The sequence below is a fragment of the Hyaena hyaena genome, unplaced genomic scaffold (assembly GCF_003009895.1).
Source record: "Hyaena hyaena isolate Hyena2069 unplaced genomic scaffold, ASM300989v1 scaffold_64, whole genome shotgun sequence".
Taxonomy (NCBI): domain Eukaryota; kingdom Metazoa; phylum Chordata; class Mammalia; order Carnivora; family Hyaenidae; genus Hyaena; species Hyaena hyaena.
This window is the reverse complement of record NW_024080698.1, coordinates 230,091-374,269: the sequence shown is the minus strand read 5'-3', so window position 1 is coordinate 374,269 and position 144,179 is coordinate 230,091.

The following is a 144,179-nucleotide window of genomic DNA, read 5'->3' as shown; positions in this document are numbered from 1 at the left end:
ACTCCAAGGCTGCCTGGTGTCAAATTCTCTCCTGTTGGGGCACCTGGGTGGCTCAGATGGTAGGGCTGCCAACTCGGGCCCAGGTCATGATCCTGCGCTTCATGGGTTGGAGCCCGGCATCGGGCTCTATGCTGACGGCCCAGAGCCTGGAGCCTGCTCTGGATTCTGTGTCTCCCTCTGTCTCTGCCCCTCCCCGGCTCACACTCTGTGTCTCTCTCTCTCAAAATAAATAAGCATTTCAAAAATTTGTAAAAATTCCCTCCAGTTGGCATCTGGGGTCTCGACCCCGGCTTCCCACAGCAGCTGTGGTGCCATCGCCGGCCCGAGCTTTCCCGCCACCGTGTCCGCTCCTGCTTCCAGACTGCCAAGAATGGCTGGAGCGCTCGCCGCGGCCGGGCAGGCTGGGCCGCTGCAGACTCGGGTTTCCGTCTTCAGCTTGGTTCTCAGGGCTGCTCAATGGCCTATTATTCAATCCTGCTTGACTCGCTATCCCGTTTCCTGCCTGCCTCACATTTACAAGCCGCACCATTCTCGCCATGCCCTTCCCCCCACCCCCGACAGTCAGCACATGATCTCATTGGTTCCCTCCCCAAGAGGCTGCCAAAGCCATCACCCCCCTTTGCCTTTACCCCAGAACTCTCTGGCCCATCACGCCTTCTTCCTGCTGCTCTCCAAGGTCGACTCCTCTACCCCGCCCGCCTCCGCCATGATCACGCTCCATCTGAGTTCACTCTCAGGACCCTTTTCCGTCTCTGCCTTCTTATGGATTCCCCATGGAGTGTTGTCCCGATGGGCCATCACCGAGGTACACTTTTCACGCATTGCTGTGACCCTTCTTTTTTTTTTTTTTTTAAGTGTGTTTATTTATTTTGAGAGAGACAGAGACAGCATGAGTAGGGAAGGGCCAGAGAGAGAGAGGAGAGAGAGAATTCCAAGCAGGCTCTGCACTGCCAGGAAAGAACCTGATGAGGGGCTTGAACCCATGAAACTGTGAGATCATGACCTAAGCCAAAACCAAGAGTCAGACACGCTTAACTGACTGAGCCACCCGGGAGCCGCACCGCGACGCTTCTTTAAATCCACTCTTGCTGCCTCTGCTTCTCCCTTCCTACACAGCTTCCCCTGTACTTCGACTATTCTCCTCAAGATAACCATTGTCTATTTATTGCAAACCCAACCGCCTCCCCATCTCCCCTTTGGGGCCTCTTTGAAGAGTGTTCCAGCTCTCCCTCTCAAAACCGCCCTCCCTTTTCTCTTCAGCTCCTCTCCCGCTCCCCCTGCTCTTCCCTTAAGTTCATTGCATTGGCGACTCTTGGTGCGAATGGTCCTCAGAGTACTGCCTTTTTCCTATTTTGGTCCCTTTCCCCCCCTCCCGTCCCGTGGATATTGTCTCCTGAAAGTCACCGCCAGGAACTTCAGTTCCACACATCCAACCGGCACTGGTGTTTCCTCTCTCCCTCCCCCCAGGCCACTTCCTCCTCAGGGCTCCCTGTCTTTCTCAAGGCCAGGGGCATCTTCCCAGACACACGGAAGACAGCAAACCACTTGCTGGTACTTCTCTTCTGCCCACACACGTGATCGGTTTCTGCAGGGCCCCTGGCACCCAGCCCGTCTCTCTGGGGACACCGCCTGTGCTGGCCAGTCCTCCTCTCTGACCTGGGTGTTGAAATACCTTTGGTCCTCCGACCTTCGCTGTCTTCCCTCCTCCGCCTGCCCCTTTACGGCTCTTCATGGCTCACAGAGTCTATTACAGATACACAGATGGGTCACATCACCCATCCCTTGCTTCCCCCCATCCTCAAGGCTCCAACTCTTTTAAGGCGTGGCTGTGTTCGCAGAATACAGCATAGCCTCCGTAGCCTCCTGAGATGGCTCTCAATATGGCCCCATCTTATAGCTCTATTTTGCAGCACCCTTCCCACCCCCACCAACACACACACACACCCTTATCTTACTCACCTTTCATTCCGGACCACTCACCATTCTCCAGATACAGCTCTCCCTTTCACACCTGCGTGTTATGCTGGTTCCTTTCACACTTCCGCTGGCTCCTCACCTCGGAACATCATTCCCCCCTCTTGAAATCCTGCTCACCTTTCAGGGTTCGTCTCCTCCATGAAGCTTTCTCTCATTCCTCCGGGCCCAGCTCACTGTTTCCACCTCGGAAGTCATGTAGCATTTGCTTGTGTCTCTGGTACAGCCCTTCATCCTTGACAAGGCGGACCACGTCTTCCTTATGCCTGCAGGCAGACAGACCCGGCAACGGGGCCGGCGTACAGTGAGAACTTATTTGCCGGACGCATGAGTGAATGAACAGCGAAACTGTTCCACTGTCATGCAGGAGTCATAGGCATAAGCACGTTGGGGGCAGGCTGAGTGGCAGATGACAGGGCTCTCACAATATTTATATCTTAGCTTCATCAGGATCCCAGTTCGGACTCAGCTGAGGCTCCTGTGAAGAGCCCTCCAGCTTCACTTGCTCACCACCTTTCCATCCCTCTTTCTGGGACATGGACCTCTCCTTTGCCCCTTTACCCTGGATCCGTCTCTGCCTCTTCCATAAGTCTACCAGAACTTTCTATGTCTTCATAGGGCCACTGGGAAGGTGTTGGCTGGCTGTGACACCAGACCACTTCTTTGTTGTCTCCCCTTTCCAAGAACTGCCCTCTTGCAAGCCAGATACAGGTTAACTTTCTTTTTTAAGTTTACTTATTTATTTTGAGAGAGAGAGAGAGAAAGCACAAGTTGGGGAGGGCCAAGAGAAGGGAGAGAGAGAGAACCCCAAGCAGGGTCCGCACTGACAGCTCCGAGCTGACGGCTCGACTCCACAACCCAACGTGGGGCTCGGACTCACGAACTGCAAGCTCCTGACTTGAGCTGAAGTCGGACGCTGAACTGACTCAGCCACCCCGGAGCCCCCAGATGCGGGTTAACTTGAAGGCTTTCTCCTCCCCTCTCCCCTCCCGCCCCCCAGGATGGGCTTCGGCATGCCCATCATTTACACCAGTGTCCTTGCCGAGGACTCCCGCAGTCAAGCCTCTTAATAATCGAATGAACGAATGAACGGTTTGTCCCCTACTACAGGCAGTTAGACTGGTGAACGCGTGCGGGAGCCCCGGGAGGCCGCGATCTTTCATCCTGCTCCTGAGATGCCGCACGCAGCCGCCTCCTCCATCTTCCACCGCAGTAAATTCAGGGAGGCGGACCACACAGCAGCTCGGCTCCTCAGCCTGCCCCAGCACACAGCAAGAGAAGGCCGCGCCGGGGCAGGACGGCTTGTAATTCTGGCCGGGCCTGACGGGTGAGTCAGCATTCATGTGGGCAGCCCCTGGCTCCTCTCCCCAGCCGGGAGGGGAACTGCTGACTCGCACACCTTGGGGGGGCCACCGAGCCAGAGACCCCGTTGCTCGCTCGCTCTCTCTCTCTCTCTCCACAACCCACACGGCTTCTGGGCTTCGTCCGTTCTTCTTGGGTCTCCGAAGAGGGGCTCCAGCAAGCTCTAGAGCAGCCGCGCCCCGGAAAGCCATCCGGCTGGCGGTCGGATGGAACACAGGCCTAGCAAGGAAGGGCCCGGGCCAAGGGCGGTGTGTCCCCTTCCTGTACCTGTGCGGGCCAGAGCGCAAGCTGCAGTCTCCCCGCCCCCCACCCGCCTCAGCATCCGGCATCCGGCGGAAGCGGAGGCGGCCAAGGCCACCACCCACCGTCCAGGTTTCCATTCATGAACCTTCTTACACGGGCAGGCCTGGAAAGCCGCGCCCTTTGCCAGGGCTTGAAGTGGTTCGCACAGGCCGAGGCCAGAGAGGTAATAGCTGTTCTCTATTTTCTATGAGAAGATTTATTCGAAAGTAAATGTAGCTAAGGGGGAAATGTTAAAAAAAAAAATAGGAAAGCAGAGGGACAGATTTGCTTGTTGACTGGCTGCCAGGGATTGAAAGGTTGAGGCAGCCAGTCCCTTTGGAGGGGACAGCTGAAACATTTCACGGTGTAAAGTCAGCGAATTTCCACCCGCTCGCCTGCCAGAGACCACAAAATGGTTTCAAACAACGGCTCACTTCATGATATTTGTGTGTGTGTGTGTGTGTGTGTGTGTGTGTGTGTGTGTGTCTGAGAAAAAGGCAAGGGTGGGGGATGGGCAGAGGGGGGGCCAAAGAGGGTCCTCTCTCTCTCTGTCTCAATCTCTCTCTCTCGGCCAGCCGAGTGGGCAAGGGGCGCGGTGAGCAGATTAATGAAAATGTTTTGCTGGCATGAGGGGTTTGATTGCCCCGCTGCAAAATTGCTTGCAGATTCGAAAACAGCATGTTTCATTTCAAACTCATTCTCTTGCCATACATTAGCACTTGTCAATGTAACCATTAAGCACAGGCCGTGCAGAAATTTAATTACAAAACCATTTATTTTATTGAAAGAAAAATAAACCCAAGCTACCTCAAATGCATTAGGTAGGTTCAAAACATGTTCAGCTGATAACACCCAAGGGTAGGGAGGCTGCTGCAGGAATAAATGCGTCTTTCATGTGCGGTGGGGCCTCGATATTAGAAACAGCTGCCTATAGGGCCCTCTTTATTTAAGTGCAATTATGAATTAAAACACAACGGATTTAATGAAGGGACTTTTTATATCTGAAGTTATTCGGCTGGGGTGTTCCCTCTCGTCTTCCCATTTTGCCCCCACTTTTTAGCGGTTCAGTTAAAAATGCTAAACAGGCCGAGCGGAACTTTCTGCTGAATGGGTCTCCCTCCCCGCCCCCTCCCAGCTTGTCTTTTGTTCGCCTACTGGTGAGAGAACCGAGGTCTGCGGTATTAAAGGAAGTCACAAAAATGTGCTAAACACATCAGAAAGTCCCCAATCTGTGTCTTATTTATGCCTTCTTCCCCTGTCCCCCGTGTGCATCCTCTAGATGTGGGCAATCAGGCAGCGCAAGGCTCTCTGGTGAAATAGATTTGGGTCGAGCGAGCGGTGGGCTGATGTCATGCGGGAGATGGCCTCTCCTGCACAGCAGAGCTGCCAATACCGCGTCTGGTTTACTCTTCTGCTGGAGAGGGAAGAGAAAGAGTTATAACCTTAGTGGTTTGCACCGATGTGTCCATTTAAAGTGCTTTCCCTCTCACCCCTGTCTGAGATAGTAACCCACAATTTCTTACAGACATCTCATCTAGCCTGCTCGGAGGAGGAATCTGGAAAGGAAAGATCTTTTTCTTTCGTTCTTTTCCTTTTTTTTTTTTTTAATTTCCCCAGCGAGAAGACGAGTCTCTAAAATTTCAGGGAGGCTTATTTGTCTGGTGGGAAGTGGGAAGCAGGAGGCAGATAGGCGGGTGGGGGGGGTGTTTCTGCTGATAACTCCATTTTAGCTCTTGTAACTAAGCTTAGGCACAGACACACAGCCATGTGGCATTGTCGTATTGATGAGTATGCCTGTGTGAGACCTAAGGAGGATGTCCTGGCCTGTTTCACCAAGGCCACCAGACCCCTGTTGTCCCCGAGGGACCATGGCTGATGCTCGGGGGCGGGGGTGGGGGGGACAGGGACCCCACACATCGTTGTTCAACTGCTCCGAGACCTGCCAGGAAGGGACCCTGAGCAGCCACACCGTCCTGGTGGCTTGGAAATTGTACCCCCTCCCTGGCCTGGAGGAGCACAGTCTGCCTCTGACCCAGATGCTCCGCTCTGTCCATGACACGTGCTCTCTGTGCCAAAGACCCAGGGAGCCTGAGGCAGGAAAAGCACATTCAGACAGGGAGAAACTCACCGCTCCACGCAGTAAACCCTTTACTACAGAGTTAAGATAATTTGTTGTTTGGGGGTGGGGAATGGGGGCAGAAGGAAACAAGATGGGGATGTTGGAGGTGGAGGGTGGGTGTTTGGGTCCTATTAAATATCCTAAGAGAACTGGTGTCTAAACTGAGCCCTGTAAGCCAAGGAAGCCCCCGAGCAGAGGGGGCCTCCATCCTGTTATCACAAGTGCACCCAGCAGAGAAAATAGCAAAACACTACAAACATTCTGTGAGGGGGTCAAGAAGGTGACGCTCCACTCTGACCCGGCCAGGGAGAGACGCTCCTATTCCATGACTGTGTGTAAGAAAGGACAAGGGGACTGGGGGCTGGTGGGATGAGGGTTCCAGACTGGCTAACAGCACTGTTACTGAATGAAATTCCACTTGGGGGGTGTGCTGTAGACTTCCCAAACATCACATCTCAGTCAATAGAAGCACATGTTGACATCATGTGCTTCTGCTTATGTCTCTCCCTGCCCAGTGCTCCCAACTCTTAGGTGTGCATTTTCTAAGTATGTGATGCTTCCCGGCCTGGGTTTCAGGCAGGAGAATCTCAAAAATGTGTCCTAGGTCTAGAAACCACAGTGGTTTTTAAAATAAAGGAACTATGTAGCGCCTGGGTGGCTGAGTCGGTTAAGCATTCGACTTCGGCTCAGGTCATGATCTTGAGGTCTGTGAGTTTGAGCCCCACATTGGGCTCTGTGCTGACAGCTCAGAACCTGAAGCCTGCTTTGGATTCAGTCTCCCTTTCTCTCTCTGCCCCTCCCCCACTCACACTCTGTCTCTCTTTCTCTCTCAAAAATAAATATTAAAAAATTTTGAAAAAATACAGCAACCTGATGGAATATGCAAGAATTCTCTTATTCCTGCTGTCTTCTGGAATAAGATATAAGACTCCTAGGGAACAGAATAGGTTTCCTCACCCAGGAGCTGGGTTGGGGAAGCAGATAGAACAAGCAAGGGCTTCAAAGTCATCCTGTGGCCTAGAAGCAGGAATTGGGGGAGGTGAAATGAGTTTACATCCACATTGGCCTTGTGAGGAATGTGGGAGTCCCAGCCCTGGAGTGTGCCTACCAGAGTGTGCCCAGAGAACAAGATTACCTTACCCAAAGTATCATTTTCACAGCCAAAGCTACTCCTTCACCCCAAGGGGCTGCACAACCCACAGAAAGATCATGAGGGGCCCTCTTTGAGGTAGGTTAGCGGCAACCAGGGCTGCCCCCTTCAAACAGGGCTTTCTCTCTCCTCTTCTGATCCTTCACCCTTCACTCATCTCCTGCTCTGTGATACAGAGTTAATAACATGACCTTTAACATTGAGCTATCGCTATTTATCCACACATATTTTTTGAGTATCTAGCACATGCTGGGCACTGTACTGGGTGCTGAGGATGAACTCCAAGACAGCCAAGGCCCTTGCCGTCATGGAGGAGGTAGATATGAATTAAGTGAACAAACAGGTTAAAAGACTACAAATTGTTATTCGTGCCTTGTGATAGGTTTTAACAGGGGAGGTACCTGACATAGGGAAGGTCTTTCTCAGGATTGGAGAGTCGTACTGGACCTAACGGCTGAGAAGAAGCCAGCCACATGGGGAGCTAGGCGGAAAGTGACAGCAGTGACTGTGGCCACAGGCACACACAGCCTTTGTGCCCATAAGAGCTTGGCCTGACGAAGACCAGCCAGAAGGCCACTGTGACCAAATGTGAAGGGTAGAGAGGCCGGGCATGAGTCCATGGGAAGTGGTGTGGACTCAAGAGCGTTCTAAGTGCAGTGGGAAGCCGGTGAGTGGTTTTAGGCAATGGATTACCCTGTTCTGATTTGTGTTTTTAAAGATGATTGGCTGCAAGTGTGGGAAATGGATTGGAGGTGAGCCAAAGGAGTAACGGGGAGACCCGTTGGGAGAGAACCATAGGCTAGGTGAAAGAGAAGAGAGGCTGGAGCGGAAGGATGGCCATGGCTATTCCTCCTCTTCTTTTGTGTGATGGAGGTCGATTTGGCTTCTCAACCAGTCTGAGAGCTTCTTGAGGACAGAGCTTGCTTTAGTCTTCCTAGGATGAAGGAGGAGTCCTACTCTTTCCCAGAGCCTGGCATAGACTACTCTCCTGCCCTTGCTTGGAGGCACTGCTCTCTATTTCCTCCTTTCCCCTCCTCCCAATGGCAGCCCTTTCCCAGAGCCCTTCTGCCAGAGAGCTCTTCTGGTTTTGACAAAGCCTGACTCTTCCCGCTCACTCAAATACCTAATTGAGTGCCAACCCTCTGAAGGTCTTTCCTGACTCCTTGGGACAGTGGCAGCCATCTGCACCCCCATGCTCTCAGGGCACTGTATTCACATCTGGATTTTAGCACCTCAGAACACTGTGCCGTAAACTCTCTGTTTGGTGTCTGTCTCCTGGCTCGATCCCTCGCTCTGACTCAAGTTACGAACTTATCACAAAAATCTCCATTTTTCTATAGAATGTTGTCAAAACGGAGGATGGGTTTTGACCTCCGTTGCATATGAAATCATGGCATTACATAGTTAATATTAATAAATCTTAGTTTGTGGACTTCTATTGTACTTTAAAGCCCGAGCCTTCTATTGTAGTTTAAAACCTAGTGTTTAAAAAGCTTAAGTATTAAACAGGCCTGGTTAGGGAGCCACTCTCCTGATGGATGGCAGGATGCGTGACCTGGAAGACTGGAAGATCCACCAAAATAAATGATCCTATCTGAGGACAAAAAAGAGAAGAAGATGGAAAAAACTGAATACGATTTAGGGATGGGTAGGGAATATCCAAAGTTCAGTATGAAGTCAATGGAAGTCTAAGACGGAGAGGGGAGGGATAATGAGGCAGAAAATACATCTGAGAAAGTACTGGCTAAGAAATTTCCAAATTTGTTGAAAGACCCAAAGCATAGGGGATCCCAAACAGGATAATTATGAATAAATAAAGTCGCACCCAGGCATATTGTAATTAAAGTGCTGCAAAAGAAAAGTAAAGGGAAAATCTTGCAAGCAGTCAAAGAAGAATGACACGTTGCATACAAGGGAATAGTGATTCGAATGGCTATGGACTTAATGGTGATAGTGGTGGTTGGGGGGCAAATGGACTTACACTGTCTCAAGGTTTCTACATTTTATGTAAAGATGTTCAGTGTTAACTCTAAGTATACTGTAAAAAACCTAAGGATTTTTTAAATTCCCTAGATCAACCATCAAAGAAATAATGCAAAGTGATATATTGAAAAATCTAGGGGCCCCTTGGTTGCTCAGTCAGTTAAGCATCCAACTGCAGCTCAGGTCATGATCTCGCAGTTTGTGAGTTCGAGCCCTGCGCTGGGCTCCATGCTGACAGTGGGGAGCCTGCTTGGGATTCTCACTCTCTCCTCTCTCTCTGCTCCTGCCTCCCTCTCAAATAAATAAACTTTAACAAAAATCTAATAACTAAGTTAAAATGTAGTCAAACAATCCAACAGAAGGCAGGGAAACAGAAGCATTAAGAATAGAGTGGAGTGGAGGAGGGCACTTGTGGGGATGAGCACTGGGTGTTATACGGAAACCAGCTTGACAATAAACTATTTAAAACAAAAAGCAGAGAGTGGAGTGGACAACAGAAAAGAAATAGTAAAATGGTAGGCCTGGATACAATCGTATCAATAATCACATTAAGTGTTAATGAACTAAATACCAAAAGGCAGAGTTTACTAGAATAGACTTTTTGAAAAAAGCAAGGCCAAGCTATATTCTGACCAGAGGGGATGAACTTTCTCACCCATATTCACTGAAGCAGTATTCATAACACCCGAGATATGGAAACAGCCTAAATGTCCTTCAACAGATAAATGAATAAAGAAAATGTGGTATAGATAGACAATAGGATATTATTCTGTCAGGAAAAAGAAGGAAATTCTGCCATTGGCTAAAATGTGGGTGAATCTGGACGGCATAATGGGAAGTGAAGTAGGCCAGACGGGGGAAGACAAATACTCTATAATATCGCTTATATATGGACTCTAAGAAGAAGAAAAAAAGCCACTTTTACAGAAACAGAGGCTAGAATTGTTGGAGGGAGCTGGGAGTGGGGGGCAGAGAGGTGAGAAAAGACAGGATGAGGTACATCAGGGGACATAAATTATCAGTTAAAAAAATAAGTTCTGAGCCTCTAATGTACAGCAAGGTGACTATAGTTAATAGTATAAGGTTGTAGACTTAGAAGTCGCTGAGGGGAGACCTGAAACATTCTCCCTGCACACACACACACACACACACACACACACACACACACACACACACAGAGCCGACCTTGTTAACTATGTGAAGTAATGGACTGTTACTTTTCTTGATCTTGGTAATCATTCTACAGTGTATATGTATATCATCACATTGCATGCTCTAAATATATACATATATTTGTCAATCATCTCTCAATAAAGTTAACGATAAAGTTTTAAAAAGAGATAAGCTTTAAGTGCAATGGGTCACTTAATAAGGAAGACATAATGATTGTTAATGTGTACGTGACTAAGAATAGAGCCACAAGATACACGAAGCAAAAATGGACAGAATAAGGGTGTCTGGGTGGTCCAGGTGGTTAAGTGTGTAGCTCTGGATTTCGGCTCCGGTCATGATCTCACAGTTCGTGGTATCGAGCCCCGTGTCAGGATCTACACTGACAGTGTGGAGCCTGCTTGGGATTCTCTCTCCCTCACTCTCTCTGCTCCTCCGCTTACAGGCTTTCTCTCTCTCAAAATAAATAAATATTTTTTTAATTGCCAGAATAAAAAAAGAAACAGAAACATTTACAATTAGGGTAGGATATTTTAACCCTTCCTGCAATTGATAGAATCACCAGAAAAAAAATGAGTAAAGTCACAGAGGCTCTAAACAACTTTATCAATCCGTTAATTTAACTGGTTTGTGTAGAACAGTATGCCAGCAACTGAAAAATACAGTCTTTTCTACTGCACACATTTACCAAGAGAGATCATAACCTGGGCTATAAAACACATTTGAATAAAATAAAAAAACGGATCCAAATTATAGTGGCATGTATCTTCTCATCATGGGGTAGTTAAATTAAATTAGAAATCAATAAAAATAAGATCTCTAGGAAATCCCCCCAATATTAAATTAAACCCACATTTCTAAACATCCCATGAGTGAAAGAAGAAATCAAAGAGAAACTAGAAGATATGTAAAACTTAATGATCATGAAAATACAAAAGAATTTGTGGGTTGTGGCTAGCGCAGAGCTCAGTGGGAATTTTATGGCTTTAAATGCTTGTATTAGAGAAGAAGAAAGGTCTAAAATCAGTGACTTAAGATTCCACCTCAAATCCAAAGTAAACCACAGTAGAACATGTAATATAATAAATATAGTAGAAATGAATGTAATAAGAAACAGGCAAGCAATAAAGAAAATTAGCAAACCCCAAAGTTGTTTCCTTGTGAAGAACAACAACAACAACAAACCTGATAAACTTTGTTAGACTGCTCGAGAAAAAACAGAACACAAATTACCAATATCGGGAATGGAAGAGCAGTTAAAACCCCAGATTTTACAGACATTAAAATAGTAAAAAGAAAATACGAGAATGCTGTGAAGAACCATACCAAGAATTTCTCCAAAATAGATAAAATGGAAAGATCCTTTAAAAATACAAATCGGGGGTGCCTGGGTGGCTTAGTCGGTTGAGCGTCCGACTTTTGCTTAGGTCATGATCTCGCGGTTCGTGGGTTCGAGCCCCGCGTCGGGCTCTGTGCTGACTGCCAACACAGAGCCTGGAGCCTGTTTCGGTCTGTGACTCCCTCTCTCTCTGACCCTCCCCTGCTCACGCTGTCTCTCTCGCGCGCTCGCTCGCTCTCAGAAATAAATAAAAATATTTAAAAAAAATCAAAGAAACCCCAAATTGCCAATATTTGCACGAGACGAAACAGAAAACCTGAATTCTAGGAGAGTAATTACATTGATAAATTCTATCAACCATTCAAAGAAGAGATAACACCAAACTTAAACCAACTCTTTCAAAAAATAGAAGAGGATGGGATACGCTTCCCAATTTGTTTTATGGCACTGGTAAGCTCTAATACCAAAACCTGACCAACACATAGGAAAAGGAGTCTGGCCAGCCTCCCCCGTGAACATAGATGTAAAAATTCTCAACAGTATATTAGCAGATTAGACACAATAATATATCAAAAGAATAATACCTCATACCCAGTAATACCTTGTGACCTTGTGATCCATGGAACACAACGGTGATTTGACAGTAAAAAAAAAAAAAAAAAAAATCAGTGTAACTCACCAAATTAAAATAATAGAGGAGAAAAGCATACAATCATTCTGATAGGTGCAGAGAAAGCAGCTGACAAACATGTCTTTATGATAAAAACTCTCAGCCATCTAGGAATAGAAGAGAGCTTCCTCAGTCTGACAAAAGGTATTATTAATAATGAAATATTGAACCTTCCCAGTAAGTTTGGGAGTGAGGCGATGATGTCTACTTTCATCACTTCTGCTCCACATTGTGCTGATCACTACTCCCAGCCACTGCGATATGGTAAGAAAAAGAAATAAAGGTTTTAAAGTTCAGAAAGCAGAGTGGAAATTATCTCTATTTGCAGATGACATGATTTCATCTGTAGAACAGTCTAAAGAATCTACAAAACCATTATTGGACCTAAATAAATGAATTTAGCAAGGCCACATGTTACAAGTTAATATGCAAAAGTTGTTTTTATTTTTATGGACTTACCACAATTAGAAAAGGAAACTTTAAGAAGTTCATTAATGAGAGTGACAGAACATATGGAGGAATAGATTTAACGGAAGATACCTAAGACCCGTATGCTGAAAACTACAGAATATTGCTCAGAGAAATGAAAGACATAAATATATGGAGAAATAAACTATTCACAGATTAGAAGAATCTGTGTTGTAAAGATGTCAGTTCTCTTTAAATGTATCTATAGATTTTATGCAAAATTCCAGCAGGCTTTTTTTTTTTTCTGGTAGCAATTAATGAACTATTATAAAATTTATATGGAAATAGAACCGACTTAGGTTGCCAAGATTTTTTTTATGAAGAATAAAGTTGGTAGCCTTTTACTGCCTGGTTTCAAGTCTTGCCGTAAAGCTACTGAAATCAAGAGTGTAATATTGACAAAGGACAGACATATAAATCGATACAACACAATAGAGCCACAAATATACCGTTGGTGATTTTTTTACAAAAGTATAAGGCCAATTCAAAGGACAAAGGATGGTCTTTTCGATAAATGGTACTGGAACAATTATGTATCCATATGTCAAAAAGAAAAAAAAGAAAAGAAAAGAAAGAGAAAGAAAGAAAAGGAAAAAAAGAAAGAACCGCTCTTTACCCTGCATACCTTGTAGCATGCTCAAAGCTAAAAATGGACCATAGACCTGAATGTAAAGCCTTAGATATTACAATGTCTAGAAGGAAACACAGGAGAACATTTTTATGACCTTGGCAAGCATATCTTAGATACAGCATTCAAAAGCACAATCCCTAAATGCAAAAAAAAAAAGATTAATTGGATTTCATCCAAATGAAGCAGGAAATAAAGTATCTCTTTATTAATAGCTAGAAAATTGAGGCTTGCACCAGGTCAGACAGCTAGCAAATGACAGAGCCTGGAAATGAACTCATGGCAATCTAACTCCAGGATCTACAGTTTTATGCACAGTATTCTAAAAACAACTCTCTTCGTAAGACACAATGCAGGAAGCAGAGACTTTAACAATACAGCTGCGCCTCTGGGCTTATAGGCCAGGACAGCACCCCACAACCTCCCGATCCCACAGTCCAGACCTTGGGGAAGCCTGAGTGCTTGAGCTGTAACAACCCTGAATGAGCTTTCAATAAACTTGGCAATGCTTCATTGCAAAAGAAAAATGTTATGAATGATGTTAGACCTGGCCTGTCTTCCCTGAGGATTTGCTAGCTCGATCTTAATGACATGTTACTGTTGAAAGTAAGGGCCATCCCCGTGATTGGTGTCACCCCAGGGGCTGTGCTGTTCGCTGCAGAGAATTTGGTTAGGCATAAGCCCGCCTCTCCGGGGAGCTTGTACAGGGACCAGTGGGCGGGGTGTCCCATTGAAATCCCTCAGTGTGGGTCCTTACTTGCTGGACCCGCCTCTGCCTCTTTCTTTCCCCGCAGTGCCTAACGCAGATTCTGCATTGCTAACAGTCTTCCAAGTGATACTGGTGCTGTCCGTGGACCCCTCTGTGACTGGGAAGGCCAGAGGCCATGGACTCCAGAAGTGGGTTCTCTCCTCCCTTTCAACCAACGGAGTTCAGCATGAAGGATGCCTCAAGATCATTTTCTCCCTGGGAGGAAAAGCTCAACTCGCTCATCGCAATTCTCTTTGTGTATTCACTTAAAAAAGATGGACTGAGAATATGCTGTTTTGGTACTGTCGTCACCAGGCCAGACGGGGAACTGTAAGTGGCAGGGCGGGCTCATAGTATGGCACCCTTTGGACCCACTTGGGCACACATATTTATAGCCGCAGCCCAGCCACCCTCTGTCTTCCTGATGAGTCTGGCTCTGGTTCAAACCGGCAAACCCCTTAGGAAAAAAGTAGCAACGATATATTGAATGCCCCTGAGAGTCTCTCCCAGCCCACCTTCCTTCTTCCTAAGAGGCAGATCAAAGAATGCACAGCTTGCCCTTCACTCTCTCTTTCTCTCTCTGTGAAGAATCCAGTTAATGTAAGTTCTCCATCTTATTATTTATAATAAATAGGCATCCTCAGGAGGTCCTGGCCGATCCATCTTCTAATTGGTGCAATTAAATTTCATTCCACCTGTACTTTATACTCAACCCATTGCTGAGAAAACATAGTCTGTGCCTTCAGCGGGCTTTCCATCCTCTTTATCTTTTTAAATTTTTAAAATATTTTTTCATTTTTGAGAGACAGACATAGCACAAGCAGAGGAGTATCAGAGAGAGAGGGAGACATAGAATATGAAGCAGGCTCCAGGCTCTCAGCTGTCACCACAGAGCCCGATGCTGGGCTCCAACCCACGAACTGTGAGACCACGACCTGAGCCCAAGTCGGACACATAACTGACTGAGCCACCCAGGTGCTCTTCCTCTTTTTTTTTTTTTTTTAATTTTATTTATTTATTTTTGAGAGAGAGAGTGGGAAGATGGGCAGAGAGAGAGGGGGGAGAGAGGAGCAGGCTGTTGTGTGCGGTCAGCGTGAACCAGACACGGGGCTCAATCTCACACACTGTGAGATCATGATCTGAGCCAAAATCAAGAGTCAGATGCTTAACTGGCTGAGCCAGCCAGGCGTCCCCAGGCTTTCCATCCTCTTAAAGAGAGAAGGCTCACAGCTAGGTATTAGGAGCACATAGCGGCTGAATCCGGGGGCATGGTGTACCTCCTCTGACTGCTGGGCGAGGAGGCACCAGTCGGTGGCCTGGCGGCGCTTGTGGAAGGCTTTGTGGAAAGGGCTGGGCTGGGCTAGAGGGACGGGAACATAATGTGAATCCAGAGAGCGGAGGCCAAGGCCAAGGAGGAAATCTCGCAGTCTGGACAAATGTCCAGCCGACCGCTGCTGCAGAGGCTCAGCTTCCAGCTCCTCTGGGTTTTCAGAGCCGCTCTGGCCGCATGCTCCTTTTACCAGCACCCAACCAAAAGTTCTGCAGACATTTCCATCCCGAACTCAGCCGGGTTGGGATCTTTCATCCTACCGTGGAGAAGAGCCAGAGGCTTTGACCTGAATGCATGGAATGAAGGTGGAAAACACAATGTTTGAATGTTTAATTCAGAGAAAGGAAGCAACCAGCGATAATCTGGAAATTCTTAATCGGGAGGCAATTCAGGACAGCAGCTGGCGCGACTTGGCAGAGCGTAAAACTGTGGGGTACCTTCTTCTGGCAGATGGCGATGACGATCCTGCTCTTACTGGGACGCAGAGCTGGTGACCCGGCATTGCTGTCTTCGGCCTTTAAAAATCTGGGTCGGCCTCCCTGATCTGCTGCTACAGCCAAGCCCTGGGCCCCTTCCTCAGACACACCAAGTGACACCTATTCCGGTGTCTTCTTGCCATTCTTCCGGAGCGTCTGACTTTGGCGTGGGTCATGATCTCATGACTGGTGGGTTCCAGCCCTGCGTCGGTTCTGTGCTGCCAGCTCGGAGCCTGGAGCCTGCTTCCGATTCTGTGTCTCCCTCTCCCTCTGCCCCTCCCCTGCTCATGCTCTGTCTCGCTCTGTCTCTGTCTCAAAAGTAAACATTAAACAAATTTTTAAGAATTAAATAAAAGCACTGACATAATCAGAAACATAGGAATTTTCTTGCATTTCTTTACTTTGATTTTGTTGTTTACAGTACTGTTTATTTTTTTTAAATTACCTGGACAGGACACCCTGTAATCGTTCTAGGGCTTAAGTCCCCTAGATCTGAACCCAGCCTGTGCTTCTCTGACAACTTCACCCAGTGACTGCCTGCCCTATACACTGAGGCTCCAAATCTTTCAAATCTTACATATGGTTATGAGACTGTTTCCTGTCTCGCTTCCAAGTTAATCAGAATCTCCTTCTGGGCAAGTACTAAGTGTTCTGAGTGTCACAGGATGGGCGTGAATGGAAAGCTGTGAGGACAGCCCTTGACACATGTCAGATATTAATACCGTTGTTATTATTATTTAACTTATTTGCATCACCCCTGAGATTTTTATTTTCTTCCAAGATTAGACATTGCCAACTAGTAGGGCTCAATAGATACTCGTTAAAGTTCTCTGTGGTGATATAGTATCTACTAAATTAAACAGTGTTTTCGAGAGCCCCCGTGGCATAGCAGTTACGAGCACAGCCTGTGGAGACATGTGGGTCCAAATCGTGGCACCACTCCTTGAGCCCTATTACTTAACCTCAGGGTCTCTGTTTCCTTATGTGTAGTTCCTACTTTGTATGAGAACTTTGTATTCTCATGTTTGTTATGAGAATCAGTGGGTTAATATTTCAACAATGCCATCACCCCGTGCCTGAAACATAGTAAGTCCTATGTAAGTTTCTTACATACAAACATGACCAAAAAGAGTCGGGTAGAAATTTATCTTAGAAAAAAAGTTTTCTAAGCAGTACCAATTAAACCAATATTAATTCGAGAGAATGGGTTCCCCTTTTTGGTAATATCATTTGCAGATGAGCAGTGGGTCTGCTGATTACATTGAGCCCCAGTGCCTTCAAAGCAGGTACAATAGGATCTGTCCTTGGCGGACTCGACGAATGATTGCGCTTCAAGTATATATCTTTGTAATAGTTTGATTCAAACTGTCTTCTCCCTGAGGGCACTGGATGCTGTGATGTGCTATCCTGACCCTTCCTCAGACTGTTGGGAGTGCCGCCAGCCCAGAAACCTGTCCTCAGCTGGAGAGGGCCGTCGGGGACAGCCAATGACTGGTCTCTGTGCAGAAGTGAAGCCCCCCTCCCCTCGCCCCAATATTTAATAATTCTGAAGATCATCCCTAGAGCCCTCCCCTGGGGCCCGCTGAGGCTCTGATGAGACTGCTTTGTAGTCCAAATTTTTTCTCTACCTTTCTTCCTTTCCTTCTACTTCCACACGTGTGGATCCCGAGAGCACACCCCATAAACGTCCTGCCATGAATCTCCACCTCCAAGTTCATTTCCGAGGACCCCACCCTGCAACGTCTAGCGAGGGGCACATTCATTTATTTTCATTAATTCTGACACAACCTCTGACTTACAATTACCTGGACTCCACCTGTAGCTAACGTGAGTGTACGGTGTGGTTTGCCTGATACAACCTATTCGTGCCTTTACTTATTAAAAGGCTTAATACTGTTTCAGTCTATGACTCCCTCTCTTTCTGACCCTCCCCTGCTCACGCTGTCTCTCTCTGTCTCCTAGAAATAAATAAACATTAAAAAAAAAAAGGCTTAATAATTGATAGCAATCCCTCTGACTTTAAAAATATTTCTGGTGGAACAATAAATTCTGCGGCCGTCTCGTCTGTAAACAACTCTAATGTCCCTCAGACTCACTGCCGGTGTGGAAAAATGAGGTCATATTAACAGACTCTGGATTCCCCTAGCTTGGAGTGCCTCTTAAGTTTAACTTTGGAAGCTCAGCCCCTCCCTCGCCCTCCCCTGCTTCATCCTCAGAAAATCTGAGTGACTCTGGAGCCCACACGCTCTCAACAGATCAAACTACTGCTCAGCCACTGCTCTCGATCCTCTTTTGAAGCTGCTGGTCATACCTCAGGGCTGCCAGTCCCCTCCACTGTCCCTCGGGAGCAGTGGCTCCAACTGGCACTGCTGCCTTGGGGCATCAGACAGCTTCTGGGTGTCCCACCATTGCCATGAGGCCCAGATGGCCTGGGGAGGCCTCCTGGATGCCCATCCCCGACCAGGGTTTGAGTCTCTGCTTTGGCTGTAGCTTGATATATCTGCCCTCCCATGAAGTGAGTAAATGAACACATTCCCCTTGTCTAGCTGAACCCCGGAGTAGAATGGCATGCACCCTGAATGGGTGTGGTTCATCTCAGACTGTCCACAAACTTGCCCACTCAGGATCACACACAGGCCTGCCAGGCAGCTGGATCAGCCTGGGGTTGAATGACCAGTCTCCAACTATAACTGGAAACCTTCGACCTAGCTAATCCCAGTGGTCCAGGTTCTTTTCCAGAAGTTTCCTCCCACTCCATGTAATTGAGTTGACGCAAACAGATGCGGAGGAATTGCAACCCAGCTCTGCCCAAACCAGGTACGTGTGCTCTGCATGATGGCATAGGATCGTAAAAATGACTGTGTGCGTTCCAATCTTACAACGTGATCTTGGTCACCAACGGAAAAACAGCAATTGTTCTGTGACCTTTAAGTATTTTTGTCAAAACATGAAAAACTCTCTTAGTGTCGGTTATAAGTGCACTGGGAAATGAAAAATTAGCAAAATCCACATTTACATAGTACACTGTAACTGAAAACACTAGAAACAGTGAGGACTAGAGTGCTTGCTTTCTTTCTAAAACACTTATCAAAAGTAGTCTTGAACAGTTCTTTTTTCTTCTCATTGTAGCACTTGTTTATTTTTTAATGTTCTTATTATTTATTTTTGAGAGAGAGAGACAGAGTGTGAGTGGGGGAGGTGCAGAGAGAGAGGGAGATGCAGAATCCAAAACAGGCTCCAGGCTCTGAGCTGTCAGTATGGAGCCCCACGCGGGGCTTGAACTCTGAGCTGCGAGATCGTGACCTGAGCCAAAGACAGATGCTTAACCCCACTGAGCCACCCAGGCGCCCCTCACTGTGTAACTTGTGATGTGCGGCCTGTGTGTCTTCTATGCCCCTGTGGGCTGTCATCCTTCCTAGAAAAGTTTGGATCAGTGTGCAGTAGTATATCCTTCACTCTCGCAATGCCATGGAATATCTCTGAACGTTTCTTTAGGTGAACATTTCGGCTGGCATCACGTCCTCTGGGACACCTGCATTTTCTTGCAGTCTGGCTGCAGATTTCATGGCGGCATCTTCATCTGTGCTAGCAGCTTCAGGAGCAGCTTAACACCAACCACCTCGTGCTGAATTCGGAACACCAAAACCAGCCTTTACTGGCAGCCAATGGCTCTTCTTCAGTCTCCTTGTGATTGCTGTTGTTGTTACAGTTGTTGCAACTGACTGCAATGCTTTGGTCTGAATGTCAGCCAGATTAATTCGGATTTTAAAATATTATGGTCTTCAACCCAAACTAGAAGAAAACACTCCATTTCAACCATAAATGGCTTTACGCTTCCACTACAATTAAAACTGAAAGATAATGAAGTGACTTTACCTTTTTTTTTTTTTTTTTTTTAATACTCATTGCACTTGGCCAGCAAGGTCAGCTCCATCGCTTATAGTAGTCCTATGTCACCTCTGAGCTTGGCTTTGCTATTGCCATTTTTAAATCTATTCACATCCAGTTTCACTGCTAGCATTGTCGCTCTTTGATTCTTTGCTGTATTTCTACTTTTGTTAGCTAATCCTTTATAGAGTCTTCATTCTTATAAGATGTCACGTGGGTTTATCACCGGGAGGCAAGGAGGCAACACCTCTGTGTACTTTGCTGCCTGTGCATGAACGGAGTTCCAGAAGTATGGTGACCAATCACAGATGGGCCTGGAAAGGAGCCATGCAACTGGTCACTTCACGATTTGCTTCTGTGGTTTATGTATTATTGATCTGCGGTCTGCAAAGCAGGCAGTGAAATTTGTACTTTATGTAACTGCAGTCCTATACGAAGGAGGCAGAAATCCCAGCCGTTTTGCTGGGGACTGGCAATACATAATTAGATCGTGGTCATTGAAACTTGTGTGAATCAGAACCATGCAGTACAGGGACTGTTTTATGAATGTTTTGACCAAATATTTCTCTCTTTTTAAAAAGTGTTAATTATTTATTTTTTGAAAGAGTGCACGAGCAGGGGAGAGGCAGAGATAGTGGGCCACAGAGGCTCAAAGAAGGCTCCACGGCTCACAGCAGACAGCCCGATGTGGGACTCGAACTCACAAACCCCCAAGGCCCTGACCTGAGCCAAAGTTGGATGTTTAACCAATGAACTACCCAGGCGCTCTCCCCATTTTTAAAAATGTGTTTATCAACTATTTCTGAGCGCATTGATAGTACTGCATTTCACCCACCTTCCGGTTGGATAGTTACGCGTGATTATGAGGAGCCTGAAATTAAGTCCTCCTTTAAAAACAACCTCAGGCTGCACGTAGTCCCAGTTCTAGGAGAAGCTTCAGCTGAAGCCACCCTCGGACCACCCTCGGATCTGCCAATCAAAAGAAATGCGTAACATTCCTGTAGTCTTGGAGATGAGTCAGGGCTGGGAACTGCAGGTAGCGACTTTGTACAAACTTGCCAATCAATCACCTCTTGCCTAAGCCCCACATAGACCCTTTGAGCCCACCTCATAATTGGTCATTTTAAAAGACCCTCAAAGGTCATGATTGGGTCCCGCCAAAAGTAATGGACGCCTCGCAGATACTGAATGGTCAAAACTGTTACTATGCTGTTACTATGGGTGTTGTACAAGTATGATTGGTGCTTATGTAATGATGCAAAACGTACAACGTGTGCACGGTAACAACCCCCGCTCTTACCCCATAAAAACCCTACTCGCCACTGTTTGGGGCTCCACTTTACTGCTGCTGCGCCGGGTGACGGGTAAGCCCCTGATCGAGCTTGTAATAAAGACCCTTTTGTACTTGCATTGGTGCCGGCTCCTTGGAGGTCTCTGGGGACTTGCGATTCGGGCATAACATTTACTTCTAGCCAATGAACTGTGAGCAGATGTTACAGGTGATACTTCCATGCCAAAGCATGTGAGTGCCAGTCAGTATCTGAGAGTATCTGAGAAGGAGCTACCCTGTTAGCCAGGGTCCCTGAGCAACTAAGATGAGTGGAGGCCTCTGCTAAGATGTCATAGACATGCAGCATAAGCAATAATTAAACCTTCTTTTGACACCACGGAGATCTCAAGGTTGTTTGTTTCTGCCACATAACAGCGTGTTCTGATTGATCTGATATAGGAAAATGAGTATAGGGAACTGGGAAGAATCCAGAACCCATAACTTGACAGCAGATAATCAAAAGGGCTCCAAACTGGTGAGGGCAGGGGTAGAGAAAGAATCGGGCATGTAGCAAAAATGAATACACAATGTTTATATGGCTAAAAAAAGGGTACAGATACAGGAAATAGGTGTATAGTTTAATAAAGTATTAAAAGGTGAACATGCCTGTATCCCCTACCCAAATAGAGACAGAATGAGGTCAGAAAGTCCTGCCTGAGCTCCAACCCATCACAGACCCTGCCCTGCTTTCTGTCAGTTACTGCCCTGCTGCCTTTTTAAAAAATGCTTATTTATTTCTTTTGAGACAGAGAGAAAGAGAGAGAACAAGAGAGAGCAGGGCAGGGGCAGAGAGAGAGGGAGAGAAAGAATCCCAAGCAGGCTCTGTACTCTCAGCACAGAGCCCGACGCGGGGCTCGATCTCATGAACCGTGAGATCATGACCTGAGCTGAAATCAAGAGCCAGTGGCTTAACTGACTGAGCCACCCAGGCGCCCCTGCCCGGCTGCCTTTTATGAGGACTCCCTCCCTCTCTTCACAGCACTCCCACCTGCTCATGCATCCCTTAACATGGAGGCTTCGTTTCACTTTTTAAATATTTTTAAATCTCTAAATACACAGATTTTCTCACCCACCCCTTTGCACTTGTGAATTTATTGGCTGCGGACTCTGTCGCCCACCGATACCTCTGATACTCATGGGGCGGCGAATACCTTCACCAACAAGGAGGGATTTCACCCCAGCCGATTTTATGCCACGTCACCCAGAGGATGTATCCAAATTCAGCTTCATTCTGTCTGTGGGGGGTCCTAGGAGCCATGCAGGGAAGGAGTTTGCAAAAGTTCTTCTCAAAATATTTACAGGGGAGCTGGCAAGGTATTGTGACTGGTGGCTTTTAAATGGACCTCCTGGCATGAAAATCAGTCTGGTCATGTACCCTGTGCACGATCTCCCAGCAAGGTTCACTGGCCTCCCCGGGGAGATCTGACGGCTGTGAATGCCCAGACCTCGGACTTATTTCAAGCGTACCTGTGAGTTTTTACACAGTGTTGCGTGGATGTTGTTCATTTAATTTCTCAATGCATTCATAATACCTCTGTGTCTCTACTTCAGCACCACAGTCTTTAAGCATGAAAATAATACCTTCCTATCATTTCCAAATCAAGTAAAATGCGAAGGTGAAAAAAAGGGGGAGTCACTGTAGTTTCCCACAGTGTGGATTTTGTGTCTTGCACGGCCTCTTTCCTTTGACCTTGCAGTTCCTTTAAAATCTCTGGCTGGATCTATGGGCCCATCAAATTTGGGAGGGTTTGATTAATTTCAGCAACACAACTTCAATGGCAGTGGTGCATTTGTTCACCGAGAGGTACGTAATCAGCTACAATGTGACTTTTGTCTTATAAACAGTCTTTGTTGCCCAATACAATATTTATCTGGGCTTTCAGAATGGTGAAATTCCAAGTCAGAACTTCCCTCCTTCTAAGATCTGGTTACCTGCGTACAATTCACATACAAAATCTGCATGAATCCCTTTCTTCCCGCCAGCACGTCCAGGTAAGTTGCTGCGATCTGAAATTGGCATAAAAATGGCCTCCATCAGCCTGGCCTTCTCTCACTATGCCTTCGACCACTAAGAGTTCATCCCAGGCCCTGTGATTCCTCAGTTTTTCTCCCCAGCTCTCCACCCCAGCAGAGCCCACCTCCAAGGAGCAGATTCTCATTTTCTCCCCTCTTAGAAGATAAGTTGTGGGCATCACCTGCCCTAGAGGCATATGAATTTTCCAACCACCTGTCTCAAATACTGAGTCACAAACCCTGTGGGGTGGGTTGAAAACAGGTAGCCCTGGGCCACCTGGGTGGCCCAATTGGTTAAGCGCCTAACTCTTGACATCGCCTGCGGTCATGATCTCATGGTTTGTGAGTTCAAGCCCTGCGTTGGGCTCTAAGCTGACATTGTAGAACCTGCTTGGGATTGTCTCTCTTTCCCTCTCTCTCTCTGCCCCTCCCCTCACTCATTCTCTCTCCCTCTCTCTCTCTCTCCAAATAAATGAATAAACTTAAAAAAAAAAAAAAAACCAGAAAGGAAACAGGTAGCCCCAAACCCAAACCCAGATAATGATTATGTTTGTTTGGGCCAGCAAGAGTGTTTTTGTTTGTTGGGCTTTTTTGTTTGTTTGTTTGTTTGTTTCAAGCCAAATGAGACTACATTTGGGTCGGGGGCATTTTCTGTCTGGTTGGATCGGAGGCCACCACCCCCGCTTGTATTATACCTGTTCTGGTCTCTGAGTCTTGGGGATACTTATATTGCCACTTCTGTCTTACGGCAACCTCGTTGACAGGTATTAATAGGCCATTTTACAGGCAAATAAATAAAAATTGACCAAGTGATGAGCAGGGCCTGAGCAAGGTCTGAATGGAAACGAGACAGACAGCAAGTGCCTGGGAAGTAGGCGGCCTTGGAAAAACCGGTGATGGGGCCCCGTCTACCCCCGCACAAACTAAAACCCACATTCTTTTTTCTTCCCTTTTACAGAGACAGCTCAAGGAAGCGTGATAAAATGAGGCCTAAGATAATATTTGGGGGGAAAGTTTATTTTTTTATGGTCTGTTTGCATTAGACCGTCGGGCGAAGAGAGGCGGTTAAAGACTTGTCCCGAATGGCTGGGCTGGAGAAGCACAAATCCAATGTCAATAGCTGGAAATACAAGTGTTTGGTTTCATTAAATTTCTTTTTTTTAAAAAACATGTCTTCTTTCCTTTTCCTGAGGCGATCCAAGGGAAGGAGATACGGAGCCCGGAAAGAGACAGCGGGGAGGAGGGAGCAGGCCGGGGCCAGGGGAGGCTTGTCCAGAGGGCCTTGCTCCCCTCCGAGTGCGAGTGCGGTCAGCCATCCCGGGACACTGTCGGTCCTGACCAGGAGAAGTCGCCTGGAGTCGTCCGTTGGTCCCAGGGACTGTTGCTAATTGAGGGGGGCGGGGGGAGGAGCAGAGTGCCTGCATTTGTCTAACAGCACACTTAAAAAAAAAAACGGAGCCAAAGGGAACAAATCGTCAAATAGGGGCCGGCTCTGGGAAAAACAACTTGAATTCCGTGTTGTCCTATGGCCCGTTTCGGCAACAGCTGCCTCCTTTTCTTCCCCAAGGCAGAGGCCACATGCAGCCGAGGAGGCCACAATCAGTAGGAGGCAGATTAAGAATGAAGGATCCATTCTGCCTGCCTGTTAAAATCCCAGCTCTGATCCTTATTAACTGGTTCGCTTTAGGCAAATTCCTTGTGCCTCAATTTCCTCATCTGTAAAATGGAGAAATAATAATGACTCCTGCCTGTTGGAAGGGTTAAGTGGGAAAAATGCTTAGCGTGTAGTAAGTGTTCAGCAAATGTGTATTGTGGTTTTTCTATTATTTTTAGAGCTCCTATTCTCTCTACCTTCCTCCTTCCATTACATGCCATTCCCTGGCAATCCTTCTGGATTTGTCCAGATAGATCAATGTACCCAGAAGAATGAAAACACAGGTTCTCTCACAGGGTGTTTTGCACACTGTCCACCAAGGTCGTCTCTCTCAGTGGGTTTCCACACAGCTCCATGGACACCACATCCTTGCCCTCCTCAACACACCCTAGTTCACATGGCACCGTCGACCTGGATTGCCCTCTTCCCCTTCATCCACCCGCATCTAGTTCAAGGCCAACTTTCTGTTCCAAGACAACCAACCTAGTACACATGAGAAAAAAGGAAATGTATTGACTACACAGTTGAAAAGTCCAGAGGGTAGGTCTGTCTGCAGGCGTGGCTTGAACCAGGGGCTTGCAAGAAGTCACCAGCACCTGATGTCATCTCTTGGTCTTGCTTCCTGTATGTTGGTGCCACCCTCACACAGATGCTACACTTCTGGTGGCAAGGGATTTGCATTGCAAGGTGAACTCCAGGTTCAAGCCCAGTGAGAGAGAGAATGTTCCTCTCTCCTCACAGCCCCAGCGCCTGTTGCATGCATTCCTTGGCTGTCATTGGGTCCACCCCTGACCAATGTTAGGGTTGGGTGACGGAGGGAGGAGTGTGATGCTCCCACCTGCAACCCAGCCGACACTTCCTGGGTTGATCGAAGGGGAAGGGGTTCTTCCCAGAAAGAGAGGAGAGTAGTCTCCGGAATAAGGGAGGATACACACAGGAAACCCAAAGCCCAGCAACTGCCCACCACACACTCATTGTCTTCCAAAACCCATCCCCCAACAATTCTGGCCGATTCTCTCCTCTGAACTCCTGACTTGATTCTTCCTACTGCCACTCATGTTGGCCATGTCTTTTGCAGGTGTCCTTTGGATAGGAATAAGTCTTGCTACATCAGCTACTCTGTGAAACACTGCCGTGTGAAAACTGTTCCTGGGTCCTTCAGTTGGCAATGAATCTGGTACCGCTTCCTTGTTCTACACTGTTATGTTTTTTTCTTACTGATCCTGAGCTTACAATCTCCACGACAGGAAACAAACACCTTGCCTAGCACCTTCTACATACGAATTGCTTGATCCACGTTGTTTGATTAGGCATTGAGGGACATTTCCTCTATCTTTCATTGATTGAATGTCAGGAGGTGCTAAATAATATTCTTGGAACCACAGATTTAGAAGGAACATTGAATGTACTTTGGGCCTTGATCCAAAGACCCCGAGAGCCCCAGTCTGGCCCTCCTGGGGCTGGACACCCCCTCAGCTGGACGCCCCTCAGCTGGACCAGCTGAGCCCGTCCCAGGAGATAGGAGCACAACCCTTAAACAAACAAAACAAACAAAAAAAAACTTTATCTAGTTTTTCATTCCTCAGGGAATAGAGATTAGGCAGGAGAGGTCCTTAGCAGGTGAATGAAATAAATCCACAAAAATCAGAGAAACACCAAAAAGGTGTTAAACCAGTTTGGACGCTTCCATCAAAGCCTTTGCCATTACCAGCAATGATGACCTGGCAAAGCCCTGTGCATCCAGCAATCCCTCTGTTCCAGGCCTGAGACTCCTCTCTCGGACCCGGCTGGGGGCTTGATCCTGATGCAAGCTGAGCTCTGGGCAAGGCCCACACGTCAAACAGCCTCTGGGATACCAGTGAGCCCCCAGCCAAGGGGGAGGACAGCCGGGGAGGCATGGGACTGGAACATCTCCAGTTCCCCTCAATCCCCTCTACCAGATGGAGGGTCCCTAGGTGGGCAGGAACCAGTGACTAGCTCAACATGGCTCCCTCCCCCTCAGGGAACCTCCAGCAGGTAACTGCCACCGGATGTCCAACGCCCCTGCTTGCCCACTGCGGGGGCTCGGGGGGCTCGGGTGGACGAGGCAGGGGTGCCAGGGGCGGGGACACAGCCTTATTCTCCCAGAGAAAGAAGGACAATGCAGAGCAATCGAAAGGACTGTCAGAAGACTTCGGATCGGATCCTTGTGTCGTCATTTTCTAGCTGCGTGACCCCAAGAAACCTCTCCAGATCTGGCTGCACTAACCTTAGGAGGGGGTGGGGTTGGACGGGGCTCGTCTGCCTGCTCGAAGTTAGGGGACGGTCAAGTCTGATGACACGCTATCCCCTGCCCTGGCTGATTACCCACAGGCCACATCTCCAGGACGTTTGGTTTCCTGGTGGGCAATTAAGGGCACATCTGCACTCCAGCCTGTGCTCTGGGACAACCGGGCAGTGTGGCCCAGCAGCGAAGGGCAGGGCTTGAGAGCGGAGGTGTGGCGTCGAGTCCCGGCCCTGCCCCCTTTCCAGGCCCCCCCTTCCTACTCTATAAAATGGGGATAACTCCTATCTCGTAGAGTTCTTATGAGTGCTCAATGAGGTGCTTTAGACAAAAGCTCTCAGAACAGTGCCTGGCGCTTGGGAAGGGCAGGGGAAGGGCTCACTGCTAGTGCCATGAGTGTTCAGGCATCCACACAGCTCTTAACAACCACCATCTGAGCTAATACAAGATCTGGGAGGCGGCTTCCAGAGGCTTCGTCCCAGTGAAAGTTGAGCCTGGCGCAGACCTGGGGCCAGGAAGAGATAGCCTTGAATGTTCGCTCCTTCCTCCCTCTGGCAGGTGAGAACTGGCCTCAGCCTCATGGCTTAGAGATGAGAACCTCCCTCCTGCCCGCCCCCCACCCCCACCCCAAGCCTCCGGCTCCAGAGGGTGGCTGGCGCTGTGCTGCTGACACTGACCGCCACACCCCACCTTTGCCCACTGGGGCCTGGCTGGCCGGATGTGGCCTCCTTTCCCAGCGGGCTCATGCCAGATGGCGTGATTTCCGTGGGGTGCATTTCAGGCCTCCTTGCTATCATCGGCTTCTCACTTTCAGCTGCTGGATCGGGGGCAGGATCCTCTCTTCCCTCCCGCTGCCCCGTCACTGGGTGTTTGTTCTTGCGGCAGCCTGGACTGTTCAGGTGAGCATGTCCTGTCCTAGTGAAGCCTCCTCCGGCCACGCCCGCGTAGACACCCCCCCCCCCCCCGCCCCGCCAAGGACGTCGTCCCGCCTCCCCTCTGCTGGACTCCGATTCCTGCCTCCCAGGATCTATCATGGGATCGTTAGCAGGTGAGGAAGGGGCTAGGGCACAACCGTCCAGTCCATGCCCCCGGCATTTCAAGGTCACTGAAGAAAACGAGCCCACTAGCACACCAGTCGGGATAAAAGAGGAGACAATGATAAAGAAGTAAAAACCAAGGATTTACACCAGAGTCATAGGTACCGGATTTACAAAATTTACCTCCCCCTCTAGGCCTGTCCTCGCGCAGTGCCCCCACCTCCCTGCATGCCCTTCCCTCTTCCCCCCTCCACCCCCTAGCCCTGAGCTGCCCTCTGACACTAAGGTCTTCTGGATCCTTCCCTCCTGATCATGCCTTCCCAAATGGACCCCGCCACACCCAGGTGGGTAAAACTTCCTCGTGTGAGATGAATTCCTTAAGAGGGGGTGAGGGATGGGACTTCACCTTTGAGTAAACAAACAAACAAAAACCTCCTTTCATCAAACAGCCCGAGGAGAAGCCCATCCAGGAGGGAAGGGACAGTTTGGCAGCCGGTCCCTTTCCCTCCCGCCGAGGTTTTGTCCTCACTGGCACCCCTCTTTTGTTCTCGTCGCCACCAAGTCACCTTGCCTGCCTTGTTCTCCTGCCCAGGTGTGGGCTGCACCCCTTTCAGCTCCCCCCCTTTTGCAGAGCTCAGACAGGCTGGAATTCTCTAAAAATAACCTCGCAGAAAAATCAACGAAATGAACAAAGGGAACACAAACAGCTGAACAACAGATGTGCCTGCCCAGCGCAGGTACCTAATCCCAAAACAACCAAAGTCTCGCCACCCCTGCGCTGACCGGCTTGGGTCCCTGCCTGCCTATTCCCTGCCCCTGGCAGCAAAGACTCTCTCAGGTAAAGCTTTTCGAAGCCCTCCCTCCCTCCCCCTGCTCCCTACCAGCCAGACGGAGGTGGGGAAGAAGCAAGCGGGTGTTCACAGGGCAGCCAGCAGCTGGCCTTGTGTCCGAGCTAAGGTCAAAGGGAAGGTGGGCCCCCAGGTCCCCTAAATTGGCGCAGAATCCTGCTGGTGAAGCAGCCCCCATTTGGTGTGACCTCTGGAGAGGGGAAGCATCCGGAGAGCGGGGACCTGACTGGGGGAGGGGAGCTGAGGTGGCCACACTTGGAGCCAAGGGACAGCTCTTGACATTGGGAGCAGGCACCCGGCTCCGGCTCTGCCTCCGGGACTCTGGCCATGCCCCATCTTCTCCGGGCCTCGGCGTCCCCAGGGGCCAAAGGAGGAAGTTGGAAGAGGTGACCTCCGGTGTCTCTCTCAACGCTCGCACTCTTCCATTTGACAAGTCTCCACCTTCAGCCACCAGGTCCAACTCCCAGAGTCAACTCCACCCCATCAAGAGGAGTCTCGGGTGCTATGCCTTGACAAAGGCATCAGTTCCCAACCGTCCTGAATGTGAACCAGGTACCGGAAACTGTCGGAGCCACGTAGCATGTGCGGATTCATTCCCCCCTCACACAAGCCCTGAGCAAGAGGGCCTTGTATCCTTGTTTCACAGATGAGAAGTCTGAGGCACAAAGAGGTTCAGCGCACCCCAGGGTGGTAAGCAGAAGGATGGGCTTCAGGCAGTGTGGCTCCGGGGTCCTGTGCTCTGTTCCCCCACATTCAGCTACTTTTGCATAGGGGTCACTACGATGCCTAGAATAGGCTCAACAGTTAAAAGGTGGAAACCCAAAGGTCCATCAACAGCTAAGTGGATAAATAAAATGTGGTATATCCATACAAGGGAACGACGTTGAGCCTTAAAGAGGAATGGAATTCTGACGTGTGCTACAACATGGATCAACCTTAAATCCATTATGCTAAGTGGAAGAAGCCAGCCACACAAAGACAAATATGGTATGACTGCACCTCTATGGAATATCTAGAATAGACAAATTCCTAGCGACGGAGAATAGATGAGAGGTTGTGGGGGGCTGAGGTAAGGGAGGAATGGGGAATCATTGCTTAATGCTTAAACAGAGTTTCTGCGTGGGATGAAGGGAAAGTTCTAGAAATGGATAGTGGAGGTGGATGCACAACATTATAAATGTGCTTAATGCCACTGAATTGTGCGATTAAAAATGGTGAAGATGAGGGGCGCCTGGGCGGCTCCGTCGGTTAAGTGTCCAACTTCGGCTCAGGTCATGATCTCACGGTTCGTGGGTTCCAGCTCCGCATTGGGCTCTGTGTTGACCACTCGACGCCTGGAGCCTGCCTCGGATTCTGTGTCTCCCTCTCTCTCTGACCCTCCCCTGCTCACGCCGTCTCTCTCTCTCTCTCTCTCTCTCTCTCTCTCTCTCTCTCTCAGAAATAAATAAAACATTTAAAAATTAAAAAAAAAAAGGCTAAGATGGTAAATTTTGCATTCTGTTGAAAATAACTTTAAAAAATATCTGTAGCAGGATAGGTATCATTTATTGAGCACCTACTGTGCCCTTACTGCACTCCGTGCTTTATACATCACCTCGTTTTTCCTTTACAACAACCCCGAAGGAGGCTATGGTGTCATCCCACCTAATTTATAGGCAAGGAGACCAAGATTCAGAGGACAAATTCCTCAAGGACCCACAAGTGGTGAGTGACAGAGTTGTACGGAAACCCGGGTAATGCCGAAAGCAGACCAGGAGAAGAGGGTAGAGAAATCTGAGAAGGCTAGAACAGGTTGGGGTGAAGCAGGGTGTGGGGCCACTCACACCCCTCCCAGGGCTTGCCAGCTTCCACACGTTCGCGTTTGCACTCTGTTCCACCTCTCCCTGCATTTACGTTCTTCCCCGCTTCACAGCCAGTCAACACGTTCCTGCCTCGCCCTTACACTGACATTACTAGCTCTGCCTGTGTTTGTTCAGGACACCTCTGCATCCAGCCCCTGCACAGGAGGACAGCCTGCCCGTATTTGGGGCGGGAGGAGGGCTCAGTACATCAGCCTAATTCTGTTCTGAGGGAGAGAGAGGCCCAGATCTCTCCTACAGCTGACTGCCGAGCGAGCAAGCAGTGCCGGGGACAGGGGCAGCTGGCTGGTGATTGTCCCCGGGAGAACCTCAGGAAGGCTGGGCAGGCAACTCCATGGAGTGCCAGGCCTCATGGGTGACTAGTTTAACCCAGTCTCAGGTGACCTCCTATGTGTGCATAGTCGGGCAGCGAGTTTCTTTTGTCCTTTAAGTAATAAACTATCCGTTGCCCCTGAAACCCAAGGCAGTCTGCATCCAGGTCACCCGGGAAAGCCAAGCATGCCCACATCCAGGCCACTGCACTCATGCCCACTTGTAGCCTCCTGAGACGTTAGCCTCGCCTCCAAGGTCACATGCAAGCACAAAGCATCCTTAGAAACTCCTCACACGGAAGGGCTCAGCAAAAGTTACCAGATGCCGCAGGCTGTGACCGTGGGGTTTGGATGGGTTTTCTCTGTGCGTGTCCCATGACTTGCTTTCCCTACCCCATATCCCTCAGGATTTTTTCCTGGCAATTCTGTTCCCCCAGGCCCTGCAGCCAGCCACTGACTGTAAATCCCCAGAAGATGTCCACTGATGAGCTGTGGTTCCTTTCAGGGGACCCAGAACAGCTAACACGGCCCCAATGAGTGAAATCCACAGGGATTCCAGACCTCGGGAAGATTTTAAAGCAGATGAGCTTTCCCAAACAGACCTTTAATCATGTCCAGGAAGGGTGGCCTCTGCCAGCTGGCGGATTTAAAGCATAGGCTCCCACGCTCTTGGGAAAGTCACCATGGCTCAGAGTCACCAGAGAACTCTGGCGTCAAAACTCTAGGCTCTGATTCTTGAGCCTAGAGTTGAGCCTAATTGACTCTGTCATTACCCAGTCATGTGATCTTGAGCCGGTGTGGCTGAATTTCCCTCCTTTATAAACTGGAGATAGTGATAGTACCTTCCTTTGGATACCAAAGAGAATTAAATGGGATAGAGCACATCAAGCACTTAGGACAATGCTTAGTACCAAGGTCCTACTCAAGAAATGCTGGCCGTCCTTATTGTGCAGACAGACATTGGCTGTCAACCATGGTACCTTTCCCCAGAAACCAGACTCTGTCTCAGACTCCTCAGTGTAGCCCGGCAGGTAGCCACCACCTGCTACTGGCTATTGGCCAAGGAGAGCATCTAAGACAACATCTGTTTGCCACCAGGGTCCCACTTATTTCTTAACCTGACAAGTAGTGCACTTCTCCTGCCTCCAAGCTGGGACCCTCTACTGCTCCACCCTTGTCTCCATTATGCCAGGGCTAGGCTACCCTCCTCACAACACACACATGCACTCCGGACCCCGAACTGATCCATGATTTCCCCACACACAATTTTAAACAGCTTTTGGGGCGCCTGGGTGACTCAGTCGGTTAAGTGTTGGACTTCAGCTCAGGTCATGATCTCACCGTCCACGAGTTTGAGCCCCATGTCGGGCTCTGTGCTGACAGCTCAGAGCCTGGAGCCTGCTTCAGATTCTGTGTCTCCCCCTGGCTCTGCACCTCCCTGGCTTGCGCTGTCTCTCAAAAATAAATAAACATTAAAAAAATTTTAAAAATATTCAAACGGCCTTATTGAGATATAATCCACATGCTCTACAGTTCATTATACAATTTGAGGTGCACAATTCAATGCCTTTTCATATATTCTGAACTATGCATACATCACCACAATCCATTTTAACATATTTTCATTGCCTCTCCTGAGAATCCTCACACTTCTTATCCATCACCTTCCCTCTGCCCCCCCAGCCCTAAGCAACTACTTACCTACTTGTTGTCTCTATAGATTTGCCTATTCTAGATATTTCATATAAATGGAATCATACAATATGTGGGCCTTTGTGGCTGACGTTTCACTTAGCATGATTTTTTCAAGTTTAATCCACACTGTAGCATGCACTTTATTCCTTTTCATTGCTGAGTAATACTCCATTGTACAAATATAATATATTTTATTTATTGATTTGTCAGTTGATGTACATTGGGGTCATTTCCACTTTGTGACTATTATGAATAATGCAGCTGTGAACATTTACGTAAAAGTTTTTGTGTGGACACGTATTTTCACTTCTCACTAGATTCCTCGGAATGGAATTGTTGGGTCATATGGTAACTCTATGTTTAACCACTTGAGGAACTGCCAGAATGTTTTCCAAAGCAGCTGTACTATTTTAAATTTCCACCAGCAGTGCATGAGGATTTGATTTCTTCATATTCTTGCCAACATTTGTAATTAGCTGTTTTTTTTACTAAAGCTATCCTAGACTGTATGAAATGGTATCTCATTGTGGGTTTGATTTGCATTTCCTGATGTCTGAAGATGTTGAGCATCTTTTCATGTGCTTATAATCATTTGCATATCTCCATTGGAGAAATGCCTATTACGATCCTTTGCCCATTTTAAATGGTGCTGTCTTTTTATTATTGAGTTCTAAAGAGTTTTTCATATATTCTAGACACAAATTCCTTATGAGATACATGATTTGCAAAATGTTCTTCCATTCGGTGGGTTGTCTTTTCACTTTCTTGATGGTATTCTTTGAAGCACAAAAGTTTTACTTTTGATGCAATTTTGAGTAAATTTTGTACATGGTATGAGGTAGGAGTTCAACATTATTCTTATACATGTGGATATCCAGTGGCCTCAACATTGTTTTAAAGACAATTCTTTCTCCAATTTAATTATCTTAGCAGACTTGTCAAAAATCAAGTGGCCATAAAATTGAGAATTTCTTTTTGTACTCTCAATTCTGTTCCATTGATCTATCTATATGTCCATCCACAGGCCAGTACCCCACTATCTTGATTACCAGGCTTTTGTAGTAAGTTTAAGTCTTCCAACTTTGTTCCTCAATTTCAAGTTTATTTTGGCTAATCTGGGTCCTTTGCATTTTCATATCAATTTTAGGATCAGCTTGTCAATTTCTAAAATGAAATCTGCTGGAATTTTGATAGGGATTATGTTGAATTTGTAGATCAATTTGGGAGTATTGCCACTTTAGTAATATTTTCAACCCGTGAGCATGGGCAGGGGATGCCTTTACATTTATTTACGTCTTCTTTAATTTCTTTCAACAATATTTTGTCATTTTTCAGAGTATAAACTTTGCACTTCTTTTGTTATATTTATTCCTAAGTATTTTATTTCTTCAATGCTATTGTAAGTGGATTTTTTTCCTTAGTTAAAAGTTTACTTATTGTTACTGTATAGAAATACAATTGATTTTTGTATGTTTTTCAGGTATCCTGAAACTTTGCTAACTCATTTATTAGAACTCATAGTTCTTTCATGGGTTATTTAGGGTGTTCTCTATATAAATCATGTTGTCTGCTTCCTTTCCAATCTTGCTTTTTTTTTTCTTTGGCCTTGCCTAATTTCCCTGGCTAGAATGTTTTGTAAAGTGTTGTATATAAGTGATGAGAGTAGATATCCTTCTCTTATTCTTAATCTTAGGGGGTTGCACTCAGTCTCTTATCATTAAGTATGTAAGATGTGGAGATTTGTGGATGATTTTTATCAGATTGAGGAAGTTCCCTTCTATCCCTGGTTTCTTGGGTGTTTTAGTCATGAAGAGAGGTTAAATTTTGTCAAATGCTTTGTCTATTCAGATGATCATAAAGCTTTTGCCCTATATTCTGTTAATGTGGTATATTACATTAATTGATTTTAAGATGTTAAACCAAACGTGTATTTCTGGGGTAAATCCTGCTTGGTCATGATGTATAATTCTTTTTATATATTGCTGGGTTCAGTTTGCTAGTATTTTTTTCAGAGTCTTTGCATCTGTATTCCAAAGACATGCTGGTCTGCAGTGTTCTTTTTTCTTTTCTTTTTTTTCATAATGTTTTTGTCTGGTTTTGGTATCATGGTATCACTGGCTTCATAGAATGAGTTGGAAAGTGTTCCTCTTCTATTTTTAGAAGAGTTTGTGAAGAATTGGTATTAGCTTTTTAAATATGTGATAGAATTCACCAGGGAAGCCATCTGATTGAGGGATTTTCTTTTGGGGAAGTTTTAAAATTACTAACTCAATCTCTTTACTTGTTTTAGGTCTATTCTTAGTTTTTATTCTTCTTGAGTCAGTTTTGGGAGTTTGCGTCTTTCTAGGGATTTATCATTCAACTAAGTCATCTACCTATGTTGTTATGTCGTTGTTCATCATGCTACCTTATATCCTTTTATTTCTGTAAGGCCCTTAATATCACTTCTTTAATTTCTGGTCTTAGTGTTCTGAGCTTTCTCTTTTTAATTTTGATAGGTCTAGCTAAAAAGACTTATCAATTTTGTTTATCTTTTTAAAGAGCCAACTATTACTTTTGTTGATTTTCTCTATTGTCTTTCTATCCTTTGTTTCATTAACCTGTGTTCTAATCTTAATGTTTCCTTCCTTCTGTTTGCTTTGGGTTTAGTTTGTTCTTCTTTTTCCAGTGTCTTAAGGTGCAAATTTGGGTTGTTTATTTGAGGTCTTTCATCTTTTACAGTGGAAGCCTTTATAGCTGTAAAATTCCCTCTAAGCATACTGTGTTTCATTTTTTACTCATCCCAAAGTATCTTCTGATTTCCCTTGCGATTTCTTCTTTGATCCATTGGTTATTTAAGAGTGTGTTATTTAGTTTCTGCATATTGGTGAATTGCCTCAATTATTTTCTATTATTAATTTCCAATTTCATGCTATGGTGATCAGAGAATATACCTTGTGTGATTTCAATCCTTTTAAACTTATTGAGCTTTGTTTTAAGGCCCAGTGTATGGTCTATCCTGGAGAATGTTCCACGTATGCTTAAGAAGAGTGTGTATTCTACTCCTGTTGAGCAAAGTGTTCTGTGGGCATCTGTTACCTATGCCCAATTTATCTCTTTTCATTAATTCCCACTCTTAGAATATCTTCCTCTTTTATCTCCACAGAGCTAAAGTATATCTATTACTTAAGCCCTAGAGTAAATCATATGTCCAATGCCATGTAAACTGCTTTGGAATACTGAAAATAAAGAAAAATATATGCATTCATTACCTAATGCTGCATGATAAATTCTCACAAAACTCAGTGGCTTTAAACAACAAACATTTGTTATTGCAGTTTCTGTGGGTCAGGTATCCAGGAGCAGCATGGCTGGAAGGCTCTGAATCAGTCTCTCTCATGACGTGGCAGTCAAGCTGTCAGCCATGGCTACCATCATCTCAAGGCTTGCCTAGAGGATGCTTCTGAGATCACCCATGTGGCTGATGGTAGTCCTCAGTTTCTTGCTAGCTATCAGCTGGAGACTGCAGTTTCTTGACACAGGAACCTCTCCACAACATGGCAGCTTGCTTCTCCTAGAGCAAGCAATCCAAGAGAGAGCCAACAAACAAACACAGAACATCCAAGACAGAAGCCATAGTCTTTTACGACATAATCGCAGAAGTGAGATTCTGCCATTTGCTACCAATTACACAGACAAGCTCTGTGACAGTGCAGCAGGGGACTATGTGAGGGTGTGAATACGAGGACATGGGGGTCATTGGAGGCCATCCTGGCTGGCTGCTGGAGTTCACAAATGATTTGTTTAAAGTAGCACAACACTGATACCTAAATCTAGTAAACACAGCACACAAGAAATAAAACTGCTGGCCAAACTCACAAGTGAATACTGAAGCAAAATTCCTAAGTAAATTGTTTATAAACAGATTCATGTGGCACATGTGAAGAATAATACCCCTACATAAGTGGTATCTATTCTGGGAATGCAAGGATGGTTCAATATTAGAAAATCCATTAATATGATCCACTCTCCTAAAATATTGAAGGAGAAAATTTAACTGATTATTTGTATGGATGCTGAAAGGCATTTGAATAAAATTCAACACTAGAGTAAAGAAAAAAAGTCTTAATAAAAGGGAAATGGATGAGGGTCTTTTTTAGCATGATAAAATATATCTTTCCTCAGAGTCAGCATCTTGCCTAAAAGGAAAACACTAAAAGAAGTTCCATTAAAGTAAGAAAAAAAGACAAGGGTGTCCATTACCATTACTCTTTAAAAAGTTCTGCAGATATGAGCTGATCCAAGTAGGCAAGAAGTTAGGATTAAGAAAAACGTTAGAGGTGTAAAATACGAAAATAAGAGGGAAAATTATCATAATTTATAGACTTATCATGATTGTAATGTATAATTATTATGATTATAGATCTGGAAAATCTATGAGGACCTACTTAATTGCAAACAAGAGAAATGAGTAATGAGTCTGTTATAAAATTAATGTATAGTAAACAACAGTGTTTATACATATAAATATCACCCAGTTAGAAGACACAGTGGAAGAATTTCCAACAGCAACTAAAGTATAAAATAGTTTGGAATAATTCTTAAAATGTTCAAGAAACATATAAAGAAAACTTTAACATGCATGATTAGTGGCAGACGTTAACTATACTTATCGTGATGTGAGCATTGTATAATGTATAGAATTGTCAAATCATTGTCAAACTGTACACTATGCTATATTCCTGAAACTAATATAACATTGTGTGTCAACTATACTTCAATAATAAAATTTTTTTTTTACTTTAACATACAAAGGGACTTGAAAAAATGCAGAGGTATACCATGTTCTTAGAAAGATCAATCACTGTAAAAATGGCAATTCTTTAATCAGTTACTTTATAAATCTAGCACTCTCTCAATAAAGATGCCTAAAGGACATTTTTTTTTTTGGTGTGGAACTAGAAAACCTGATTCTAAAAAAGAAACCATGGAGCCTACCCATGAAACTTGGGGAAAGAAGGAGAATGAGCAAGCTTTGGGGTAAGAATTAAGAAGCCAGGGCTCTAGGCCAAGCTCTACTCTAAGAAATTGAAAGACCATTCATCATTTCTGTTGGAGTTTCAGGTTTCTCATCAGCAAAGTGGGGCACCCAGGCTAGAGGCTGTCTAACCTTCCTTTCAGTTCTAGAATTTTCTCATTGATTCTGTTATAAGACCGTTAGTTCAAATACTCCAGACTTGGATGCAGCCATGTCTATTCTGAGTAAGTCCAGGGCACCTAAAAGAGCATTTGGCTAAGTATGTGAATTTCTGGGGTACTAGGGAGGTCCTTTGCCAAATAGTGGTCCTATTCTTACCCTTTGCCCCATGCTGTCTCTTGTATTGCTCCATGGGATTTAGTCAGTTGGTGTGACCTCTCTCTTCATTACCTGCCCCACGAGGAAGTAAGCATTGTAGACAGGGCTTAATGCCACTCCTCTCTGATCTTTTCTTAGGAACCAGTCTGAATAGGAGAAGGGGGGAGGATGGGGAAAAGGACTCTACAGAAGGGTGAACTACCTGGGGTGAAGGACAGAGAAAGTGGAGACACAGAACACTGCAGATACAATAGCCCCAGAGAGTCCAAACAGAGAACCCAGAGGAAGGCACAAGAACTATTCCCAGATTGCAGCAGAATTAAATAAATCCATATCTTTACCTGTGATACAAATGCATTATAGACTGAGTTCAATATTTGTCACTTTGACAACAGCCAAAGTAAGGAAAGAGCCTAAATGTCCATCAACTACTGAAAGGATAGAGAAGATGTGGTGTATACTTGGCAATCAGAAAAGAATGAAATCTTGCCATTTGCAACAATCTGGAAGGAAGTAGAAGGTATTATGTTAAGCAAAATAAGTCAGTCAGAGAAAGACAAATATCATATGATTTCACTCCTGTGAGGAATTTAAGAAACAAAACAGATGAACACAAAGGAAGGAAAGCAAAAATAACATAAGACCATGGAGGGAGACAAACCGTAAGAGATTCTTAAATACGGAGAACAAACTGAGGGTAGCTGGAGGGGTGTTGGACGAGGGGATGGGCTGACTGGGCAAGTGGCATTAAGGAGGACACTTATTGGGAGGAGCACTGGGTGTCATATGTAAGTGACAGATCCCCAAAGTCTATCCCTCATATCATTATTACACTAGATGTTAACTAACTTGGAGTTAAACTTTAAACACGTATCTGTTGTTTTGAACAGAGCAGAATGATTTGCTCAAGAAGAAAAGGAAAACTTCTCTCCTCTATCCAGTCCTTGAAGGAGAGGGAAGAAGATGAATGGCAAAGCTCGTTAAGATGTGCTTTGTCCCAAATCCTGAGAAGGCACAGGAGAAGGGGGCAGGGATGATCAGAGAGCAGTGAGGAATTCTTCACGGGAGAAAAGATGCGAGCCCAGGCTGGCAAGCATCATGGAAGATTCTGCAGGTGGACTGCCATGCAGCAGGTTGGACAATTCTTCCTATGGAGGGTGGCACAATTTCCCAGTTCCAGGCCCCTGTATGGGAGTTTTGGAAGTAACATTCTGGGGGACTTGGGATAGCTCCCTAAGACATAACAGGGCAGCAGGAGAGTCTGCAGTCTGACCACAGCTAAGTGTTCTTTATCCGCCCCAGCGGCCAGGCTTGAATTCAGGTCAACTCAAGTATTTACAAAACTCCTACCATGAGTCCAGCCTCACACTTAGGGTTGTGGTGAACAGAGGGAAGCCAGAGGAGGGTCCTTGCTGTTAAGTTGTTTATAGCTGGAAAAACAAGAATTCCATATTGGAAAGCGGTAGTATTCATATAATTCACCCATGTCTGGAATTAAATATAAAAATGAGTGGAACAATGAATGAGTTAGGAGCTCAGAGGGAACAGAGAGAGGACAGTGGGCTGGTGCCTAGGGATGACTTCACAGAGAAGGGAGAACTTGACCCCAATATTCATCTATGAGTACAAGGTCACTCTTCCTTCCTCCACGTCCTAGGCTATGAAAGGACCAAGCCAGAGGCCCAGGAGTGGAAGAAGCAGCTTCTTTTCTTGAAGCTTAGAGGTGAGGCTTTAAGTGAGAACTTTCTCCGGTTCTATCTTTTTCAGCGCTGTTTGTTCGAAAAGGGAGTAGATTTTCCTGTTCCGATGGCCAAAAAAACAAAATAAATCAAGAAAGGAATGGCAAGCGAGGACCTGGAAATGAAGTTAAAATATCTAGGCTTAGTGAAGACACCACAAAATGGTTTTCTCCTCAAAGTGGCGCTCAACTTAGACTAGACTGCTCTAATGGATCTGGGGACATATTCTTCTCCCTGACAACTCCACCCACCCCTCTTCCCACCCCATTTCCTCCAAAAGCCTTTTGCAGATGGTGCCTCTCAGTTCCCAGAACCAGTCTGGAGCAGTGATTAAAAAGATCAAAATTCCGGGAACCAGTTTTTTTTTTCTTGGCCACCTTGGCAAATGCTTAAGCTACACTAAGATGCAGTGAATCATTTAAAAGTGACAATCAAGATGCTGGAGAAAAATTAAGAATTCCACTAGGCACAGGGCCAGCCCACAAAAAATGTGGTTGTTGGGGAAAAAAACAGGATTCTGTGAACACTCTTTTGGGGAAACCCCCTCTTACCCATAAGGGCTCAGACCTCACTCTTGCCTCATTGGGTCCCTCTTTCCTTTCCCCAACTGCATTACTACCAGTTCTCTGCCTTTTACAAGGTTGTAGTACAGCCTAGAAAAAATAAAGAATGAAAGATTCAGGACCTCAGTGGATCCAATAACCCTGAAAAGTCCTCTGTACAACACTCCACATTCCACGGACAGGACACCCCGTGCTCTTTTGCCCGTTTCTGTCTTTCGTAATTTTTTCTGACGCTAGAGAGGCTCTCCCAGGACGCATAGGCAGAAGATAAGGAGATGAAAACAACAAGAGAGAATATGATAGATATAAAAGACAGATAACAGAAGCCATACTTATGAGTTACAGGTGACTTGAAGAAGAGACCAATCAAAGTAGTGACCCTCCCCAAATTTATAAACTGAAAAGACGCTTGCATTCCAGCTGGTATTAGTTTTCCGGGGCTGCTGTAACATAGCCCCACAAGCCGGGTGGCTGAAAACAACAGAAATTCTTTCTCACACAGTTTTGGAGGCTAGAGGTCCAAAATCAACATGTCAGCAGGGCCATGCCCCTTCCAAAGGTTCTAGGGAAGAATCTTCCCTCGCTTCTTCCAGCTTCTGGTGGCCCCAGGGGAACCCTGACTTGTGGAGGGGTAGTTTCAACCTCAGCCTCTGTCTTCACTTAGCTTTCTTCTCTGTATGCTCTATGTGTTCTCACCTTATAAGGATACCAGTTACTGGACTGAGGGAGCCCTAAACCCCGTATGATTTCATATCTAGCCACTTCTATCTTTAAAGACCTTATTTCTAAGTCACGGCACATTCTGATGTTCCAGGTAGATGCAAATTTTGAGGGGACATTAGATAATCAACTGCACAGAAAAAAAAAAAAACCAACGAAGAGAGCAATAAGTAGACATATCTTGGTAAGAATCTAGAAATAGAAGGACAAAAACAAAAAATTTTACAAGCAATGCAAAGTTATTACAAGCCAATGATGAAAAATCAGCCTTCTTCAAGTGTCTCAATAATAGCAAGAGATGACAAAGGAAAACGAGACAACATCTCCAAGGTTTTAAGAGAAAGACATTCTGGGGCACCTGGGTGGCTCAGTCGGTTAAGCATCCAACTTCGGCTCAGGTCATGATCTCACGGTTCGTGGGTTTGAGCCCCATGTCGGGCTCTGTGCTGACAGCTCAGAGCCTGGAGCCTGCGTCAGATTGTGTCTCTTTCTCTCTCTGACCCTCCCCTGCTCATGCTGTCTCTCTCTCTCTCAGAAATAAATAAAACATTAAAAATTTTTTTTTAAAAAGAGAAAGACATTCTAAGAAAGCCAAATTGCAATTTTATCATTCATTGATGAGGTTTTCAGAAAAAATCTTCTCAGATATTCTTGAGAACATTTTCCCTGAGAAAATTGCTTTAAGATCTACCCCAACCAATGGAGAGGTAAAGTAAAATGAGCCAAAGAATGGGCAGCACTCTGAAGGAGTGCAGGCAGGCATTGAAGATATTTAAGCATACAACTGAGTTTGAAATTTCATTTTAATGCTTATTTATTTTTGAGACAGAGAGAGAGACCGAGTGTGAGCAGGCGAGCTGTCAGCACAGAGCCTGATGTGGGGCTCGAACTCATGAACCACGACCTGAGCCAAAGTTGGATGCCCAACCAGCTGAGCCACCCAGGCACCCCAGCATACGACTGAGTTTAAATGATTAAGTAAATGTAGTTTCAAAGCATGTAAATAGCAATTAATTTTTATAGAGAATACAAATAGTTTAAAATGTCCATAATTTAATAGTAATGCATTGGTTTCCATATCTCAGATCATACAACACACACACAGAAGAAATAGATGGGAAAGGGTAGAAGAAAGTAAAACAATGTAAATTGCTTCATATTACGCATGGATATTCAGTATTTGAAAAAAATCCCTAATGCTGGTACTTAGAAGAAATATGGACTCAAGTATTTTATAGACTGTATTTTTTGCCCTACTATGGATGGACCTAGAGAGGATAATACTAAGTGAAATAAGTCAGTCAGAGAAAGACAAATATCAAAGAATTTCACTCATAGGTGTAATTTAAAAAATAAAACCAAAGAACAAAGAAAAGAAAAAACAGATTCTTTTTTTTAACGTTTTCTTTCTTTCTTTTTTAATAGTTTATTGTCAAGTTGGTTTCCATATAACACCCAGTGCTCATCTGTTTTATTTATTTCTGAGAGAGAGAGAGAGAGAGAGAGCAGGGGAGGGTCAGAGAGAGAGAGGGAGACACAGAATCTGAAACAGGCTCCAGGCTCTGAGCTAGCTGTCAGCACAGAGCCCGATGTGGGGCTCAAACCCACAAACCGTGAGATCATGACCTGAGCCAGTCAGACGCTTAACCTACTAAGCCACCCAGGCACCCCCCAAAAAAACAGATTCTTAACTATGGAGAACAAACTGGTGGTTGCCAGAGGGGAAAGGGAGTAAGAAGTATACTTATCATGATGAGAAGTGACTAATATATAGAATTGCTGAATGTATATTATATACTATATACTATACTATACACCTGAAACAAATATAACACTATACACTAACTATACCAAAATTAAAATTTAAAAAGATGCATTTCCAGTAACATGGTATTTTTGTTCAGTATTTATTGAAATTTGCATTATATTTATAGTATTTTGATCAACTGTATAATAGAAATTATTTTATTTATTTATTTATTTTATCATTTTATTTTTATTTATTTTTTTTACAAATAGTTTGTTGTCAAATTAGTTTCCACATAACACCCAGTGCTCATCCCCACGAGTGCCCTCCTCCATGCCCATCCCCCCTCCCCCCACATCCATCAGTCCTCAGTTTTTGTCAGCATTCAAGAGTCTCTCATGGTTTGCCTCTCTCCCTTTCCCCCACCATTTCCCCCCTTCTTCTCCCCCTTGCTCTTCCATCAAGTTCCTCCTAATCCTCCTATACGTGCAAACATATGGTATTTGTCCTTCTCTGCCTGACTTATTTCGCTCAGCATAACACCCTCAAGGTCCATCCATGTTGCTACACATGGCCAGATTTCATTGTTTCTCATTGCCATGTAGTATTCCATGGTATAGATAAACCACATCTTCTTGATCCATTCATCTGTTGATGGACACTTAGGCTCTTTCCATGTTTTAGCTATTGTGGAGAGTGCTGCTATGAACATTGGGGTTCATGTGCTCCTATGCTTCAGCATTTCTGTATCCCTTGGGTAAATTCCTAGCAGTGCTATTGCTGGGTCATAGGGGAGTTCTATTGTTAGTTTAATAGAAACTATTTTAATGGATAATCTAGAAACTTTATTAACACTTGGAGCTTACGATCACAGGAGATTTTTCGAGTTAACTTGAATATATGCACACATTTTATTGCAGAATCTGATATATTGGGATGAAAATCTATGGGGAAACTGAAGTGAAAATACGGATTCAAGGCGAAATAGGAGCAACAGAAGATTTCTGCTGGTCAAGAAGAGCTTGTTCGGTGTTTTTAAAAACAGATGATGGAGAGTATCAAATTGCTATGCTATTTATATTTCACTGGATCCATTTAAAAGAGTAACATTACAGTTTTGTAACTGGCAGATTTTCAATATGCCAGAAATTGTACCCTTTGCGATTACTACTTAAATTTGTAAGGCAAATATTTAGCTGTCAGCGCACTCAATCTGCCTCAGATTTGGCTTAGCCCTTCTCCATATCTGGAATAATCTCCTCCCAGCCAGGATAGCATGGGCACAGAGGGTCTGGTACTGGGGCGCCTGGCCAAGTACAGGACCCAGAGGGAGGCACGAGGTGGCGGGAGGGGAACTCAGAGCGCACTGTCTGCATGACAGCTTTCTGAGGCTGTCCTGATGCCATCAGTCTCCAAAAGCCAAGCAGAGGGACGTCCCACACCTTCCCTAAGGGACTGTGTCCTCTGAGCTGAGCAACAGGCGGTGGCCAAAGGATCAGTGACACTTTCAGGCCACGAGCCCCTCTGATGTCCTCTGACCTGATTAGTGATGCCTGGCTTCCTACAGGGAAGTTGGGGAGGGGCCTGGGGCCGCTACCACACACCATGCCGCTCAGCCTTACCGGTCAGCAAGCCTTGGGTAAGTACTCGAGAGAAAAAGAGAGAGGGGACCAAAGCTCCCAGGCAGATGGAGGAAACCGTTCTCACGCAGAGGCAGAGAGGAGACTCCTCAGCTTGTTCTCAGTCTAAAAGAGGGACTTTATGCTCCTAACTTTTTCTTTATGCTAATAATGCAAGAGAGTGGATGCTTTAAAGGGTCAGGGACTGAAATCTTTATAACATTCCTTGAGAACTAGCCACAACGGAAGAGAAACACCTATACAAATAGCCAGGCCACCATAAAGGAATCCAAGCGTCTGGGGAAGGCAATCCGGGAAGACTGCCTAGAGGAAGTGAGATCTGGAAAGTAGTCTTTAAAGGGGATTTGAGTCTCCTGGAGGCTACCACGGAACAATTCCAATATTTATTGCCTCCCAGAATGTTCTTTCTGTGGTGAGGAGCTGTAACACTGAAAGTGCCAGAGATGAGCTGGAGACAGATAAGCTGAAGTCTGGGAGAAGGAAGTGAGAGGGGCAGAGTGGAAGGGGAGAAAAAAAAAATCCTATCGCAAATGCAGTTAATGCTGGTCCATTTCATTTCATTACCAGAGATGAACAGGGCTTATAAATGACGACATTATTAGCTGAAACGTGATCCCCTGGGAGAGAGTATCAGCTGCCCCAGTAACTGTAGATCTGCTCCCCGCCTGCCTTTGATAGGGATCTACGTGAGCTCTGAGAACCAACAGGCAGGAGCACCTTCCATGGGGACCAAATGACGCATTAGCTGTAAAGAGCATAACCCTGCACAGCACTGGGCCTTGCTCAGTTGTCCGGGCCTGGGGACCCAGCCACAGCTCAGGGGCCCGGCCAAGGGGGACAGTCAGGCCCACTGCTCAGTCCTTGGGTGAGGAGGGCACAGAGCAGCAGGCACCCAATTTGACCACCCCCTTCCCGGCACTCCTGGCTGCAGCCTGTTTGGGTGGCCCTGCACCTCCTGCCCTCTATTCTCCGCCCAGGACACTCCCTTCCCTTAAATGTCCTTTCTTTGCATATTCCCTTGTTTGCCTTCTACTGTCCCTCAAGTTTTACCTGTAGGCTTCCTCTTCGGAAACGCTTCTCTGATTCCCCCTCAGCTGACCCAGGCCTTGTGCTAAGATCACCTGTTGTCCTCTGTGCTCCAGCCCCTATGGCCCTGACTTGCAATTCTCTCATGAAATGGATCCCTTTCTACCTTGCATTATGGTTATTTATAGGGTCTGATTTCCCCTCGGAATGATCAGCCCCCTCTTCACTTCAACTCCATGAACCTGGGCCGACCACCTCCTGGGTGCCTGGCAACGTACAGGCGGCATTAACAACGAGGGAGGGACACACACCCTTGCAGCCAGGCGTTCATGTCCCAGTCGGAGAGGGGAAGTCAAGCACAGCCTAGAGCACAACCTTCCATGGTCAAGCTCAATGCTCTTTCTATAGCTATAGCCCAGAATGTGGCTTAGTTCCAGCTGGTTGGAAATGATCTATCTATAGCTGAATGCAGACTAGCCTCTGATGGGCCAGGTAGCAGTGGTTGAAAGGTGGTCCAGCCAATACCCCTCAGTGCTCAGTCACCGAGCATGGGCTTTTGGGGAATGGCGGGCGCACCCTCGGTCATGATATTTTATCTATCTGGAGGCCCAGGAAGGACCCTGGAGCCAAGATTCCCATGGGCACCGGCTGAGCACAGGGAGAACATTCAGTTCACATCCAGCAGGTGGTTCCTAACATTCTGAGAAGCTAATGAAAGTTCTGGATGTTCTTCCCAGAAGTGCACAGACACATGCATGCCTTCTCTGGCACACAGTTTCAGGAGATTCACCTACCCTCAAAAACCCATCCACGGATCCCTGAATCAACACCTTGATGTAAACACTGGGTCTTTTGGTGCGGTTGTTACAAACAATGAACAAAACCTACAGAGCTGGAGGGAAAGGTGCTCAGGAAATATTTGTTGAGTTAATGAATGACCTTGAATTTGACCAGGCTAAGATCTCTACCATGTTCACCGACCACTATGTCTTATACTACCTGGCAGAGCCAGAGCCCAGCCAGTGTTCAGGTGGAACAGGCAGCCTTCCGTAATGGTGGCATTTGTGGGGTTCAGGAAATGTCTTGCCTCTGAAAAGCATTTTTCTCCAAGAAACTCTGCCATTGACACAACCAGTAACACAGCACCCCTTTGAAGCAAGGAGTCAGAGTGACTGGGTACGTGGAACTGCTCTCCTTCCAGGAGGAGCCTGGGGTTAAAGACAGACGTGTAGAGCATCTCTTCCTTTTAGAAAGGGGCTCAGCAACGTAAGTCTCTACGTTACTGCAGAGACTTTCCAACCTGGGCTCTGCCTCCCTCAAGGGCAATATGCCTCTTATAAAGAACTGCAAAGACCTTGGGAGCTAGTTCAACATCAAAACACTACCCATATGATCTGACAATCCAGAAACACAAAAATACCCTGGAAAATGTTTTGTGAGTAGGTTTATGAGAACTGCCGAGAGCCCTCCACTTCTGGAAAGTTTGGATTTATCCAGGCAGCAAAACCCTTTGCTGAAGAAGCGTGGAGGGATGGGGATTTACTGGGTGTCCACTAAGTGCTGGGTGCTTTCCACGTATTATCTCATTTAAACCTCAGACTATTAGGAAAGGAAAGTATCACGTTCCCATTTACAAGTGAGGAAGTAGAGGCAAATGAGCCCAAAGTTACACAGTTAGTAAGAACTCGGATTCAGATTCAGGCTGCTAGTTCTCAAAGCCCATGAGCTCCCTGCTGTACAACAGACAGAGGATGTTTTGTTCTGTTTCAGGACAGAATGCGGATCAGGCCTATAATCACTTCAACTCAGAAATAAGGGACAACCTGAGGGAACCAAGGTTGCCTTGAACTACATCAACTTTAACATTTGGAGGATGGACCCAAACCCCACTGTTTTCCATGGAACAAGTTCTGGGTTTGCTTCATGATCATGAGAATGAATCACTTTTCTGTTTCAACACACATGCCCTCAGACCTTAGGATCCTTGTACAACGTGAACATGGCAAGTCCTTCCCTGACGGCCCAAGTCCAAAGCTTCCAGAGGCTGATGCTATGACTCACACCTCCACAAGATGCCAGGTTCTGGGGCCCTGCAGAGCCCAAGAAAGCTGACCCCTGAGGTTTCAGGTGAATATGACCAGGGACTCACCTGTCCGTATACTTCACTACGTCAGAAAATGACCAACCTGGGAAAATACTCATTTGCAATCACATTGAAATAATAATTCCCTAAATTTTTTTCTTTTTTGAAAGCATCTTTGTGTATTTTCCCTCCTTGGCATTTCCTGTGGTTTCTTGAACAAGCACACTCCCCATAAATATGATCGTCATCATCATCCTAACAGCCAACATCCCACCTAAAAAGCACTTTCCTACAGGGACGCCTGGGCGGCTCAGTAGGTTGAACATCCAACTTCAGCTCAGGTCATTTTCTCACGGTTCAGGAGTTCGAGTCCTGCATCAAGTTCTGTGCTGACAGCTCAGAGCCTGGAGCCTGCTTCAGATTCTCTGTCTCCCTCTCTCTGCCTCTTTCCTGCTCACCCTTTGTTTCTCTCTCTCTCTCTCTCAAAAATAAGCATTAAAAAAATAACAAAAGAAAAGCACTTTCCTACAAAATGTAAATTGTGACCGCAAGCCAAAACCAAGACTTCCTAAGACACTGTTGAGATAAATGTTTTCCTTTGATAATAAGCAACTCTTGGTAGAGTTTCACAAATTTTCATTCCTGGGTTTTCCTCTTCTGTCTCTCACAGATAAATTTATCTTTAACTAGATGTTTTTGGATAAATCGCTGGCCCCGAGAGAAAGAGCAAAAGGGGGCAAAACAGGGTATCTATGCAAATAAATATTTTTTGCGCACCGATATTTGCACACTGATGACTTTTTGAAGTCTAGGTTTCTCAGACAAAAACCATTTGGGCATCATTAAAGAAAAAAAGCCCAAAACTTTTTTCCGCTTACTAGAGGGCACCGCAGAAAATAGTTCTGGCACCTCAAGCTGTCTTGGTGTTAATCAGCTATTATTACGGAGGTTTGCACCAGAACAATGTTCGAAAAGCTCTTTATCTTGTTACATAAGCAGAATGGCATTCCAACATCTCATTTTTAAAAGGCATTAGTCACCAGTATAACAAAACACATGCTCTGCACCAATAAAATTTAATGTTCAAATAAAAACTGCTTGTTTACATGCACTTTTATATGCCAGTCTATATTAAAGAAACCATGAGATGTTTTCCTTAGGTCAGTGGACACTCCCTCCCATTTCTCTGTCTAATGAGAAGCCAGACTATCTCCTTGTCATCGCCCCTGGAGACGACACAGGGCCCCAACAGGGTGGAACAGATTTGGTAGCTTGGGCTCTCCTCCCTCTCCTCTCCTCGCAAACCCCCCCCACCCCCCCGCCCGACTCAGGCTGGGATAGGAGCTGTTTCTATGGGCGTGTCACTGTTGGAATCAGAGAAGAGCTGTATCACTTCTCTGCCCTCAAACCCAGCTTTTGTGAACCCTGCAAGAGGGTCCCTCCTCTGGTCAGCAACAATAGAGAATCAGATCTGTGTACTCTACAGAAAACGATGACGAACAGTGTAGGTTTTTTTTTTAATTAAACATTTCCTTTTTATTCTCAAGTCTAGAAGATGTGGCCAGCAACAGAACTTCTTGTTAAATTCCTTAACTTTTGTTTCCTCCAAAATAAGTAAATCCTATGTTAGTTCACTTTAAGCCACTATAACTCTATTTGGTATCTTTAAGCTAAAATTTCGCTTCAATCTAATATAAATTTCCTAATTGGAGTTTATAGCCTAGCAACACCAAATTTTACCCATGTTACTGGGTTTGATGTATTTCTCACATGCATTCTCACATGCATTCAGGATTCAAATAGCATCTCACTGTGGATGTGATATTCATTATGTCATTCGTAGGCTTCTCTTACATGCTTTGCAGCCATGGGAGAGGGCATCAGAGTTAAGGATGGAGTCTCTTGTAGGGTATTTCTTCCATCTTGGTTCTATAAACAAAAATATGTGCTGTCGTAAGGAACATTTTATTCTAGTAAGAGGTTAGATTTTTATTCAAGAGTAAGTGAATGATTTATTAGTTTTATTAGACACCAAAGTCCTCACAAATAAAAAGAAATTAATTAAACTTCATAGTAACAGGGAGAGACCATGGAGACAGAGAAACATGTCCTGGAAACTATTTTTGCGTGTGTGCAAAATAGGTACTGCTACTACTAATTCTTCCTTTTCCTCACCTGAAAGCCTTGCAAATTCTAGACTAACTACTTCTCTGTCAGAGTTCAGAAAGGGAAGGAAAAAACAAAACGAAGCTGACACCATTTTTCGCCCATGATGTCACTTGCTGTCTTCCAAAGCCCGTGGGTCCAATTTTGATGTCAGGGTGCGTAACTCTGCAGTGACAGGCCCCACCGTATTTGAAGAGGGAAATAACCTTTCAGCTCGGCGGCAGTCATTTTCCCCACGAAGACAAATATAGCCCAGGCTGAAATCACTTAGTGTCAATCAAGGTAACCAGATCAGCTCAGCGTTAATAATGAATTTGGTCACGTGCTCCCGCAGTAAGCAAAGTGTGAGATGGCCAAGCACTTGTTCCATACGACACCCACTGGCTTCTATGTCAGGTCACAGTTCTCCCGGCCCAGCTGGGAAGCAACAGGGTAATTTAATCTGCCCCCCACTCTAATTGCTAGACCGAGAGAATTACCAGGTTTGCCAGAAAGGGCTTTCAGAGCCCTAGGTCCCGGCTTGGTGACTGGTATGCAAAGCTACGGCTGAGGTTGTCCTGAGGGATGGACCCAGGTTTTGTAGGGTCTAAGGCTTCTGCAACTTAGGGTTTCTCTTTAGGAAAAGAATACCAACTTACAAATACAAAATTAGAAGCAGGGCCTTGGAAAGGTCCCTTTTAAGTGAGAGGTCCTCTAAGCTTATGCTTTATTAACATAAAAATTCTCCAGCTATCATGGAAACTGAAAGAACATTGGCCTCCTGTCTGTGTCCTGGATTTTGGATTGATGGACTCCAAGAAGGTATATCCTCTCTACTTTCATGTAATCATTTGTACTTTTCCATAATTCCTTACATGGAGATGCACTGTACGCAGAGTTCTCATGGGTTACGGGTCATCAGCTCTTTACCAACCACCCCAAAGGTAGGGCTGTGTTTCTGACTGACACCAGTCACCAGTTGGTACACCCTGCTTGTCCTCTACGATGTCAACCTTTAAATGTTAACATATGTCCCAAATATTCTTAGTTTCCCCTAAATAATCTGCAATAAAACTTTTGAAGAGGATGGCCACAAACTCAATTACTAGAGACAAAAGTAATAGAACAGGGGCGCCTGGGTGGCTCAGTCGGTTAAGCGTCCGACTTCGGCTCAGGTCATGATCTCACAGCTCGTGGGTTCGAGCCCTGCGTCAGGCTCTGTGCTGACAGCTCAGAGCCTGGAGCCTGCTTCTGATTCTGTGTTTCCCTCTCTCTCTGACCCTCCCCTGCTCACCCTGCCCCTCTCTCTCGCTCGCTCTCTCTCTCTCAGAAATAAATAAAAAACATTAAAAAAAAATGATAGGACAGCAGACTCGGGAGACCTTCAAGGTAGGCAGTTTTCAGGCAAACCGAAGACTATCTGTCCTATTTAAGTATTTATAAGCAAGCTAAAAGCATTATTTCCTCTATAATAGAGGAAAATCAAATGGCATTTAACCTCTCAAATGCAGTGTTGGTTCAACACTTCAAAATATTATTAACGGACTGGATGAGAAAAACCATATGATTACCTCAACAGAAGTAGAAAACTTTTTTCATGAAACCTAACACTCATTCCCAAGAAACTCTTAGCAAGTTGGGAATAGAAGAACATTTTCTTTTCTTGATAATGTCAACCAGACACCTAAAGCAAATATTATACCTAATAATGAAATAAAAGTATTATTCCTATAGATATTAGGAACAAGACAGGGACCTCCATAGCTATTTTGACATTGACCTACAAGCCAATTAAATGACAAGGAAAGTAAATAAGACATAAGGATTTGAAAGGAAAAACAAAAAACAAAACAAATGGTTGGTATGTGTAAGCAACATAATTTTGTATCTAAAAAATCTAAGAGATCTGAGGTAAACTCACAATTCAGAGTCAGGAAGACACGTACGGTGTTAACACATGAAAACAGCAGCTTGCCTGTATCCCACAATAACCATCACAAAACGTCATGAAAAAAGATCTCATTCACAAAAGCCACAAAACTACAAAATACCTAAGAGTAAACAAAACATCTCTGAGATCTAAATGAAAGCATGATAAAATTTTCCTGAAAGACACAAAAGAAAACCCAAATAAATGAAGAAAACGTTCACGTCTCTGGTTGGAAAAGCTGGGCATCTGAAGATGATTGCTCTCCACAAATCAGTCTACATGTTCAGTGAAATCACAATCAAATTTCTGGTAGGATTTTTCAAAGAACGTACAAACGGATTCTACCATTCTTCTAAAAGAGAAAACGTGAAATACCACCCAAGGTAATTCTGAAAAAGAAGTTCTAAAAGAGAGGATGCTGTTGTAAATTTATGAAGTAGTCCAATAGAGGCTAGGCTTGAAGATGAGTAAGAAGAAACACTCAGGTGCTAAGAGAGCACACAAACTGCAGGTCATCGTAATGACCTCAAAGGGTAAGAGATTGCATCCAGTGGGAAAGCTTGAGGGCCACAGCTCCTTGGGTTTACCTTAATCACACTCTGAGAGACAGGCTCAGTGCTGGCCTGACAGGAGACTGGTCAGGTGATGAGAAGTCCTGAACAGTGTTTTCTGGAGCCCACAGGCCCCCAGCCACAATGCCTCAAAGTTCCAGAATGGTTTTACAAAACCACTGTTGGTAAGCCACATCATCCAGACCTAGTATCAGGTTCAATTTCTTGCTACGTTGCTATAATGCTATAATCTGCACACAAATTAAATGATAATAACCAGGCATCAGACATGGCCGGTTGCCTGAAGACAATATGAGAGGCCATGTGTGATGCCTGGTCATTATCACAACTCATTCTAAAGTCCACTGTCTGCTGGGCTACTTTAGAAATGTAAAAGAACATGTGCTCTTTTCAGGACTCCTTTTGCAAAATTTCGGGCAGGAATGTCCTTTCTCTACTGGGAGGAGCTGAGCAGGACAAGCCTGGTTCTTGGCTACCACGACATCAAAACATAATATAAAGCTATGGGAAATAAAACATTGTAACGTTGGTACAAAATCGCTCAATGGGACAGAAAATGGAATGTAGAAACTGAGCCATGAATGTATAGGAATGTATTTTATGATAAATGTGGTATTTAAAATCGATAGCACAAGATTAGACTATTCAAAAAATGATATTGTAACAATTTACTAACCATTTGAAAGAAATTCATTTATATCATTATTTTTTACTTCTCAAAAATATAAGTTCCTGAAGAATTAAAACCTAAACAGTATGCAAAACTACAACACCTTAGAAGGAAATCTTAGAGAATGTGACATAGGGGAAAGTCTATGCAAAAACTATAGAGGAAAAAGTGATTGGGTTTAATTTTGTCAAATTGTAAAATTCTGTCCACAGAAGTCACCAAAAACATAGTAAAAGAAAAGTGACAGATCATGAACAGATATTTGCTACATATACAACAAAGGATTGGTATTCAAAATATATAAGGAGTTCCTATAAGAGAAAGACAAGTAACCCAAGAGAAATTGGGTGAAAGATATGAATTGGCAGTTCATATAAGACAAACTACAAATCAATACTAACACAAAGAAAATTAGCTTCACTGCTCACTAGTATAGAATTAAACAATAGCGAGGTACTATTACCACCTTTTACTTGTGATCAACAATAATTTTGTTTGTCTGAGAAAGCATTTTTCCCTTAATTTTTTAAAATTTTATTTTAGAGAGAGGGATATCATGAGTGGGGGAAGAAGAACAGAGGGAAGGAGAGAGAAAACCTCAAGCAAGCTCCACACGCTCAGCACAGAGCCCATCATGGGGCTTAATCCCACAACCATGAGATCCCGACCTGAGTTGAAATCACTTGATTTTGGACACATAGCCGACTAAGCCACTCAAGTGTCCCTTCTCTTAATTTTTGAAAAAATTTTTTCACTGGATATGAAATTCTGCCTCACAGAGGTTCCCCCCAGTCTCCATCTCCAGCAGTTTAAAGATGTCACTTTGTATGTTAGGGCCCTTTTCTCCCTAGCTGCTTTCAAAATTTTCTCTTTGTTCTTATATTTTGCCATTTTTATTATGATATGCCTTGCAGAAGGTCGATTCAGATTATTTCTGAGGGGGGTCCTCTGAGCCTCTTGTATTTCAACATTTACTTCTTTTCCCAGGTTGGGGAAGTTCTCTGCTATAATTTGTTCCAGGACTCCTTCAGCACCTTTCCCCCTCTCTTTCTCTTCTGGGATTCCTTTGATATTGTTATTGTTGCGTTTGACCGTGTCGCTGAGCTCTCGAACTCTTCTTTCATGTTCCTGGATCAGTTTCTCTCTTTTTTTGTCAGCTTCTTGTTTTTCTATAATGGTGTCTTCTAAATCACTTATTCTCCTTTCTGCCTCTTCAATCCATGCATTGGAGGCCTCTAATTTAATATGTATCTCATTTATCGCTTTTTAAAATTCTTCATGCCTATTTATGTTCTCCATTTTGTCTATAGCCATAGTTTCTTTGATGTCCCTTATGTTTTTTTCAAGCCCAGCTATTAATTTTATGATTATTATTCTAAAATCTTGTTCATTTATGCTGCTTATATCTGTTTTGAGCAGTTCATTAGCTGTCAATTCTTCTTGGAGTTTCTTTGGGGGAGAGCTTTTTCGTTTCGTCATTTTAGTTAGTTTTCTGTCTCTTGTTAGTTTTAAAGACCTGTTATGCTCTCTGCACCTGTGAGCGCTGCTGTATCCAGGAAGACTCTTTGACTGTCCAGGGCCTATCCTTTCAGAGAGTGTTTTGTGAATGGTATCTCTTGGTCTCTCTTGTTGAGACCTTGGTTATTTTGTTTTCCTACTCATAGTGATATTTGGGCCTCTCCACCATGTGTACTTTGGCTTGTTTCTCGAGGTAGCCCTGGAGAGGAAAACACACTGACAAACACACAGGGAGTAGGGGCACACAAACGCACAGACAAATCCGACTAACATGCAAACCGAGAGGGACAGTGAAAAAGTTAAGAGAAAAGATGGAGGAGGGAGGGCGAATAATAGACACTTCTCCAAAGAGGACATCCAGATGGCCAACAGACACATGAAACGATGCTCAGCATCCCTCCTCATCAGGGAAATACACATCAAAACCACACTGAGATACCACCTCACGCCAGTCAGAGTGGCTAAAATGAGCAAATCAGAGAACACGAGATGCTGGCGAGGATGTGGAGAAATGGGCACCCTCCTACACTGTTGGTGGGAATGTAAACTGGTGTAGCCCCTCTGGAAAACAGTGTGGAGGTTCCTCAAAAAATTAACAATAGAACTCCCCTATGACCCAGCAATAGCACTGCTAGGAATTTACCCAAGGGATATAGAAATGCTGAGGCATAGGAGCACATGGACCCCAATGTTCATAGCAGCACTCTCCACAATAGCTAAAACATGGAAAGAGCCTAAGTGTCCATCAACGGACAAATGGATCAAGAAGATGTGGTTTATCTATACCATGGAATACTACATGGCAATGAGAAACAATGAAATCTGGCCATGTGTAGCAACATGGATGGACCTTGAGGGTGTTATGCTGAGCGAAATAAGTCAGGCAGAGAAGGACAAATATCATATGTTTGCACGTATAGGAGGATTAGGAGGAACTTGACGGAGGAACAAGGGGGAGAAGAAGGGCAGAAATGGTGGGGGAAAGGGAGAGAGGCAAACCATGAGAGACTCTTGAATGCTGACAAAAACTGAGGACTGATGGATGTGGGGGGGAGGGGGGATGGGCACGGAGAGGGGCACTCGTGGGATGAGCACTGGGTGTTATATGGAAACCAACTTGACAATAAACTATTTGTAAAAATAAATAAATAAATAAATAAATAAATAAATTTCTTTTTTCTAAAAAAGAAAAATAAAGATGTCACTCCATCATCTTCTGGCTTACATAGTTTCGGACAAGAAGTCTGTTGTAATTTTAAAATATTTGCTCCTCTCCCTATAATGTCTTTTCCCTCCTATTGCCTTCAGGCTTTTCTCCTCATCCTTGGCTTTCAACAGTTTAAATATAATATGTAGAGTTTATTCTGTTTTGCTTTTGTACTTACTCTTCTTGGTGCTCTCTGAGCTTTTTAGATCTGTGGGTGATGTTCATAATTAACTTTGGAAACTTTTCAGCCATTATCTCCTTAAATATTTCTTCTGCCTTTTCTCTCTTCTCTTTCTAAAATTGTGATTTACACATATATTAGACTACTTGATGTTGTCCCTCAGAGTTTTTCATGCTCTGTTCTGTTTTTCTTTCTTTCTTTCACTCATGTTTGTGTGTCCTTCCATTTGGGTTAACTCATGAAAATAGATCTTCATGTTCAATGATTCTTTTCTTGGTTGTATCAAGTTTACAAATGCGCCGATTGAAAGCAATCTTCAACTCTGTGGCTGTGTCCTTTATTTCTAACACTTCCATTTGATAACTTTCTTAATATTTCCATCTCGCTACTAAAACTGCCCATCTGCTACTCTGCATTATCCATCTGTTCCATTAGAACTTTTAACGTATACATAACAGTTTTTGAAAATTCTGTCTGATCAATCCAACACCTGTGTTATATCTGAGTCTAACTCTCTTGCTTGCTATGTCTCTTGAGAGTGTCTTTCCCTTGTATGTTTCATAGCTTTTTTGTTGAAAGCCAGACATCTTGCACATGACAGTGAAAATGGAGGCAAATAGTTTTTAGGCCCAGAAATAAGCATGTCTTTCCCTCCACCAGGCCTCTGGTTAGAGTTTTGAGTCAACATATTCAGGAGATGCTATGTGGCAGACATTGTTGGCTGTCTCTCCAATGGTAATCTCTTCTTTTTTCCCTGCTAAAAACCTTGAATATCAAGCAAGTATTGGGTGATAATGTCTTTAGGAAAGATATGACTTCCTCCAGTTTCAGATGAATCATGTTTGTTTTAAGCTTATCATGGAAATCTGATTCCCTTTGCAAGTGATTGGTTTAAATGTAGGCATTAGTCCAGTCCATACCAAAAATATTAGCGTGAATCCAGGGAAGAGTCTGGGAAAGATTTTCCCACATGATGGAAAAGAAGGATGTGGAAGATACTTTTTCCCCCTTCCGCCCTTTCTATCTTTCTGCCATGTGAGGATATGCAGTTTGAAGCTGTGGACACCATCTCATGATCACAAAGGAAACATCAAGAAAAGCTTGGAGATCTGGACTCAGAGCGCAGAAATGGCTGAACTATCGAATGAATCAGCCCTAGAGTCACCTCTCTGTAGTTCATGTTGTATGAGAAAACAACAAGTCTCTATTGCTGGTCTTGTTCCTTGAAGGGAAAACTATCCCAAAGAATATAGTGCTTAAAAAGCAACCAATGACACAATGAACACAGGGCTCAGAGCCAGGCTACTGCTTACCTCCAACAATGTTTAAACCATTTCTCCTGTCTTCTCTATGCCCAGGCATCCTGATCTTTGACTTTTTTGAGTTCCATGACTAACACATGCTATTCTTCCTGCTGAAACTGCCTTCCCCAACATTCTTGCCTAGCTAATTCCTACTCACCCTTTAAGTCTCACTTAGGGCATTGCCTTTTCTAGGAGGTCTTTCTGCACCTTCTGAGTGTGTTTAAATGGGCCTCTTACAATCTCCCAGGGCACCCAGTCCTGTCCCCTAAATAGCACTTGGCATACTGAGTGGTAATTATTCCTTGCTAGAATGTACACTCCTTAGCGCAGGGACCATGTCTGTCTTAATCACTACATCATCCTATGTGGAGCTTAGGGCCTCAAGAATTTATCAAATATTTATTGGTCCATCATGAATATTTGTTAGATAAATGAATACAATTTTACCCTCTAGAAAGGAAAATAAGGCACACACATAAAAAAAGAAAAATCTCGGCGAGGTTTTGCTAAGTATCAAATAATTACCACTAAAGTTCAAGGGATTTGGACAGAGTAACTGGGAAAAGCTGCCCAGCAGAGGTGGAAAGGAGCTGGACTTGCAGGAATTGTACCAGGGGGAGGAAGACATTTCTGGCAGGATGAAAGTCAAGGTGCCAAAAATGGGAAAGTCAAGCAAAGTTGGATCTAAGTTTTCAAGTGAGGTGAGTGCCAGAGATAATAGACTAGATTACAGAGGGTCTTGAAGGCCAGGCTAAGAGCTTTGAGCATTATTCTCTAAACAAGAAGGAATCCCTTAAATATTTTTAGTGGAGCTGTGGCATATACAGAGTCAAACTTGTAACTATTAAGTCTTGAGATAGCATGGGATGATTGGGGCAGGCAGGATGGAGCTGGGATGACCCGTGAGGCAGCCATTGTGATACTCCAAGTGTAAGTAGATGTGGGTATTTGCTTGAGAAATGATCCCTCTCTCCCATTGTTAGCCTATGCTCTTGGAATAAAAAACAGTGATTAGTATATAAAGCAAATACAAAAAGCAATATTATTTTATTTTATTGGTTTTAGAGAGAGAGATAGTGCAAGCAGGGGACAGAGGCAGAGGGAGAGAGAGAGAGAATCAAAAGCAGGTTCAACGCTCAGCATGGAGCCCGAGGGGGGGCTGGGCTGAAATCAAGAGTTGGATGCTCAACTGACTGAGCCACCCAGATGCCCCAAAAAGCCATTTAAAAAAACCTGTAGAAAGAGTGAGTCAGGGACCATGACCCTACAAGAGAGGAGATCAAAAAACAGACCCAGGAAGAGAAGGAAAGACGGTCTCCTGGCAATTCCTTTACTGACAAAAATGAGTTCTTTAGAAGTCGTCCATTTTGGCTGAGACTGTGAGGAGAAACTTGGTTCATTTTTGCAAATTCCAATGCCATTAGGGGTTTGTAGGGTTTTCGATGACAAGAGTATTTTCCTGCTGTCACTGAAAGCTGTAACGTTTCTTCAAACTACAAAGTAGGGTCAAAACAATACAGAAGTGGGTGAGTGTGCTTTTCCCCAGAAATGCCTTTTAAGATAGGCCAGGAGGGGAGATACTCACGTCAGAGTTTTTCCATCCCAAGCACTTTAATTATGATAATCATATGAAATTTCCTAACACCTTTCATGGGAGGTGATCAAAAGCAATTTTATCACCCTCACAATTTTGTTTATATGCAGAAAACTCTTCAGATTTCTGCAAGGAAGTGAGATTTGTTATATATTTGCATCAAAGCTACCAAATCACATGCCTGACAGCAAATCATATTTCACCAAAAAAAAAAATGAAGCCTTCAAATTTTACTGTCATAAGGTTTCTATCCCCTCACTGTATTTTAGCACTTCTGCCAAACATGCCAGGAGAGAAGGCGCCTCGAACTTTTCTGACCCTATTGTGTCAAACACATCTCTCATGCGCTTCATACTTCGTCTCTGTTCTTTGACAGTCAGGTCTGAGGTTTGAGAAATTCTCCACAGGAAACACCTCAAAACACACACTGTACCTTCCACTCACATCTGGAGTCATATATCAAAACTGCCCTCGCAGATCAGCTCCCGGCTTTTCCTGACAGAAGGGAAGTGATGTCTCTCCTCAGATGGCTCTCCTGAGTGCCTGCCCTTCCCTCCTTTTCCCTCAGGTGAACCTTCATTTTCCCTTTAGGACACCTTCCTCTTTTCCAGTGCTCTGACTGCTTGGATAGTCTTCTGCCTGTGATAGTTCAAGAATCCCCAAACTAGTTCCTCATTAGGGTTCAGCCAGCTGTGATCTGCTCCTTTGGGACCCAGTAGGTAAAGTCAAGTTTCTTTACGACTAAGAAATATGCATATTTTAAAATGCTGCAGCCCACTTGAATCTGAACCAGTTGGTGGGTGAGGCCCAGACATCAGTTCAATTTTTAAAGCAGCCCCGATAGTTTTAATCTGTAGCCAGGGTTCAGAACCACTAGATTAGATGCTCTCTAAAGTTGTAGCATCTTTAACATTCCATGGCTGGGCGCCTGGGTGCCTGTGAGATCGAGCCCCACGTTGGGCTCTGCGCTGAGCATAGAGCCTGCTTAAGATTCTCTCTCTTCCTCTTCCCCTCCCCAGTTTGTGCATGTACTCTTTCTCTCAAAAAAACAAAGACAAAAGCCAACCACCCCCCCCCCAAAAACACAAAAGCAAAAACAAACAAAGAAACATTCAGAGAGAGAGAGAGAGAGAAACCAAGAAACAGACTCTTCACTACAGAGAACAAACTGATGGTTATGAGGGGAGGAAGTGGGGGGATGGGTGAAATAGATGATGGGGATTAAGGAGGGCACTAGTTGTGATGAGCACAGGGTGTTGTATGCAAGTGTTGAATCACTATATTGTACACCTGAAGCTAATATTACACTGTGTGCTAACTAACTGGAATTAAAATAAAAACTTAAAAAAAAAATAATACTATTGGACATAGGAAGTTAAGAAATACAGTAGGAAGGGAGCTGTTTCCCCCATAGCGCTCTTACCCCAAACCCAAATTGGCAAATGGGCTCTCAGGTGTCAGCTTCAGGATATTATGCATAGCCAGATTAAGAGCAGCGAGTGGAACCGGTGGCTTAAAATCCACTCCTTGTAGGAAATTACAACCCCCTCCCGACTCTGACTTCCCCCCACCATGCTGCTTATCCTTAGAACGCCTGTCTCCTCCTGGAGGCTGTGTTCTCTTGTCTAAGTCCTCTGTCCCCCTTCACATCATATGATCCCAAAGACTTTGGTGGGGGCAGGGGTGGGGGGAATCTTCTTTAATCTTAATTCATCTTCAAATAAAACCCAGCGCTACATTCAGTTCTGGAAACCATGTCAAAAACAGTGTGGCTGGGACCACAACTCCAAGTGGAAAAATTTACCAACAATCGAGTTTCACTTGTTTCCGCATTGTCGTTCTACTGGGTAAAATTCCAAGGCAACTTTCTTTGTTACTGAAACAAAAATGAGACTTGGGGAATTTTTTTTTTTTTTAAATATTTTTTATTTATTTCTAGGAGAGAGAGAGAGAGAGACAGTGTGAGCAGGGGAGGGTCAGAGAGAGAGGGAGATACAGACTCTGAAATAGGCTCCAGGCTCTGAACTGGCAGTCAGCACAGAGCCCGACGTGGGGCTCGAACCCACGAACCGCGAGATCATGACCTAAGCGAAAGTCGGACGCTTAACCGACTAAGCCACCCAGGCGCCCCGTGACTTGGGGAATTTTTTAAGCCACAAGACAATTCACATGAAGGCCACAGAGGTATAGTCAACATACTGCTTGTCCTTTGAAGTTTACTGGAGGAAAATGACATGAATGACGTCATAGATACAATTATATAGACCATGCCCAATCATTCATCCCATGAGTGCTCATTGAGCACTTAACATGTTCCTGACATGGCGTTAAGCACTGAGAAAAGAGAAAATAGGACTCTGTTCTGGCTCTAATATCCTGAGCGGGGGAGGGAGATATGTAATCCATTGTATTGCACATGATACATTAAGTAGTCTAATAACAATAATAATAATAACAGAAAATATTTATGTTGCACTTACCATGAACCAGGCATGATTCTACACACTTTAACTTATACTAATTCACCTACTCCTCAGAATAACCGTATCCTAGGATCTAGATTCTTTTATTATCCCCACTTTATAAATGAGGAAACTGAGACACAGAGGGCCACCTAATATGTCCAAGACGAGCCCATAGTAGGTGATAGAGTGGGGATTTAAACCCACATGGCTGGCGCGTGGGTTTGTTCTCTTTATGGCCACACAGAGAAGACAGCAACTACCTTGTGGGACAGAGTTGGGGATGGTAGTGGGGATGTAGTGAGGCCACCATTTTAAAGGAGAGGAGGAGCTCCCCCAGTGAAGAAGGGACATTTGCAAACTTGAGGACAACCTGAGGGCTGGCGAGGCTGCGGACGGTGTGACAGGGAGCAGAGGGGTGGGCGGTGGAGGTGGGCACTGACGGTGAAGAGCCCTGCATACTGTGCCCAGGAGGGTCCATTTGGGGGCGGCTGGCTTCCCCACACCCCCTGTTCAGAGACTCAGCCCTAATTCAGAGCCATGTCCTCACTATCTTTCTGACCTCACCTCTGACTTCACCTCCTTCTACTTCCCCTAGTGGTAACTTCACTCTGGCCACTTCAGCCTCCTTACTGTTCCTTAAGTGTGTCCTGCCCTAGGGCCTTTGCACTGGCTGTCCCCTTTGCCTGGAACACCCTTCTCGAATTACCTTCATGGCCAATGTCCTCACTTCCCTCAAGCCTATGTCCACACATCACTTCCTCAGTAAGTCATGGCACCAAGAATGACACAGTAATTCCAGATACGAAGGAAGGGACAGAATGTGGCACCAGACCCAGTGATGTGGCAGCACAGGGGCCAGGATAGGGATTCAGAGCAGATGGGCAGGACTGAGTTCAATGGGCATGACTTCTAGAGGCAAGCCTGGGCAAGTGCTAAGCAGTGGGGCAGTGGCTGAAGACGGAGAGGGTTTCCCCAAAGTTGTAGCATCTCCACAAGTAGCTAAGCCCGGTCAAGGCCGACTAGAGAGTTGGCTTTGAGCATCCAGACATCTGTATGGAGCAAGCAGGAGTCTTTACTCTTTGTGGTGGGGGGTGGGGGGGGCGCTGCTGGGATCCGAGGCTGATCACCAGGACAAACCCTTGATGGGGAGGAGCTGGAGCTCAGGCAGGAGGCGAGTGCTGTGCTCAGTTACCAGATAGGCAGGAAGGGCGGCTGCTAGACTGGAGACCCTCAACATCTCCTTCCTTGCCCTAAGCCTGGTCTGGGGACTGGGGACAACAAGAGAGTTGGGAAAGGGAGCGTGAAAGAGCCCCAGCCCAGCTGTGCGAGAAAGAGAAGGACACACAGCAGGGTGGCGAGGCAGGGCAGACCGAGGTGCCCAGAGGTCTCTTCTCGGGGAGGAACGGCTGAGCCCGGCTCCTCTTTATTTAACAAGGTATAGTGGACACAGACGGCACAGGCTTTCAGAGTCAGGGTCAAAGCTCAACGTCACCGCTGTAGAGCATAGTTACCATGTCTGAGCTTTAACTTCCTCACTCTGTTTCCTCCCAGAAATAGCTGAAGGAGAGAGAGCAAAAGCCTCTGTTTCCTCCCAAAAGTGCCCAAATAGCTGAGAGGGGGAAAATGCTTAGAAAGCCTGTGCACCTCACACGCACGCTGAGGGCCTCCTAACCCAGCTCTTTTCTGGAAGGATCAACAGTCTCTGCTTTTTTTACTGTGGCCCTAACCTTAGCAGGTTGGAGGAAGGGAGACTGTAGAGTGCTCCCCACTTTATAGCCAGGATTCTCCCCACCCCAAGACCCGTCCTCCACCCCACCTCCCCACTCCACCCTGTGCCAAGCCAGAGCCAGCTTATTTGAACTAAGAATTTTAATATAAATATGCAACATCGCTTCCCCTCTCACTCCACTCGGGGGGCGGGAGCATGTGTCCCCGCTGCAGCAAGAGTGCCCTGTATGCAGAGATCCTATCTACGCCGAAAAGACCAGAAATATTAGATGAGGCTAAATAAGAAAACACAGATTACTGCTGGAGACCCCTAAGGCCTACTTTGTCTGTGCAATAGTTTGTTTTACTTTTCACAGAATTTATTTTGGCTGCAGCCAGATTGATGGTGATTATATCTGAAATCCCTCCCACATATCTGTCACATAAACACTTCGTTTAATTCAGGTTTGTAAAACGCTATGGGCCAATAGGGAGCCGGGTCCCCGATTCATTAGCGCACGCTAATGCTGGGCATCTTGTCACATGGTCCGAAGGCTCAGAGGCTGAGGGCCCAGGAGGGGATGGTAGGCAGCCTTCGTTCCTTTCTTAGGGGTTGGGTCCCTCGGCCGGTAAAGAAAACCAAGGAAGGGGCGCCTGGGTGGCTTAGTCGGTTAAGCGTCCGACTTTCGCTTAGGTCATGATCCCGCGGTCCGTGGGTTCGAGCCCCGCGTCGGGCTCTGTGCTGACCGCCAGCTCAGAGCCTGGAGCCTGTTTCAGAGTCTGTGACTCCCTCTCTCTCTGACCCTCCCTTGCTCACGCTGTCCCTCTCTCTCTCTGCTAGAAATAAATAAAACATTAAAAAAAAAAAAAAAAGAAAGAAAGAAAAGGAAACCAAGGAAGAGCTGAAGGGGGAGAAGAAGGCCGCTTGCTGCCTAGCCTGGCGGAGGAGAGGGACTCCAGGCTGCGGTGTGGGCCAGAGTCCCCCGTCGGGCACAGAGGCGGCAGGGGGTTCGTGCACAGTTTGAAGTGGATACAAAATAAACGCCAGGCTTCTTCGGAGTTGCTGTCGATAGCATCACTGGATCCGACACCTTCTGGGAAGGGGAAGGGCCTCAGGGGCCGGTGGCCGGGGAAGGGGGCCCCTACTCAGGCAGCCACGGGGGGACGAGGGGCCGGGAGCTTCGGGCAGCAGCGGCTCAGATTCCCCGAGACCCCCAGACCGCCTGCTCTCCAGGGGCCGCTCGGGCCCTGCCAAGCCCGGGCAGGATTTCCTTGTCCGGCGGGAGTGTGCCCCTAACAGGCTGCATCTGCCTGCCAGCTGTTGCTCTCCTTCTGCCCCAGGAGCCAAGACAAGAAACGCATTATTTCCTCTCGGCCTTCCCAGCTCCGGGCCTCTCTAACTTCACAGGCCCGGCTCTGAGCACCCTGAGCTCCGCGCTTCTCTGGGGCGAGTTCCCCTCTGCTCAGAAAGGCTCTTTGATTCTCCCCGTCCCATTGGCCTTTTCCTTTGATGTGGGGTTTCCCCGCCAAGGGGCTGAGGGTATGTAGGGCTTCCACAGGGGTCTTTGGTTTTCAGAGGTTTGATTTACCTCCGCGGAGTCGGAGAAGGCGGCTGGTCCCCCTGGGAGAGGGAGAATTCCTGTCAGCCCAAGAAGGAGCACTTTGGAAGGGCGTTAATCGCTGATCTTATACGTGCCATCTCATTTAATATCAAAAACCCAGCCACAGAGCTATTTTTTTTTAAATTTTTTTTGTTTTTATCTATTTTTGAGACCGAGAGAGACTGAGCATGAGTGGGAGAGGGGCAGAGAGAGAGGGAGACACAGAATCTGAAACAGGCTCCAGGCTCTGAGCTGTCAGCACAGAGCCCCACGCGGGGCTCGAACCCACGAACCTTGAGATCATGACCTGAGCTGAAGCCAGGTGCCTAACCAACTGAGCCACCCAGGCGCCCCCAAAGAGCTACTTTTGAACCCCATTTCACAGATGAGAGATCTGGATGAAGAGGGAAAAAAGACGAACAGCAGGAAACCCAAGGCAAGAAGAGGCTGAAACACCCCCAAATCCGCATCTGCCTGAATCCACGGTCCATGCGACCCGGTGCTTTCTAGAAAGGACTCTGGAACTAGAAGCGGGGCTTGCCCACTCTGGTCTCTGCTGTGCCACTAACTAGAATGACCCAGGTCAAGCCCCCGGCCTGCCCTGGGCCCTTAGCTTCCTTCTGTGTGGAGGAGGGGTGGGGAGTACCTTCCAGGCCCTGCGTTCGGGGCCTGCCTGCTTCCATTCCACCTTGAAACAACTGCAAGAACGGGGCCATCCCAGCTCTCAACCTGCGGAGGGACCGGAGGCCAAAATCCTGCTCCAGCCATATCCTGTTACTAACCAAACACTTGTCTTTCTTCCTGACTGAAACTGAACGTGCCTGTTGCTTGGGGCTCTGGACAGAGAGAGATCGAGAGAGAGAGAGAAAGAGAGAGCGAGCGAGCACATGCTCAGTTTTAACCCTTTCACAACAGCTGGGATTTTTCCCACAGAGCATGAAACACAAGGCACCGGGCAGTCAGATGGTGCTCCACTTAGACCTCACCTGGGGAGGCCCTTTGGAAAGGAGGAAGGAAGACCTAGAGGAGCCTCCTACCCAGCACACGCCGTTGGCTTCGCCAGTCCTAATTTCTTTGTGTAAAAGTTATTTTGAAAGTGTGATTCCAATTTCGCCGTCCTTTATAAAACACAGTGCGCCATTGTTCAGAGGGGAGGAAAAGAAAGGCTGGTTTGGAGGGGGGCGAGGGAGCCGGGTCAGGGGCCACCTCACGGCAGAGCCGGGGAGGGCCAGGGCTTCTGGGAAATGCCCACCCCGTCAGGGCGCCCCAGGTCGGGGAGGAACCCTCCATTTAACTACGTGAAGGGGTCTTTTGTGCATTAACCCCTTATTCCTCATGACTCTCCTCTCGGGACACGACCAGAAGAAGAGTTTTGTTCTCCTGCACTGATTATTGGTTTCCAGGATTTGTCAAGCTCCACCTCCAGAGCCCAAACCAAACAAAACAGGAACAAAAAGCAACCTCGGGGGACAGTACCGTGGAAACACGGAGGATCCAAACTCCAAGACTCTCGGGTTCGCCCCAGCCTTGGGGATGTGATAGTCACAGGCAGGAAACGCAGAGGGCCTCCGCGCTCAGAGGCCTAATTGCCAGACTGTGTTTCCAGATGCAAGGTTCATGCCTTTGGCACGGACTTTTTCTATAACAAACCCGCTTTGGGGTCATTCGTCAGTGCATAAATACACACCTGGGAGGTGGGGGACAAGCCCCCATTTTTCCAGCTTTATAAATACGGAACTCACATTTCTCCCATTGGCATTAGCAGAAGAATGATCGATTGGAGGGCTCTGCGCCACGGAACAATTTCAAATAAACGAGCGTCGGCTGGTGCATGCTGCGGCTCTCCACACCCTGCAGACGAAACGAGCCTTTCTTTCTAGCCTCTTCCTGTTAGGTGAGCAAAAGCAAAGGCAGCAGCCTGACCGGGGTTCCGGCTTCGAGTTTTCGACTCAACGGGGTGGCAGGAGGGGGAGGGTGTGCCAACTCTCAGTTTCGTTTGCTGCTCAGCAAATGGGGGGAGTAGAAGTCCATAACGCAGAGCACCGAGGCCGCCAGGGACTCCTGGGGGCCAAAGAAATGGAAGTGCCTGCGACTCACTGTTGGTGACTTCCCGGCGTCCGTTCCCCAGCAGGAGGGATGTAGAGCCAGCTCTATTTGTGGGACAGGTTGGAAAGATTGGAAAGGTTTGAGAGAGCCACTGGCATTGCTGCCTGACCCCAGTATACTGTCTGCCTCTGACACCTGGAATGACATCACTGGAAGCACCTTCCTTTGGGTGGACCGTGTGACCCGTTTGTGACGTGGTGGAGGTGCGCGGGGCACAGGTAGGGGTGGCGCTGGAGGAGGTGGAGGGGAATTGGAAGCTGGCCCCAGGGAAACTACAGCAGCGCCAGTAGGGACTCAGAAAAGGCCCTAGGTTTGGACCTGAACATTAGTGGTCACTTTAAAGAAGGCAGCTCCAGTCAATGTGGGAGGAGGGTTGTAAGTCATGAAGTGGAGGCAGTGTGTATGGAGTCTTCTTTTCATTCCCATATGTGAAATACCATCGAAGCAGTAGGGAGCCACACGGATGGGAGTCTGGGGTCCTGATTATCAGCTGGCAGGAGTGTTGAGCCAGTGGACGGGAGAGATGGGAGCCTTTCCCGGCCAGCTGTCCGGTGCCCTCCGCCCTCTGAACTCCATGACTGCTCAGGGCCTCTCCAGAGCTTCAGCGACTGGCTTCTCCACCTCGACACTACCTGCCCCGGGAGATGAGGACGGAAGCCTGGAGGGCCTGGGACAGAAGGTGTGAGGGAGGACCCCTGGGGGGTGGCCATCGCCACCCCCCAGTCAGGCCTGCTCTGAACACCACGCAGGAGCCTGGAACTTGCTGAACTTGCTCTTGAGCTTTAAAAAAATCTTTAATGCTTTTTTTAAAAATCTATTTCTGAGAGAGAGGGAGAGGAGAATGTGAGCAGGGGAGGGTCAGAGAGAGAGGGAGACAGAGAATCCGAAACAAGCTCCAGGCTCTAAGCTAGCTCTCAGCACAGAGCCCGATGCGGGGCTCGAACCCACCAACCGTGAGACCGTGACCTGAGCCGAAGTCGGACGCTCAACCAACTGAGCCACCCAGGCGTCCCGCTCTTGAGCTTTTAAAGGGAAGACCAGCAGGGTGAGGGGAGGGCTGAGTGAAGCCAGGGAACAGTCTGGGAGGCAAATTCAATTTCCCAAATTGCCTCTCTTCTTGGAATTCCTGAGAGCCTGTGTGACAGCATGATGGAGCAGAGGCCACAGCAGCCCGTCAGATTGTGAGTGTGCTTCCGGCCCGCCTGAGGCGGAGGGTGGCTGAGCGGGCCCGGGGGCATCGGGCCTGGCACCAGCCCAGTTATTCCAGGCATGGGCCTCTGTCGGTCAGCTCCCAAGAAGCAGAAATGAAGTCCACAGAGCCAGGAGCCTTCAGCAGGTGAGGCCGCCCACGACTTGGCGCACGGCCGTCTTGGGCAGGGCAGGGCAGGGCAAGCCACCCATGGGGACCTCTGATGCCCCAGCCCCACCCGGCCTATCCCCTCTCCGAGCCTGTGGTCACCAACCCTGCTTACACCTGCGTCGTGATGCATTCCTCGGCAGGTGCATTGCCCACGTGTCACCGTCACATTTGCTCCTTGGATACGGAGACTGGTGCGGCCAGGGGGTTTTGCATCCATGGCGGGGAGAGAGACAGAGAGAGAGAGAGAGAGAGAGAAGAGAACAGAGAGAAATGGACACCAAGAGAAAGAGACCTCAACAGAATATCAAGAGACATTACTGCTAACTCAAGGGCTCTTATAACTCTTCCCTGTGCACCCCCACCTCCTCCCTACCCACCTCTTCTAACCCCACCTCTGTCTACCTCTCTCCTCCTCTCTGCTTTCACCTCCTCCTTCCCCCCGAGCCACTCTCCCTCCCCCCTCTCCCCTTCCACCCCTTCTCTTCCCAGTGCACCCTGCCTCGTCTTCCCAGGCCTTCACCACCACACAGCTGTTTCAACGTAACCCAGGGCTCCAATCTGAACCAACCTTTGATTTGAAAAACACTCCTAATAACCACCGTGGCCCCTTAAACAAATGTCATTATCCACAGACAGCAGACCCCAACACACATATGTAGAGATAAACATATGTGTGTTCTGTCTCCCAGTCGTTTAAAATAAATGTTACCACAACACAGCTCAGCTATGTAGCCTTTAAAAAAAAAAAATCAATATTGCCTCGAGCTAGCAAATAAGGAAGGAAATCACTGAGAAATGCATTATTCATGAGCTTGCCAGAGCGCTGATGACTGGCAGTGATAAAAGTCCCCGTGTGAGCGGAGCGGCAGTCTGATAGCCCCGTATCGAGTCAATCTACCCAGCTCGCTTCCTGTTTTCGGGAGCAGGGATATCAGCTCTCATCACTTTTCTCTTCTTCCTTGTTTCAGAGAGTGGGGTCGGTGCACCTGTGGGAACTGAATTTGCCTTCTGCTCAGGTCAGAGCGCGCGGGGAGCAGGATGGAGCAGGCGGGGAGGGAACCGAGGGCCCGCAGGGGAAAACCCAATGGGAACTACAGTTCGGCCCTCTGCTGTCCTTCAGCTCACACCTTCTCCCGAGGCAGACAGAATCCCTCTCAGCTCTCAAGAATTCTAACCGGCAAAGGGGGATCATCACTGCACAGTAATGAATACAGAGTCCCTGCCTATTGGAATTCTGGGAAAGGCTCTCAGAAGCCAGAGCACAAAGCGAGTTAGGGATGGCCTGGCCACCTCATCCCTGAGCCCTCCTCACAGACGCAGGCCTCCAAGCTTGGGGAAGGGAGGAGGAGGAGGGGAGAGGAAGGCCTGGGGCTCCCTCACAGACCCTGTAGGGGCCCATGGAGTTACTTCAGGCAAGAGGCCCCATTCCAGCTGGGCTTCTGAGCATCCTCCCTCCCCTTCCATAAAGAAAGTCAGGAAGCCCACAGTGCCAGGGAAAGAGACTGGAATTCTTCCGCAATGTTGCATGAACTCGAGTGGAAGTGAGAGAGGGAAGACGGAAGAGTAAGGAAAAGCTGGCATGTTCAAATGAAATTTCAAATGATTAACCACAAAGACTCATGCATAACGTATATGCACCTGAGAAATGTGTTATGTAAATGCACACAAAGTTCCAAAGAGCGCTGGTTCGCACGCTGTCACGCATGCAGGGGGTGCGAATCCCAGAACAGTGAGCGCTGAGACAGGACACAGAGATCGGAGATCCCATCTCTGAGATCGGAGATGGGTCACCTCTAGTCCAAAGCAGCTACCAGCATTTTTGTTAAGCCTCTGGAGGAAAGTTCGAGCGTGTTGTCTGGTACAGTTTCTTCCAGGCCCTCACCCCATTCTCTGCCACAGCCCCTAGCGGGCTGGAAGGCTGCTACTTCCAGAATGGCAGCGCCCAGGTCAGAACTCAGTGGAAGCGGTTCCCAAGGAAGGGGGTGGGGGCAGGAACCAGGGTCAAGGTCTAGTCTTCCAGCTGCCCGGGTGGGAACAGCTGAGGGAACAGCAGCCGTGTCATCATCCTTCAGGTCTGGCCAAATAGGGACATAGGCGGGGTGAGCCAGGACGGGCAGGAGGCGGAGCCCGAGGCAGTAATGCTCAGTGGTCTTGAATCAGCATGAGCCATGCAACCCCCGTTAGAAACGACAAGCCCCTCGGTGAGAAGTCTGAGTTACAGACGTTTTCTCTGCTGTAATGTTGCTTTGATATTTTTATGGCCTAATAGCGCCTTGACTGAGGTTAACAAAGCCTGACAAGTAGAAACTTTGTGGTCCCACTTACCAAATAGGGAAGAACGAAGAGAATTCACATCGTTGATTGCACACGTTCCCAAAGCATGTGACAATTTTAATCGAGTTACTTTTCCTCCTGCCATTTTGTGTATATGATAGCAGTTATCTGAAGGAAAGGCTTGGTGGGCTCTAAAGCACGCTATCCATGGCAGAGAGACAGATAGAGAGAGAAAAGAGAGAGAACAGAGATGAGACCAGGAGAGAGAGAGACTGCAACTGAATAACAAGAGACGTTACTGCTATCTGGACGGCTCTTAAAACTCTTCCCTGTGCCGTGTGCTCCAGAACTATCCTGATACCCACTGGGAAGTGGAAAGCAGACAGCTTTCACAACGCTCACGCACTGCCCCTCTACAAGACACGTGTCCTCCAGCCTCGCGCCCAGATGTGGCATCTGAAAGGCAGAGCCTGGCAGCGAGAAACACAGCAGTAACGCATTACCCGCTGACAGCCCAGGAAGTGCTATGGAAACAGTTCTTCTGTCTGTTTTCTTTCCGGGTCATGAATCTGGGTTCGCTGAGCATAGGGATGGGAAAAACACACAACAACAACAGCAACAAAAACACTCTCCTTCCTTAATAGTCCCGGGGGGGTGGGGGCCACCCCTGTGTTACAAAATAGCATAGAATAATAGAACATAAGGATGGAACAGTTTTTCCCTCATTATAGCCACTAACGCACCACAGGATGACCTTATTTCTGTGAACCATATATCTGTCTCCCTTCTCTCCCCCAACTTTCCTGTCTCCACTCTGCCCCCACACATACTTTACCAAAACCTTAAAAAGGTGAGGTGGAACACCCAGATGAAGCTCTTAGAACACCTGCTTGGGGTTCAAAGGCAGCTTGTTCTACGTGGCTAATTGCTTTAATGGCCCCAAGGTTTTGCACCTTTCCCTTTGCCACAAAGGTTTGCAATGCTTTCCATAACAGGAGTGGCGGATCTTTCCCCCTCCTGACTCTGAGCTCAGTCATGCACCTTAGTGTGGCCCATGGCGATGACAGTGTGCCCGTCCCCAGCCCCGCCGCAAGGGGCCTGTGTGGCTCCTCCTGCTCTCTTCCACCTGCGTCATCGGCACAAGAAAGGCCCCGGCTAGCCTGCTGAAGGATGAAAGACACCTGGTGCAGAAGTGAGTCACCCGGTGGCCCAGACCAGGCCAGCCTCATCAACCAATGGCCAGTCAACCACCAGGCATGTGCACGAACAGCAGAAGTTCCTGGCCGACTCCCAGCGGACCCCAGGGCAGTGAGCAATATGTACTTATTGTCCTGTGCCATTTAGGTTCTGCGGCTGTTTGTCACGAATCATGCAGCATTATTGAGGCCATGGGTGACGGGTAAGGTCAGTAAAAAGAAGAGGGACTCTGGAGTCCGTTATATTTATGTTCCACTCTCACCTCCACTGGCTTTCATCTGCGTGAACCCGAGGCTGCTACATATCTTAACTTTAGCTTCCTGACCTACTGAACAAGATAACCTCGGCATGGGATTATCAGGATTCATAAAGATAATACACGAAATCTCCTAAAACAGTGTCTGGCACATGGCAGGGGCTTGGTAAATGTTGCCTGCTTTGCCTGGAATCCTTTCACGGAACGCACAGAACTTCCATCTGAAGCTGAACAGTTTGATGTCTTCATTTATGGGTTTGGACAGTCTGGAATCCAGCTCGCCAGGATCCCCGAGGCATAGGAGCCAGCCTACTGCACGCACTGGGTGGCAACTTACTGCATCACTAAGTGGCACAGCACAGACTCCTTTCCAAAATTCCAATGTCTATATCAAGGGTCTTCCACACCCTTTTCAGAGGTCAGAGGAACCCACTGAGTGAACACATCATCATTTATTTTACCATTTGGAGTTTTCCCATCACAGTTTTCCTCACTGAATAGGGAGTAAATGTATATTAAATACCAAAGATAAAGGAGGTGATGGAATTGTAAGATAGCATCTAATGAACAAAAGAATAGCAAAGGGAAGACAAAGTCTTTAAAACTGACATTCAAGGGGCGCCTGGGTGGCTCAGTCGGTTAAGCATCCAACTTTGGCTCAGGTCATCATCTCCCGGTTCATGGGTCTGAGCCCCGCATCAGGCTCTGTGCTGACAGCTTGGAGCCTGGAGCCTGCTTCGGATTCTGTGTCTCCCTGTCTCTCTGCCCCTCCCCCGCTCATGCTCTGTTTCTCTCTGTCTCAAAAATAAACATTAAAAAAAATTTTTAATGACATCCAAAATAATGGCCCTGCATCATCAACGAACACTTAACGTCTCTGCAACAATTCTACTGAAGGAGAAGCACAGGTAATATATTCTTGAAAACTCTCTGTCCTGAATGGTTAAAATAAAAGCTTTGCTGTCTACAGGGAAAAGCCACCATTGTCTGAGGAGTGTCACTTCTGAGGGGCACCAAAGCCAGATAACTCAAATGTGCCTGCAGATTCTTAAAGAGAGGACCACGAGGGAGCCCGACCGTTCCAGATTTCAAGAGTTCTGATGGGTGAGATTTGGTTGTTAACAACAACATCGTGATTCCCATCTCTCTGACCCCATTTTTATGCCTGGTCCTCTCAGGACATAAGACAAACAATGGCAGCTGTATGGTTCCAGAGAAAGGCGCCTGCCTCTCTTCAAAGGCCTCTGTGAGCTCCTAGTCCCCTCAAAATGCCATTCCCCCCTCTCTGAGCCTTCCAGTGGAAACAGTGGGTAAGTCTGAAAACAGCCGCGGCCAACTGGTCACCATTAGCCGATCTTTCCCTCGCTCCTGGAGGAAGTCATACTGGCCTACAGCGGAAGTCCAATTCCAGTTATTACCACTAGACAAATGGCTTTTAAATGACATCCTAAAAGGCTAACAGGCCATTTGTCTTCTTAAGTAATGGCCCAGAAATACTGTATTGCTGCCATTCTAGCCCCGCGACGGGGGTCGGCCTTGCAAGCGGGAGCGTGGGTGGGTGGACAGGAAAGAGGCCCAGGAGGCGGAAATATCCGAGGTAGGATGGGACTTGATCCGGAAGAGTTGGAGGCTCTTCTAGAGTCAAATGGGAGCGTGCACACTCGGCTAGACCTCTGAGAAGGCAGAGCTGATGTGGCTTTCCCTGGACGCTGTCCGGACTGACAAAGTGGCCTGAAGGGGCACGGTGTGGATGAGAAAGGTGAGTGTCAGGAGCACTGTAGCAGGAACAGATTTTAAAGCTGGATGACAGCTGTGACCAGGCCTTGACCACCAGGCTCGCGTCTGGATTCACCCTCAAACACGCCGCCTCAGGAGCCGGGGACTTCCTAGAGAAGCAGCCAGATGCCAGGCCAGCTATGACCAAGCTGCTCTGGCTGGGAGCTCGGCCTCAGGGCTTCAGACCTCTCCCTCGCCACGCCCAGGAGATCTGAAAAACCAGGGAGCGCTACCTTCACCGCCGTGCCGGGAGTTAACTCTGTGACATGTTATGAATAGGGAAACATTAAAGAAGGAATTCCACATTCCTCCCCTCCGTGCTCTAAAGCCTCTGTTTACCTTATTAGTTGAGGCCTGTCAGTTCCCCCGTGAGCTGACAGGTCTGGAGGCTGAAGGAAGCTGTCACCACATGGTTTCCACGCTGACAGTCTGTCTCGCCTCCGTTTCAGCACACAATCTGCCTCGAGGCCCCGAGGCATGCTACATCTTTCAGACGGTGGCCTCCCTGGGGCCCGGCGGGACCGGAGCCCCCAGTCTGGAGCCCAGAGTCCCACAGAGGGGCCTCTGGGTCTGTCAAGAACAAAAAAGGCTGCCAGCTTTCAGGGATGAAGTTATCACCCCACATGGCTGGCCTCGCCCCTTCCCAGGGAGGAGGCGCTGCTTCTGTGTGACTTCCTCCCTCCAGCTCTCACATGAGAGCTCAAGTCCCATCCTTCACAGAGCAGTCACTGCTGTTTAGATGCCCCAGGACTAACTTCATGTCCCTCACAGCCGAGTCTTACCCTCTTAGACATGCTCACCATCCAATGCTCACCATCTAATGAATAAGCATCATTTATGTTTAGGAGAGTTGATCTCGTAGAGATAAGGAGTTTGAGATGAGACCACAATTTCTATATTGAGACAAACATGGATACATTAAAAAATAAGGTGCAAAACTTGCATGCATTGTTTCAGAAAACACAGAGGTCCAAGACATCTAACTCCTACAGAATGGAGCTAAGCCCCAAGACTCCTTGGGTTTACGTTTCTACGTTCCTCTGATATTAGGGACGCTTTGGTGAAATGTTCAAGAACCACTTAACTAATGTGAAAAGTTACAAAACAGTTCCCGGTATCTAATTTCCAGTAAGTCTACAGAATATGTCCATGACTCAAGTTCTCCATTTGTAGCAATAATAATAAAATAATATTTACATGCCAGGCTCTATTCTAAGCACTTCATATAGATCACCTTCTTTAAATACGGTTACCACCCAGTGAAACAAGGACTATTATTACAGCTGCTCAAGGAGGTTAAGTGATGTGCCCAAGGTCAGGCGACTTCAAAACGGAACCAAGATTTAAACCTAGTTAATATGACAACAGGCCCTTTTTTCTTAGCCATTCATCTACACTGACTATAAAATGAAAGCATTGGCTCAAGTGATCTCAAAGGTGTCTTTCAGCCACCCAGGGCTAAAGCACAAGGAACATAAGCAAAGAAAAAGAAATCCTTTCTTATAAAGACAAGAACATGAGCAAAGAAAAGGAAATCCTTTCTTATAAAGACAAATCCAAGATGGTCATGTCCTCCTTAGTTTATTCTCCCTACTTTTTGGTAGGTGGGAATTTTGAGCTGGCTTCACTATCAGAATCAAGTTATGCAAAATGGAATTCAGGATGGATTCTTAGGGTGGGTGCGGAGGACAGGAATCCCAGGGGCTTTCTAAAGCTGTGCTGCGGTAGAACCAATTCTGTCAACAGGAGTGACTTCTTAGTAGGTGTACCCACTGAGAAGGCAAATGGAGGAGACAGGAATCAAGTGACAAATGTCTTAAATGAAAGGAGGCAGCATAGCTGAAGAGTGGACCCAAGGAGAATGCCTTCCTCCTGTGCGGTCCTAAGGGGCTCTGAGCATAATGGCTCTGAAGGAAAGGACATCTGGTACCAAAATGCCATCTTGCTTCCTCATCCAAAAGCTACTTCTTGGCCTGAGATGCTCACCCCAGGACACTGCCCTCTGGGCTTGCTCTTGTACAAAGTGCAGTAAAGGCAGGTTGTATCCTTTGAATCAAGGGATAAAGCAGACAACTATGCAAGGATCCAGGGCAAGGGAAGACAAGGGGTGTGGGGAGCCTCAGTGAGAAGATGTGGGCAAGAGAGGAAAGGCCCCACCAATCTCATGGGCCATAGACTGCTATGGGTGGCAGCAGAGGCCACAGGCTGAATATCTGAGAACATGGAGCTTTTCTTAGCATTGACTTGAAGACACTCTTCACCCACCTGTCTCAGCCACCCCTTCCCTCCAGCAGCCCAGGACTCCCCAAAACACACAGCTCAAGATGATGTCCTCAAGGGACCTGGTATCAAAAGGTCAAGGATGTGATGCAGGGGAGATCTTCAAAACATATAACTATTGGTATGACTTGGGCACCAACCAATCAGAATAGGGTTTCTCACCAACCATAACTTCATTCTGAGTCCCTTCTACCTTTTGGTTTTAACCTTCGGTGACATCCTTCCATGTGGAGCAGCTGTCACCTTTAACTTTTGTGCTGTGGATCTTCCCCACTGGCAGCACCACCTCTCTGCCCTGAATCCCTCCTCAGGCCTCACATGCTTCTCTCAAGTCCTAGTCTTTCTCCAGCAAAGCCACCAAAGCACATGACCGGCACATCGTTCATTCCGACTTCCAAGTGGTCACCTGAGCTCTTCTCCCTGGAAAGTGCCCTCTCCTCCCTTCATTGGCCACGTGTCCTCGTTCTGAGGGTTCCTGACTCCAGTAATGCTTTCCTGCACCCCACTTGCCTTGTGGACATCTCTTCCAGGACATGTTAGTCTGGAGTTGGCATCTGATATTACGAAGCTCTGCTCTTCTCTAGACATTGCCCAACAGACTGCTTTGCCCGTTGGCTCTGCCACCCTGTGCAGGCTATAAGCTCTTTGAGGGCAGGGGCCAGCCTCGTGTCCCTCTTGTACCCCATCGTGCCCAGGGAAGGACTGAACACTCTGCTGGACTTCAACAACCACCTAGCAAACCAAGGTGGCTTATGCCTGGATACGAGTCCGGATCCTGGCACTGACAGTCACCTCCATCTTGGGGTCTCTGTTTCCTTATCTGTAAAATGGGAGGTTGGACTGTGGTTCTCCACCCTGGCATCACATTAGAGTCACCTGGGAACTTAGAGGAAACGTTAACAGCCAAGGCCTCCTACCCCAGGGCTTCTGCTTAAAGAGTGCTGGGTGGGACTGGACACCAGTTTTTGTCCTTATTTTTCTTAAAGCATTCCAGGTGATTCCAATATGCAGCCAAGACCAAGAACCGCTGGATTCGATCATTGAAACAGTCCCGTGCAACTCTGTAATGCCACAAATTGCACTGAATTCAATGCTATGTACGAAGTGAGAGCAGGTCACGTTTAACACTCCTGACATATTGGGAAGAGGCCACAGGTGAGGCGGTAGCAATAGCCGCTGAGCTCGGGGCTGGTCATCACCTATGCCTGTGGCAGATCCTCTGTTCGTGCTGTTCTTAGGTGACACTTACTTTGAAGGACTCTTAGATGCAGAATGAAAGGGTTAAGGCCTCCCCCAAACCCACCCCCCTTCAACATATTACGTGTTCTTCAAAGTGTCGAGAGAAGTTCAGGATGGCTGTTGGCAGGAGGTGCCAAAATTCTTGCCTGAACATATTGGATTGTAAAATGTGTGGGTATGACAAGCGTATCTGACAGATCAGTTTGCCCCATGCTAAGATGATGTTTAGAAGAAAAGACACGGTTTTTTTTTTCCCCACTGTTGTGGTTTCGAGCTTTTTTGGTTGTTTTGTGTGTTTCCTGAGTGTTTTCATTCTTTCCGCCCTCTGGAAACGCGGTCCTGACCCTGAGCTGTGACATCAATTAAAAACCAAGCTAATGAAAAAGCTGAACCCATGGGAGTACATTAAATGCCACTTCGGAGAGCTGGTTCCGGCTCCCTTTCAAAGCCAAGTCTTTGGACACCAAATCATCCTCAATTACAGACCTTCATTTTTCCTTGTATATCAAAGTCTTTTTGTACCTCCCCCCTCACTAGAAGGCTGCATAAATGGAACATATTCATATTCCTTCTCCCTCGTTTTCTCTCCCTCCCCCTCTTTCTCGCTTGTTGAAACAGGCATAGTAATTGCATTACCAGATTTCCAGGATTAACTTTTGGTTCAAGGAAAAGAGCTCAGTTTGAGCGCGTATCTGTAATTAGAGGTGGAAGAGTAATTAGCTGCATGCAGCTCGACTGTCTACAAGGGGCCTGGAAGACAGGTCTATTTGTTCTGTTTCATCAAACAATTTAATCAAACATTGAGTGCCTTACTCCCAGGCCCCCCAGAACAAATATTTGCTGATTGATGGATTCATCAAACAACTGGTCAATTCAGTTAGACTTGCTTGGCTGTCCAGCAAGCCCAGGAAAGAAAAATAATTGACCTAAGTCTTTCGCTTTTCGAGCGGCGGCTTTGCGGCCTTATGGTAATCGCTACGGAACGGCACGTGGTAAAGGTGCTGAAACACACTTCTTTCTCTCCTTTTCATGTCTTTCCAAAATAAATAGCGTTTAAAAATTAATAGGCTACAAAATGAAGCTCAGTGGGAGAACGCACCAAAGACATTCATCACTTTGCGCATGCGAAGACCGGCTTCTCCCAGAGACTATCTCCTTGGGGTCAAGGTGTCGGCCAGCATTGAGAGGCCCTTCAGTTAGCACATCCCTCCAGCAGAGCCGGCTTGGCCCATGGAGGCAGCCTCTCGACTGCCAGCAGAAGATGTAGTCACACGGGTGCGTGCCCTGCTGTGGACGGACATGCTACCAACATCTAGACGCAAAAGGAACGGTAGGCCAGATGCCGGTGTCTTCTTCCCCCGCTCACGGAGAAACCTCCGCTTTCTTTGTCGCTAATTAGAAGACTCCAACGACCGTCTAGAAGCCCTGCGCTGCCCTGCTTGGCCCTGCTCTGAGGGTAGAAATTCCTGGTGGGGAGTGAAGTGTTTCAACACACTTTATTTTCCATTCTGGAGCCACGGACCAGAGGAGATTTGTCTCTGTTGGGCCCAGAAGAAAGAAGTTTGCCCCACAGCAAGGCATGGCTCCAGCTGTGCACAGAAATGCCTGCCTGGAGGCTCTGTGTGGAGGCCGAGGAAGGGCAGAGAGGCAGGTTTCCGTGAAAAGCAATTTAAAGTGACATGATGTTAAAGGCCAGGAGTCCAAAAAAAAGGCAAACAGCCCATCACCTGTGAGTGATCCCCTGAGCCGGGTCACATTTTTTGAAAATCCATCTCACAAATCGCCCGGTGTTTAACTTGAAGTCCATTTGTTAATTTGGTAAACACTGACATGATATTGACAATATGCCTCTAATCCAGGCAGGAAGGAAGTATCAGGTGTCAGGCAACTTCAGGCCCCTCTCCAGTCCCTCCTCACCTGAGGGTCGGAGGGGGTAGTGACAGTTCAGACAGCAGGTGGAAGAGAAGGGATGGCAGGGCTCCTTAACCCTCTGTGTGCCAGGACACTCTTGCTTGCGGATGGGGCAGGCGCTCTCGGAGACGTCCCTCTCTCAGTTTACCACTGACAAGACACTTCTTATATTTCCTGACTAATTAAATCTCCAGGTCTGTCCTACGAGATGAGCTAGGATGGTTGATTTTTTGTGTCAGCTTCACTGGGCTATGGTGCCTCAATACTGGGTCGGACATTATTCTTGATGTTTCTGTGCAGGTGTCTTCGGGATGGGATTAATATTTTATTTATTCATTTATTTCTTAAATGTTTATTTATTTATTTTGAGAGAGAGAGAGTGACCGAGCATGAGCAGGTGAGGCGGAGAGTATCCCAAACAGGCTCCACACTCAGTGGAGGGGCTCGGTCTCACGACTGTGTGATCATGACCCAGGCCAAAATCAAGAGTCAGACACTCAACCGACTGAGCCACCCAGGCGCCCGTGGATGAGATTAACATTTAAATCACTGGACTTTGAGTGAAGGAAATGACCCTCCAAAATGCAGGTGGGCTTTGTCCAATCAGTTGAAAGAGATAATAGAATAAAGGTGACCTCCTCTGAGCAAGGAATTCTGCCAACAGAACTTCTTTGGGCTTGGACCGCAACTGTTCCCTGGGTCTCCCGCCTGCAGGTCTATTCTCCAGATTTTGGATTTCAACCTATATCGGCACATGAGCCAACTCCTTAAAATACAGCTAGTTCTAGTCACTCTAAAGAACGCTGACTAATATACCAACAGTGTTATCAACTCTATTTTATGGATTAGGAAACAGCTTCAGAGAGAACAGGAACCAAAACTGGTCCACTGTGGTATAAACTGGTCACTTGGAGATAGTGTATCAAGGCTATGTCCTCACCTGATCAGCTCGCCAGTGAGAAACATGAAAGCCCAGGGCTAGGAAAGAACCCAAGAATCTGGCTTTAGCCTCTGCCATTAGACAAGCATACGACTTGATCATATCACTTCTGTTCTTGAAGATTTCTGGCTACATAATTCCCCCTCACCCTCTCAGCTCCGTTTCTTCTTCCTCCATTGCTGATTAGAGCTACCTTCTCTTGTAACTTACACCCATTTTCTTCAGTGCTATCATCCACAGAGGGAAAATGCTGGCTGTGAACTTCTAACAGAAGCCCTCTGTGAGCTAGAAGACAATTTAAAATGGCACCTGGTGGGGCACCTGGGTGGTTCAGTTGGTTAAGTGTCTGACTTTGGCTCAGGTCATGATCTCACAGTTCATGAGTTTGAGCCCCACATCAGGCTCTGTGTTGGCAGCTCAGAGCCTGGAGCCTGCTTCAGATTCTGGAGCCTGCTTCAGATTCTGTGGCGCCTCCCTTGCTCACGCTCTGTCTCTCTCAAAAATAAATAAACATTAAAAATAACTTAAAAAAAAATAAAATGGCACCTAGTTCAATGCTCAGAACACAGTAAATACCCAGAATAAACAAATTAAACAGTTGTGTTCACAATATCCTACAAACAGGGCCCGGGCTTCATGAACTGTACAGTATCATGCAAATTTAAGTCATTGTCGTCGTCGTCATCATCATCATCATCATCACCAGTGCAGGATGTACGCCTGGGTGGTTGGAAGGACACTCAATTTCTCAGGTATAAGAAGGAAGCAGATCATAAAAGCTTCACGTCCAAGGCTGAGACTACTGTGTGCTAAATATTAGTTTAAATGAGATGATACGAATTTAATACCCTGAACTTAACTCCATAAATTCTGGGCCCCTGGTTCAATCATCTAACCCTTCAAACCCTGTGATTTCTTCATAGTAAATGAAATAGGTTCCCCTTCTTTTATTTAAGGGAAATGTTCCGTTTGCAAGACACAGAAAGCAATGCCGGCTAATTTAAATACACAAGTGCAGCCTCACACCCCTCATGGCAAGGGCAGCAGAGCCCAAGAACGGGACTGGAATCAGAAAAGGGCAAGGCACCAGGGCGCCTGGGTGGCTCAGTCGGTTAAGCGTCCGACTTTCGCTTAGGTCATGATCTCGTGGTTTATGGGTTCGAGCCCCGCGTCGGGCTCTGTGCTGACTGCCAGCTCAGAGCCTGGAGCCTATTTCAGAGTCTGTGACTCCCTCTCTCTCTGGCCCTCCCCTGCTCACGCTGTCTCTCTCTCTCTCTCCTAGAAATAAATAAAACATTAAAAAAAAAACATAAAATAAAACATTAAAAAAAACATTAAGAAAAAGAAAAGAAAAGGGAAAGGCACCGATAACCCAGGGGATACTTTCTTTCTCTACCAATGAGTCCATTCTTGTCTCTGCTAATTCAGTCCATACGGTGAAAAAAGGCTCCTTGCTGGTCCTAAATTTATATTTCCCCTTTGCCCAAAAGTCTAGCCAAGAATGCCATTTCCTAATCCCCATTCCAGATTTTCGGAAAGGATTTCTAATTGTCCGGGTGTAAGCCAGATTCTTACCCATTATCCATGAGCAGTGGCAGGGGGCTGCAGTCAGTTAGTAGCCGCCACATGGCTGGCAGAGGATTTATGGTTCTGGACCCTGGTGACCCATGGCTATACGATGGAGACGGGAATGTCACCCTCAAAACTGTCAACCACACAGTGTTCCTCCAAACGACTTTGCGTCCAAACCACCTGGAAAGCCTGGAAAAAATATAGACTCTCCTCCACTCTACATCTACAGTAGCTCAGAGACCTTGGACCAGTAGTCTCCAGCTGCCAACAGCTTTGTCTACTTTCACTAGAATGTTCTAGAAACAGGAAAAGACAGTACACTCAGCAAGAGCCTACATCCTCCTTCTATTGCTACTTCCTCCCACCCCGCCCAAACAGTTCAATGTAACTGTTGAAGGCCCCTTTTTGGGAAACCACTGGAAACCACTGTCAGGCGATGCAGAGTCAGAGACGGAGAATAACAATCTGATGACCTGGTGCCTTATACTGTGTGTCAAGTCCTTCCTTGCTTAGTAAGTGCTTCCTGCCAGCCAGTCACTGGGCTAGGCTGTTTAATGCATATGCCTTCTATTCTCACGACAGTCCCAAAAGGTACATGCTTTTTCTTCTCATTTGACAGATGAGGGCAGTGAAGTTCAGAGAGGTCAAGTGACTTGCTCAGGGTCACGTAACTAGCTGGTGACAGAACCACTTACTTGTATAAGGCAGATCTGTCTTCCTCAGTTTCAGTGTCAATTCCACAAACTTGGGGAAGCTATGTACCTGCCTTTGCCCAACCCCAAATCCCCAGCACTGAACCCGATGTCTGACACAGGGCTGCTCAGTATTGTCTGGGAGAAAATGTAAAATAAATGAGCGGTAGACAGTCTTTGGTGAGGCCATCCCACGCATCCCTACCTGAGCTTCCCAACCAGCCACTGTCGTGCCTCAACAGGCCCTGCTGGGTTAAAGGTGGACTCAGCCACTGGGACAGCCGGAACCCTGGACCGGAAGCTTCCTCTGGCTGGAAGCAGCCTTGTCCTCTTTCCTGATGGTGTCCAGTGACCATTCTGTTGAACATGTGGTTATGACTTGGGAAAATGTGGGAAGTACAGTACAGTCTCATTTAAAGAGTAAAGATTTGTTCTGCTCATCAAAAACGGGGAAGTGACCCATGCCAACCTGAGTTGCCAACCTGAGTTATCCTGAGATGGTTTGAAAATTGTTCTGCATCCTCTGTCTTGGGAGAATCACTGGATGACAGCCTTTACCAGCCAGCCTCCTCCCTTCCAACAAGAGCACCCAATGCTTCCTCTCCGCTTGTCCAGATTTAAACTCAGACCCTAACGGGGGATGGGGTGGGGGGAGGGATGGGCAGGGGAGGTGCTGACTGAGGGGAAGGCCCGGAGTGACAGCATCCTGCGTTCCTCACGTTCCTCACGTGAAGGCCAGACCCTCCAAGCCTGATGCCAGGACTCTGAAACGCCTTTCCTGCCAAGGGGATTATGTTCATTTGCACAGGGTCTGAGACAGAAATTCCAAAGAGATGATACTGGCAACCCAAGGCCTAGATCATATTAATAATCCAGACAGGAAGGCTCCCTCAGCAGCCAGTAGCAAACATATTAAAGAACGCAGGGGCCTCAGCTCTAGCCCCCCAGCTGGGTCATTTCAGATCACAAATAGAAACACTTAAACCATACTGGGTTTGTCAGAGACCTCTTCTCTGGTTAGCGATTATGTTTCTGCACTTACATGCTCACTTCTGAGTGAAGGAATCAGAGATCTCCCCAGATTAGGTGCCCACCACAACTCGACAGTCTGTACGAATCAAGTCACCCCTTCACTGGATCCTCTGTGCTTATGTTGGGCTGCCTCAGTGAGCAGGAGGCCAAGGTCAGGACAGGCTTTTACAAGGCACAGCAGAAGGTATCTCCTCTGTATTCAGAGGGCTTGGGTCGGGCACCTGGCTCAGCCACTCACCAGCGGGGAGACCATGGGAGAGAGGCAGAACCCACATTTGACCTTTTTTCTTTTTAAAGTTTATTTATTTATTTTGAGGAAGAGGAGGAGCAGAAGGAGAGGGAGAGAGCGAGTCCCAAGCAGAGTACGGAGCCCGACGTAGGGCTCAATCTCAAGAACTGTGAGATCACGACCTGAGCTGAAACCAACAATTGAACGCTTAACTGACTGAGCCACCCAGGCGGCCCCACATTTGACCTTTTTTTTAAAATTTTTTTTTTTTAACTTTTAAAAAATTTATTTCTGAGAGAGAGAGACAGTGTGAGAAGGGGAGGGTCAGAGAGAGAGGGAGACATAGAATCTGAAGCAGCTCCAGGCTCTGAACTAGCTGTCAGCACAGAGCCCGACGCAGGGCCTGAACCCACGAACCGTGAGATCATGACCTGATCCGAAGTTGGACGCTTAACCGACTGAGCCACCCAGGCGCCCCCACATTTGACGATTTTTAACTTCACTCTGCCCAGGCACTCATAGCTCTCACCTTCCACAAGCCCCAATTCCAGTTGTCAGACTCCTATACCCACTACCTCTTCAGTCAGTGAGCAAGCTGACTAAGCAGACATCACACCTTTGAGTAGTACGGGTTCAAATGTAGACAGACAGCTTTCTCATCTATAAACTGAGGATGATAATAACCCCCACCTGGATTCTGAACCCACTTGGGTTCATATTCTTGCTCAGGATCACCAGTTGTATAAATTTAGTTACTTAACCTTTCCTGGTCTCAGTTTCCTCACCCTAAAAATGAGGGATTGGCCTATGGGGAGACTAGTGAGATTGACTGTAAAATCAGTACTAATTCTTGTTCTTTGTCCATTTTCCTTTTGAGACACACTTTTATCGATCTGTAAGAGCTCTTTCTATATCATAAACTTTAACCCTTCCTTGTCAATGCCACATTTTTTTCTCAGTTTTGTCATTTGTTTATAACATGTCAAGGATTTAGCACAGTGACTATGATGGGGGCGGCAATTTTATTCTTGAGAAAAATGCTTCTATGTGGAAAGTTCTAGAACAACATGAGCCCTCAAAGACCAGGATAGATCCAAAGAAATGCAGATCCACCTCTTTGAAGAACTGAAACTGATGCAAGCTGTCCAGAAGCAGAGGGTGGTGTGGAGACAGATGTGGCTGTCTAGGGCTGTGCTAGAGATAGACCTGAGGTCTTCATGTGAGGAGGACAAACTTTGAGAAGAGCCAAGAAGATCTTGAAAATGAAGGGCTCTCCTTGAATGAGGCTACATCCCACCCCCACCCACACATCACACATGCTGGGCGGATACCCAACACACACACACACACACACACACACCACACCTGACATGCACCACACACACGCCTCACACATACACATCACAGATGCATGCACGTCCCAAACACAATGTACACACACACACACACACACACACACACACACCCCTGCTGCCTGAAGAGTCCACACTGGCGGGTATAGAAACCAGTCCGAGAAGGATTGTTTGCCTTTGTGTGAATACGGGTCCCAGCTGGTCATCAAGGTGAGCCTCTGAGAACAACGACGCAGAGCATAACACACTTCCACAGCCACTCTCATTTGATCCTCAAAGCAGCCCTTGGAGGTGCCCAGGACGGGTATCTGTAGGCCCCTTCACAGAGGGACCTGATCCTTAGAAGGTCCATGTCTTATTTAGAGACCCTTAGCAAATGAGGGACACCTGGGTAGGCTCAGTTGGTTAAGTGTCTGACTTTGGCTCAGGTCACTATCTCATGGCTTGTGGGTTCACACCCCGTGTCGGGCTCTGTGCTGAGAGCTCAGAGCCTGGAGCCTGCTTTGGATTCTGTGTCTCTCTCTCTCTCTGCCCCTACCCCGCTCACACTGTCTCTCTCTCTCTCTCAAAAATAAATAAACATTAAAAAAAAATTTTAAAGACCCTTAGTGAAAGACAGAACCAGAATGAGCATTTGGGTCTCTGGATTCCTATTCAAAGCTACTCATCCCACAAACATCCACTGAGACCCTGCCTGGGGCCTAGCTCTCAGCTGTAGGTTGTTTCCAATACCTGGTTGCAGAAGCTTTCAGAGTTCCTTAAGCCTTTCCATGGCTACCCGATCCACCTGGGGCTCCCAGAATCAGAGTCCCAGGCTGCAAGGACACTTGGGAAGGGCCCTGTGTCTTGCAAATGTTCCTAGGTCCTGTGCCTAAAAAAACAGTACATTGTTTTGTGGGCAACTTTTCGCCAAACAGCTGGGCTGCAGCAGCTCCAATAAAGACGGAGCTCAGGGACCAGGCAGAATCCTCTGGTTTATTTGATAGCATAGGAAGTTTGTGAGTCTAGGAAATACCTTTGGTTTCACTGCCCCACTTGAAAACCCTCTCACGTGCTAGTTCCTGCTAACTCAGCACGATGCACACGGCTTGGGTTAGGGCTGGTGGGGAGGAAGACGATACCTCTTGTCCCCAAAGCCAGTTCTGTGGCCCCCAGTGGGCTCCGTCTCACTGTCTTCCTCCAACAACCCTCCCACCACTGGAGCTGCTCAGGGGTGCACAGCGATCAGGCCACAGACCCAAACAGAGTGTGGCCAGGACCAGCTGCCGCGCGCAGCTCACAGCCCCCAGGGTCTCCCCTCCTCCTCTGCCGGCCTCCTCTCCCTCAAGAGCCGCCCCTTCTCTGCGAAGTCTGATCAGCCGGCGGCCAGAGCGAGGTAACTGAGCTCAGACACTGGATCGGATGTCTGGAGGGCCCCCGCCGTAAACTGCCGGTCACATAATTCAACTTGATCCCTCACTCCGTCCTACACTTTATGTGCTTCGGGGGACACGGCGCTGATGGGCAGAGAGATAAGTCTGAGATGGAACTGAGAGATGAGGGATTGCCCTAAAATGGAAAAGTTACTTCGGATCGAAAGAGGAGTGACTGGCTCAAGACCTTGCAGAGGGGAGAGAAGGGTCGCCACCTGGGATTGGGGGTGGGGTGGGGGGGGAGCTCTGGATGAGCCCCCACTTTCCTTTCTGAACCCCAGCAAGATTCTGGCCCTTTATCTACTTGTGTGCCAGGCAACCTTAGAGGAGTGTCGGGAGGTTGGGGACACCCTCCCCGACAGTTTTCCCGTCTGTAACATGGGAACACAGCTTTCTGCTGAGAAAATGCGATGAAAAAGCCAGTGTGCATTCATCCTGGGGAAGAAGGAGCCTGGAAACGGGCCAGGAGCTTATTTCCTGAGACAGAGTCCGCCACAGCACCTTCAGAAACAGCTCAGATGTTGGCGCCTTCTGTTTTCACAGGGAGGACATGGAGGGGCTGTCCTGCTCTGAGCCAGCGCTCCTGGACCCCAGGAAAGCAAGAACAAAGGGGCAAGCCTTGGGCTGCTGTATACCCCGGGGTGCTGGGTGCCCATCACACGTGAGCCTGGCTTTTCATTTGAGCAAATCCCTCCCTCCCAGTGATCGTGGCCGGACAGGCCTGGTGGCGTGGCTGCTGTGCACCTGCATTTAGACACGTTACCAAATGTCCCCAGCTGCCCAGAGGCCCCTTTGCTGTAGAGACTCCACGAGGTCTCACGGGACAGATGAGGACAGCCCAAGGTCATTTCCTGAGCTTTTCCCTAGTAGCCTCCGTTGGACGGAAGACTTGTGGTTAAACCTTTATCTTCCTTAAACACTTAAAATGTGGTTACTCTGATTTCCTGGGCGCCTGGGTGGCTCAGTTGGTTAAGTGTCCGACTTCAGCTCAGATCATGATCTCACAGTTTGTGGGTTCGAGCCCCACGTCAGGCTCTGTACTGACAGCTCAGAGCCTGGAGCTTGTTTCAGATTCTGTGTCTCCCCCTCTCTCTGACCTTCCCCTTCTCATGCTTTCTCTCTCTCTCAGAAATAAATTAAGAAAAAAAACGATTAAAAAATGGGTTCCTTGTAGTCAAATATCTAACACTGTGGATATTCTGCAGAAAACAGATGTTTCTCCACGGAAGAGACATCGGCGGGCCTCCCGATGCCCATCAGGCCCCACGCTCACACTCAGACACGAGCACACGCCGTGTGTCTTGTGGGAGGCCAGGGCAGGGCCGGGTCACAGCAGAGATGCCGAGGCCACAAGGCCACGAGGCTCAGGCTCCTGCAGCCACAGGATCTTTCGGCCAAGAGGCCAGAAGATCTACACCCTGAACTGCAGAACGGGGAGAGGTTTCTTCGCTTCTGGGTTCTTGGCGGGAACATTTCCCTCCACGGTTCACTGTTCCCGCTCTCGGGCCCCCTCACACTGACTCGCACTAAGCACTCTGGCTCTCTCCGTTTCCACAAGGGACAGGGGCGGAGCGGAAACCAAGCAGGCACCATCTTCTTGAGGGCACACAGAAGTACCAGGGGACTCTGGCCAGTCGGGTTTTTTCCCATCTTTCTCCTCTTTCGAAACCACTGTCCTGAGCAGAAGGACACCCACATGGGCCCCAAACTCAGGGAAAAGCCACAGGTTTTGTTTCCTTCCTCTGAGGCACACACATCCTGCCGCTGGCGTGAGCCCTCAGGCACTGGGGCAGCTGGGACAGCCTGGCTCGCTTGTTTTCCTAGGAATTCTTCTCCCCATCCCCTGCTGGGACTCTCCTAGAAGCGGCTGGGATGCCTGAGGCTATGCACCTTTCCTGGAGATTCTGAACCTTCAAGAGTTCTTAAGACTCAAAGGAATGAACTCCCTACTGCTGAATGTGTCCGGGGCTAAGAGGTGTCTCTGGGCCCTGCACCCACCCCGCCCCACCCACAGGGCAGAGTTTTAGTTAGGATGCTTGACTTCCCCCTCACCTGCCTCTCTGTCCCATGCCGGTAGAGCATTACTTCCCCTCTCTTTACCTCAGGATCGCTTGAAGAGGGTGGACTTTCCTCTCTGAGCTCCTGTAGTTCCCCTGAGCCGAAAGTCTGAGCCAGTGCCTCTGTAAAATTATTACTCTGGAATTATCTTTATTGATGTCTACTCCACCTCATTCCAAATAAAATTCGTGGAAAATCTATGTAGAGATGCACCTAAGATATGAATAATATTAGAACAAACGACTGAAAAACGAGCGTAGAAAAATAAGATGAATCCCGGCTGCTATACAAAATCTTTGCTAAGGGGACGTGCAGATTTGGCACTGTGCTTCCCAAATGCCAGAGCAAAGAGGACAATACTGTCAGTTACAAGACTGACAAGGCCACTAAGGTAAAGCCAAACCATTGCTCAGAAGCAAAGACGTTCCTGGACGTGAGACTGGGAAGCAATTTCTCATATGGGTTCTCCGAGGGAATCCCAAGGTATGCAGTCAACCAGGAGTTTGCATCTTGAAAGCCTGGATAATTCTTTTTTTTTTTTTTAATTAAAACGTCTTCTTTTTATTTTATTTTTAAAAAATTTTAAATGTATTATTTATTTATGAGAGGGAAGGAGAGACAGCACGAGCAGGGGAGGCTCAGAGAGAGAGAGGAAGACACAGAACCCGAAGCAGGCTCCTGGCTCTGAGCTGGCTGTCAGCACAGAGCCCGACGTGGGGCTGGAACCCATGAACTGTGAGATCATGACCTGAGCCGAAGTGAGGCGCTTAAACGACTAAGCCACCCAGGTGCCCCAAAACGTCTTCTTTTTAAAGGGAAGAAAAGAAACAGACACAATGATTTCTCTGGCCAAAGGGAAGTTCAGGGACCCGGACCCCGTGCATGCCCAGGACGCCAGAGCAACTAATAACAGCGCAGTCGGACTGACTAGGCACTGCATGAATCATTGCTTCCAAACCTCGCCAGCAAGTAAGAAGTCCTCTGGGGGGCTCGTTAAGGACGCGGACCCCAAAGCCCCACAGCAAACCAATGGCATCAGAATCTTAGAGGGGCTGGGCGAGAGGGTCTGGCCTATGACCCCGGGTATTCTTACGTCCAGGCAGGCTTTGGAAGCACTGCCGTGAACTAACACCACAGTCATCTGGCTGGACGAGATGGTAGAAACCCATGAGAAGCCCCCTCTGGGCGCGTGGCATTCTATTTGAGGTGGAGCCCCAAGAGGAGGTGTCTGCTGGAAGAAAGTCAGGGTGAGCCGGTGTTGAGCAAGCTGTCAGGGCCATGGGCTAGGGTTATCTGGCAGTGACACAGGTCATTTCTCCATCCCCTCCTTGACAGCCTCGCCCCCCACCTGCACACTAGCTGCGCCTTCCCATCTTGCCCTCCCTGCTCGCAAAGAAACAGAAAAAAGAGTGGTGACCATACCAGGCAGGGCAGGCAATGAGGCTGCCCCTCCATGAGGCAGAGGTGCCCTCCATGTCAGGCACATGCTAAACCTTGCTGTCATCAGGTCACCTCCAGTTTGAAGTCTTTTTATGACTTCCCACTGGTCATGATTTTTTTTTTAAGTTTGTATTCATTTGGAGAGAGAGGGAGCATGCGTGCGTGAGCAGGGGAGGGGCAGAGAGAGAGGGAGAGCAAGAGAATCTCTGTGCTGTCAGCGAGGAGCCAGATGTGGGGCTCCAACTCCAACATAAGATCATGATCTGAGCGGAAATCAAGAGTCGGACGCTTCACTGACTGAGCCACATGGGCGCTCCTGCCGGCCATGACTTTTGCTTGTAGAATCATGCGATGGCAGTGAAAAAAGTTTGTGCCCTGGAGCCATATCTGGGTCCAAAGCTTGCTATTTTCACTACGGTCCGTGTGCCAGGGCAATAGGCAGAATATGCTAGACTGTGCTGCAGTAACAAACAACCCCAACATTTCAGTAGATTGAAACAACAAACGCCTTCTTCTTATGCAAGCAAAGTTGCCTATGGGTCCAGAGACCTCCCAAGGCAGATGTCCTCCACACGGAAGCTCAACGATCCAGGCTGTTTCAGCCATATGTCACCCCTGTTCAGCACACGATTCCATGGTTGGAATAGGATTCTGGAGGGCCGCACAGAGACAGTTCAATCCTTTGGCCCAGATGCGACACACGTCACTTCCATTCACCAATCATTGGTCAAGACTGGTCCCGTGGACCTGCTTCTAGCCAGGGTGTAGGCAAGGACAAGCAACAGGTGCCCGGGAGGAAACAGCCAGCTACGAGAGAGCACTAAACATGGGAGCACTGAATAGGATGCTGGTGATAATGAAGGGAAACGATCCATGTAAACCGTTAGCATACTCTCTGGCATACAAAAAGGGGCTGATTGATGTTGAAGAGTATAATCATTCTACAGCCTTCCAAATAGTATGGCTGACTTGATTACTTGACTTCTCTTCTATGCCAGTTCTGACCAGTTTTCTGAGATGCAGTGGCCCGTTTCCTAGTCTGTAACTTCTTTTACTCTCTGGGCTAGGGTTTTCATGGCTTTTCATCACACGATTTACATCAGTCACTGTAAGAACTCTAGACGCTACCATGGCGAGAGGCCAAGGATGATTTATTATCCAACGTATAATCACACACAGAATACACACTCATACTTGTTAACAACTGCATATTCCAGAGGTCATTAATTAACGTCTCCTCAGGGCTGTCATCATGGATGACAGCTCATTCAAGATCAAGGAGCAGGAAGGGCCACCAAATGGAGGGAAGAGCAGTCCTGGGAAATGAGTAACAACATGATTCTGAAACCTCAGTGTTCACATCTACAAAACGGGGCTAATGTGCCTGCCAAGCTCACCGGGCTGCAAAAGCAAGGCTGGACTGGTCCCCTGTGAAGTGCCATCCAGATGCAGGGCACAGTATTGTGACAGGTGCCAAGTATCGTGGTCCCTGCCTCCGAAAACACTCATCGGCAGAGTCCTTTGCAAACCTCCAATGCTTCTTTTCTGTCTCTCAGGTTTCTCTCTTCAGGTGTCCTTTCCTGCTAATTCTTACTCCCTTGATAATTGGTTCACCATCCGATTGTACAGCCCGGGATCTTCCTCCCTGCAGCCTTCTTGGGGATGGGGGTGGGGGAAGGGGTGGGACTGTATTGGAGAGTGTGTGAGGCTTCCCAGGCCTTTTCCCACTGGAGCCCCAAGCTCTGGGGAACAGCTTACTGCTGCCCTAATCATAACAAGGCTCACACCACCATTACACAACTTTAATACCGGCTTTTATGCCGGCATCTGGGGATGTGTGCGCTTATGAGCAATTTGTAATGAAAAAAAGGCCAACCTGCAGCAGGCTGGGAGAGGGGCCCAGAGCACCAGGCAGGGCAGGCCCCATCACAGGGGCCGCCCAGGCTCTGGGGACATGGCTGCTGCTCTGGGACGTTTAAGGCACTATTTGATCTCTTGTTAAGCCCCACATGGCTTCAATTTCCATGTGTTCTGAAAGAGAATGGAATTAGACTCAACAGATCCATTATGTCTTTCATAAAGACATATTCTTAATCAGGAAGGAGACGGAGGAGGAGAGGAAACCTGCATTTTTGGAAGGCCTACTATGTGCCAGGACCAGGCCAAGAGCTTTATGTCTATGCATTATCTCAAATGAGCCTCCCGAGAACCCCCTGAGGTAGATTTTGTCATTATATTTTGTGGTCTATTGTAAAAAACAAAAAACAAAAAAAAAACCCCACAATTTTTGTGCCTCATCCCATTGAGAGGTGGAATCTGTTTCTCCAGCCTTCAGATCTGGTGTTGACCATCTTCTTGTTTCGGCCAACAGGTGTTATTAGCAAACACAGAGCAGGAAGGGGCTTGAAAAGTGCTTGTACATCAGGGCTGGCCAGCTGTCTTGCAGCCTTGAGCCATTGTTACTACTATGTGAACAAGCATAGACAACCCTCTGGGAGGAAGAGAGACCAGGTAGGGCAAGACCCCAGCCATTCTGGCCATCTGGGCCGAGGCCACAGGCACAAGAGTGCCTAGATCATCCCCCTAGATCATTCTAGATCATCCCCCCTTGGCCAAGCCAGTGCATACCTGAAGCCCCACTAACCCAGAGAATCATGGGAAATAATAAGGGGTTGTCATCTTCAGCCACCATATTTTCAGGTAGTTTATTATTCAATAAAAGTACCTGATATATCCCTCATTACAGACGTGGACCTGGGGCTTGGAAAGGTTAAGTCATTTTTCCAATATTCCTCAGTTGGGAAGTGGCAGAGAGGGGGGTGGCTCCCAGACTTCCATTCAGTGCATGAAACTACCTGGGACCCTGACATGATGCCAGCATGTGGGACTCCTGACAGCAAATTCTCCTGAGAAATGCTACCCTCCCCACTGCCATGGTCCCCATTCCATTTTGAGGAAAGCTGGAAAACCTCCAGTCCAATGGAGGAGTTTCTACTTACACGAGCTTCATTCTTACAAAAGGCACAGCACTGACCTGAAAACTTTTCTCTATATGGCATTTTCATAAATAGAATCTAACTTTTCCACTGTCCCTTATTTTGAAGGATTGTTCCGTCCTTCCACTTGAAGAATGTTCAAGGGCCCCAGTGGCCACTGCAAGGCTCTTTATTCCTCTGGCCCAGAGACTCTGGCCTCTGGTCAGGTGTCAGTGATTTGAAAATAAGCCTTTTGGTGTGTATTTTTTATTACGATAAAATATACACAGCATGAAATTTAGCACCCTAATACTTTCAAGTGTACAGCTCGGTGTTGCTAAATACATTCATAATGTACAACCACCTCTAAAACTCTTTTTACTCTAAAATGGAAACTCTGTACCCATTAAAGGGCAGCTCCCCATTCCTTCCTGCCCCCAGCCCCTGGCAGCCACCATTCTACTTTCTGTCCTTAGGAATGTGACTACCCTAAGTATCTTCTATAAGTGGTACCATACAGCAGTTGTGTCTGTATGACCGGCTTATTTCCCTTAGCACACTGTCCTCAAGCACCATTCATGTTGTAGCCTGTGTCAGGATTTCCTTCCTTCCTAAGGCTGAATAATTTCCCATTGCACGTACATAGCACACTGTTCACCCATCCATCCATCGATGGACACTTGAGTTGCTTCCGGGTTTCAGCTACTATGAATAATGCTGCTATAAATATGGGTGTGCAAACATCTTGAAGATGAACCTTTGTATGTATCTGGGAATCTCCTTATTCAATGGTCATTGAGTCCTTAGGAATGGTTGAGCAAACTACCCTCCTATGCCAACATCATGCTCCAAGAAGGCCTGCTTGAATATGGACTCTGTGCTCCAGAAGTCACTTAATGGAACAAATCTCCCCAGTGAAGTCCCATGATGCTTGTTGGTATATTCTCAGGCTAACCCATGGACCCCATAATATAGGCAAAGGCTAATACATAAGTTGTGGGCCCTGGGGGCAGGGGAGCCCTCCTTCTTGATGCAAAAATGGTTGAAGCAGAATTACAAAATAACCACTTTCATATGTTAGTGCTTTGGGGGCTGTTTTTCAGGTCCCTGGCTTCTCTACTTTGGAATGAGCTATATGCCTCTTCCCACTTCCCCCACCAGGCCCTGAAATTATTTCTTCTCTCCTCTTTCTCCCATTCCTCTGCTCTCCTTTCCTCTCTCCTCACCACATAAATGGTTCTAGACCCACACGGTGGACTTCCTTTAGCTGTCCCTATTTTGTTTTGTTTACTACTTCTCATTCTCATTTTTGAATCCCACAGATGACCTAGAGACACAGCACTTTCTCACTTGTCTCTCATCAGGAAGTGGTGGCATAGAGCTTGCTGGCAGCAGCACCAACTCAGTCCATCCATCAACAACATAAATTGGATTCTAATTACATCTGGAAGTTTATCTATAAACTCTCACATCTACAATGAGGAGGGACTTTGTCCTTTGGGATCCTTCACTACTTAGACGCTAACGTCTGAACCTGTTTAAAAATAAAACGCATAAGGAGAAAGACATCTTTGGATATGATTTATGGCATATTGTCTGGAACTTGGAATTTATTCTTGAAAGCAACTGGGTGCAAAGAAATTAGCAGGTACTAATTGCTTTCAAGAGAAAATTGCATATCATCACGAACTATTGGCTTTTTTAAAAAAACTGAGCTCCTTCCCATCAGGAAAAACATCTGGACCCTGGATTCTCAGGGGCTATAGGCAATGTCAGAGCCTCTTCCAGTCTGAGATAGAAGACAGCTTTTACAGTTGCCGAGAAGCTTTAAGTGAGAAAGGAAACAGGATGCGAAGTGTGGAATGTTGCTTCTTTGCATTGTAAGAGGAATCTAGGGGCCATTGATAGTAGCAAGTGAATGGCAAGATTTCATTCCTCTTCATTGCCGAGTAGTATTCTATATATATATAGAATATGTATATATATATATATACATATATATGTGCACACACGTACGTATATACATATATACATACCACATCTTCTTTATCCATTCATCAGTTGACGGACATTTGGCCTCTTTCTATAATTTGGCTATTATTGATAGTGCTGCTATAAACATAGGGGTGAATGTCCCCCTTCAAATCAGCATTCCTGTATCCTTTGGAAGGCAGCTATGCTCACCACTATACCACCAACGCTGCTCATCATTCTTGTATCCTTTGGATAAATTCCCAATAGTGCTATTGCCGGGTCGTAGAGTAATTCTATTTTAAAAATTTTGAGGAATCTCCACACTGTTTTACAACAACATGGATGGAACTGGAGGGTACTATGCTAAGTGAAATAGTCAGAGAAAGACAGGTTATCATATGATTTCACTCATATGTAGAATTTGGGAAACTTAACAGAAGGTCATAAGAGAAGGGAAGGAAAAATAAGTTACAGAGAGGGAGGTAAACATAAGAGAACTCTTAAATACACAGAGCAAACTGAGGGTTGTTGATGGGGGTGGGCTAAATGGGTGATGGGCATTGAGGAGGGCACTTGTTGGGATGAGCACTGGGTGTTGTATGTAAGTGATGCATCACGCAAATCTACTCCTGAAGCCAAGACTACACTGTGTGTTAGCTAAGTTGACAATACATCTTTTTAAAAAGCAATAGCAAGCAATTATTTAAAATCTGAGCTTTAAGAGCACATTCAGCAGGACTTTCATGGCCCTCTAATATCTAGGCCTTGCCAGCCTGTTTTCTCACCACCTTCTCCTTCCAAACCTATTCCCAGTCCACAAAGAACTCCTTTGCCCTAGAACTTCCTCTCTTTTCTTCACTGATCTAAACCCATAGGCTTCAAGGCCACTGCAAGGTGACTCTCTCCCTACTCCCTACAGCAGGCCCACTAGCACCACCATGGAAGAGTTCCACCGTGCAGCTAGGTCTTCTCTACTTGCTCCCCTGGACCTAAAACTTCAAACAGAGGGGAGAAGTATGGCTTGCCCATCATGCAGGGGAGGCTGAAATCTCTTACACAAAAGACACTGTCAGGGCTCGCCCTCGGGGTCAGCTTACTTCCCAGAGACAGCACCACTTTGGGGTGGCCCAGTCTACAAGGACTGACAAACTGAACAACAGTGTATCAAGACGAAGAAAACTGTGTTTGCCGGAACTCCCTTCAGGGCTCTGTGCCTGGAGAGCAGGAGAGGTTGGAGCAGGAGCCCCCAGGATCATTCTGAAGCAAGGATGGACGGATGGTCCGTCACTGCATTTAAGGGTGCAGTGAACATTGGGGCTCTTGTTTTACTGAGAAGGGAGCCTGAGTTGGAGCCAGAACAGAATTGACTTCTCGAAACCGGAGGAGAAACTGTAGCTGGCCTGGAAGGTTCTGCCTCTGCGCCCTTCTCCCCACACGGCTCCACCTGTCCTCCAGATAAACAGGAAACATGTATCTGAAGAGAATCCACTGGAATCAGTGCCAGTTTTGTCAGCCTGCCCAGTGTACCCACCACCTCTAACTGTGGCCCTGCTGACACAGGAATGGGACTCCTCCTCTCTCTGCCATCAGCTGGCTGGGCACCCGGGGCCAGGCCATTCTCCTCTGCTCAGGCAGAGAGTCAAGGGCCTGCTGTCCACAGCTGGACTGACAGTCCCACCCCAGAGTATATTCCTCAGGAGGGGAATAGTCACTTGGGTCCTTTTTTTTCTTTTTATAAAATTTTTAAAAATTGTTTAATGTTTATTTTTTGAGAGAAGAGAGAGACAGCGCTAGTTGGGGAAGGGCAGAGACAGAGGGAGACACAGAATCCCAAGCAGGCTCCAGGCTCTGATCTGTCAGCACAGAGCCCGACGCAGGCCTCAAACTCACAAGCCACGAGATCATGACCTGAGCCGAAGTCGAATGCTTAACCGACTGAGCCACCCAGGTGCCCCTCACTTGAGTCTTTCAAAGGGCATCAGTCAGGGCGGAGTGCTCAGTCCCTGGGCATCTTTCATCAGACTCCCCTCTTACTGGCAGCTTATAATGGCCAGGTCGTACCCTTGCCTCTGGAAACCCAAACTTCTAGCCCTAGCCTGGGTCTTTATATTACAGACCTCCATGAAGAGCACCTACTGCTGAACCCAGCCTATGGCAGGTCTGACTCCGAGGACAGTTCACCTAGCAACATAGAACAGGGGCGTGTGTTTTTCCCTCCCCAACACTCCCCCTGCTCCCCCCAGAGGGAAATTGAGTTCTTCCCTAAGGAAGAATTGCCTTCAGGCTGCTCTAAGAAGCAGCCACTCTGATTGGCAGAGGCAGGGATAGCTCTAGAAGGGAGAAGGCATGAGCAGGTGAGCCAAGCTCGGTGCAGAGCCCAAGGCGGGGCTTGATTCCATGACTCTGGGGCCATGACTTGAACTGAAATCCAGTCAGATGCAGGTCCTGTCCCTCAAACTGTTGCTGCCCTTCTGTGACCCAGTCTGTAGGTCTTTGAGCCCCAAGGACAAGGACCCATGTTCAACAGGCAGCAGCTTCCCTACCACATGCTTTGAACACTGAACCTCTCCCCAAATGTGGGTGTTTCCAGGAAGCTAAAAGGCCCTGGTTGGCGCCTCCATTTTGGGCCTCATGCTTCCTGCCCCAGATACTAACCCCTGTCGCCAAGGCTGGCCTCCTGTTGACCTCCTCACCAATTCATGATCGTGGAGAAAAACACAATCTCTTGGCCACATCAGAATGAAAAACTTCTGTGTATCAAAGAACATAATCAACAGAGTGAAAAGGCACCCCACAGAATGGGGAAAAACAACTGCAAATCATATACCTGATAAGGGCTTAATGTCTACAACTCAACAACCACACACACAAAAATCAAACAACCCAACTTCAAAAATGGACTAAAGACTTGACTAGACATTTCTCCAAAGGAGATACACCAATGGTTAATAAGTACTTGAAAAAACGGTCAACGTCACTAATCGTTAGGGAAATGCAAATCAAAACCGCAATGAGATACTACCTCACACCCATGAGCGTGGCTACTATACAACAGACACACTCAACAACAGAAAACAAGTGTTGGTGAGTGTACATACAGAAAGGGGGTGACGAGGATCCTTCCTCATTCCCTGAATCCCCTCTTCTGCCTTCCCGCTAAGGGGTGGGAACCCTAAGCATTTCCATTCTTTCCCCGGTGGCCCTACGCCTCCCCACTCAAGTATCAGTAGATCCTGCCCCCTGCGTTCCCTCCTCATATCTTGCTAATGTCACAGACTCCAGTGGCATCCGGTGACTGTCCTGGTGCCTCTTCCCAGGCCAGTCGCTGCTATCTGAAGTGAGGGAGGGTGTCCCTAGGCTGAGGGTTTTTGGGCAACTCGGGGGCAAGATGGACAGTGGAAGCATCCCTCCCGCATGCAGTTACCTCCTCTTCACCCATGACTCCCCGTCTTGTGGATCGATTCCTTTAAAAACCAAAATGCCAACAAAACACCTAGGCTGGTTTTCAGAAGAGATTTCCACTCCTCCTTTAACATGCCCTTCACCTATTTGCGGAGAGTTAATAACCTTGGCCATGAATGGCACTATGCCCAGATCTCTTGCTATCTGTCTAGGATTCTTCTCTATCATACACCATGGAGGGGGAGGGATTTGGTTTGGCTGCTAGCTTTGTTTTAGCTGTCACTGATAGATAAAAGCAGAGCTGGTCTGACTAAAATGCTGGAAAATCCCTACCCCGTGAGGCCCCCATTCCTTTCCCAGCAGAGCCCCGAAATAGGCTTGTCAAGTTTAGCCAATAAAAATAATGTCATCCAGTTAAATTTGAATTGTGGATAAACAAGGAGTAATTTTTTACGTCCCAAATCTTGCACGGGACAATCCTGCTCCGGAGATATTCCCCAAGGAACACAAGGACATCCCAGAGCACCGACTGAGCCCACTGAGCCGGCCATGTCGGCTTTAGGCAGGGGGATCAGAACAGCCGGCCTCTAAGATTCCTTCATCCCAAGGATTATGTGATTTCTTATGTACCAACACACCAAGGGGTGGGGTACGCAGAACACGGGTTGTGGTCCCTGCCTGCGAGGCGCCCCTCCTCAAACTTCATCTCCTGCCCAGGGCCCTGACTGTGGTATTATCTACTCTGCTAAGGAGCCTCAAACTCTGAGCCTTGCTTCATCCTCAGCGCCAACACTGCCTCCCAGCCAGGCATTTCCGGGTGAGCATCAACACTGAATAGCGGGTTGTGCTTCTGCCTCCTTCATCTCCTTCACCTGCCCTCAAGTCTGTGTCCTCCTCCCTAATTTTCTGGAAGTATCACCTGATACCACTGGCGAGTAGCGTGTTGTCATGGGCTTTGCTGGTACACTGGGCTCCCCTCAGAGGGGCACAGACCAATGTTTCCTTGAAGCAGGAAGGCCTCGGGCTTCTAGAATGAGAACCCTTGTCAGGATGTCCGTTCTTAAAAACAATGAGCCAAGATCACCACATGAGAGAGAAAACTGTGTTTAGTTTGGCTCAAGTCAGGTCTCACAGGGAGTGTGTGTGATAACCATCTCCAGGCTCTGCTAGAGGCTACAGACCAAGGAGGAAAGAGGAGACGGGCAGGGGACTCGTAGCATCAGGAGATAAGGGGCGAGGGGAAACACAGTCTGAAATGCAGGAATGCACCCAGCCCTGGTTCTCCGGAGAGGCTGAAGCAGGCTTGCAGATACGTTGATAAAGATACTGACCATAATGCTAGAGTCATCCTTTCTTCATCTTTCTCTTGAAACAGAACAAGGAAACCACCTCCATTTCTGTCTCCTCTTAAAATGGAGGAGGAAGATGCCTTGTCCATGTCAGCCCGAGGCACTGTGTCCACCCAGGTTGACTAGCCAGTGACAACTGAATGGACAAATAAACGAAGATAGCTGTCCTATTAGAATCCCCTTTACGTTCTAAAACTCAGGATATCTAGGTTCAAAGCCCGTCTCTGTTACTCCTTGTGTATTGGCCTTGGACATGCGCTTGCTCTCTTCAGAGCCTCAATTTCCTTAGGCATAAAGCGGCATTAATAACTGTATCAACTTTACCATACAACAGTAAAGACTGAAGGAGATGACATTTCAGAAAGGGCATATAAACTCTAAAGCAGTGTGCAAGTGCTAAATACCACAAAATGCAATCCCTACCTTTAGGCAGCTTACAGTCTAGACCTGTACAATCCAATACGGTAGCCACCAGCCATAATGTGATGGAAACTGACACAGGCTCTAAGTATACTATAATGCAGAACAAAAACATAAAAATGCATGCTGAGATGATACTATTTTGATATATTGGGATAAATAAAGTATAGTCTTAAAATTAATTTCTGCTGTTTCTGTTTACTTGTTTAATGTGGCTACTAGGACATTTTAAATTATATATGAGGCTAAAACATATTTCTTTTTTTAAATTTTTTTAAAATGTTTTTTATTTATTTCTAGGAGAGAGAGAGAGAGAGAGAGAGTGAGACAGCGTGAGCAGGGGAGGGTCAGAGAGAGAGGAAGTCACAGACTCTGAAACAGGCTGCAGGCTCTGAGCTGGCAGTCAGCACAGAGCCTGACATGGGGCTCGAACCCACGAACCGCAAGATCATGACCTAAGCGAAAGTCGGACGCTTAACTGACTGAGCCACCCAGGCGCCCCCGGCTAAAACATATTTCTATTGGATAGTGCTGGTCTGGATGGACCACAAGACATGTGCGCACACAGAAAGTCGGTGATCGTACAAGAGCCTGAAAATGAAATGTCAACAAGTACAAGGCCGAGAGGGGTTCTCAGCATTTTATGAATGTTTAATTAGGCGGCCAATAGCAACAATTTATTACTGTGCATCAAATGTTGGCCAACCAGTGTGTTTTAGAACGTAAACTAATTATGTGCGTGTCTTTTCTGGGCCTCTGCTGGTCAGAAGAGCTACCATAAACACTTTGAACTCTAAGGGACCTTCAGGACAATCCAACCCAACACCTGATTTGTTTCATTGGAAGAATCTGAGGTCCAGAGAAGGACTGAACAACCCATGAATGACCCCGCGTGTTCACCATTAGACCATAGTGGCATTGCAGAGATTTCCAAAAACCTTTTTCTAAAGATTGCCTAAAATGAGTCCCACGATAATTCTGGGAAATAACAACATGTCCGCATTTGGCAGATGAGAAAACTGAGCCCCTGAATGAGGAAACATGTATAATTAGTGGCATCTTTGAGGCCAGCACCTGACCTTTCACCCCATGCTCTTCTTCCCACCGTAGGTTCCCTCTCTAGATGCACAGGATGGTCCAGTAACGCGCAGTGTCCGCTTTCCCTGGTGCTCCCACCACCTCTGGTTCAGGACGCGCCTGTGCGCCTTCTTCGGTCTAGTTAAATAATAGAATCACACTGATCCTTTCTTCCGAGGTCCAGGGGCACTGTTTCCTCTCCACCCCAGTTCAGCTTGGGAATGTTGACTTTGGAAAACGGCACCAAAAGCTTTCTGGCTGCAATTTCCAAATCAGAAACAGCCTCCAAATCCTAACTGAGCAGAGAGCAAGAAATCTCGGAAGGAAGGGCTGTTTAGAACATAACCTCGTCTCTGCACGGAGCCTCCAGGGATAGGTGAGGTCATTGCATTGAGATCATATCCACAAATGGGTACGTTCCGTGTGTTCTGGGATGTAGAGATGAATGAAATGAGTCTTAGCTCCTAGTCATTCCTGGTCCAACAGAGATTCACACAAATAGTGAGCGGGACCATGAGGCAGAAGGGTATGGATTCCAAACTATCACCACCTGCACTAATGGGGATGATTTTGAGCTGGTCCAGCCAGGTCAGGAAGGCTTCAGAATGAAGTCTGAACAACACTGCTCTCTCTACCCACACAGAGCTCAACTAGAAAGAGCGCATATGCACCAAAGATTTGGTCCCTCCTGTCCACCAAGTCAACAGGCTGGGCATAGCCTCAGAGGGTCCCACGTCCTGTGGCCTAGAGGGTCCCTGCGTTTCCCAAAGTGTCTCTTACAGTCTGAGGGCCTCACTGTGGGTCAACAGCCAAGACACAAGGTGTGGGCAGGGAGGGGAGGAGGGGGTTTTCTTTTGCATTGTATCTGGCTCCTTTGCCACAAGGCCATTCCTGTTAACCTGAGGCTCCTGAATTTCCACTAGCTATGGGTGCCCTGCCCAGTGCGACAGCCCCAGAGACAAAAAAAAAAAAAAAAAAAAAAAAAAGATGAATTTGAAATAAAGGAGACACTTGGGCAAGCTCCCAGGTGCTCCCTGGGCCTCTAGCACACCATTGCCAGGGACTGCTCAGTGAAGCTGGCCACAGCCTCCAAATCAGACCTAGGGTTCTGTGAACTTCCTTAAGGGGGCATTAGATCCCTTGCCTGGAAACTTCAGGGCCTGGCCTGGACCCCAAGGGCCTCAGGAAGCAGTTCTTACTCCAAGTTAGACGCCTCTTGTGTCTGGGACACCTGTCTCCAGTAATGTCTGCCAGCCAGAACTTAATCCCCAGCTTCACTGGATGCCATGGGGGATGAGCCACGTCTGGAGCCTCTGACATCGTCTTGAGGGCTCATCGCTGACTCACCCAGGCTTTTAGAAGGCTTTTAGAAGACTTCACAACGTGGGCACCACTCTATGTGGGAACTTGAAGGCTGTGGCAGGCTCCAGACTTTGCCAGCATTTGAGGTGGTGCTGCCCCAGAGAATGGTGGAGTGGCCAGGCACCTGCGACTGAGGCATTCTGCGTGACAGCCCCCCTTTCTCCCCTCCCCATTCTGTAAGGGACCTGGGGCCTCAAGTCCCCCAGGAAGGCCAAGACCCTAAAGCTTCTGTGACATCTGAGATCCTCCAATGCCACTCTTGGCCCTTCCTAGGGGCCATCCTCCTTCCCTGTCACCAGGATCTCATAAAGCCTGGTGTATGAGACAGGGTCCTACACTCAGGAGAGAAGAGAGCCAGTGCTTTTCACTGTGGCCTGAGCACCATTCCTAGGAGCAAGGGGAGGGAAGGGAGAGAATAGCCGGGCATCACCCAAGCTCCATGTGCCATGTTTGGTGACAGACACCTGCTGTCCCCTCGCATGCAGGTGGCCATCTCTTTCCTCCATGGAGGCCCTGCTTTCGGGTGCCCCACCTGGCTTCGTGGAAACACTCCTGGGTGCTGTGTACATGGTGGGGAGGATATAGTGGCAAAGGCAGGTCTGAGCTTGCAGCCTCGATTCAGAAGGGCTGCCCACATTCCAGGTTTGGCAAGGCCCTGAATGCACTGCTGAGTTTGCCAAGACTCTCAGTGGCTTCTGGTGCAGCTGAGGCTGGATGATCCTTAGGGCACCCAGAAAACTTGAGTGACACGTGGAAACATTCTAATTTCACCCGAACTTACACAGGCGTCAGCCTGTCGTGCAGGTGACATGATGCTTCAGAATTCTGGACAAGGACTCGTGCTTAACCCTTCTTGGGGGCTAATGCGAGGCTCACGGGCCCTGGGAACTGCACGTGACCAGTGCGTGCATGTGCCCCTGTGAACATCACCTGCCCAGACGTGATGACCCTTGGTGCTCTGAGAGCAGGAGAGCGCATCTTACACCCACCACCTTCCACAGCACTACTTACATCATCAGCAAAGGCCCACTAACTAATGCATCCCTTGCTAAGTGGATTTATTCGGGGCTTGCCTTTGTATGGGGCTATGAGATGCCCACAGTGGGGGTAGCGGGAGAACAGACCAAGTCAGCAGAGCAGGGTGGGCAACAAAGCAGGGGAGGACTATTGGGAGGTCCAGATGCTGGCGTCCGGACTGATCTGGAAGGCGGCTGAACCCATGAGATCTGGGAGGCCATGGAGAGCATCCCTGTCAGGCAAAGCACGTATAGAGATGTACCTGGAAACCACACTGGTCCCAGGGGGAGGCTTCCACTCCCCGTGAACTGGGCCCCCAGTGGGGGGAGCAGGGCAGACCCTGAAGCTTAGGGGGCTGAGAGGGCCCTGCGAAGAGCTGGCCTGATGCTGAGCTCCTGTCCAGAGCCCCCGAGTTGCAGAAGGGCGAGCCCCTGCATCCAGGTGGGCCTCACTCAAGGCCCTGCCCACGGCCCCAACAGGAAGGTGACAAGGTCCTGGTGTGAAGGGCCTCTGTATATCACTTCAACAGTAGAGGCCAAAGAACCATGCGAACTCACCCCATGAGAGGCAGGAAAGTAAACACATCACCTGCGACGCCTTCAGGCCTGACCCCGAGAAAGCCTGGGCCGGGCCAGCCGGCACACAGATTGCCTTTCTTCCCACGGCACACAGTCTCTACCTGCCCACAGCCCGGTGTCTTCCCAAGCCTGTGGCCACGTCACTCCACACTCTTTCTGGCCCATGCCCTCGTGTGTGCGTGCACACCTTCCTCAAGGGCTAGAAAGAGCACGCGTTTATCTCCTCCACTGTCCTCACAGGCATGTCTGTGGAAGCCCCATTTTTCTAAACGTTTATTGCAAGTGAAAGAAATACACGAACGTGTAGGGCGGGATTGCTGACACGTTCAGGATCTACGAGGGCCATTAAAGGCTCTGTTCGGATTGGGTGACAGCTGCCAAGAATCTTTTCTATCATCATAAATGAGATAAGCACGGGGCAGTGAAGACGACATAAAACCCCTGGCGCAGACCAGGGGCAGGTGTTTCCCCTGCCGCGGTTAATGGCCCTGTGGGAGGCTGCTGCAGACGGGGAACACGTGCAGCCCCGGGCTCGGGGGGCCCGGGAGCCTCGGGGTGACTCCTGCCTTCTCCACGTCCCTTCTTACCTACATGCATGTTCCTGGCTGACGGCCCTGCCTGGAAATCGTTCCTCCAAGAACGTTCATCTACTGGAGTCCCCGCCCGTTCCTGAGCCCCGCTCCCCCCCCCCCCGCCCCATCAGCTGGCTGATCCCGGAGCGCCTGGGTAGGGGGGTGTTTTTCCCAGCTTCCTGGCAGGGCTCATGCTGCTCATTCAGGCAAAGATGTCACTGGGCCCTTCCTAGCGACAGCCTGGAGATCCTCGAGGGAGCAAGCGGGCACCTGCTGCCTCTGTTGTTTACTCTCAAACTATTCCTCCCTGCCCTCCAAAAGTTCTCGATTCTGAAACTTGCGAGCAACACTGAACTAAGGACACACGCTGCCCTGTTCTTGCCCTGGTAGCGTCCCTCAGGGGAGAAGGGTCAGCTTCAGAAAAGCTGTGAGGGGCAGCAGAGCCTGGCTTAGGGCACTCAGCGGGCTTGTGCTTCTCTCCATCCTCCCCGGCCATGCCACCCCCATCTCCTGGCCTCCTCCTGCCATTGGGGGACTCTTGGAGGCTTCGAGAAGGGTGGGTGGAGAGCAAGTGGAGAGGGCTGCAGCTGCCGCGACTCGACCTGAAGGCGAGACGGGGAACAAATCGAGGGCACAGAGAGGATACCGCCCACTGTCCCCTCCACCCCCCAAATTAAAGGCTAGCCAGACTGAGGGAGAGGGCGGGCTTCTGGGCTTGCACAGGAGGTGTACGGGGAACAGAGCAGCCCCTGGTCACAGACACTGGGTGGGGTGAGGGTCTGGGGCCCAGACAGACTCATCTCAGATGTCTTCACCTTCTGCCCATGCTCCTCAGAACTCTAGCTCCAAGGCTCTCGGGCCTTCTGGGCCAATCTAAGAGCCATGGGACAGGACTCCCCTGTGTTTTAAGGCCCCTCCTTTAAGTAGGGGTTCATGGTTTGGCTGGAGCTTGCCCTGAGTCCCCAATTAACGCAGGTGGAGCATTAATGGGCACCAATATTCAGGAAGAAGAGATTTAATGGTGGAAGGTTCTAGGCAGTGCCTGATGCCCAGGAGCCTTCCGGGAAATCAAGGGGAAGCAGCGAGTCTTCCCATGGCATTTTGCACTTTTATTTTCAATGTTACCCATGGCACTCATGCCAGGGCTGCCCTCCTGCTGAAATCATGCCCAGGTCAACCCTTACCACCCACATGCATGATTCTTCACCCCCAATTCAACACGACTCTGCACCATTTGATCACTGCACACCCTCTCAGACCTATACTCTTATTTGAAGCCTCTGTTGCCTCCTGAGTGAGATGGAGATAATGGAGCCTGCTTTAGGGTTGGAGGGAGTGGTTTAAGTTCCACGTAAAGCACCCGGAGCAGTGGCTGACCTATAGTATAAGTTCTCACGTAACATCGGCCGTGGTTGGTATTACTAGTATTACCATTATTCTGCCTGGAAGAGCTCTGGCTTTTCCATTACCAGTTAGCTTTTATGTGCCATCTTGGGCCTTATGTGCCTGGAGCCAGTAGGGAGGGAGAGGGAGCGAAGGCCACAGAGTCCTACTTATTACCACAGGTGCCACTGTTGTCTGCTCCTATACCCTGAGCACCCATTCCACGAGGGGAATGGCATCTAGACATGACTTCTCAAACGTTACTGCACTCGCAAGCCTCCTGGAGAACTCGTTAATGCACGGAGCCCTGGGCCACAGCCTCAGACTTTCTGTATTCCTCACAGGTTCCCAGGTAATGCTTATGCTGCTGGTCCGGGGACCACAGTTTGAGAACCACTGCTCCAGGATGCTGCAGAAAGGAGGAACTCTTCCACTTTGTCTGTATCCCTAGCACCCAGCACAGTTCTTGGCACAAAGTAGGTGTTTAGTTACCATTTGGCGCTCTGTGCGCACCTCGCTTATTCTGTGATGGGCCGGCTCACTGCCTCCTGCTCAGGGTAGCCCCACCCTCGTTTGAGAAGCATCTGATCTGACCCTCCTTGAGCAGCTGGGGAGACCACTCGGCCCCTGGACCGCTGGAAAGTGCCTCTAACACAGCTGGAAGGCAGCCCACAGTCTTCAGTGCAGCGTCTACCCCTGCCGCGCCCCACACAGGCTCCCCGCAGCTGTCTGTCACAACGAATCCCTGACGTCTCCAATATTACTAACTGTCCCTGGGACAGGAAGGAGCCCAAGGTGAAAGGCAGGTGGGGAGACAGGGGAATCGGGTCCCAGAGAGAACAATTCTCAGCTTTTCAGTGACCCACCAAGCTCTTTCAGCCTTTTACCCCACACTCCTCCTCCAATGCTGAGGCTTTTTATATGCATTTTCCTGGTTTCCAATGTTTTCATTGTTATCTCTTAAAATGTCTTTGACCATGACAAGGCATGACCCATGACCACTGATTAGCTTTCGGGGTTCCTCTCCATTTGAGATAAAGGTTCTGTAGACCTTGGGGCACCTGGGTGGCTCAGTTGGTTAGGTGTCCGACTTCCGCTCAGGTCATGATCTCGTGGTTCATGGTTTGAGCCCCGCGTCGGGCTGTGTGCTGATAGCTTGGAGCCTAGAGCCAACTCCAGATTCCGTGTCTCTCTCTCTGTCCCTCCCCTGCTCACTCTTTCTCTGTCTCTCAAAAATAAACAAACATTAAAAAACATTAAAAAACAAAAAAGGTTTGGTAGATCCTTGCAGGATATAACCCCTTCTGAATGTCCTGCCTCTATCACATTTGCCCCAAGGGGAGAGAAGATTCCCATCTCCCTTGGAAACATGACTCCATCCTGCATTGGGATCCTGACTCAAACTTTGGGTCCCCTTGCAAACTTCCATCCACTGCACCCCCCCTGGGCTCATCTCATTTTTGTGATGAGTGTAGACTCTTGCTCTGTCTCCAGGGAGGTCTACATCCTTCTGCTCATTGGAGCAAGCCCTCAGGAGAAAATGCCAGTGCACGAAAATAGAATTATGTCACCTCTTCTTTGTCCAGAAATGAAGGAGAGAAAAGGAGGGCCAGATTTAGGTAGATTTCGGTAGAGTAGGAAGCCAGAGCTGAGGAAGTTCTACCAAATAATTAAAAAAAAATTTTTAACGTTTATTTTTGAAAGAGACAGTGCACAAGCAGAGGAGGGGCAGAGAGAGAGGGAGACACAGAATCTGAAGCAGGCCCCAGGCTCTGAGCTGTCAGCACAGAGACCGAGGTGGGGCTTGAACTCACAAACTGTGAGGTCATTACCTGAACCAAAGTCAGGCACTTCACTGACTGAGCCACCCAGGCGCCCCCCAAATAATTTTTTAAAATAAGCCTTTTATTTTCCAATAATTTTAGGTTTCTAGAAGTTAACAAAAGTAGAAGAATGAGTTCCTGTCTCCTCTTCACTCAGTCTCCCGCAATGGTAACATCTTACACAACCAGGGTATGTTTGTCAAAACTAAGAAATTCACATTGGTGCCTTACTATTAATTAAAGTTTATGTTTTATTTGGATTTTACCAGTTTTCCCACTAATGTCATCTTCCTGCTCCAGGATCCAATCTGGCAAATAAGTGTTTTTAGTAATTCAACAAACTTGTACCTTGGGTGCTGAAAAAGTCACTGCTAAGGAATCATGCCTTTGGAAAGCAGAGCCTTCCTGAATTTTTTTTAATGTTTATTTATTTTTGAGAGAGAGAGGGTGAGTAGGGGAGGGGCAGAGAGAGAGAGGGAGACACAGAATCCGAAGCAGGCTCTAGGCTCCGAGCTGTCAGCATACAGCCCAATGTGGGGCCCAAACTCACAAACCATGAGATCGTGACCTGAGCTGAAGTGGGATGCTCAACCAACCGAGCCACCTTCTTGATCTTAGGGAGCCTCTAACACAACACACTCTGGGATGAGTGACCGCGTGAATGTGCTATCAGGCAAGAGCATGCCATTGTCTGTCCTCTATAGGAATCCAAAGACCAGATAAGCAGCTGTGTCCATGGTACGGACAAGACTCATGGTATGGGTAAGACTCTTGTCTTAGCATGACAAGAGTCTGTGACTTCCTGGGGGAGGCTGGTCCCCCCCCACCACAGGAGTGTGGGGTAGGGGTGGGGGCTTGCGGGGGGCATTCCAGCCCCCAGGCACACTCCTAGGCACACCGACCTGTGTCTGACCGAGGAAGAGAGGACCTGAAGGCTTGTGTCTTTGTCCTGGCACTGTTCTTCTCCAGCTAATAGGCCTTAAGAACTTCAGTGCCACCCCCACCTCCCCCGCTCCTCAGTGACCTGGCCTGCATGCCAAGGGGGTAGGCTGGGCGATCTCCAGGCTCCACCTGCTAACCGCCTACTGTTTGCCATGCAGCGCGTCCTGGAATCTGACAGACAAGGACTAAGAGGAGACACAGCCTCCGCTACTCCAGGGACACCAGAGGGTCACTTCTTCAAAGCTTATCCTCAAGGTCCCACACCAGAGGTCTGGCCTCAGAGGTCAACTTCGGAAACAGGGAACACGAGAACAATTCCACAAATAGGTGACACCTAGCCACCTAGCCACCAGCAGCAGAGCAGCGGAGCCTTACCACCTCCCTTTCTCCCAGCTTCTCCCCAGGTTATATGCAGGGCTACCGCAGCACGGGCCGGTCAGGGCCATGGTCAAACACACACGGCTGCCTGCTATCTGTCTGGACGGGACAATGCACCCCGTGTGCCTATGCAACCCCCACCCCTGGGCCTGGGAAGGTGACAGAGAAGTAGCTTCCACTAAGGGTCAGGGGGTTGAGGGACAAAGCCTGGGGTTGGGCCTAGGGGGAGCGGCTGTGGAGAGCACCTTAGATGAGCTTCCACAGGGTTCCCTGGGTATGGGGGTTAGTGCCTGAGGACCAGGAACTACATAAAGGCTGCATCCCCCCCCCTGCCCCCGATTTAACCAAGAGGACAGGACTGCACTCTATGATGCGAGCCCATACAGGAGGGACGCTTAGGGGCAGAGAAGTCCTTCCCTCAACTCTAGGGCTAGGCTCCCAGAGCCCCACCAGGAAAGTGCTCTCCCAAAGCACAAAGCAATCAATGACAGCCTCCTGGGAATAAGTAGAAGGCCATCCAAGGTCTGGAGTTACATGAGTTCTAATGCGTTTTTGTTCTTTCCTGAAACAGAGTGCATACGGCTCAATCACCTGGAGACATGTCTCTGGCTTTTTTACCCCAAGTTAAAGGGTTCGGGGCTCCATGAGCCACACTACATTCCTACGGTTAATGAGAACCACAGGCGGATATTTAGCAGTTTGGGTCAAAATCTCCTGTGGACTATTTTATTCTTTTGCATCTCCTGACAGTACCTGGTAGGGATTCCTGCCCACAGTGCTTGTGAGTGAATGGTGCTCACCAATCATGGTTCAAGTGCAGTAGCAGGGAGGAAATTAGCTGCTGGGAAAGAAGTCTGGAACTCAGAGCTGTGCTCCCTTTCCCCTCCATCAGAGGCACAGGCACCTGTTGGATAGAGATGTGCAGGCCACCTTGGCCTGAAAGTAGGACATTAAACAGAGTGACTTGGCTCCCTTTCAGCTCAAGAAGATACATTCCTGTTTGTTGATGTTTTGATTATTTTTTTCTGATCCCCCTTTAAGGAAAGGGAAAAGAGAAGGGAAAGCAAAATAAAACACAAAAAACGATGTTCTCCAAAGCTTGAGAATGGCCAAAGGCTTTGATGCCTCAACTGCAAGTTTACAGATGGTTTCTCCATCTATCTACGGGGCCAGTAACAATGAATCACATTTCTGGGCTTGCTCACAATCGCGGGGCCCTTGACATTTGTCATCTCCAGGCCCTGGATGCCAACAGGGAGGGTCCTGTCTCCAGATGGCACGCTCCAGGGATCTTCCACCTGTGTGGCCTCAGCCTCTACCCCAAACACCCCCGAGATGGGGAGAGACTGTACAAGTGGCATTTGAGGCAGAGGAAACCTAAGATTGAAGCTGGTCAGAGTCCCCCTTGGCCAGGACTGGGCATCAGATTCACTGGGGGCCTTTTCTAAGAGGTGCAAGTCCAGGCCACACCCCCTGGGGTTCCTTGGGAACCTAAGGTCTAGAACTAAGGCAGAATTTTGCAAAAAAAAAAAAAAAAGGTATTTTGCAAAAGCACCTCAGTGATTGTGGTATGTGTCCAGAGTCACACCTGAGAGCTGACAAGTTCAAGGTGTCCCCCTGTTCCTGTCATAACCACTGGATTGGACCCAGTAATGCAGTCACCTTATATACAGAAACATATTGGTACAGGATGAAGAAGGCCGGCAGCATGAGTCTGGGCCAGGAGGGAGCCATCCTTGTCACTTCCCTCCTGGGGAGGCTGGATGGAGGAGTGTCAGGTGATGCCACCCAGGAGCAGCTCAAAAGGGTGGCATGGTGGCCTAACAGTCAGTCAGCAGGGCCCAGCCCAGGAATGATGGGCCCAGAGGCTGTGGGCTCTTGAACTCTTTAGAGAAAAACTAGAAATTATTTTCTTGGTTTAAAAAAAAAATGCAAGCCTCGAAATATAACGTGTCCAGGGGCGCCTGGGTGGCTCAGTTGGTTAAGCATCTGACTTCAGCTCAGGTCATGATCCCAGGGTTTGTGGGTTCGAGCCCCATGTCAAGCTCTGCGCTGACAGCTCAGAGCCTGGAGCCCGTTTCAGATTCTGTGTCTCCTTCTTTCTCTGTCCCTCACACACTTGTGCTCTCTCTCTCCCTCAAATAAATAAATGAACATTTTTTAAAAAGTATACATATAATTGGTTCAAATTTAGGAGAAAAGGTCAAAAAACCTTTTTGCTTACTCCCAACAGCCAGCCCAAAGTCTCCAAGCAAGCGGACTAATTTGGTGGTGAAAGGCACTATGCAGGTGCCAGCCTGCTGAGTTCAAATCCCAGCACAATCACTTAGTGGGTGACCTTGCACAAGTTACTATTCTCTCTTTCTCTCTCTCTCTCTGAGACTCAGTTTCCCCATCTATAAAATGGGGATAAACATAGTACGACTTTGTAGCGTTGTTGTAAAGATTAAGTGAGTGAGTATGCGGAAAGTGCTGGCAACAAGGCCTGGCCCCGCGTGCTGTTGAAACACTAATTACTGTTATGACTCGTAACATGTTCTCCCAGCTGCTGCCAGTCATTCCTGGGCACGAAGCCCCGAAAAGCCAAGATCTGAAGAGCCCTCGCAGAGCCCGTGGTGGCATCAGCAAAATGAAGACTCTCCCTTCTTCTAGCCCTTTGGAGATTTGAGCCTTAGAAGCAAGCTGGCTCAGGAAGTATTTAGATGGGCTGGCTGAGTCACCTGGGACACATTCACGTGGTGGCATGTGATGGGACCATTGCAGATAATGAGTGCATGTGAATACATGGAGAAGGATGTGTGACACAGTGCTGAGTGAAATAAACAGGCAACAGAACAGGATGGCCTGTTTTTGTTAAAAGTATATACGTGCAGCATGTATGAATCATACCCTACAAGTTGAGATATGCAGGAAGTATCACATGTCATTATTTTTTTTTTTTTTTCCAGCTCAAATCTGACACTAAGTTTTACCCTGTAGACTGGCATAAAATTCCCTCTCAGGCATGACTGGAGTTTCTTCTCCGATTCAGTGACACATGAGAATCCAGCATGCTAATGTGGTGCCCAGAAGACAGGAGGCCGGCCTCCAGCCTGCTGTCTCTTGTGGCTTTACTGACATCTTCATGCACAAGCCCACAGGCCCCTTGCAGGCGTGTGGCTGCTCATAGATAGGGAGACATAGGGGTGATGCTTTTCAGCAAGACTGGGAGCTCAGGTGCCTTCGGCCTGTTCCCTCAGTCATTTTCCTCAAGTGTCCTGTCCGCTCTGCAGGTGCTATCAGGATAGGTCAGGTTCTCTGCCACTTGAGGCCTATCAACTCCTCAACCCGGACCAGGGCAGGGCTCTGTCTTGTTCCCTCCTCCCACCTTCCTGTGGTGCACACCTGCCATAATACACAGCTCTTCAAGGAGCTTGGGTTTTCCTAAGAGCCAGAAAGACGGATAGCTTCGGCTTCCTTGTCCCTGAAGCTCCCCAGACTGAGAACGCACGAACTTAGAAAAGAGGAGGAGAGGAGCCAGGGAGAACCCACACAGATTAATGGCACGGTAAGTTACGTGACCACACACATACGTGTGTGCCTAGGAACAGTCTGGCCAGTGGTTGTGCCCAAACGTAGTTCTCTCTGGTGGGGAGGGGACATCATGGGAGACTGGAACGGTCTCCTTTTAATTTCTCTGTACTTAATGACAATAAATATGAATCATGGGAATTAAAAATTGTAAAGTTTGGGAAAAGCATTTGGATTCACTTAGAGGCCTGGAGGATGAGTTTCTGAAACAGGAGGAAGCTAAAAGCAGGGAAAAATGGAACTGGCCCTCTGGGCAAAATGAGTATCATCGGAGTGACTTCACCTCTCGTGCACACTCTGAAGGTTAAGTCCTTCTTGTCTGCATATAAATAGCTACACGGTGTAAGAGGCACCCTCAGAGTGTGCTGGGGGAGAGAAGTCAAGAGCTGGGGAGCTACTCTCTGCTCTACTATCCCCTCCACCAGGAACCAGCTTCCCTAGGAGCATAGCCTGGATTGTGCCTGCTATCGCCAAGCAGCATGTATGCGTGTGTGCACGGAGGGGGGTGCATGTAAATTTCCCCAACTCCCTCCTTCCCCAAGTCCCTGTGCAGTGCACCCTTCTCCGAGCCACCGCAACGCTTCCAGACGTGTTTATGTGTTCCACCACCTCCCCTCCCCACCAGCCTTCACTGGGCCACAGAACAAAGAAGAGCCAGAGGGGCTGGGTGTCTCTCATTCTGGTTCTGCGGATCACAGGGGACCTGGCTTATTTGCGGTGGTGGGCTGGCTAGCTGTGAGCTGTTTGGTTTAGGGCTGTAGGGTGTGGACTGTTTTCCTTTCAGAGTTTGGTTCAGGGGTGAGAAGAAGGATCCCAAGTTGAGGACGGCCAGCACCTGGCCTCTAGGCTCTTGTTTTTCATGCTGCTGTTGGGGATTCCAGCTCTCCCAGCAAGTATCAGGGATGCTGCCTTTCAAGGAGGGGCGGCTCCCTGGACAGAGGCAGCTGGTTGTCACCCCAGACCCAGGTCCTAAAACTATCCTATAGCCCCTGGGGAGAAAGCCTCAGGGGCGCAGGTAAAACACAGAGGGAATAGGCAAGGCAACAGCCCCTTGGGGGGGCTCCCACGACTGTCAAAGACCACTTCTTCCCCAACTCACCTCTCCAGCAGATTCCAGCGTCACCAGGGCATGCGGTAGGTGGGGTCCCCAAAGACTCTTCCATCTTTAAACCCTCAACTCTACGGGACTCCAGGCCATAAATATTGTGCTACCTCCCCTGTCACCAGCCCTCCAGAGTAACAACGTCTATGGTTTTAATTCTGGCTTCGATAACAATGGCTACCTTCTATTTAATGATTCCTGTGTCTGGGCTTTTTCCCCTAACTCGACTGAAAGTTCTTTTTGCGTAGATGCCACAGGACAAAGCGTATAAAAAATGACCAGACACTCAAAACACACTTGTTGAATGATTAGCCTTGATGGATGGGTGGACGGACAGACAGGTGGATGGACGGCAGCCATTCTTCATGCAAGTCTTCCCATAACAGGACCAGTTTTTCTGTGGATTCGTTCAGCAAATATTTCTTGTTCACTTACTATACATGTGAGCCATAGATCCAGGCTCTTGGGATTCATCAGTGAGCAAAACTACAAAAATAAGTCTGCCTTCAAAGAACGTATATTCTATTTATTTTATTTTTTTTAGTTGAATGTTTATTTATTTTTGAGAGCGAGAGAGGGAGAGAGCATGAGTGGGGGAGGGGCAGAAAGAGAGGTAGACACAGAATTCCAATCAGACCCCAGGCTCTGAGCTGTCAGCACAGAGCCTGACACAGGGCCTGAACTCAGCCAGGCCACCACCCAGGTGCCCCTGATATAAATTTTAAAGGACTCCCTCTAGCTGTTATTTTCAGAATAGACTGTAGAGGGACAAAGGTGGAGGCAATTAGGAGGCTATTACAATAATCCAGCTGAGAAATTACTGAGACTCCAACCAGGATGGTGGCCATGGAGGTGGCAAGCCTAAGTAATTGGAAGAAAGCAGTTGCTATCAAAATGGAGATCGCTGTGGGTGGAGAAGGTTTGTAAGGTATCAGTGTGCCTGGGGGCAGATCAGGACAGAATATTGGGTTCAGATATCTTCCAAGTCAACATCCATGTAGAGATCTGAAGGCTGGAGGTATAAGTTTAATTTTTTAATGTTTATTTATATTTGAATTGGAGCGAGAGACAGAGCATGAGCTGGGAAGGAACCGAGAGGGAGAGAGACACAGAATCCAAAGCAGGCTACAGGCTCGGAGCTGTCATCACAGAGCCCAACATGGGGCTCGAACTCACAAGCCGTGAGATCATGAACTGAGCCGAAGTCAGAAACTTAGACGACTGAGCCACCCAGGTGCCCTTGGAGGTATAAATTTAAATTTGGGCATCATCAGTGATATTCGATATGTAAAGTTATGAGATCAAGTGAGATCACACCAAAAGAATTAATGTAGATAAAGAAGAGAAGGGAACCAAGGACTGAACCCTGGGGTATATCAACCCTAAAAGATCAAGGAAGTGAGGAGGAACCAGCAAAGGAGATCAAAAGGAGCAACTTGTGAGGCAGGAGGAAAACAATGACAGTGGAATTTTCTGGAAGTCAAGTGGAGAACACATATCAAGAAGGAAAAAGTGGTCAATTTACATTCAATGCAGCTGAGGGACTAAATGGTCAAGACTGAGACTCGGCAACTGGGACCAGCTATATGAAGGTTGGTAAGAGCAGTCGGTTGAGTACTGAGGGACAAAGAGTGACTGGAGTGGTTTTAAGAGAGAACGAGGGGAATCCACACACTTAACAGTCAACTGATCTTCGACAAAGGTGCCAAGAACACACACAAGGGGGAAATGATAGTCTCTTTGTGTGTGTGTGTGTCTCTCTCTCTATATATATAGATAGATAGATAGATATAGATATAGATAGATATAGAAATATATATATATTTCCTTCTTTTATATATATAAATATATATATATATTTCTTCTTATATAGACACATTACACACACATAATGTAATATTATTTAGTCTTAAAAAAAGAAGGAAATCCTCCCATCTGTGACAGTATGGATGAACTTGGAGGACAGTATGCTAAATGAAAACAGCCAGACACAGAAAGACAAATATTGCATGATCTCATTTATATGCGGAAGCTAAAACAGTCAAACACATATAAGCTGTCAGTAGGATGGTGGTTCCCAGGGGCGGGGGGATAGGGGCAAAGGAAATGAGATGCTGGTCAAAGGTTACAAAATTTCATACAAGATGAATGAGTTGCTATCTAATATATAACATGGTGACGATAGTTAACAGTGCTGGATTGTATACTTGAAGTTTGCTAAGACGAGAGATCTTAAATCTTCCACCCCGCCCCCTCCCACCACACACAGAGGTAACTACATAGAGGTGATGAATAAGTTACTGAGCTTGACCGTGGTGATCTTTTCACAATGTACATCTAAGTGAAAACATCAAGTTGTACACCCTAAGTATAAACAAGTTTTCTAGGTCAAGGGTATCTCAGTTAAGTTGTTTATGCAAGAGAGAATTGGAGGAAACAAATTGGAGACAGTACAGATAACTTTCTGGAGAGGTTTTGCTGCAAATGGGAAGCAAACAAAAAGTTCCAGAAGAAGTCGTTCAAGAGAAGGTCTTTATAAAATGGGAGAAATAATCCCATGCTCGTGTGCTGATGGAAAGGCTTCAGGAGAGAATGAACAATTATAGGTGGAGGAGAGAAGTGGGCCATATGGCGGGGGAGACGTCCTGGTATAGGTAACAGGGGTGAGACCTCGTGCTCAGGTGGAGACATCGCTCTAGAGAGGTGCACTGGAAGTTCATCAGATTACATTGGAGGGGAGAGAGGACATGAGGGCAGATCTAGGTGGGGGCAGGGGAAGATGGGCTGGTGGAGTCTGTGGGAGTTCGTTTGGTTGCTGGAGAAGAGAGAGTGTAAAGTTGTCACCTAGGGGCATGGGGGGAGTGAGTGCACAGGAGAGGATGGTGACCCGCTGGCACTGAGGCTCCTTAAAAATTGTGGGCATGAATGTAATGTGAGAGAGAGAGGTCAGCATGACTGTATTTTTTCCCCAAACAGGCATGGAGTAAATGGGGAGTTGGATTTAACCTTGATTGTGGTTTTGCCAAGACAGTACAATGAAACAAAAGGGGCAAGGGAGTGATTATAATGATTGAGCATGGAATTTAAGTTGCATTCTAGAAAGAAGGGCTTCCATTTTAGTAAGTGGGAACATGTTGAGGTCTTTTACTTTGCCAAGAGTGAGCCGTGGATGGAAAAAGTCTGAGACTCACTGTCCTGGAGCCTCAGGTGACTACCTGAGGATTTAATGGACGCGATCTGCCTTTGGAACTTGACTTCATGATCAGCTTGCCCAGAGTGTATAGTGCAGGGGTTGGTGGTGGAGTAGGAGTCGGCAGGCGAGGGTCCATCCTATTTGTACTAGACTTGATCTTAGGCTGTCTGTCGGGCAATCCAATTACCCCAAAGACATAGCCTTTCCTGCCTTATCAGCAAGCCTGGCTTCACTGGGAGTGGCCCCAGAAGTCACCTCTGACCTCAGCCAGGACTCAGCTTGTCCAATTGGGCCAAAGTAGCTCCGCTATACAGCTGCCTGTCCCTGTCCATCTGCCTCCCTTTCTATGGCTCCTTGTTTCTTGCCCCCATTTGTGAGTCCCAGGACAGCAGCCCCATCTCAACTCTGAATTGCCAGGACTTTCTGAAGCCCTGGTTATATGACCAAGTCCTTAGTCAACCCCCCCCTCTTCCTCACCCAACCAGCCCCTGGTTGGACCTCAGCATCCCCGCCCAAACAGCCAGCCTCACTCCTACGTACTCGGCCCCAGAGTTTGTTAGTTTGTTGGCTTAGTCTCACCTATCCATTGGCAGACAGTACACCTCTAGGCCTGCTTCTAGAATCATGACAACAATAACAGCATTCACTGCCATGGTACATCTACTGAGAAAGTTTGCTTACTGCTATATTCACTTTCCCAGAAACCAGCCCAGAGCCTCACATATAGTAGGTACTCAGTAAATATCTGAGGAACAAAGGGATACCGAGTGCTTATAAAGTCTCAGGGATGGCACCAAGTCTTTTTTCACATATTACCTAATTTTAATCCGCCAACAACCTCCTTCAATGCAGGGCATGATAGTGTCCTAATTTTATGGATGAGGAAAATTAAGGCGCTAAGGAGTCACATAGCTAATAAATGGCAGAAACTGAACTAAAGCCGAGTTCCGTCTTTTTTTTTTTAAGTTTATTTATTTATTTTGAAAGAGTTGGGGAGAGGCAGAAAGAGGAAGAGGGAGAGAATCCCATACAAGCTCTGCACCCGACGTGGGACTTGAACCCACGAACCGTATGATCATGACCTGAGCCTAAATCAGAGGCTTATCCAACTGAGCCACCCAGGCACCCCTGTCTTTTTTTTTTTTAATGTTTTATTTATTTTTGAGAGAGAGATAGAGACAGCATGAGCAGGGGAGGGTCAGAGAGAGAGTGGAAGACACAGAATCTGAAACAGGCTCTAGGCTCTAGCCAGCTGTCAGCACAGAGCCCAACGCGGGGCTTGAATCCACGAACCATGAGATCATGACCTGAGCTGAAGTCGCATGCTTAACCGACTGAGCCACCCAGGCACCCCGGCACCCCTGTCTTTTAAACACACTACCTTATACAGAACCAGCCCACTGAGTCCCCAAGGTCACCCTGTCTCCCCCCAGGGCAGAACAAGAGGTTACAATTGACAGCACCCAGGCCAGAGCCCCTGGAAGTCAAGCCGTGTCTCATGATGAGTGGAATGAGAATGGCAAGGCCTTGGTTCTCAGCTCTGGGAAGCCGGGCTGCAGTGATGGCCCAGCCCCCTCAGGCAGCTCTGCCCAAGGAGTGCTAGGTGACCTCTGGCCAAGGACCTCAGAAATTCCTTCTACTGGTGACCACCCTCAATCCCTTCCCTCCCATTGTGCATGCTAGGCCAGTATCTTGAATGCGAGGTAAGATTCAGTAATTTGGCAATTCAAGAGCCAGAAATAGATGCAAAGACAGCTAGTTGTTCCCAAACACTCACTCTCTCTTGCTTTATAATAGAATTCCCAAGTTCTAGACAGGTGCATGACTGCCCAGCTTGGTAGGACCATAGGGGAACACCAGAAGCAATCTGTGCTTTTCCAGATTGGCGATTCTTAACCAGGGATGGTCCTACACTCTCCAGACATTTCTGGTTGTCACAACTTGGGAGGGGGGAGTCCCCTGGTAGAGGCCCAGGATGCTGTGAAACATTTTTACGGTGCACAAAACAGCACTGCACAAGAAAAGAATTCTCTAGCCCCAAATGTCAACAGTGTCAAGGCTGAGAAATTGTATTCTATATCATGCCTTTAAAAGGAATGTACACGTCCCCCTCTGGCCCTTTCCTCCTTTCCTCCAGGCTACAAGTTGAACAAAACTGGACCAGTGTCCTTGGATCTAGGAACAGAAACTGGATGCTTGAGGGGGAGACAGCCACAGCTGTGGATGGTCTGTCTCCATGACCATGAGAAAGAAAGAAGCTTCTCTCTCGTCTAAGCTGTTGCGTTTTAGGGTGCTTTTATTATAGCAGCCGAGTCTATACCCTAGCTGATGCGATGGCTTTCAAGAGGACAGCACCTGCATCCCTGAAATGGCTTCCATCACGCCCAAGCATCAACACTGCCCTTGGGCCCACACTCCCAGACCACCATCTGGTGCTTGTCTGATACGGCGTCTAAATCCAGGCTGACCAGGATTTCAACTTTGTGCTGTTTCATGTAATTCCTTTTCTCCTATTCCCTCTCTCTCTTGCTGCTTTCTTCTCTAACACCTCGAGGCAGGCAGAATAATGCCTCTGAAACATGTCTGCATCCTAATATGCAGAACCTGAGAGTGTCGGTGCGTGACAAGGGGGAGTTAAGGTCGCTAGCCTGCTGGCTTTAAGGAGAGGATCCTGGATCAGGCAGGTGAACACAGTGTCATCACAAAGGTCCTCAGAAATGAAAGACGGAGGCGAGAGAGGCAGTGTCAAAGTGATGCAGGGTGAGGACTCCACTGTCCATCGCTGGCTTTGAAGACGAAGGTGGGGGGAGGGTGCACACAAGCCAAGACATGCGAGTGGCCTCTAGAAGCTGGAAAGGGCAAGGAAACAGATTCTCCCCTAGGGCCTCCAGAAGGAACACGGCCCTACTGATACTTGATTTTTAGCTCAAGGAGACCCATTTCAGGACTTCTAACCTCTAGAACTGTAAGCTAATACACTTATGGGGTTTCAGGCACCAAGTGATAATCTATTAGAGTCATACAAAGCAAATACTGACCCTTTCTCCCCTTCTCCCTTTTCTTCCCTTGATCTCTCTTTCCAGTTTAGCTTCCGGGGCTCTATTCCCTATGAAAGCTGGAGGCAGTGTGGAGCAAAGGCCAAGGTCCCAGCCGGCCTGCGTCTGAGGCCTCGAGACCTCTTGCCCACAGGACAGATCCAACACCTGAGAGAAGAAATGGGGCATGCTAACCGGAGCATGGGCTGGGGCCAGCAATTCATGGATGCAGGACTAAGTCCTTTTATGATGTGCTTTCAGGAACGTACATTTCATCTGCACCCAACATCTTGCAGTGAGCATCTGTGCGCTGCTCTTCATGGGACCCAGGTTATCACTGGATGGTCTGTGCTTCCCAAGGTACATCTGTTCAAAGCTAAGGCAACCACCAGGTGATAGCCATACTAACTGGAGGCGGAATTAGCCAACCCTCTAATTCCAAAGTGTTTAGCTTTGGAGCACAAAAAGTTAAACACCTTCTTGCAACACATTGTAAACATGTCAGTGTGTGTAACATGTTAACTGTCCTCTGTTCTCCTGCTCACGTGTTTAGAAAAGAAACAGGTTATGATGTTTAACTAGTAAATGGATGTATGTGCTCATAGCAGCTAGCACTTTTTAAACACTTGTGGATGCTTAAAATTATGATGTGTTTAAGATTTGAACACGTTTGCTTTTCTACACTCTTAATCCAATGAGTGCTGGCTGCATTTTTTCCCCCTCAAACAGCAAAGTTTTGTCCACCTTGCAAAGGCCAGTCTGCAATGACAAGTTCTTAGGGCCGCCAATTGTGCTTTTGTTAAGAAAGCATTTTCTTTATGCACGGACGCCCCCCCCCCCCCCGCATCAGGGGGAAAACGATAGCTTAGAGAGTACAAATAGTGGTCATTCTTCAGGGGATGTCTAGTCCCTAATCTGTCAGGGAATCTAGATGGTTTTACTGGCATCAACTGAGAGGCTTTACTAATCCCACTATATGGTTCCAAAAATGAAAACCAGAGAGGCTCCAGGCCCTGCCCAGGCCGCACAGAAGTGTGTGGAGGAACTGACTTCTCTACCCCGTCTGCCCAAGCCAGTAGCTGGAAAAGGCATGAATTACTCTCGCACTCTTCCAAGCACATGCATGATCTCACCACGTGTGATCACTGCCAGGGTTGCTGGGGGTGACAGCCTGTCTGCTTTCCTCTGTCCCACTGGGGCCTCTGCACCCTAGGCCTCCACTCGCTCTTGTCTGATATCTCTAGTGATCTCCTCTCTCAACTCCCTCGTCCACTCGTGTCTGCTAGCTTCTCTGTGAATCCCTAGTGACCCCTCCCTCGCTTCTTACAGTCCTTTATGAGCTGTGACTTGTTCTCCTCGTTCGCCATCGTGAACTTTCACTTCACTCAGACTCCTGAGAAGGCACATGAGGCTGCTTAGCAGGACTAGTGGGTGACCCATTCCAGGAGCTGCCCCGGTGCCAGCCTGACCAGCCCTCTCCGGGCATACCCAGTGCCAGCCACGGCCGGGTCCCACACTCCCGACACCCAGGCAGGACCTGAGGCTGGCTGCGTGGCGCTGACTGTTGCTTTGAGCTTGCTGGCGACTTGCTTTTCTCCTGTGTGTCATTTTGTTGCCATGGTGGAGTCCGGGCCCTGTGCCCTCAGCCCCTACCTCAGGCAACCCCGGACTCCTCGCCCCTTCCTTTCGTCCCTCACACGCAATGACTTTTATTTCAGGACTGTAGTTTGTTTTCACCCTTGGTATTACAACATGAAGTGTAGTTGCATATATGGGCACAGGCTTGGGAGGATGGGCTCTCTGTCCGCCACTGTAATGGGCTTTACTCACAAATGAAATTCTTTATTCTCCACTTCTGACCACAGCCTCTCCCGTAAGTGGCCACCAGACTCCCTTCCCCAAGCAGTCTCATTTCCTCTCTCTCTATGTGTCTCTACGTGTCCGTCCCTCTCTATGCTTCAGACACCCTGGCCTTCTTTTAGTCCTTGCTACTTCCTACCCCAGGGCCTTTAACTATTCTGTTCTCTCTGCATGGAAGCCATTCTTTTCTTGGTCCTCCTCAGCTGGCTAGCTACTTCCATCAGCAGTACCCCAGGAAAGCTTTCAAGGCTGCCCTCGGCATCTCAAGCTTAGGCAGATGCCCCTTTTTCATTGCTGCCCTGGCACTCTGCATCTCCCCTCCAGCACTTAATTACCACGCATTTAGGTTTGCCTTCCCCACTAAGCTGTGCCTCCTCCTTTCCCTGCCTTTTCACTGCCATAAGCCACCAACGAGGGCAGGGTGTGCTGCTATTTTATTCCTCAGCAACAAACGTTGGGCATAGTCAGCACCTAGAAAATGTTTGTTGAATGTCCAAATGGGATTCCTGGCTCCCTGGTCAATCTTGGAGTCAAGGAAAAAAGACTGCTTTGTGAGTTGGGGCGATGGTTTCTGACCTGGTGCAAGCTCTTTAATCTCTCCAACTCTCGGCCTATCTGCATGCGAACAGGGAGCTAGCTCAATACAGCCAATGCTTATTGAGCAGGCACAGTGTATAAGAACTCTGCTAGGCTCCCTAGTGCCCACAGAGATGGAAACCACAAGGGGCTTGCCTTCCTTGTGCTCAAGGGGATTGTAGTTTAGTGTATAAGATAAGACTTCTACAGAAATAACCACAATATAAAGCAGATTTGATGAAGCTTCAAGATCATTTGAAAGGACTGTGGAATGCATAGAAAAACACACTTCCAAGTGATAGCCTGAGAACCTTGTGGAGGAATGGACATTTGGGCAAACCTTATAATGGGCAGGACTTCAAGAGGCCAAAAGGTGGGAGGGGGTGGGGATGAGAGGGGGTCTTCTCATCAGTGTGGTGACATTAAAGACCCAGAGATGGAGAAGCAGGGGACATGCTCAAGGAGTGTCTAGGATCCAGCTTGGCCACCATGTAAGATACAGAGGAGGACATGAAACTGGAGAGGCCGATTGGAGTCATGGCAAGAGGCCCTGGAATGTCACTCAGGAGTCTGGAATAAACTCATAAGGTAGTGAGGAGCTGCTGGAGGGCAGGGAGGAGGGGTGTTGAGCCAGCCACCAGGTTAGGGTGGGATGACCAGTTGGGAAGTAGCTGTAATTACTCAGGAGAGAAGGTTGAAGGCCGGTGGCAGTGAGAAAGGCAGGGAGGAGAGAAGAGGAGAAGAGATCAGAGGCCAATCAAAGACAGAAGTAGCAAGATTCAGGAGCTGATCGGATGTGAAGCCAAGAGAAAGAGCAGAGCTCCATAAGGATGTCGAGGTTTCGAGCCCTGACCTTCAGGAACATGATGCGGCAGTGAGCAAAAACAGAGAATGTGGGAGGGAGGGAAGCGGGGGAGAGTGGGCCTTCTGCCGAGCCCCATGTTTCCTCTGGGGTTCTGAACCGGCTAGCTTCTCGGGAGGTATATTTAAGATGTTCACAGTTTAGACAATAAAACAGATCATTTTCTGAGAGCAGCACCACTCCGTGCATGATTCAGTTTCAGAATCTCAGCCGATTAGGGCTGCCAGCTTGAGGCAACTGTCTGCTGGCTAGTCTCTGGGCTGGTCGGGAAGCCTGGAATTGACACCAGCCAGCCTGCAAATGTGTCACCAAAGCACTTGTGAGACACGGGGTCAGAAGAGTGGAAACTGTTTTCTCATGCCTCGTGCATGCATGGTGTAGTTGGCTCTGCGGGGGTCTCTAGATGGTCAGTTGCCATCCCCTTGCTGGCAGCAAGAAGTCTACACTTTCCATGTCCCGTAGAGCCAGGCAGAGCCACATGCTGGCCTCTGGCCATGGGTTTTGAGAGGAAGGGACTCCCAGCCAGAGGCAGGGAAAGCCCATGCAAGGCTTTCCCTCTCTTCTCCTGCCTCGCTGATGGAGGAGGCCATATGGTTTGCCCCTCATGGACCCCTGAGCTGCTACATGCAGGGTGTGTGCTTTTCAGGGTCGCCGGGGCTGGTGGGGGTGAGAAAGACACCTGTGCCTTAAATACTGATCTCTGAAGACTGTGTACAGGAACGTGACCCCTACCACATTTTTTCATTTATTTCAGAGGCATTTTAGCTTATTTAATAGACCAGACCAGTGACTGTATTCATTTCCTATCACTGCTGTAACAAGTTACCACAAACTTGGTGGCTTAAAACAGCACAAATGTATTCTCTTACAGGTCTGGAAGTCAGAAGCTCAAAATCAATCTGCCCCTCCTCCGCTCGCGCGCGCACACCCACACCCACACCCATACACGCGCACACTCACTCTCTCTCTCTCTCTCTCTTAAATAAACATACATAAAAAAATAAGGAAAAAGAGATAATACTCATAATTAAATGCTAAGTTTAAAAAGTAGAATGTGAAGCAGTAGATAATCTAATTTCTTAGCAAATAAATATATAAACAAGTAAATCGATAAATAAAATCTTCCTACAGAAAAGCCTGACTTACACCAAAATCATATAATACAATATAAATCATTTGCAGGGTTGGAGGGAGGTTGGCATGGGGAGATATTTACCTTGGTTTTTCAAGTTTTGTGCATTCAGTATCTGTATCCTTAGTATATACATATAAATAGGGCCTTTTGCCAAATCATCACCCCAAAGTTGATTCTGCTGGTGGAACCTCTGTTCGGCTCCCTAGAAGGGACTCTCTTGTCCACTGTCCTTCATGGCCACCCCTGAGCGGTCCCCGGAGAATAAGGACCTTCAGAGGGCTACAGAGGTTCCTGCCCGTGCAGGATTATGGTTCCTATGGTAAAATAGTTTCTTTGAATGCTTTTGAAATACTTTTGCTTCTGGTCATTCCACGTGCAAGAGACTACTAGTAACGTTCTTGTCGAGTCGTAAGTTTTAAGCCTACATGCCGTTCTTTCCCTTACAGATTGCTGGACCCTGCCAAGTGCTCTCCATTTAATGGCAGCTATCTTGAAGCCACTGGCAACAGAGGCGTGAGTGGGAGAGCAACAGCCTTGTGCCCACCTAAATCACCAGGCTCCCCCTGCTGTAGGGCGGGACATCTTCTGCCGAGTCTATGGCTTCTCAAATGCCACTCAGTCTCTGCTTCAGTTGGAGGTAGAGAAGCAGTTGGCTTTTTAATGATTCTGATCCCCATTTCCAATGCGTGTCAGGGGTTTCCTGCATATCCAAGGAATTCTCGGACACCAGCTTAGATGTCCTACAATTTAATTCCATTCTGACACTGACTATGAGGAAACAGCACCAGGTTCCACAGGCTGAGGGCTCAGTGCCCTGACTGCCCCCACCCCCCACCAGTTCAGATGCAAAACCAGGTTGTCACTCATGCTTCTGACCAACTGGCTGGAAATCTGAGGTTCCTATCATCTATCGTTGGGTTCTGTTCATTTGCTGGAGTGACTTACAGAACTAAGGAAACCAGCTTACTCTCTAGATTACTAGTTTATTGCAAAGGATATGAGTCAGCCGTCAGATAAGGAGATGCAAAGAGCCATAGGGACAGGGTGTTGGGCTTCCATGCCACTCTCCCCAAGTCTCCCTGTGTCTGCCAACCCAGAACCTCCCCAAACTGTCCTTTTGGGGTTTTGTGAAAGCTTCATTACACAGGCACGATTGATTAAATCACTGGTCATTGGCAATTGATTAGCCTCCAGCCCCTCTCTCCTCCCTGGAGGTGAGACTGTAAATTCAACACTCTAATTAATCACTTTTGGGGACCCAGGAGCATCCCCAAAGTCACCTCATTAACATAACAAAAGACACTCTATCTTTTTCAGCACTTAGGAAATCCCCAGTGCTTTAGGAGCTCTGTGCTAGGAACCACGACTTCTCATCATAAATCACAGTATCACACTTTTTCAACGCAGCATGGCTCCAGATTGCTGAACTCTCAGTCAATTTAGATTTCAGGTTGCAGAGAAGCACCTTCGCAAAGCACACTCTGAGTCCTCACTGACTGTACCTCAACTTCTTTTAGTGACAAGTAAGCAAAGCATGCACATCCCACCGAATGCTGGCCTGGCGATGTGACTGCTTTGAAGGGGACAAGCCCTACCTACCTGCCTGTGTACATTTTGAAAACCTAGTTTGTAAACTGCCAGCCTGTTCAATGTTCCTAGAGAGAGATTTTATCCACATGTATTTTAAAAATTTTTTAATGTTTACTTATTTTTGAGAGAGACAAAGCATGAGCAAGGAGGGGCAGAGAGAGAAGGAGACACAGAATCTGAAGCAGGCTCCAGGCTCCAAGCTGTGAGCACAGAGCCTGACACAGGGCTCAAACCCACAAACCATGAGGTCATGACCTGAGTCGAAGTCGGACGCTCAACCGACTGAGCCACCCAGGTGCCCTGATTTTCTCCACATTTAAATGACTTTCTCAACAATGAGCCAGAAGTGAATGTGGGCTTATCTGCATTAATTGTGTCATGTATTACACTGCCTGCACACAGCAGGTAGGTCCCTTGTTCCTCGTGAGATTCTAGTGCAATGTCTAATGCTGATCTGATGGTGGGTACAGAAGCTCGACATGCAGGATAAAGTAGAAAAATGTCCCCCAGCTCCCCATTTCCCTAGTGCCTGACCAGAACGATGGCGTTTTCCCCCATGGTCCCAAACAGGACATGGCAAATCAGGCCCATTAACCCTGGTGGGTAATGCACCAGCTACGTCTGTGGGGAGGATCTGGGTCCACTCACCCTTCTTCACGCCATCCTCCCCCCGCAGGGACTGGCCCTTTCACATTTAAACGAGCCACAGGGAAGAGTTTGCTTTCCCAAGACAAATAAGGTCAGTGGTAACAGCTTTGTAAGGCCATGGCAGCCACTCCCCATGACCTAAAATCCCCGTAGCACTGTCCCCTCCCTGGTCAGGGCTTGTCCCTCCTTAAAGACCAAGTGGTGGGATGGGTGAGGAGGGACAGTGAGCAAGCCACCGGTGAAGTATGATCTCAACGGGGACACCCAAATGTTCTCTGCCTTTCAGGCCTCTCTTGCCCTTGCAGATTTGACTGTCTTCCATTAAGGTTTCTGTTCCTTTGGATTAGTCAGTTTCCTGTCCAAAGTACCTGTGTCTAAGCAGGACAGCTGCCTGTGGTCTGGGGGCAGGCTGTAGTGAAGCCCCCAGCCTCTGACCCATCCTCCCGTCTCCTACAGCCTCCTTCCCTTAGCATCCCTTTGCCTGGTTCCTGGGTGTGTGGTCTCTATCGCAGCTCCTGTGTCTGGCTACGACGTGCGGATAGTGGCTGTCCCTACTCAGGCCAATCCCCGGGACCTCTCCTGTTCACCACCCCTGAAGGGAGTTGGCCCATCTGTCACCAAACACCTCAGAAGGGTTGAGTGAACAGCTGTTTCCCAACAGGAAGGGGTCAAGGCACTAGAAGACTCTGGCTGTGGGTGAGGATGATGCCGAAGGTGAGCGCCACCCCCCACACTGCACTCATGGTTCCAGGGGCCGCCACAGTGCTTGGCCAGGTTCCCTTGACCTTTGCCTTCTTTTTCCACGTCCTGATCCAAAGTCCATTCTCAAGCCTGTCTCAGACTGTGAGCTCTGAAGAGGGGAGATGAGGCCACTGCCAGGACAGATATAAATAGCAGCTTAAAAGTGACTGAGGAGAGGAAAAGGAGGGCAAGGGAAGAGAGAGGAAGGAGAGGGGGAAGAGGAAGAAGGAGAGTGACCCTTTACTCTAGCCTGCATGCCTCTGTCCACGCTGAAACCTCGGGAGTTTGCTCTCTGACCACTGTGGCCCTCACTGCTCTCTCCCTCCCTGGGCCTCCCCATCTGGCCACCATCACTTCAGCAGAGAATTGCCTATGTCCCCACAATGGGCCTAGACTCACAGCCGGCTGGCGCTGTGGCTACTTGCTGCCTGTGCACCAGCTCCCGCCGGCAAGTTACTTCTTCTCTCGTCCCCCCGTGATGTCTAATGGGCCCTTGCTGCGGTTTTGATTGATTGGGCGATGGAGTGGCCAGGGGCGGAGGCCCCCCGGTGGCCCGTGCAGAGGAGGGAGAAATCCAGGGCACATTCCAACCCTGTCGGTGCTGGCTCGGCCCCTCGGTGGTGTAAAATCTCACGCCTGGAGCCCTGTGAGCTCCCGGTGCCAGCTGCAATTTTATTGGTGGTCTGTGACTTCAAAGGCCTCTCCTCCCGCATGGCGGAGCCAGCAGGCGGCAGAGCAGAGGGCCTGTGCCCAGGGTACTGAGGAATTCTGCTGCGCCTGGACCCAGCCTCTTGCTAGGCTGCCCTACCTCTCTCTTTTATAGTCACAAAAGTCATTCCCGGTTCACCCCGTGGCCACAGCAGATGGATAGGGATACTGGGGATACTGTTTTCATGGTCCCGTATGGCCCAGTTTGTAGGCAAGAACTTTCGACCAAACATCCGTTCAATGTCCCAGCATATTTCCCTACAGAAAACTCCTTCAGCAGCGGGGCGCTGGGCCATGGTCTGGGTAACCCTGGGCGCCTACTTGACTTCTCAGGCCTCGTCCATCAAAGGGCCTGGGAGGCTGATACCAAGGCCTGGCTGAATGGCACACCACCCTTTGAAGACTTAGAAGAGGTCAAATGTGGGGGAAGAGGCAGAAAAACCTCTCAGGGGCAGGTACCACTCTGTCTACACTGCTGGCATCCCTCTCCAGCAGCCCTGAAACTTGGTCAAGTGGGTTTTAAGACCCACTCTGGGTTTGAATCTCAACTCTGACATTTCCCCACTGTGTTACCTCGGGAGCATTACCCACTCCTTCTGTGCCTCAGTTTCCTCATAGGGATTCATTAATACTGGTGAAACACTTGACCAGTCACTGGTACCCGGTAGGTGATACAGACAGGTTTATTATTACTGTTATCATACACAAGCCTCATTTTACTTGTTAATTCCATACGAATAGGTCTGCCAATGAGATGCCAAGCTTCCAGTTCTTTCTTTCTTCTCCCCACGACCTACATGGACACACAGACATGCACTAGTCTGGTGTGGTAGCAAGAGCAGCCCAGGGGCCAGCTCCTGCTAAGTTGGCCTGGAAGTTATGAAACCCCTGCAAAGCCAGCCTGCTCATTTGTAAAGAGGGGGCTAAGAATCACCTGCTTCCCAGAGCAATACGAAATTGACATGAAACTTAAGGAAAGCTTTCACCAGTAAAATTAGTGGAGCCCAGTGCTCTGCCTATGGGAGGCATTCAGTGAGTATTCTAGTTTTCCTGGCTGGGCACACCACAGCTCAGAAGACACTTGCTGGCTTGAGGTTGAAGAATATGTGTTAGACTGGAGGTCATGGGCCCCACTCTCCACTGCAGGCCACTCCTTCCCTAGTGGCCACACTTAGAATGTGCTTGGATGGACCAATGGGGTGAAGCCCTAAGGGCAAGCCCTGCATCTTCTCCTTCACACTTGCCAGCAGCTGGCTGTGCTCGGTACAAACAACATGAGACCCCGGCCAAAGTGACCCTGGCCGTCTGAAATCCTGTCCGGAAGAAAATTATGGAGAGAAAGCTGAAGAAAAGAAAAGCTGTCTCCAACACATCCAGAATCTTGCTGGAGATGGAAACTAACGGGGATGGAAACATGACAGCAGAAAAGTACAGACTGTTTTGAAGTCTGCCCACCTGGGAGTCAAGCCACATTGAAAATCAATAAGGCACCAAGGCTGGGAGCTCGGGGAGCCCCGACTGGATACCTGCTTGTGCTTCCTTTTAAGCGGGGAAAGCTTTGAAGTTGCAGACGACCAATAAAAATACAGCTGGCGTTTACAGCTTCAACTCCTCCTGCCTTTGCTTTTCACCAACTTGCTAAAGCTGCAGCTAGTCATCCAGGCTGGAATGTTGGCTTGGGACCGACCACAGGGCACACGCTGTTGACAAGGACAGGGGCCCCCGGCATGCACGGGCCAGGGATTGGTGACTGACTGTAGGCATGCAGGCACCTTCCCAGGACAGCCCTGGCTTGGGTTCCGGCCATCAGAGGCAGTGGCTGAGATCCCCAGAACACTTTAGTAAGGTCAGCTCTGTTAGAAGCGGTCAAAGTCATGCCCAAGGCCAGCCACAGCGAGCTCTGGTTCATATGGGCTATCAGCGTCCCGTCCTGTCTCATCTCTGCTCTCTTTGTAATGCCTGTAACACCAGGAGACGGGGAATCTTGTGGAATGACTCCCTCCCTCCATAGACGGAGCAATCAAAACAGAATGGGGTTAAGTGACGAGTTCAAAAGGAAACACAAGTCAATGTGAAAGGGTGCTAGAGCCCAGGTCCCAGCCCAATGCCAAGGCCTGCCTGCAGGTGCTGAAGTGGGAGTCGCTTCTCACTGCTCTCATTTTACAGGAAGCTCCGTGACCTCACCCTTTATTCGGTACACGTACAGCAGCTTCTCAGACTGCGGGCTCTTGGTCCAGGCAGGGAGACAGGACTCAGAGACACGAAACATCCAAGAGAAAAGCTACAACGCTGTGTTTGGAATGGAAGCTATCACACTGTACGACGTACATGGGCAACGTCAAGCCTAATGACCAAGCTGAGCTAATGTCAATAAACAGAGAACTATTAGGAAATTCATTAATCAAGGTCTTGTTTATACTCCTATTTGTCAACCAAATTATTTGTTTGACTTGTGGCCTCCAGGGTTTATTACGGTCATTTCTGTCATCAGCAGAGCTGGGCTGCTGGAATTTCACACATAGGTAGGGCCTGCCTTCCTCTTAGATATGCCATCCTGAAGACTCAGACCTCTCATCAGGGGCTGGGGTCTGTCTTCAGTTAACAAATAACTGCTCTTTGTAATCCAGTGGCTCACTGGATCTTAAATTAATTGATTTGCCAACCGCCGTTTCCTGTTTCCAGGAGTTTGAAACGCCCCTGCTCTTGGGGGAATGTCATCAGGAAGAGACTCCAGGCTGAAAACACAACAGCAGGGCAAACAGGGGGACTAGCATCTCTCTGAGGACACCTGGGGTCCTGCCTCACCTGCACTTGGTCTTTACAGTGCCATCTCTCACTGTCTACCCACGCGGCCCACACCTCCGTGCCTCTCCTCTCTGCTCACTTGGCTCCCACTCGCCCCTCCCGTTGTCTTTTCCAAACCCCAGTCCAAGTGTCCAGCTCCTCCAGAAGGCCTCCCTCAACCACCAGTAAGCCAGAAGGGATGTGTCCCACCTCTGGCTCTTGACCTCCTCCATCCCAGTGATTGTGTCTGCTCCTTCCTGCTGGCACCCTCCACACATAGCTTTGTGAATGGCACGTTTCAGCCAGAAACGAGCATGCAAATTCTTTAAAGACAAGCTGGCCTTACATGTCTCACAGCGCTGCATCTTCTCCTCGCCCCACCTGCAGCCCCCGCTAACACACACACATGCACGTGTACACTCACAGGTGCACACACGCAATGCTGGCCCAACAGAGGGCACTCCGCTGAGGGCAAATGTAGCTGGGACATTAGGGGTTATGCCTCCCCCCACCCCTAAACCTTATGGTGTCCCTGTGAAGGCCTTGCCCATAAGCAAATAGAGAATGACCCTCACTTTGGCACGGAGCAACTGCCTTCCCTGCTTTCATCTCCTAAGTTGAGCTAATTTCTAGGGTTTCCACCTTCTCAGAGCCAGTGCTTCCTGTTTGGGAAATAAATGTCAAATGATTTCTCCATTCAAAGTGACAGATCACAGTAGGTTTCTGGGTAGCAGGCAGGGGAGCCCGCCTCATAAAAACTAGACAGTCTTTATTACTTTGAAGGGAAAAGGGTGAAGGGCCTTGTGGGGAGTGGGAGGAAGGGTCAGATTTCTCCAGAATTACTCAGAGTAATATCTATCCTTAGCAGCTACCCTATGAATTCTGACACATCTCGAAAAGTGGGAGTCTGGAAAAAGCCGTCAGAATCTCTTACCTTCTGCAAAAAGCTACTGTGCAGTCTGTTCCTTTGTAGTTGGGGGTGGTTTTTCTTTTATCAAACAAAAAGAAAATCAAACCATCTTGGAAAAATCAGAAAGCAGATGCACCCATAATTGAACTTGGCAAGGGCAACAAAACCTCCTAGGTGTTACAGGCCCTCACACCCTAATTAATCCGGGGCATGGAGGGGCTGTGGGTTTCTCTATACAGATGTCCCTGGTAAGAGACCATCCTGGCAGGAGATTTAGGTGCTCAGAGACTAATCTGGAATCGTGGGGCCCAGGACACTCGCCCAGCCCTGTCATGGACTCCCTCTCCTGCCTTGGGAGACTCCTGCCCACGGAGCCCATGAGCTGGCCTCTCCTAGGTGCTGGGCTGCGGGGCCACGGGCCCACCACAGAGCGGCCTGAGCCGGCCTGGGCCCGCCCTGCACCGACAGCCTCGACCTGGTGGCGACTTTTACTATCCGCCATTTACCATTCTGACGGGAAAACAAATTTAAAACACCTGGAAATTTATGTCTCTGATGGTTCGAGTTGCACTGTTCCATTATATTAAATAATCCCGGCTGGGCGCTTCAAAGGCTGCCGGCCTCCAGGAGGCGGCCCAGGCGCGGGCCTTTGTTAAGAATGGGCATCCAGAGCACTCATGCAATTGGCACCCGCACTGGCACCCGCACCGGCACTCGTATCTGCACCCGCGCCCACGTCTGCATCCAGACCGGCAATGGAGCCCACACGGTGCCTGTACCTGCGCCCGCTCCCGCATCCGCACCGTCACCCACACTGGCGCCCGCACCTGCACCCATGCCGACGCCTGCATTGGCGCCCGCACCTGCTCCCACACCCGCATCCACACCCTCACCCGCACTGGCGCCCACACCTGCTCCCATGTCCTTAGTGGCACCGCACCTGTGCTGGCACCACCACTAGCACTGGAACCCGCACCCATGCCCACGCCCACACCCACAGTGGTGCCCGCACCTGCGCAACCCAGGCCCAGCACTGCTAGCCCGGCCCGCAGAGGGGCGTCGGTGGCCCTCACAGACAGCCCTGTGCTTAGCTTACCTCGCTCTTCTGGGTGCCTCTCTCCGTTTCCCTTCACTCCGCCAGCAGCTTGGCACATACCATTCTTGACATCTGCGGGAAGCCGGGCTCAGAAGTTGCGGATGCGTTTTTCACCCCATCGCTCACTAGCTCCAGGACTCTGACCCTGGTTTCCTCACCTGTGTAACAGGAGTTGGTGGCTGACAGCTGTTCCTGGTGACTGCACCCTGGCCTCTGTGCACCTCTTCCTCAGATTTAGCAAGCAGCACAGAGAGATTTACTCCACTGAGTCACCTAAGCTCTAAAGGTCAAGGTGGGTGTGGGATGGAGAGAAGGCTGGGGGTGGGAGGAACAACCAGAAGGCAGGCTCAGACTGGGCACTGGAGGTCAGAAGAAGCTGGTGCAAAGGGTTAGGAGGCACTTGGTGAGACCTGGGGCCAAAGAGACCTCCTTAAGCCTGGGGCAGCCAAGAGCAGCATTGATTTGGGGGCCTGGAGGGTATGTCAGCATCCTGGAACTATCCAGAAAGCTCCCTCAGCATTGACACTGCCTGGGGGTGGGGGCTCAGGGGTGAGCACCCCTATCTGGAAGCTGGATAGGAAGGACAGTGAGTTGTGCTTGGAGTCTGATACCAACAGACTGGTTTATGGACTTTCACAAGGCCCCTCTTGGACACTTGGAGAAGATACTAAAGGAGAAGGTGGAAGTGGGCTCTAAGATGGTCTGCCTTGGGGTGAGGGCTGTAAAGTTTCTCATGGGGGTCCCTGCTCCCTCTGCATAGCCCTCCAGTGAGCACCAGGAGAGAAGTTTTCTGAAAACACAGATGTAAAACCTGAGAGTATACAGATGAGGTCCTATTATTGCAGTTGGGAAAAGGGAGCCCCAGGAGGCTGGGAGCATCTCACTGCCACAGCAGGAGAGGAGTCCCGAGAAGGTGCTCCCACTCCAGCTTCTTTGCTGTCCAGCCTCCCATCCTCCTCCCCCTATCTCCTCTAAGGATCTCTGCCAAGTCATGGCTCCTTCCTAGGGTCACAAGTGCTGCCCCATTTGGCCACAGCACCAGGGCTTAGAGAAGACTCCAAGATGGTCTCTTAGTACAACCAAATGGTTAGCTGTGTGTAACTATCTCGTAAAACCAATGAGCAACCCAGTTTTAATAAAGTTGTTAAAAATTTTTTTTAAACTTTATTCATTTTTGAGAGACAGAGACAGAGAGCAAGTAGGAGAGGGGCAGAGAGAGAGGGAGATACAGAATCTGAAGCGGGCTCCAGGCTCTGAGCTGTCAGCAGAGCCGATGTGGGCTTGAATCCATGAACCACAAGATCATGACCTGAGCTGAAGTCGGACGCTTAACCAACTGAGCCACCCAGGTGCCCCAATAAATTTTGCTTTAATAAGCAGCATTGCTCATTGGTTTTACAGCTGCTGTCCCGTGGGTACAAGTCACTCAGCCCACACCCAGAGCAGAACGCTTCAGGGGTGTGAGTCCCAGACCCCGACCTGCCCTCACCTAACTGTGGCCTTAAAGAAATGTATTATGTCACCTCGTCAGTCCCGTCACTTTGGAAATGAGGGCATTGGGCTCCATTTTCTGAAGCTGTTATGTTCCCATTAATGGTTCTTAAAGTTTATTTATTTTTGAAACAGGGAGAGAGCATGAGCGGGGGAAGGACAGAGAGAAAGGGAGAGAGAATCCCAAGCAGGGGGTCAGCGCAGAGCCCAACATGGGCCTCGATCCACAAACTGTGAGATCATGACCCGAGCCAAAATTAAGGGGTAGATGCAGGGCACCTGTGGCTCTGCACTTCCCCCATTCATGCTCATGTTCTCTCTCTCTTTCAAAAATAAACATTAAAAAAAAAAAACAAACAGTCAGATGCTTAACCGACTGAGACACCAGGGGCTCCCTGGTCAATGGGTTTTCACCCTGGCAGCACATCTGAGCCATCTGAGGAACTCTGGAACCATTGCCTGCCTTGCACCCCTATACGTTCTGATCTGATTGGGCTGGGACGGAAGCTCAGGGGATTCTAATGTGCAAGCAAGGTTGTGAACCCCCATGCTAGTTGCTGGGAGGATTTTATGAAGCTAACATCAAGCCTACATGGAGTGGCTCAGGGACCAGAACTCAAAAGCTCAAGAGGGAGCTCCTGGGAGTTTCATTTCTTCTCCTGGAATAAAAAAAATTAGGAACTCAAAAAGCCCTAAAGGTGATTTGTTTGGGTCTCTTTTAAAATCATGTCACTAAAGTGTAGGCCACACTTTGGCCACCAGTAGCCTTATAATAGGTTGGCTAAAAAGAAGAGGGCCTGGCCTAGCTGTTGGGCTAGTTCATTGGCCACAGAAACCCTCCACTGAACTATCCCCCGTGGGTGTCCTGGGCACAAGGGGGCAGTAGCCAGAGTGGCTCCTCCACTGCCTTCCTCAAACCCCCCAATTGGTGGGGACTTTTGAACCCCCGTGCCACCAGGCAGCATCCCTGACAAGAGACGCCACCTGTGTGTGCGGTCGATCGTCTTTCTAGGCCCCAAGGGCACCTGGGAGCCTTGAACTGGTTTGACCCACCCACAGAGCAAAGTCTGTTTGGACTGGGCATGTGAGAGAACGTTGCCAGAAGGTCCTTCCTCAGTGGGCCATCGGGGAAGGACTTGGCGGGCAGTAAAAAGTTCTCCATCAGAGGGCTTAAAAAGAAATCCTATATTAACCCTTTCGAGGATAACACATGGCCAAAATCAGAGCTCCAGGGAGTGGATCCAAGCCAGTTATAAAAGGTGCTCTTATCCCCACGTCACCTCTGCAGTAAAAACTTCCAGGAGGAGCTGATGGCATGCTGTCCATTGGCCTGCTCTAGTGAAATAGGGTCATTTCTAATCATTCACCAGACTCTACAAATGGAAGCAACTGATATATGCTTGGAAAGCTTCCCTTTCTTAAGTAATAATGATAGTACTTTCATGCCTCAGTTCCCGTGTGCTTGCACAGCATGGTACTTCCTAACCCTTTGAAATAAGTAAGGCAGGTATGAATGTCAGTGTTTTATAGGTTACGCTCCTGGCATAGCAATGTGAGGGCAAAAATGTTTTGTTAACTGGGTCTCCTGAGTGTCTGCCATGGTCTCATCCCCACCCCACGTTGCTGTTAAACAGTCCTCTCTCTAGCTACGATCAAGCTTATGCCATTTGCTCATCTAGAAATCTAATTTGTAATTTAAAGGCATATATTGTGTTCCCAATTATAAAGATAAAAAGTATGAAACAGAATTCTGTTTAAAGTATGTTCCTGGGGTGTCTGGGCGGCTCAGTTGGTTAAGCGTCCGACTTTGGCTTAGGTCATGATCTCGTGGTTTGTGAGTTCAGTCCTCACATCGGGCTCTGTGCTGACAGCTCAGAGCCTGAAGCCTGATTCGGATTCTGAGTCTCCCTCTCTTCTGCCCCTCCTCCACTCACACTCTGTCTCTCTGTCTCTCTTTCTCTCTCTCAAAAATTAATAAACATTGAAAGAAAATAAAGCATGTTCTCAACTTAAAAAAAAAGCGTGTCACACACAAATAGAATAAAATAAGCCAAAAAAAAAAAAAAAACCACATCAAAACATTAGCTATGGTTATCTATGGACCGTGTGAATGTGCCTGAGTTTATTTTACCTTTCTATATATTTTAAGACCTTTAAATTAAGCATATGTTAATTTGAAATTTTAAAACAAGGTATTTTAAAAATAGAGTTTTGTTTGCACAAATCATGCAAGAGGAAGCTTCAGCTCGGCCCGCCCCTCCACCCCCACTCCACCATTGGGAGTTTCAAAATGGCACCTACCCAGCTGGGAATGTCAATTACCAAGGGAGAGCTTGTGGTTTAGCACCCCAAGCAAAGCCCCACGTTAATTGCTGTTAGCCATTACAATGGCCGATTTCTCAGGGATCACTCCAATTAGGATCTTCTCTATGGCTTACAACACCCGCCCTCCGACTTCAGACAAGGAGCATCTGTGGCACAGCTGGAGCAGCTGGGTTGGAAAATCAATCACTGCCCAACAACTGTGCTGCTGATGGCCCATCAATCAGAAACATAAGGCGTTCGCTCCATTTATAAAACACATACATTCTCTTGCGAATCTGTAAATGCAATAAGCAACCCCCAGCCCCTCAGCCCTGGAAGAATGGCAGCATCAGTCACTTCTGCCTGTGCAGAATCCCAGATTGGCATCACCAAATGAAGCACCACTACTGTGAGAGCCACGGAATACCCCTATCCCCACGCCCACTGGCTGTCCAAGCCCTGCTATCCTTAGAGATCCCAAGTCCTCCTGATACCCACGTCTGGGGCTGGCTTTGGGATTTTTATTGTCCCTGATAGCCAGTCATGCTATAGCTCCATGAGAATGCTCAGTACTTGAAGAATTTCTCTGAGACTTTCTAAAATGGCCATCTTGTCCTTCCTTTCTTTCCTTTTCTCCTTCCTCTCCTCCTTTCCTTCTCTCTACCCTTCAAACATTAAAGGAGAAATGTCTTGAGGTGCCTGGGTGGCTCAGTCTAAACTTAAGTGTCTGACTTTAGCTCAGGTCATGATCTCATGGTTCGTGGGTTCGAGCCCTGCATCAGGCTCTGTGCTGACAGCTCAGAACCTGGAGCCTTTTTCGGATTCTGTGTCTCCCTCTCTCTCTGCTCCATCCCTACTCATGCTCTGTGTTTCTCTGTCTCAATAATAAAGAAACATTTAAGAAAATTTAAAAAATAAAGGAGAAATGTCTTTTCCCTAAATCATGCTCAGGTACAGGCCTATGGGATTTCAACACTTACTCACATGTGAGCTGACTTCTGGGGTAAATTTCCTTTCTCAGTATCCAAAAGACATTGCTACAAGGCCCATATAAGACATGCCTCATATAGTATTTCAGATATCAGTGCTGGACCAGGAAACCCCAGAATGGCTCAGCCAGAAGTCCAAAGTCACTCCTGGGAATAGTTTTTCATCATTTATTATTATTTGGAGAGGAACATATTCTGTGATCCTGGTAGGGATGAGAGATATTTGCTGGGCTATCTTTCTACACCTCGTGCCCTGAGGCTGGAACTTGGGGTTCTGGAGACCCCATTACTTGCATAGGCAACATTAGGCCATTGTCTTTCCCTACCTGTCAGTCCCTACCTGGCCCCAGAACGCAGGCTCTAACTGCTCCCAAGGAAGGCTTCCTGAACACCTGGATCCCCCCTTGCTCTGGTTTGGGGAAAGAAAGGTTGAGCTGTCTCTGTCAGGAACCTTTTTTTCCCTCTGCGGGCAAGGGGTACACACCACTGGGGGGGGGCAGGAGGGAGTGCTGCAGGGGACCCTATTCCTGTTCTGCGAAACGCAATAGTGGTATTACTAGAGCATCAGAAAACTCCAAGCAGCAGAACCAGACTTCCAACCCACATCATGCCTGGGGGTGAGCTGTGAAACAGCGGGGCCAGCAGCATACGGGGAACTGGTGGGGTTAATGGTGTTCAGAAATAGTAATCATAGAGAGCGGTTATTGAGGATTTACACGTAGCAGACGGAAGAGTGATTGAACTTTTCTGTATGGTTCCCAGGGGAGGGAGAAAGCCCATTGGGAAGAAGCTAAAGGGAGACAGATTTTGGGTTGGAAAGGGAAGAACACAGCTACGCAGAGATACAAAAGGCTGCCTTGCTGGGCAGTGGCTCGGCACCGCTGGAGGTGTTCAGACATACTGTGGATAGTCCCTCGCTGTAATGGTAGAGTGAGAATCATGGAGTAGGGAAGTAAGATGTGAAGATTTTTTTTAATGTCTCTTTTCAATGATGGGGTTTCTATAATTCTGCTTCTGTGTTTAAGCTGAGTGTCTCCTGTCTTACATCCTTCAAGCACTTGCTGACCTGTTCCAGACCTACTTGGCAAATGCTGTGTCCTAGGAGTTCCTGGAGGGGCAGGGACAGAAGGCCTCGCTTCCTCTAGATCTCCTTGCAAGGGTTCAAGACCATGCCCCAGAGCTTCCCATCAACACAGAAGTAATTAGTTCATGCTTGGAGACTTTCCTGTGCTCCAAATCATGGCAACAGTAGATAAAATATGAGATGAGAAAGTGACAGAGACATAGCTCCAATTGCTCAGAACTAGCTAGGTCCCTCTGAGGACCTGAGGCCACATGTAAAGAGGAGCTAGTAAACAGGCGGCAGCTCAACTTTTACAGGCCTAAAAGTGCCCCTCACTTGCAAATAGCTGGATCCAGGGCTGTGGTATGAAAGTAGGAATTGGGATGGGGCTTCTCTACCATGAAACGAGGTGGGGAATAATTCTCAGCGCTGCTCAAGTACCTGGTTTGTTGGAAGGGCAGGGTGAAACAGTGCAGTCTTGCACGTGGGTCCAGCTGCCCACCAGCTCAGGACAGGAGACCCGAGCCACAAACAACAGGCCTACTATCTAGAATTCCTGGGATACTCCTAGAAACAAACAAACAAACAAACAAACAATAAAACACTGTTAAATCCTGGGACACTCTTGGGAAAACAAACAAACAAACAAACAAACAAAACACTGCTAAACAGGGTACATGCAAAGAGAGAGAGAGAGAGAGAGACAAAGAACAAAACTCCATTCCAAATGAGCTTGCAAACAAAACCCCAAACCTCCAGAAAAACAACCTAAATAAGCAACAATCAGGAAATAAATGTACTCCAAATGAAACGAAATAATAGGGGTCTGAAAACAAATTTAGAATATGCACGCTCAGGTAAAGGAGGTAAAAGGAGTAAAAGAAGAAAGAGTAATTATGCTTTTTAAATAATAGAAAAGAAGATATAAATTAAGAGATATAAAATAGAACTAAAATCGTGGAAATAAAAACACAGTTGATGAAATGTAAAAAATTCAACAGAATAAATTCTACATGGGACACAGTTCAAGACAAAGTCTTGAACTTTTGTTCAAGTGGAAGTGGAAGACAGCCCCAAGGTATTTGCTTAGAATGCAGGATAGAAAAAGAAAGTTTATTTAGATACATGAAGTTTACAAGACCTTGAGGATAGCCTGATAGGCTCAAACATATATTTAGTAGAAGCTCCATAAAAAAAAAAAAAAAAAAAAAAGGAAAGAATAAAAGAAGCAACATTCAAAGAGATGACGCTGGGATTTTCCAAAATGGAAGAGAGACAATTCGTCAGATGGAATATCATCACTGAGAACAGGTTAGGATAAAGAAAACCACCTTGACACATCATAGTGAAACTGCAGACCACCAAGAAGAAGAAAATCATAAAAAGCTTCGGGAGCCTGTTCTGGTAGAGCTCAGAGAAAGAATACTCAGGGACGCTCAGGACCGGGAACTGTAACTTCTTTGACTTATCTCTGGAGCAAGGAGCAAGACTGGCCGCCATCTTGGGGGAGAAGGGGAGGGAGGGAGGGAGCCGCAGCCCTCATCCCCTGCAGTCCAGCCTGGTACACAGGGAAGCACTCACACACCCAAGGCGCTGGGGAAATGGAGGCTGTCGGCTTCCTCCTGCATGCCCCAACTCAACAAGTGCTTTATGAAAGCTCTCAGAGAGCCACAGGAGCTCTTTCTGGCATTTGTGGTAACCACAGAATCTAGAACTTCTTTCTGTTGCTGAAATAATCCCCAGTTCCCAAAGAAATGGGTCTTTGGGAAGGCACTGGATCTTTCTATTGCCGATTGCTGTTTTTCCCTTACTGTGTAACCTTTGGTTGTTCCCACAGTATGTCACTCTGGAAAAAAATATGGAAATGGGGCTTTCACATGTTTGAGACAGAGAGCAAACGCCTGTTGGAAAAAATGAAATCTCCAACCTGGAGCCCCAAGGCTGAGTCAAACTTTCCACTGAATCAAGATCTCTACTTGCAACTTGAGAGGCAAAATTAAGTTGTAATATTCCAGCAAATAGCTATAGCCATTCAGAATGCTACTCCTGGCTCCTTGGCTGGATCGCAAACCAATGCAGAGGCAAATTTAATTACCTGTCAGGAACTAAATAAAAGGTTTGCTTCATCTAATACTCCCAGTGCACAGGACCGCTATGAAAACAAGCCTAACGCTCAATCGATTTGCTGTTTATGGAGCTCCAAAGAGGCACCCAGACACACCAGTGGGCTGCTTGAAGCTTTTGGAAGCTTAAATATTCTTTAATGCACTTGTCCACTGTTCCTTCTTCCTAAGCTTGGCTCAAAACCACTGTCCACTCCCAAGAGCTCTTGTGTCTGTTCCTAAAAAAATATATACCATAGTCTTTCCTTCCAAAATGGCTGGTAAGGCAAGACCCATCCTATTAGCTTGTCCACACCAGAAGGCTCATCTCTCCCAGAGAGAAACTTGTTTTCTGGAGTCTGCCGCCTGTCCATCAAGACCTCCAGGCTGCCTTTTACCCCCAGCAGCATCGTCCATCAGCGAGTCATGGGAGACAGAATATTTTGGCACCAGGCGACTTTGAGAGCTAAGCTAAGCTCACAATTGTTGCTATGAACCTCACTTTCCCAAGCGCAGCCTGGGGAACCCTGCCCTACAATTCCCAGGGTTGAAACAAAGCTAAGTGGGAAGATGGGTTTTGAAAACCTGGACCAATGTATGGAGGTGTCATTTCTGATTAACACGTATTAGGTCATTTCATCGCCTGGGTTTGGAGGGCCAGAGGGCAGGGAAGGAACAATCTCTATCTTCGTGGAAGTTGGAAATAGAGGCTGTGAGGAACACACTGAGAACGGAAAAGGGCCGGACAGAGCGCAGAGCAGAGTCTGCGGTGTGGCCTGGGCAGGAAAGGCCACAGGTCTCTTCCAGGGCTTCTCAGAGAGCCGTCGGCCCACAGGCTAGTGTGAGAGAGCCCACACCATTGTTCCACCATTATGGTTTCTGCTACTTCTCACCTAGGGGCTCAGAGGACTTTGGGGAATGAAATGGGCTCAAGTGCCCACTGTAGTTCCGAGGGATGTGAAAGAGGGAGAAGCCCGGGGCTGCTCCACACAGTACAAACCTGGGTCAGGCTTCTCAACCCCAGGTCACCGGGCAGGTGGGCACATGTTTCAGTCTCAGGACCCCAGACTCTCAGGATGAAAGTCCTAGACTGAGAAGGGATGGATTAAAGCAGAATCTACCCACTCACACACACACACACTGTCTATCCCTAAATCCTGACACCTAGGCACTACCCCCACCTCTAACAGGGCCCCCAGGACCAGAGGCGTTCATGCCTTTCTCCACACCCCTTACCACTCCTTCCCTCCCAGTCCTGCTGAGTTCCCAGACAGGCCCTGGCGAGTACTTGACACAGCCTGGCTGGGACCAGAGTCTGTGACTTAGTCACCTTCTGTCATTGGAGGGGTCGCGGAAGTTCCCCGTCTTCCTGCTTTTGCCCTCTGTCTTTCACAGATCATGTTAAAGTGTACCTCCTCCGGGAATAGTTTCTCCACCTTCTTGATCTCCAGAGAATTTTCCTTGGCCTGTGACTCTGCATGGAGCACAGGGGCAAGCTTCCCGGCATCCCTTGCACCGGGCACTCTATCTAGTGGGAGTAACCCAGACGGGAAGAGGCTCAGGCCGGTTCCGCAGGTCTGCAGCCATGCCTCTCTGCCCATTCCCACCTCGAGACACCTACCGGCGCCTGGCAGGGACTGTGGGAAATGGCACCAGGGACCCCTGGCCGCCAAAGAAATGGCCTATTCCCAAAGCCCTAGAGGGGGTTCTGGATAGCCTCGCATCTCACCTGGCCAGACAGAAGTCCCCTGCCCTAGCACAGCTGGCCTTTAGCTGAGGGTGGAAGGGATCACAGCTCTTAGAGACCCTTTTGCCATGAACAGGAAAGGGAAAATGCTCTCCCTGCTACCTCTTTAAAGATCTGATTATCAGGACGGCACCGCATTTTAAATTTCTCTGCATGGTGCTTTTTTTTTTTTCTTCTTCTAGACAGTGCTAATAAAATCTCTAACCCACGTGGCAGCCCCACTGCTCATCAACTATTAGCTGCCCTCAGGCTGCACCAGTCTGTTTATATTATAAACAAAGTCTGAAATATGCTGCTTGCTCAGTGCTGGCTCCTTGGGGGCCGAGGGGGAGCTGAGCCGCCCCTCCCTGCTCCCTCCTACCCTTGTTGGGGGAAGGATGGCCCAACAGAGGCTTTGCCTGAGGCCAGCAACTTTGGACGTTAACAAACCACTACAAGGATCTGCGATCCATCCCTGGAATCCCGGTTTAATTATTTAGGAAGAACGCTTTTGCTCTCCCTAAGCACTGCAGCTCCCCAGAGCCAGTGGAATCATTGTTCAATGCTTATTACTGCCGCGGGCCCCCGGGTACGGTGTGGCAGAGACCTCATTTCAATATTTACCACTTAGATCACTTAAGGGCTGTCAGCTTTAATAACATTTTATCAATTGGATACTTATATTATTCACGGCTTCATAAAAATAACAAGACCTGCCTTGGCATTTCAATCATACCCAGGCTAATTTCAGTGACTGCTCGGGGATTTCGTTTTTATTAACATTTAGATCCGACTCGACTGCTTCTCTTCCTGAATGCAGAGTGCCTGAGGTGGCCGCTGGGCAGCCTGTTGGGGGGTGGGGCACACAGATCTCTGCCCTGGGCGTGTGGTCAAGGGGAGGTACACAGCCAACACATCAACAGGCCAGGCAGAGGCACCCTCCCCAGTGATGACTCATTCATGGCTCAGGGCTCCATCGGTGGAAAACTACTCTCGTCCCTCACAGTCTGGCTTCCATCTCACCTCCCTCTGCCCTGCCTCAGCTGTAGCCACAGTGAACCGTCCTCTGGGCTCAGAAGGCAGCCTTCTCTTCCACAGGCCTTGTCTGGAAAGCTTTGGCTCGGTCCGCCACCTGTGGAGCTCCATGCAGCCCTCCAAGTTCACCTCCAAGGCTTCCCCTGCTCCCAGGATGCTTGGGAAGCTTGACTTGCAGTCCATGCTCGAGGTGTCTGCGTGAATGCCACTTCCTGGTCCTTCTGGTCTCCCTGCTCTGATTCCCATGTCCTCTTCTCTCACAGGTGCCAGAATCCTGGCCTTTCCAGAAGCTATAGCCCATCTCTCTTCTGGCATCCTGGAGGAGCATGGCATAAGCCTCCAGACTTCTCCTGCATTTTACTGAGAAAAAAGCTTGCAAACCCTTCTTGTCCCAAAGGTGCATGCTCTCGCTGGTAACTGCAGGGCAGCTCTAGGACTTCTGTTAACTGCTCATCTTGGCAACCACTCCCAGAGATGTCACCCTTTTAGAGGAAATGCCACCTTGTCAGTGGCTGCCCCATTTCAGTGGCTCTCGGCTCCCATGGTGGCCTCTCCTTGCTGCCCCCAGGCCTCCCGTCCCTCTTCAGTCCCTGGTATCCCTCGGTAATACTGTTGTGGTGGCCTCTGTCTCTTCTACTCCATTCTTCTCACAGAGGCCACAATCCTTCAATGTCACTGTCCTGATTTAAACCCATCAGTGGATTTGAATCCACTGCTTTCAGAAGCTCCTCCAGAGTCTTCCCCTTTGCAAGGGCCAGTCCCTGCCCTGGCTCTCCGGCCTCGCCACACAACCCCTCCCCCAGCTCACAGTCCTCTGGCCACTCTGGATATTTGATCCACAAAGACTTTTCCTCACTCGGGGCCTACGCTGTAGCAGCAGCCCTGGAATGCCCTTCCCACTGCTCCTCACATGGCTAACACTAGTCTCTTTGATGTC